Source organism: Pinus tabuliformis, chromosome 8, assembly GCF_031772625.1.
Source record: "Pinus tabuliformis cultivar Carrire ecotype Pingquan chromosome 8, CPIR1, whole genome shotgun sequence".
NCBI lineage: Eukaryota > Viridiplantae > Streptophyta > Pinopsida > Pinales > Pinaceae > Pinus > Pinus tabuliformis.
This window is the reverse complement of record NC_142294.1, coordinates 1,589,291,791-1,589,435,969: the sequence shown is the minus strand read 5'-3', so window position 1 is coordinate 1,589,435,969 and position 144,179 is coordinate 1,589,291,791.

The following is a 144,179-nucleotide window of genomic DNA, read 5'->3' as shown; positions in this document are numbered from 1 at the left end:
TATGTCTGAGAGTACCAGCTACCGCTCCAGCAGGAGAGGCTGTGGGGAGGGTTGTCCTTCTTGACCTTGATGTGGTTGAGACTCTTTCAACATTGCAGGATCAGATTGAAGGCCTCACTCTCGGTATTTCAGACGTGAGGACCGACGAGATGCCTCTGAGGTTGCAGCGACATACTACTGGTGTGCCGAGTCGATGGACTAGGCTTTTAGGCATGATTGCACAGGCGGTGACTTGTTATCACCAGCATCATTAGACTATGGTGCCCCCCAGCATTTTGAGTTTTGGGTCATTTGACCGATTTTGTCCTGCTTACAAAACATTATGTATGAACCATAAACAGTATATATATATATATTTTTGATTTTCAGAGCTTTATTTTGGTTGAGTTACATGATCTTGATGCAAATATCTGATGAAATGCTTCTTTTATAAATGTTGGAGATGTCTATCTAACACATAATTTTCCAATGAGTCTGTTAATGTGTTTAAGTTTCTGGAAATATGTTGATATTGAATATAATCAAGTTGCCTTTGCAAAATCTTGACCTTTATGAACATGTGATAGATAGCTGGATTCCGTATGGAGTAGATACCAGTGAGTTGTAAGATGACGAGTTGTGAGTCTAGCCTGATGAAGAGTCAGCATATGCCATGCGTAATGGCATCAGAGAGGAACTCTATTAATGCACTATATTCAGCAATATTGTTTGTTGATGGACCAATACATACCCCTCTAAAACTCACTAACTCACCGTTTGGATCGGAGATGGCCCAAGCCGCAGAAGATAGGTTCCGCGAACTACGACTTGCTCCGTCGGCATATGCAACGAATGATTCCAATAGGTCCGACATCTGCAACAACCATAAAATTAGATCACTTAGCCAAAACAATTACCCTTAGCGAAAGCAAAAATGTAACAAAAGCATAGGGGTCACTATCTTGAGTCAAGCATAGTAACGCTTAAGGTACAACCCGTTACGAGGTTGCTGTTGGAAATAATACCGAGAGGGGGGGTGAATCAGTATTATCAAGTTCTTTTAATAAATCTTCTTTATTTATACTTTGAATTATTTTTGTATGTCAGTATCATAAAATAATGAGCATGAACAAGAAAAATAGATAGTCACACCAAAGAACACCAGATATAAGGTGGAAACCCAATGTGGGTGAAAACCACCCACTGCAATATGTCTCTATCTTCTTTCAAATTAGAAACTCCTTTTACAATGATTTTGTACTGGTGCAGTCCTTTACCAGTACGCAGGCTGCAACCTGCAGAGAGCTACAACTCTCTCTCGTTTTCCAGTCTCTCCTGGAAGGGAGCTACAACCCCCTACTTTTCTTTCAAGGACCACTTTTCATAAATTTTCAAACTGGATCCATGAACATCAAATGATCATCAAGTACATGCAAATTACCCAAACTCCTTATACAATCAACCAAGAGTCACCCAACTTCTCAGAATGCTGTAAATAGAAAGACAGTACCAGAAATATAAACCCAGAACTCTGCAGCAATAGATAAAAGATAATCAACAAATGTTTTTAAGACAGATACGCAGTTTTTCTTTATCTGGCCTGCGTGGCTCCGCATTTCACCTTCTGCTCCCTTGCGTATACCCGCAAAGAGCCTTCTGCTGCACCGCGTACCCACGCAGTGTTTCTTCAATCACGCCGCGTACTGCTACTGTAGCCACGCACCCACAGATGCTATCGCGCCGCGTACTGCTACTGTAGCCACGCACCCACAGATGCTATCGCACTGCGTACCTATGCACCTGCGGCTTCTGAAGCGCCGCGTACTTTCATTGTGCCTACGCACCTAAACCTCTGTCGCGCTGCATACCCATGCATTGCGCCTTCTTCTGCTCTGCGTACCCACGCACTGAGCCTTCTTCTATTCTGCGTACCCACGCACTTGTACTGTTAATCACCTGCGTACCTCTGATTAGGGCCGAATTGGCAGTTCCCCAGTGTGCCACAGATAGTCAGATGCCCAGATCTGATCATGCGCTCGAGAGATCACACTTCATAGATTCACTTTCAACTTCACTTTGATATAGATCAAACTTTTAAACCGATAAACCAATATTTCAGATCTTAAGATATTCAATTTGCAAAAGATGCCTTAGCCAAGTGATCTCCTTCCCTATTTATAATCAAGCCCTTATTCACACCATGGGGCAAAACCATCAATAACCAATACAAGGGATCCAAACCAGGGCTAAAATAGATCCTATACCACGGGCCAAAACCATCGAATCAAGAACGACGGGCTAAATACCACGGGCCAAACATAGGAAACCCCACGTGAACTCGCTTCTCTGCCTTGAAGTAAGTGAACTGGGGGTACGCACCTCATGAACGGGTGACCTGCGTGTATGAACGCACTTCCTGGCCGGCGTACCTGCGGGTACGCACCTTTTGAACCATTCACCTGTGTACCTCTTAATTTCTAACATTTTGAGAGCCTGATCAGAGCATTGCCACTTGAGGGTGTTGCCATCAAGTACAACATCTGTAACATAGAGCCATACCAGAATCATAATGCCAACAATCTCCCCCTTTGGACTTGATGGCAACCTCAAGATCCTCAACATCATTCTCCCCCTTTGACATCAAGGGCAAAGGGTTATGCTCCCCCTAAGAACATGCTCCCCCTGACTATAAACCAGATCAGCAAAGAAGATCCACCAAACACCATAAAGACCATGAAAGAGATAGAGACATATTGCAGCAATATTCAGACCAGCATCCATGATCTCCTCCTGTACTTCCTCCATAATGCCAACAATGCATTATATGCTCCCCCTGAACCTGTGCCATTCGGTCTTCGATCAATCCGCAACCCAGCACATGTACACATATACCCCAGATGAGCCTTGCGTACAACCAACCATCAGAAGAGATTCAACAACAAGATGATGCATCAACAACCCCCAGCTTTTGCCTGAGGTATTCAAAAGTCTCCCTGGGCAATGGTTTGGTGAGTATATCAGCAACTTGTTCCTTAGAAGGAACATACTCCAACTTGACCTTTTGTTCAAGCACTTGTTCCCGAAGAAAATGATACTTGATTGGTATGTGCTTGGTTTTTGAATGCATGACTGGGTTCTTTGAGATGCTGATTGCACTTGTGTTATCACATAAGATGGAGATAGGTGGTGTACAAGTGATTTGAAAATCCTGCAAGGTCTGCATCATCCAAAGGAGTTGAGTGCAGCAAGATGTAGCAGCAACATATTCCGCTTCAGCTGTAGACAAGGCAATCGAACTCTGTTTCTTGCTGAACCAAGATACTAATCTGGAACCCATAAAGAACGCACCACCACTTGTGCTCTTCCTGTCATCCACGCTTCCGGCCCAATCTGCATCTGTATAAGCATGAAGTGTGAGATCTGTATCTCTAGGATACCATAAGCCATAATTTTGAGTCCCTTGAAGATATTTGAAAATTCTCTTCACTGCCTGAAGATGAGTCTCCTTTGGATTTGCCTGAAATCTTCCAACTATTCCCACTGCATGCATGATGTCTGGTCGAGTACCTGTCAAATAAAGTAGACTTCCAATCATAGATCTGTAGGTTGGTTGATGCACTGCTGCAGATTCATCATTTGCACTGAGGCTACATCCTGTGACCATGGGTGTACATACTGGTTTTGCATCTTCCATGCCATATTTCTTCAAAATCTGTTTGAGATACTTGGTTTGAGACAAGAAGATCCCTCCTTCTTTTTGTTGGATTTGCAAACCAAGGAAATATGTCAGTTCTCCCAGCAAGGACATTTCAAATTCTTTCTGCATGACCAAGGCAAAGTTTTGACTCATAGCTTCTTCATTGCTGCCAAAGATAATGTCATCTACATACACAACAAGTATTAGCAATTTGTCATTTTCAACTTTTATATAAAGATTGCTATCTGCTGATCCTTTTGAAAAGCCTTGTTGATGAAGATATTTGTCCAAACGATAGTACCAAGCCCTTGGAGCTTGTTTAAGACCATAGAGAGCCTTTTTCAATCTGCATACAAGATTTGGATCATTTCCAAGAATGAAACCATCTGGCTGCTCAATGTATACTTCTTCTTCTAAGTCTCCATTCAGAAAGGCTGATTTCACGTCCATTTGAAATACTTTGAAGTTTTGAAAGCTTGAGAGAGCAAGGAACATTCGGATGGCCTCAAGTCTTGCAACAGGAGCAAAAGTTTCTTCAAAATCTATTCCTTCTTGCTGCGCATACCCTTTACAAACAAGTCTGGCCTTGTTTCTAATTACTTCTCCATTTTCATTCAATTTATTTTTGAAGACCCATTTTGTCCCTATAACATTCTTATACTTTGGTCTAGGAACCAGCTCCCAAGTGTTGTTCTTTTCGATCTGCTCAAGTTCTTCATCCATTGCTTTGACCCAACATTCATCTTTGCATGCTTCTTTCACATTTTGTGGTTCAGTGGAAGAGAGTAATGCCAAGTAGCTTGAAGCTTCTGCAATTGTTCTTCTTGTTTGTACACTTGCTTCTTTCTGCCCCAAAATCTGAGATTCTGGATGATTCTTCTGAACATATCTGGATGGAGTCTTCTCTTCTATCCTTATCTGCTCCTCTGGCTCTTCTTGAGGTTCTTCTTCTTCATCATTCTGTCTTTGAGGGTAGTCTTCATCTTCTTCGATGTCTTCATGATTTATTTGCCTAGGAATGTATCCCTTCTCATCAACCACTACATCAATGTTGTCAACAATTCTTCCAAGTCTTTTATTGTAGCACTTGTATGCTTTGTTGTGTGGAGAATAACCAAGAAGAATGCCTTCATCTGCTCTAGGTTCAAGTTTGCCAAGTTGCTCGTCAGTATTCTTAATATAGCATTTGCTCCCAAAGATTTTGAAGTGCTTTACCGAAGGAGTCTCACCATACCAGAGCTCATGAGGGGTTTGAGTGCTGTTCACCTGGACATTTGTTTTGTTGAGAATAACAACCGCAGCATATGCAGCTTCACCCCAGAAAGTTGCGGGAGTTCCAGACTCATCAAGCATAGCACGAGCCATTTGTTGGACTGTTCTGTTCATTCTTTCCACTACTCCATTTTGCTGAGGAGTTCTAGCTGTAGAGAATTCTCTTCTTATCCTATGTTCTTCACAGAAATCGAAAAATTCATTTGAGGTAAACTCCCCACCTCTGTCGGATCTGAGGCACTTAATTTTGTATCCTGATTCATTTTCAACCAAGGCTTTAAAGGATTTGAATTTTTCGAATGCTTCATCTTTGTGCTTCATAAGTCCTAACCAGACAAACCTGGAGAAATCGTCAATGAATAATATCAAGTATTCTTCTCCTCGAGGTGTCCTTTTCCTGAATGGACCACATGTATCTGTATGTACTAGCTCAAGAGGCATGCTAGCTGATCCTTCCTTCTCCAGAAAGTTAGTTCTGGTTTGCTTTCCAAACTGACATGATTTGCATATGGTGTTGTCTGGAATTTTGATATCTGGAAGACCGCGAACTGCCTGATATTTGCATGCTTTCCTTATTTGTGAAAAGCTTAGATGCCCCAACCTCCAGTGCCATAACCAGTGTTCATCATCCTTGCTTAGATAGCATTGTTGTTGTCTTTCTTCAAATATGTATAGATTATTTGGAGTTCTCTCACCTTTGATCACTGTTTTACCTGTATCAAGATCACGAACAAGACATCCATTTGATCTAAGTATCACCTCGGTTCCTTGATCACACATCTGGCTGACACTCAGAAGATTATGCTTCAATCCATCAACATACAAAACATTTCCAGCTTTGACCTTTTCTTTTAACTGAGCAGTGCCTTTTCCTTTTATAGCTGTAGGAGTATCATTTCCAAAAGAAACTTTCTTTCCCTTTTCTAAAGCAGAATATGATTCAAGTTTTTCTTTATCACCTGTCATATGCTTCGAACATCCACTGTCAATGTACCATAGATTTTCCTGTCCCTCTGCATAAAATGCTATCCCACATCTTTCTGTTTGTGGTTCCTTTATTCTCCATGTTTTGGTGCTTGAGGCTTGTTCCTTTGTCTGCTGAAACCTGCTCTTGCATTCAGAATCTTCATGACCAAAGTTATTGCAAATAGAACATTCAACTTCATTTTCAAGAGCCGAAAAGTTGTTATAGGTCCTTTTTGTAATCCCGGTCATACTTCTTTATTTTTGAGCTTCTCTAGTCATGATTGTTTTATATGCAACACATTGAGCTGCTTTGTGACCAAAGTTATGGCAAGAGAAACATTGTCCATTGAAGAAACTTCTGCGGTTATCAAATCTACCGGCCAATTGATTGTAATTTCTATTGTTATCCATTCTTGAACCAAATTGAGAAGATTTTACCTGTGGCTGGTTGTAGCTTTTGTTCACCCTTAAGACGGATTGCCCCTGATAGTCTTTGTTTGTAATTTGTCCCTGCTTTACCTGGTAATCTCCATTGTGCTTTTGCTCATTCCTTCTTGCTGCATCAAGATAAATTCTTGAGGTGGATGCTTGAGAAGTTTCTCCATTATAGCCTAGACCTGTCTTGTTTAGAGGAGAACGTTGTACATTGATGATCTCATCCAGAGTTTCAGATCCTTTGACAAACTTAAGATTAATAGCCTTTGTTTTCTCAATCTCTTTTCTAAGACCAACAATTTCACCTTCTAACTTTTCAAGATATTTTTCTTTTTCATCAATTTGAAGTTGTAGGGCATCAATGATCCTATTCTTTTCTTCTATACATGTCTTGAGTCTAGAAATTTCTTCACAAAAGCTATCCACATCTATAGCATCCATGTAATCATCATCTTCAAATTCCATTAAGAGTTTATAGTCATTACCTCGTTCATCTTCATCACTATTTGATAGACCATCACTATCTTCATGAGTGTAGTAGCTTTTCTTATTTGCATTCTGTTTCTTGTTCCATCTAGCAGGTTCCTTTCCTTTGTCAATCTTATCCTTATGAGGACATTTCGCAGCATAATGGCCTACTCTTCCACAAGAAAAACATTTAAAAGGTAACTTACCTCTGAACCTTCCAGTACCTCGTTGAAGATTTCTGACAAAATGTGATTCTTCTTCTTCTTCTGGCACGTGACTTGCTTCATAGTAGTCTCCTTTGCCTGAAGCCTTGAAGGCAGCTTCTCTCCTGTCTGATGGACCTCCCTTTCTCATTTCATAAGCAGTTAGAATTATGTGTAGCTGAGACATAGTAAGAGTTCGTAGATTTTCCTTTTCTTCTATTGCAGACACTTTAGATTCAAACTTGGGGGACAATGATCTTAGAACTTTTTCAACCACAATAGCCTCTTTTATTTCTTCACCTAAGTTTTTCATGCAATTAACAATCTCGTCTACCCGAAGGAAATAGTTAGCCACACTTTCATCATTATACATTCTGAGATTCTCATACTGAATCCTGAGGGTTTGAAGTTTAGCACGCTTTACCTGTTCATATCCTTCGTAGCTCAAGACAATCTTGTCCCATATTTCTTTTGCGGATTTATATTGCATAACCTTCATGAATTCTGTTTGAGATAAGCATCCCAGCAGAGTATTGACTGCTTTAGCATTTGTTTCATATTTCTTCTTTTCGGCCGTATCTGTAGGAGTAGCTGAAGGAAAAGTGTAGCCTGTATCTATGATATCCCAAACTTCTGTACCAAGAGATTGAAGATAGGCAGTAACTCTTACCTTCCAATAATTGAAGTTTGTCCCATCAAAAATTGGTGGCCTGATTGATGCTTCCCTCTCATAGTTGCTCATGATGAATGATCTTCCTTCAAGCGATCAAGCTTCTCTGAAGGACCTTCTCTGATACAAATTGTTGGAAATAATACTGAGAGGGGGGGTGAATCAGTATTATCAAGTTCTTTTAATAAATCTTCCTTATTTATACTTTGAATTATTTTTGTATGTCAGTATCATTAAATAATGAGCATGAACAAGAAAAACAGATAGTCACACCAAAGAACACCAGATATAAGGTGGAAACCCAATGTGGGTGAAAACCACCTGCTGTAATGTGTCTCTATCTTCTTTCAAATTAGAAACTCCTTTTACAATGATTTTGTATTGGTGCAGTCCTTTACCAGTACGTAGGCTACAACCTGCAGAGAGCTACAACTCTCTCTCATTTTCCAGTCTCTCCTGGAAGGGAGCTACAACCCCCTACTTCTTTTCTTTCAAGGACCACTTTTCATAAATTTTCAAACTGGATCCATGAACATCAAATGATCATCAAGTACATGCAAATTACCCAAACTCCTTATACAATCAACCAAGAGTCACCCAACTTCTCATAATGTTGTAAACAGAAAGACAATACCAGAAATATAAACCTAGAACTCTGCAGCAATAGATAAAAGATAATCAACAAATGTTTTTAAGACAGATACGCAGTTTTTCTTTATCTGGCCTGCGTGGCTCCACACTTCACCTTCTGCTCCCCTGCATATACCCGCAGAGAGCCTTCTGCTGCACCGCATACCCATGTAGTGTTTATTCAATCACGCCGCGTATTGCTACTGTAGCCACGCACCCACAGATGCTATCGCGCTGCGTACCTACGCACCTACGGCTTCTGAAGCGCCGCGTACTTCCACTGTGCCTACGCACCTGAACCTCTGTCGCGCTGCGTACCCACGCACTGTGCCTTCTTCTGCTCTGCGTACCCACGCACTGAGCCTTCTTCTGTTCTGCGTACCCACGCACTTGCACTGTTAATCACCTGCGTACCTCTGATTAGGGCCGAATTGGCAGTCCCCCAGTGTGCCACAGATAGTCAGATGCCCAGATCTGATCATGCGCCCGAGAGATCACACTTCATAGATTCACTTTCAACTTCACTTTTATATAGATCAAGCTTTTAAACTGATAACCCAATATTTCAGATCTTAAGATACTCAACTTGCAAAAGATGCCTTAGCCAAGTGATCTCCTTCCCTATTTATAGTCAAGCCCTTATTCACACCATGGGGCAAAACCATCAATAACCAATACAAGGGATCCAAACCGGGGCTAAAATAGATCCTATACCACGGGCCAAAACCATAGAATCAAGAATGACGGGCTAAATACCACGGGCCAAACATAGGAAACCCCACGTGAATGCGCTTCTCTGCCTTGAAGTAAGTGAACTGGGGGTACGCACCTCATGAACGGGTGACCTGCGTGTATGAACGCACTTCCTGGCCGGCGTACCTATGGGTACGCACCTTTTGAACCATTCACCTGCGTACCTCTTAATTTCTAACATTTTGAGAGCCTGATCAGAGCATTGCAACTTGAGGGTGTTGCCATCAAGTACAACATCTGTAACATAGAGCCATACCAGAATCATAATGCCAACAGTTGCGCCAGTGGAATGCCATCATAATCTACTAACTCGTAGGCTCCTTTTGCTAATACACGTTTAACAATATAGGGGTCCATCCATAAAGACTTGAATTTACCTGCTCCCAATTTATTGGATTCCTTGTCGTAAAGTAAGACCAGGTCACCTTTTGAGAAGACACGGGGTTTGACATTCTTTTCGAACTGTGCCTTGACTCATTTCTTATGGGCTTCATTAGCCAAAGTGGCATCATGACAGGTTTCATCCAATTGGATTAGTTCCAAGAAATGAGCCTCCTCTTCTGAATTTCTGGGGCGAAGGTCGACCGCGAGTTTGAGGGAGGAGATTTCACACTAAACTGGTAAGATTGCTTCCAGGCCATACACTAGTTGAAAGGGCGTAAACCCGGTTGCATTCCTCACCGATGTCCGGTATGCCCACAAGGCTGAGTACAGGATCAGGTGCAAACTCCTTTTGTGGACTCCAATCATCCTTTGCAGCATCCGCTTCAGGATCTTGTTGATTGTCTCAACTTGTCCGTTAGCCTGCGGATAATACGAAGTAGAGCTGTCGTGGGACAGCCCTAACTTGGCAGCCAACTCAACCATCATGTGATTGTGAAAATGCGATCCATGATATATGACTATGGCCTGTGGAACGCCGAATATGGAGACTACATGATTGAAAAAGAATAGGGCAGCCGTTTCGCCGCCGTTGTTTAATGTGGGCATCGCCTCAGCCCATTTGGTAAAATAGTCTACTATGATTATGACCCGTGGAGTTTCTGAATCTGAAGCAAATTTGAAGGTGGAGGCAAATTAATGATTGCCTGAACCTTACATGGGTCGAGACGAATCCCGTCCTTTGAGACCACGAAGCCAAGTAAATGACCAGAACTGACACAGAACACACATTTGTGTGGATTGAGTCGTATCTTGTAGTGTCGGAAACATAGAAATATTGCTGTTAAATGCTACAGATGATCGGTCTGCTTTAGCGAATGAGCCGGAAGATCGTCGAGATATGCTTGAACGATGTTTTTGATGTCATGGAAGGCATAATTCATTGCCCTCTGAAATGTTTCCACTGCATTCTTTAAACCAAAGGGTAGCTTGCGGTATGTGAATGTGCCCCACAGACAAATAAATGCAGTCTTTGACTGGTCTTGTGGGTGGATATTTATTTGATTATACCTGGAAAATCCATCCATAAATGAAAAGATTTCACATCCAGCGCATTCATTAATATCTGGTCAATGAAGGGTGTAGGGTAGTTGTCTTTCGGACAAGCTTGATTTACATCTCTATAATTGATGCACACTCTAATCGTTCCTTGTTTTTTCATTACAGGAACAATATTCGATACCCAACCAGTTAGAGGAACTGGGTAAATAAAACCAGCATGGAGAAGTTTTTCAACTTCTACCTTAATGGCAATGACTTTCTTGGGGTGCACCTGCTGTAGTCGCTGTCGTACTGGTTTGACATCTGTATACATCTTAATTTCGCGTTCAACTATGCTTGAGTCAATCACTGGCATTTCATCATACAACCAAGCAAAGACATCTCTGAACTTGCAAAAAAGAGCATGATATATTTCCAGTTCTGAAGGAGAAAAAGATTTGCCGACATGAATATTCTCTACAACATATGTTTTGGTCGAGATATTTATGGCAATAGTCTCTTCAATATTGGACAAGTTTCACTCGGAATCCACCGTGTTTACAGTATTTGATAGAAAATAAAAAACTGATTGATGATGAAGGTCACTAGGAGTATCTTCTTAGTAATCCGGAAGATGGGAACGATGGTGGTAATCTTCCCATGGTGCCCCGTCAATCATCATTGACTGAACAATTCCTTCATCTGTATAATGTACCTGCGACCAAGGATCTGAAGGGGTACCATATTCCTTAGACCTATCTATCCAAACGCTTGATAAGCGTTGATTTGGGTTTGCCTCCCATGCCGAAAACATTGGTTGCTACAATATTTCTATTGGGCTCGGAGGCAATACCTGCAGATGATCCATGTTAATATCGTTTTCAGAGATCTTTTGAATAGAAGATATCATATTGTAGGTTCCCACCATTTCCACTTCTGCCAGATTGATTGGAGGTGGTAGGGAAAAAGTCCCCATTAATATAGGGTCTTTTAGTAGGCCTACTCCGATATTTTGAAGCAAATGAGGGCTTCCATGGATCATCAGAATGTTTCCCGTAACTTGTGAACTGTTGGGGAGAAATGTTTGTTGGTCGACGATTGTAACTCCTCCTTGAAAGGGAAATGCAATCTTCCTAAAATAGATCGACACAATTGCTTCCATGGCATATATCCAGGGCCTTCCCAGTAGGATGTTATAATCAAGGTTTCCGTCAATTACTTCAACATCTATTTCTACTGTTTTGCCCCCTAGTTCGACTTGCAAGTTACTTAAAATCACGTATGGGGTGTATGTTCGTCCATCAAATGCTTTTAATGTCATCGAAGATCCTGACAAGGTTGGAGATCCTAAATTTTTCCAGCAACTCATCAACATAATACATGTAGATGCCCCCTCATCAACAATTGTTTGATGAACAGTTTTGTTGAGGGCTTTCACTTGAATGAGGAAAGCTAGTTGAGCTGGTAACTAAGGGTCATATCCTTTGTGATTAAAGCTCCTCAAACTCCAAGTGGAATCAAGAAATATCAGAGAGAGGACACTAATCAAAATCCAAGAAGCTGACTCACCCCCTTCCAATCATCTATATATGGATCTCTCATCCCAGAGATCTAGAGGCTAGAATTTTGTATCTTGTAAGGAAGTGTTGTTGGTTTCTTGGTGGAACATCATAGTGTTGGGTGATCTAAGCTTTTCATGAGGTGAAGAGGGGCTTTCATGCTAGGAGGATGACGTTGGGTCAGAACAATTGGTTGTAATCCAACTTCTCCTATGACACTTGCCTCTCTGAATTCGCCCAGGGACAGCAAAACTCCTGAATAAAGGTGAAGAGAGTGAACACAAAACCAAAATCTGAGAGCAGAAGAGGTCTTGTCTGATCAGCGCACCTACAACACAGGGAAAGTGCGATGCAGCGCACCTACTACACACGAGAGGTACGATGCATCTAGATTCCCAATAGGAGAAGGTGCGATGGTCCAGGGACAAGACTTCAACTGGGTTCCGGGTCACAGTTTGCAGCTTAGTTCAAGGATTTAGGCCCAGAAAATGATGTTTAGTAAATATGAATCACAGGGGTTGATCTAATGAGGTTACTAGAGCCACCACTAGGGCAATTAGAAAGTTTGTAAATCGCTTGTTCAATTTATAAACAAAACCCGGAGATAGACTGAAGCAGCATTGATCTACTTTGCACTTGCATAGCAAATGCAATTCTAAGGCTAGTTGGCTTGACTTCAGGCTCCGTCTATAAGTTTATAAAACAAACAAATATAGACAAACAAACAATCTATTCGCTCGCCAGTGGAGTTGGCATTTTGTTATCAGGAAATCTAGTGTCCACTCGGAGCTGCTAGTCCCACTAAGACTGGTAGCTATCTTAGAAACAAACAAACTAAAACTACTTTCACTTTCTTTTATGAGAAGTAGATAAGAGGGGAAAAAAGGACACCAACCTCAGTCTTGCGCTTAGTTCCTTGCTTGGTTCGTCTCCCTTCTGACAGATCCTTGTCGCTTTGCCTTCGTCTACCCAGCTTCAAAGAGCACTTGTGGAATCAAAGAAGCACAATACTATCGAAGAAGAGAGATCTACAATCATAAACAATATCGGACCATAGATATATTGACCACACAAATGCATATATCATCAAACATACAAGAATGTGGAGGAAAACTTGAATAGCTTTATTAATATCAAGAACAGCAAAGAGGATTAAAACCAATTGTTCTGACCCAACGTCATCCTCCTAGCATGAAAGCCCCTCTTCACCTCATGAAAATCTTAGATCACCCAACACTATGATGTTCCACGAAGAAACCAACAGCACTTCCTTACAAGATACAAAATTCCAGCATCTGGATCTTTGGGATGAGGGATCCATATATAGATGATTGTAGGGGGGTGAGTCAGCTTTTGGAATTTTGATTAGTATCCTCTCTCTGATGATTCTTGATTCCACATGGATATTGATGATCTCCTACTCATCCCTGGGCGAATTCAAAGAGGCAAGTGTCATAGGAGAAGTTTCTGGAAGATTCTATGATCCTCCACCTCGCAAACTATCCCTGCCATTTGTCTATTCTCGCCCATCGCACCCTACAGAAGGGCTTTCTAGTATGCATCACACCCTTTACACTGAGTAGGTGGGATGCATTTCACCCTCTGCACTGGGCATTCAGTATGGTCCATTTTTTTACCAGTTCTAAGCAGTTTTCTGTGGAGAACTTCTGGGAGATGATGTAATCAGCTGACCTTGTTCCTTTAGGGAGTGAAGTAACAATTTTAGGGACTTCGGAGCCCTTGGTTTATGGACACTTATGATTGGGGTTGCAATGCCCAAAAATGTCTATAACAGTTGCCCCCTAAAGCATGAGGTCGTTAATCTTTTGATGTCGGGTGAAATACTTTATCATGAGGATCCGAAGTTTTTTCGAGCTAGAAGTTGACCTGTAATAAGATACAATACAATACATTATCTTCATAATATTTTTCATGATCTAGTTGAGGCAGGCATTCCCATGCTCAGCTTTATAAATTAATTTTCATGTACATAAGACAGACAACTGTCTGTGCAGGAGACTGATGATTCTGATAGAGTCATCATCCTTTGATTCGGATGATCATCTGTGCAGCAACAATGTACATTTGATGTCTTTATTTTCCTGAATATATCACAGCTCAGATGGATGAAACTAGATCTGGGGTCTTCAAACTCATCCAATCTTCACTCGGAGTACAAGTCGATCGATGTGAAAGATGTTTTGGAGTCGAACATGGAAAGACATCCCCTGATTACCAGCGAATGTTGTAAGCTGTTAATAGGCACAAGAGGAATCCCGTAATATTTATTCCTTGTTGATATCAAATCATCGTTTTGTTGTTTTGAAACCGACAACATTAGCACTTGGGACGGGGAAGCATTATCACTAGCAACCAGATTTGTTCATGGATTTGGAAATGGATCAGTCAATACCGTCGAGGTTTTTGAATTATCGAAGAATTTTTTAAGCTTAGCTTTATATGGACATTCTCTTGTCCAATGATCCTCATCACATATAAGGCATGGACAATTTGGTTTCCTATCTCCAGAAGGGTTTGCAGAAGATTTTCCAGGGGACGACTCCTCCTGTTTCTTCTTATTCCCTTTCTTTATCTTCTTGCCTCCTGGTTGCTTGGTTTCTTTGCCTTTGTCAGTCAATACGATATTTACTTCCAAGGAAAGAAGTTCCTCATTTGCATTTTGACCTGAAACTGTACGGGCCTTCTTTGACTTATCCTTTACGTTTTTTGTGCTGGTTGTTCCTATCACGTCGTCCCTGGCATGAGAGTCTTTGCTTGATTTAGGAGAGGGAGGAACGAAAAATTCTGGTCTAGGAGCATCATGGATTTTATCGTAGAGTGTACCAGACTGGGTATAGATCAAGTCTAGATATTGCGCACGAGCAATTGCTTGCTCTTCAGTGATGACTCCTCCTTTGCCACATCTTCCGTAATAGAAGGTAACAACGATTTAATAAACCATTCAACTAACAGCTGATCAGGAACATATGTTTTTACCATTCTACGATGACGTCGCCACTCATGAATATGATCGGATATGTGAGTGGCCGTTGTTTGCTTGAAATTGGTAAGAAGCTCTGTTCCCATTTCGTACCTTATGGGTAACTGAAAATGGGTTAAAAAGGTTGTGGCTAGGGTATTGAAGTTATCAAACGAAGCTCTAGGCAATTCGATATACCATTTTGCTGCCAAACCCGTTAACGTTCGCTGAAAAAGGTGAAGCCTGATTGAATCATCATTTAGAGTGTTAGATGAACACCACAGGTGAAAGGTCATGACATGATTCGACGGATCTTCACCCGGATTTCCGTTAAATTTAGGAATATCTGATAAAAGTTTATGAGGAATCGCTGGCCACCAAGGGGCGTAAGCGATTGGATCGTTTGTCGACTGATTTAGATCTGGTAACTCTAAAGTTGCCATGAAGGGAAATTGTTGATTCAGGTTCGGCGAAGCATACCCAGGATAAGATGGGATTGCTTAAGCAGTGGGTCTTTGCATACCAGCATAATGCATTTGATTCTGATAACTTTGGTAAGGTTGATGGGCATAACCATTATGAAATGGTTGACTTTGACCATTTTGAATATACGGCTGCCCATTACTTGCAAAGACTTGGTGCTTAGATCCTTGGTATACTTGTTGGAATTGTGGTTGTTGATATTGTACCAGCCATGGTTGTGAGACCATGTGCTGTTGTCAAATACTGGCTGTTTGACCAAGATGAGGGGTTACTTCGGTTAAGGAACCACTAATCGATGATTGTGGTGGCGTCGCAGGGACAAGGGGTTGTTGGATTATGACCTGAGAGACTTGAGGTTGGCATACAATAGGTAACGCTTGTACTTGCGACACCGTTGCAATAGCCGGTGTAGTGGGGATATTTGACATAGGAAAACTTTGTTGCATTGAGTATACAACTCTTGGTTGTTGAGGCAGTATTGGCATCCAACCACTGGATGTAATTCCAGCATAACCTGAATTTTGTTGCAAACTCTCGTATGTTTGACCTCCCAGAGGAGACAATGAAAGGGCATATTGCCCCCCATACGGCGGTAATCTGGTGCTTAAGGGAATTATTTGCCTCTGAGGACCGGAGTGCCCAAATTGACATTACGAAGGATCAATTTGCTGAGACTCAACATAAGAGATTCCAAATATTATTCCAGACAAACAAACGGGAACAGACCATATCGTCGAAATAGCCCCTAGATGGATTCCATCCAGTGATTGAGATCTAGTTGCGACAGATGGTACGCTGGCGAACATTGTTGGAGTGGTAGCAGGAAGTTCTATCACTTCTGTGTCAGATGACACAGTCCTACATGTCGACGGTTGTTCAGACATATCTAGTCTATCCAAAAGATTTCCTAGCGATTCTACAGGAACTTCTAATAATGGTAGACTAATTTTTGATGAAGAAGGATATAGGGTGATCCCAACTCCAAAATGCGACGGAGTACTAGATGGGGGATCGTCCACAATCTCTTCTATAGCAATCAGACCAGGTGGAAGAGGTAGACTGTCAGGTCCGTAAAATACTTCCAGTGCCAAAGAAGGTATAGACTCTGCAACGATAGATGTTTAGGGAATAACACCTTCCGAATCAGCTGTAGATGGAGCTAGTTTAGGTATATAAGTGTTTACCCTCACACTAGGATCAGTTCTACTATCCTCTAGTGGCTGTGGAACTTCTTCTATAAAGGCAGGGGTACTAGAAATGTTTGGAGTAACCAGAGTCTCCAAGGGTGTCAGAACACTTGTTCCAACCCGACTAGGGGACTTTGAGCTGGTTAAATGAGTTCGCTTTGTCCGGAATAGTTTTGATTCTGGAGACAAAGACAGTTGACTCGTAAGTCTCCGCGAAAGATGGGGTTTTAATTGGCTTTCCTCCACGATTGCGGATTACTTGATCAAATAAAAATAAAGGGGATAAATGTTTCCGAATTAAATGAATTTTAGACGCTTTGACACAACTTGTTTTTTCAATTTTTAAGAGTCGGGAAAAAACAAAAGATGACTCTAGTCGCCTTCAATTTTTAATGAGACTGAAGTGACAAGTGCTCAGATGGACCTTTTCCTTTAAGGAGTCTGAAAAGGAATGAAAGGGACTACTCTGGAAATCTAGACAGAGGGATTACCAAACCAATCGTAAAATTGCAGAATACTTTTTATGGTACGACAGTCAATCTTCCCGAATGCCGTGTTCAGTGCATTGCGATCGATAGGGTGGCAGACATGGCTTCCTATGGATAAAGGATATAGGCTATTATGGTCTCCCAATATATACTCGATGGTACGTGGGAGCACAAGTCCGTACTGACACTTGTTGTCTAAGAGAGGAGGAATCACCCAACGAACAATGAAAGCGACAGTTACTAGGCTTTACGACACCGGAATATGTCTCTAGCCTAGACTTCTAGATGTTGTGTGTTAGGTTCCAAAGCATTTTTATGTTCATTGAATTTATTTTACAGTTGATCTTTCTTAAGAAATTTTCCTTTCAGGTTCACCGCGTGATGTAGATATATAATTCCTAAAATGCAATCTAAGATGATAAACAATCGTTTAATCTTATTTTTGCAATGAAAATCCTAGCTACTAAAGAAAGAGAGATGATATTCTTTCAACATAGAGCAGAGAGCACACACTAGATGCACTGTCCTAAATCAAACCAACAAGCAGTCTAAATGCAAATGCACATGCATGTATTTGTTTTCAGCTTTCTTAATGTGTGAATGACAAGAAGAATGCTAAGTACAAATCTGAATTATCTTTTCAAAGCGACAGTACTAACAAATTTCTCTTCAAAAACGAAAGGAAGATAATGATGACACTTTACTATTTTGAATTGAAAACTGCTTTCGACACCTGAAAAGCTACTAATTCAAATCAAATACAAGAGTAACCGTATAATCGATCATCCAGAACAATAGAATTATTTTCTTTGACAGAAAACGACACTTGCGACACTTTCAAATCAGAAGACGACAGTTTGATTATGCTACTTCTTTGTAAAAGAGAACTGAAAATGGCACACAATACATAAAAACATTCACAGTTCTTTGCACAATGGAGGTGGAATGATGGAAAGGAAGGGAGTTTCCACAGTGGTATACTGATCACAGATAGCAAAACTCCTAAATAAAGCTGAAGAGAGTGAACACAAAACCAAAATCTGAGAGCAGAAGAGGTCTTGTCTGATCAGCACACTTGCAACACAGGGAAAGTGCGATGCAGTGCACCTACTACACACGGGAGGTGCGATGCATCCAGATTCCCAAGAGGAGAAGGTGCGATGGTCCAGGGACGAGACTTCAACTGGGTTCCGGGTCACAGTTTGTAGCTTAGTTCAGGGATTTAGGCCGAGCAAGTGATTTTCAGTAAATATAAATCACAGGGGTTAATCTAATGAGGTTACTAGAGCCAACACTAGGGCAATTAGAGAGTTTGCAAATCGATTGTTCAGTTTATAAACAAAACCCAGAGATAGACTGAAGCAACATTGATTGACTTTTCACTTGCATAGTAAATGCAGTTCGAAGGCTAGCTGGCTTGACTTTAGGCTCCGTCTGTAAGTTTATAAAACAAACAAATATAGTCAAACAAACAATCTATTCGCTCCCTAGTGGAGTCACCATTTTGTTGTCGGGAAATCTAGTGTCCACTCGGAGCTCGTAGTCCCACTAAGACTGGTAGCTATCTTAGAAACAAACAAAATAAAACTAGTTTCGCTTTCCTTTATGAGAAGTAGATAAGAGGGGAACAAACGACACCAACCTCAGTCTTGTGCTTAGTTCCTTGCTTGGTTCCTCTCCCTTCTGATAGATCCTTGTCGCTTTTGCATTCATCTACCCAGCTTCAAAGAGCACCTGTGGAATCAAAGTAGCAGAATACTATCGAAGAATAGAGTGTTGGAAATAATACTCAGAAGGGGGGGTGAATCAGTATTATCAAATTAATAAAACTTTTTCATTTCCATACTAAGGTACATATACGCTACTTCAGTTAATAGAACCCGCGTGTATACGCGACTGTGTCTAATGCAACTAGCATATATCCAGAATACTTATGAATCCATTACTCCATTAAATGTTGATCTTTAGTTAGTGCCTCAGAACTTAATTTACCATATGAACAGTAAGCAGGTGCAGTAAAAGAGAATAGATCATCACACACAAGAAGCACACATCAACACCATGATGTAAGGTGGAAACCCAATGTGGATGAAAACCACCTACTGCAATATGTCTCTATCTTCTTTCAATTAGAAACTTCTTTTTACAATGATTCTGTACTAGTGCAGTCCTTTACCAGTACGTAGGCTACAACCTGCAGAGGCCTACAACCCTCTCTCATTTTCCAGACTCTCTTGGATCGGAGCTACAATCCCCTTAGCTCCTGTACTAGCCAATCCATTTACTAGTACGTAGGTGCCTGCCTACTGAATGCTCAATCTTCACTCATTCTCCAACTTCTACTGGAAGGGAGCTACCTCCCCTTTAGCTCTTGTACTAGCTGATGTACTAGTACGTAGGCGCTGACCTACAATCTCCTTTCATCCTCCAGTGACCACATTTCATACATTTTCTGACTGGATACTCCTGAAGCACAACACTATAATCTGAAGGCCACGTTTCATCCAATTTTCATACTGGACCCATCAATATCATTGAAGCAAAAAATAATCAATACTAGCATCATCAACCTCCGAATCACCCAATACTGGATCACTAAGACCCTGTCAACAAAATGCAGTCACCAGAACACACAGCAGAATACTGAACTCTGCAATAACAATCGGACCCAACTGCAACTTCAAATATCATACTTCATAATGTATACGCTACTATGACGAACCAAACCCGCATACATACGCGCTTTCACCAAAGCCAACCCGCGTACAGATCTATAAATATTCAATCATGACTTGCAGCTATTTCAAACTTAAGTTATACCCAGTTTAGAACATTACATGCATCAGTATACAGATCTAGAATAAGCATAATCAACCAGATAGAGATAGTTCATTTCAAACCATTTGATCCCGATCTATCCTTAGATCTTGTTCTCCATTAACCGGTGAGATTCCTCCTTAGCTCAGATCAAGCAATGGATCATAAACCCATAACCTGCATACTGGATCTCCTACTTCATCAGATATTCAAGACTTTTTCCATCCGCTTGCCTAATGATCTTCTTCTCCTTTTATAGTCTTAGGCCTTACTCAATACCATGGTCCAAAACCATAACAAATCCATACCATGGACCCAATACTTGGGATCAACACTTCGGACACACTACCAAGGACCAAAACCATAGGTCTAAATACCATGGACCCAAAATAAGCTTTCTCACATGTACGTGCTTTTCCATGCATGAAAGTGCGTGCATACGCATACACTACTTTTGATCAGCAATCCCGCGTATATACGCTCCTTTGTATATAGTGAATCTGTGTGTATAACCTGCGTGTATACCCTACTTGGTATATAGCAAACCTGCATATATACGAGACTTGGTACATAGTGAACCTGCGTATAACCTGTGTGTATACCCTACTTGGTATATAGTGAACCTGCATATATACTCTGAGCCAGCATATATACTCTTCTTTCTTCATTCTTTGTAGTCTGATCATCAATTCTTTGCTACTGACCTACTGCACTATGATCTGTCATCTGTGTGATTTTCCATCAAGGACAACACTTGTCTTATAATGCCAACAATCTCCCCCTTTGGACTTGATGGCAAAGCTAACTTTTCATACTGAGAACTATCATCTGATTTCTTAGACCTGTCCTACATCTGATATCTCTTCTGTAGATTCATCTAGTTATATATAAGTGAGTTATTCTTCTACGAGAGGGTTTCCATCAAGTACAAAACATGCATCATAATGCCAACAATATCCCCCTTTGGACTTGATGGCAACAACACCAAATCACTCTCCCCCTTTGACATCAAGGGCAAAGGGCGGACCAAGATATTCTCTTTCCTTGATAAACATTTTGCTGTCCATACTCCCCTTGAGTACCTACTGAAATCTCTGAACGTGCTGCCCCTTTGTATATGCCAAGGTGTACCAATCTGTCCATGTTCCCTCAGAGTACATGCTGAAGTCTCTGCTTTGTTGAAGAGTGTTGTTCATGCTCCCCCTGACTGTAAGCAAGGTCTGCAAAAATATGTTCTATAAGAAGAACATGACTCTATCATAAATGACCTTCCTATCATCAAAGACTCATACATACATCCATCTCCCATCCTAGTGGGGATATACCAATATTGACTCATCCACCCAACCAAGTGGGGATACATCAAAAGTTTACAAATGATAACCAAGTACATTACATCATTCATCCCAGGCATAGTGGGGAAACCAAAATAGGTCGTTACATGACCTTGATAATTGTCAAAGATATACATGACACAGAAATGAGATATCTAGAGCAAGACTATGAAAATAACTGATATCAGCAACACTATTCAGATCAGCAACCATGTTCTCCTTCTATTCTATTTCTGCAGCTGATCTACTTGAAACCTAAAACAGCTTGTGTACATGAACTAAGAGCTTCTAAGGTAATGCCAACAATGCATTATTAGAATTTTATCTTCTCCCCCTAAAGTTGTGCCAGATGGTCTCTATCAGACCCATATCAGACTCTTCTAACCCTAAGTCTGGCCCACTGATTTCCTTCAAACCAACATATATGCGACTGTAGCCACAGAAACAGGTGTATATACGCGGCTCCTCCTCATGAAACTCGCGTACAACCACTTCCAGATCAACAACCTGTAAATGTCCTATGACAAGGTATGTTTGCATATAGATATCAACTCATCATCATAAAATCATTCACATTATATCATATGTGTAAAACACCATAGCCATCTTATCAACAAGATCATCCATGTATCATCACTTGGGAATATCTGCATCAATCAACATATGTAAGTATCAACCAATCAACATATAGGTAAGAACTCAACATCATCATGTCTCCAACAAAGCAACTTGAGTAATCATCCATGTATCTAACATAGCACTATGTATCTTGATATCATCAACAACATCAATCCTCATCCACATGAGCACCAAGAACTATAGGAATCCTGCAACCTAACTGTATTATATGATCTTTATGATGGCAGCAGAATATGAGTGACTCATCATCAAGTAATGAAGTTGTGTATCACCATGTAAGCACCATATATGCATCATCAGAGAATCAAACACAAATTTGATCTGAACATCAACTATGTAATCCCAAGAATCATATGAGATTTTATCATGGACAACTCATAACCACATCATAGCAAGATATATCATTTAGCCATATAAGCATCATCACCAAGGACTATTAACCATAATGCCAACAATGCATTATTAAAGGCATATGCTCCCCCTCAACCTGTGCCATATGTTTACTGTTAGATCTGATCATGCATATATCAGCAATAAGGATCAAGACATCATCATCATCAAGTTAGGATCAAAACACTTCTAAACATCTTCCAAGTATCAAGACATTTCCACACATCCTCAACAGACTGTAACTATTAACCAATAGAGCAAATAATGGACTGAATCATATCAGACCCTTTCTCTAAGCCTGTCCCCACTGCTTTTCCTTAGACTAACATATATGCGACTTTGCAGTGTCTAACTCGCGTATATACATGACTTCCCTTTATGAAACTTGCGTATGAGATTTAGGACACTGAGGTTTTACACTTTCAGCTCCCCTTGAGTGTGTGATGTTTGTGTTGTGTGTGTCTGTGCGGTGCCACATTTTTCTGACTGAACTTCCTTCTTTTTCCATGTCTTCAAGCGTGATGATGTTTTCTCCTTTTGGTATGGTGCCCGTACTTTGTTCCTACATTCATTTTCTATATGTCCAAGCTTGTTACAAGCATAACATCTTACCTGTTTCATATTCCTTCTGTAGCAATCAACAGCTTTGTGACCAAACATATTGCAAGAGAAACAATATCCCTTAAAGTACCTGGACCGTGATGATCTTTCTATGTGATGGTCTTGAACCATTCTTCTTCTGCATTTGGCTTTCATCTCCTTGTTGAGCATTTTAGACATTGCATTAGAGTTCCTTGTCTTATTTTCTGGACTAGATTCACCTTCAATAGATTCATGAAAACCAAGACCAGTTTTGATAGCAGGAGACCTTTGACTACTAAGAATATCATCCAAGATCTTAGTACTATCTTGAAATCGTAAGAGCTTATCTTTTTCTTCTAATTTATCTTTTAGAATATTTACCTCAACTTGATGTTGCTCTTCCTTTTGAAGATATTGCTTCTTCATGTTTTCTTCAACATTTCTTTCTTCTTCCAACTGACGTCTTAGTTCAATAACTTCATTTTCATGAGCTTGGAGTAGTTCTTTATTCTACTTCTTTGATTCTTCAAGATCTTCTTTTAGTGAGCGGATCGTGGCTTCAAGACTTTCATAGTAACTGGATCTATCTCTGAGTTTTTTGATGGTTGTGCTCCTTTCATTCACTTCATTTCTTAATGATGTCACTTCATCCTGCAACTTTTGACATTGATTTTCCTTGTCCTTGAGTAACTTCCTTACCTTGTGTCCTTCCTCTAGTTGAGCTTTTAGTTTGGTAAATTCTTCTTTGCAAGAAAATTCCCTTTTGTTCAATAGATCTTGTTGTTCTCTAATTTTGTCTGTAAGCCTTCTAAATACTGCCTCTATTTGATATCTTTCTTGCTCACCCATAAGAGAAAATTCAATTGTTTTGCTATCAGTTTCATCATCTTCACATGGATGGATACCAGAGGATAACAAATTCATACCTGATAGATATTGTTCATATTCATTCTGAATCTAAAGTGATTCTGAACCTGAAGTGCTTCTTCCACATAATCCCCAATTGATGCTCCCACTGTCATAGTTCTTTTGAGATGTCTTTTTCTTCTTAGGCCCTTTCTTAAGCTTCTTTCCCATTGTTCCACGGATCTCCTTCAAGCGATCAAACTTCTACCAAAGGACCTACTCTGATTCCAATTGTTGGAAATAATACTGAGAGGGGGGTGTGAATCAGTATTATCAAATCAATAAAACTTTTTCATTTCCATACTAAGGTACATATACGCTACTTCGGTTAATAGAACCCACGTGTATACGCGACTGTGTCTAATGCAACTAGCGTATATCCAGAATACTTATGATTCAGTTACTCCATTAAATGTTGATCTTTAGTTAGTGCATCAGAACTTAATTAACCATATGAACAGTAAGTAGGTGCAGTAAAATAGAATAGATTATCACACACAAGAAGCACACATGAACACCATGATGTAAGGTGGAAACCCAATGTGGGTGAAAACCACCTGCTGCAATATGTCTCTATCTTCTTTCAATTAGAAACTTCTTTTTAAAATGATTCTGTATTAGTGCAGTCCTTTACCAGTACGCAGGCTACAACCTGCAGAGGGCTACAACCCTCTCTCGTTTTCCAGACTCTCTTGGCTGGGAGCTACAACCCCCTTAGCTCTTGTACTAGCCGATCCATTTACTAGTACGTAGGTGCCCGCCTACTGAATGCTCAATCTTCACTCGTTCTCCAGCTTCTACTTGAAGGGAGCTACCTCCCCTTTAGCTCTTGTACTAGCTGATGTACTAGTATGTAGGCGCCGGCCTACAATCTCCTTTCATCCTCCAGTGACCACATTTCACACATTTTCAGACTGGATACTCCTGAAGCACAACACTATAATCTGAATGCCACGTTTCATCCAATTTTCATACTGGACCCATCAATATCATTGAAGCACAAAATAATCAATACTAGCATCATCAATCTCCGAATCACCCAATACTGGATCACTGAGACCCTGTCAACAAAATGCAGTCACTAGAACACACAGAGCAAAATACTGAACTCTGCAATAACAATCAGACCCAACTGCAACTTCAAATATCATACTTCATAATGTATACGCTACTATGACGAACCAAACCCGCATACATACGTGCTTTCACCAAAGCCAACCTGCGTACAGATCTATAAATATTCAATCATGACTTGCAGCTATTTCAAACTTAAGCTATACCCAGTTCAGAACATTACATGCGTCAGTATACAGATCTAGAATAAGCATAATCAACCATATAGAGATAGTTCATTTCAAACCATTTGATCTCGATCTATCCTTAGATCTTGTTCTCCATTAAGTGGTGAGATTCCTCCTTAGCTTAGATCAAGCAATGCATCATAAACCCATAACTTGCATACTGGATCTCCTACTTCATCAGATATTCAAGACTTTTTCCATCCGCTTGGCTAATGATCTTCTTCTCCTTTTATAGTCTTAGGCCTTACTCAATACCATGGTCCAAAACCATAACAAATCCATACCATGGACCCAATACTTGGGATCAACACTTTGGACGCAATACCAAGGACCAAAACCATAGGTCTAAATACCACGGACCCAAAATAAGCTTTCCCACATGTACGCGCTTTTCCATGCATGAAAGTGCGTGCATACGCGTACGCGACTTTTGATCAGCAATCCCGCGTATATATGCTCCTTTCTATATAGTGAATCTGCGTGTATAACCTGCGTGTATACCCTACTTGGTATATAGGAAACCTAAGTATATACGTGACTTGGCACATAGTGAACCTGCGTATAACATGTGTGTATACCCTACTTGGTATATAGTGAACCTGCGTATATACTCTGAGCTAACATATATACTCTTCCTTCTTCATTCTTTGTAGTCTGATCATCAATTCTTTGCTACTGACCTGCTGCACTATGATCTGTCATCTGTGTGATTTGCCATCAAGGACAACACTTGTCTCATAATGCCAACACAGAGATCTACAATCATAAACAATATAGGACCAGAGATATATTGACCACACAAATGCATATATCATCAAACATACAAGAATGTGGAGGAAAAATTGAATAGCTTTATTCATATCAAGAATAGCAAAGAGGATTACAACCAATTGTTCTGACCCAGTGTCATCCTCCTAGCATGAAAGCCCCTCTTCACCTCATGAAAAGCTTAGATCACCCAACACTATGATGTTCCACCAAGAAACCAACAAAACTTCCTTACAAGATACAAAATTCCAGCCTTTGGATCTCTGGGATGAGGGATCCATATATAGATGATCGCAGGGGGGTGAGTCAGCTTCTGGGATTTTGACTAGTGTCCTCTCTCTGATAGTTCTTGATTCCACTTGGAGATTGATGATCTCCTACTCATCCCTCGGCGAATTCAGAGAGGCAAGTGTCATAGGAGAAGTTTCTGGAAGATTCTATGATCCTCCACCTCGCAAACTGTCCCTGCCATTTGTTCATTCTCGCCCATCACACACTACAGAAGGGCTTTCCAGTATGCATTGCACCATTTACACTGAGTAGGTGGGATGCATCGCACCCTCTGCACTGGGCATTCAGTATGGTCTAGTTTTGACCAGTTCTAAGTAGTTTTCTATGGAGAACTTCTGGGAGATGATGTAATCAGCTGACCTTGTTCCTTTAGGGAGTGAAGCAACACTTTTAGGGACTTAGGAGCCCTTGGTTTATGGACATTTATGATTGGAGTTGCAGTGCCCAAAAATGTCTATAACAGAGATGGTTGGATTCACTCAACATGCTAGGAGGAATTTCTATGTAAAATGATGAGATTGGTGAAGATCTTGGTGAAAGCAAGGGATGCTTATGAATGGATGAAGTTGGGAGTTGGTTGCCTAATATGAGATCCCTTTATATTTTTGAAGAACCTATTCTACATCAAACATTTATAATTTCCACAAACTCATGTAAACAAGAAGAATTCTAACAAGCTAGAAAAGTGGAATTTAATGAACTAGTGGTCTACTTCATGCATTAAGAAAAATGTTGAACAAAATGGAATCATTGATGAGATCTACTGAAAGACTAAAGATGGAAGAGATGGAAACTAAATCCTACACTTGCAAAAATGGTCAAATTCTAGTTTAAGTACAGTAAACTCTAAACCTTATGAAGAAATGCAAATCTGTCTTTTTGGGGCTACTTAAGGGTCTTTTCCTCAAATCATGATCCCTGAGTGAAGAGGTGAGGCAAAGACACCCAATGAAAGCTTTATGGTTCTCCTTTATCCTTTCTACCCTGCTACTGAAGTAAAGCACAAATGGAAGCAAACTAATAAACAACTAATCAAATCCATAATACTTGCAATGAACTACCTCTAGAGACAATTTAACCATGAATCTATGAAACTAAGCTAAGCATACAGATACAAGAAGAGGAGCCTTTGTTGCTAGGGATGGTCCCTAACCCAGAGCTTCATCCCTCTGAGTCAACTCAGTGATGGATCAAGAAAAAGCTCATTTTCATTATCAAAATAGAAAATTACATCAATCTCTTCCACAAGTCTGGAGCTCGAAAATAACTAGTGTTTTTGCAACAAAAATTCAAATCCTGATGAGGCTCTAGGCCTCTCTACTTATACCACAGAAGTCTCCAACAAATTCCTTAAATCTAGGGAGGCTCAGCTCCTAAATTTGAGATGAACTAGCTCTTTGTCTGTCACTTGCTTGACTTCCTTTTGATCTTCATGACTTGGCTGCTTGCACTCCGAGCTGGTGTGATTAATGGAGGAATATTTGAGTGGGGGAGGAGTAAATGAGGAGGATTTACCTCCTACAATCTCTCTCCCTTGTCCTATTCTAGTTTCAAAGCTTAGTCTTTCCAAAACTCCTTGATTTTCTCTTCCAAACTTGCATTTAATGCATATTAGTCCACTAGGCATAATATCTCACTTTAACTCATCTCATTAAACAAAATATAATCAAAACATGTAATAAGTTGTGAGAAGAGTTGATTTGACTAACCTAGTAGGTGAGTTAAGGCCCATATAATAACCCAATGATGAGGCTCATCATCACCCCCTACTGAAAGTGTTTCTCATCCTCTAAGCAACAAAATCAATATCCATCTCTTTCATAGCTCTAGTGGCTTCCCTGACATCCCATGCCTCTATTGTGGTTTCTTCTTCTTGTGCATAGAATCCTGCCTTCTTTTCTACCTCCTCCCACTGCCTTTTTTCTTCCTCATCCTTCCTCCCTTCTAACATCCCCAAGAGAAGTGGGTGACTAAATTTCAGGCCAATCCAATTGACTTTGAGCCTTTGGATGGATTGCTTGTACATGGGTGTCATGTTCAACGCTTCTCTCATCCTTTGAGGAGAGTGGTACTCTCTGATCTTCAAACTATATGGAAATGTATTCCATCGCCTTAGGAAAGCTTGCATGTTGTCATCCCCTAATAATCTGAACATATCCTCAAAATGTGTAATTTATTGCTCTTGGGAAACAGGATACCTGGGTCCAAGTTGAGGTTCATTTGCAATTAAATTATGTGTACTGATGAGTGCCATTGGATTGGACTACTGAGCTCTGATCATAGGAGGCTCAGTTTGTTCCCTTGCCAATACCTTCTTCATTTCTACAGCCTTTGCTTCCTCATGGTTCATCCATGATGCCAAAGCCATCAACTGTAAATCCCTTAACTTTGCATTATGGTCCCATACATTCATGTCTATCAAGGCCATGTTATGCAAATAAAACTAAAAAATGTTGGCCCTATCTTCCAATGTGATTTGATCACAAAGATCAATGAACTGTCTATAATCCTAGAATGACATAGTGCCTCATTGTGCTAGGGTCTTGATTTGGAACTGCAACCATTGTTCCTTAAGGTAAAGTGCATAGGACTTAGTTGGCATCCTGCACTGTATTGCTTCCAAAGAGAGACTGGCCATGCATGCAATTTGATTCTCTCTTTCTTGTAGTTGTCCTTTCAACCATGTATTTTTTACCTCTAAAGGATTTTTCATGATGGCCTTTCTGTCCCTTAAGCTACTTAGCTCTTTTCCCATCTCTTTGAGCTTCTATTCGATGTGACCAATGTCCTCCACTCCCTTTGGCTTGGTAATCTGCATCCATCTATGAGTTCTGGCTCTCTCTTTCTCAAGCTCAAAGAATAATGGAATGGCAAATTTTTGTGGAATGACCCTACCCCCCACAACAAATCTATAGTAGGAGTCAAGGTTAGGTTGAGGACTAGGCTCCTCTAGCTCTGGGTCCTCTCTCTTTGTTTATGGCTTCTTACCTCTTTTCTCATCCAATTTTTGAGTTTCCTGTAGGTTTAACAGAGTTTCTTGTAGGACTACCTCTGCTTCCTATAGGTCCTGTTGTGTATCCTATAGGATGTCTCTTCCTTTGGATGAGATAGACCTGGTTACAGGCATTCTCATATAGGTGATAGGAGACGTAGGGGAGGTTTGGGCTGATGATCCTTCTTCTTTAGTTTTTATAGGAGGAGCCATCTCCTCCAACTATTTAGGTGAGTCCTCAATAACAATGGGAACCTTTGTTGGATTTTGGGGTTTTGCCTTCTTTATCCTTGTGCTTTTCCTTGTTCTGAAGTATAAGGGGGTTTGCCTCTGTCTTTTTCCTTTTTGTTTGATAGGGGTGCTAAGGGCAGTGGGGGCAATTGTTGCCTCTCTCTCAGTTGGTTCTAGAGACACCATAGGTAACTCCTTCTTGTATTTTGCCTCCTCTTTTCCATTTCCCTTTTCCTCTATGTTTCTCCCCTCTTCTTCTCCTTATAGATCCTCATCTTGTTTACCAGTCTCCTCCTTGACATCTTCCTCTGTTTCCTCATCAAATTCATTCTCTTTCTCCTCTTCTTCCTCCTTGTCTATTTCATCTTCATCCCTCTCTAGTTATTCTCCATCTGTTTCAGTTTCTTCCTCATATTTTTCACTAATAATAGGACTAATGTCATATGTGAGGGCTTTGATATCCTCGTCTCTCTGCATGTCTCTGAAAATTGCCCATTGGATAGGAATTCAGAGGTTGTGGAGAGAATCTTATATGATGATTGTAATTAACCCATGGTGGGCTAACTATTGGTGGTTTCCCTCCTGTACCTTTATGCTTGTATCTATCAGTGATTGCTAAGGGAAGTATGATATGATGTGCCTGTGGTGAGGAGGTGTTTCTGCTCCAACCCTCAAATCTTCAAGAAGCCAAAAGTGATATCCATAAACAACACGATACCTACCTTCACATGATATGTATTTAATAACGTGGTAGCTTACATCATTCCAGGGGTATGGTAGGCTTGTTCTCCTTACTCCATTCTTGTCCTCAATGGGCTCTTATCCCTCTAGAAAGAACTTCTTCTTGGAAATCTAGCTATCTCCCTTGTCTTCCTTTCTCCAAGGCACTCCTAGGGGAAGTGTGGTAATCCTACTTATGATTTCAGGGGTGATCTCTATTGAGAGGCCTCTCACCACAACTGTGGCATGGGCTTTGGTTAGTGGAATGAGGGAGAGAGCAAACTCTCGGGCCACTCCATCATCATACCCCTTTAATTTCTCAAAATATCCCATCCAATTATGCCTCGTTAATATCTCTAAGACAGGAGGGTGTTGGTGGATTCTCATAGTGTTAATGGGCTCCCTTCTATTAAACCCCCCTATCATTTTAGCTAGTGAATTATGAGGAGCAGAGATGGTTGACAGAGATTTTAATGCAAAAGTAAATGGGACTGAAATAATTGTGGAGTCAATTCCCTACACAACTGCTAAATTCACTCAAACTAGGAGATTTTTCTGAGAAATTCACTTGGAAAAAGGGAAGTAAATACAGAGCCTACCTCCTCGTGGTGTTTGTTGTGGCCAACCCCTATGTATCCCCTTCTGAAACTGCTCTCGGCCAATCCTATAGACTATCTTTGTATCCTGTAGGATTCTTGTGTGATCCTGTAGGATTTCTTGTGTAATCCTGTAGGAAGTCCTGTGTAGGAGAAAGGTGGAATTTTCTCTTCTGTAGGTTTCCTAGGTACGAGAGTGACTTTTCTAGAGTGAGCCTCGAGGAGATGAATGCATGAGTGCATGGGGATCAATGATTATTTCCTCTTATGGTCGAGTTGAGTGAGGTGGTGTGCTGGCATCGGAGGTACGTTTTCTATTTTTGGACCGTTCGTCCCCACTACTACCTCATCATTCCCCTCTCCTCATAATCAACTCCTAGTTCATGCCTCGTAGACTTAAAAGCTTTTGTCCTTATCCTCTCTTTTTTTTTGACTTCATTGTTGCCACGCGTGGGAGGACCAATTGTTTTTTCTTTGTCGACTGAACGAAGGTGGACAAGTTAACTGGCCACCTTTCACTTATAAACCAACTCGCTCACAACCTTTACATTTTTTGACTACATAATGCAAATGAGAGAGTAAAGCAAGATACTTACCTATGGTGCTAATACCTTGCTGCAGTTTATTGAAGACATGATGTTCTTGCTGTGTGTTGGTTGCATGTTATTTTTCCTTCATTTTTTATTGTTGTTTGATGATTCCTACCTACCTGGTGTTGAAGATGATCGTGATGTTGCTGCTCTGGAGCTCTTTATGTCCTTGGATCTTCATGATGGAAGCTTGCTGCTACTCATGATTTTTATTCTGTGGGATACGTTACTATAGGATTTCCTAGAGGATGTCCTGTAGCAGCTTCTCCCTTAGAACTTTTAATCATACACTCTACTGGGATTTTGAAGATCATGACATGGATAGATAGGAGGTCTAGGAGTGTGAATAATGAGGAATACACTAAGGTGTTATTCCCTTCTGCCCTCTTGTTTAATTTTTTTTGTGTTTTCTCTTGAGGACTGTGATTTTTTCTCTTTTGAAAACTGATCTTTTTTATGATGAATGTAGGGGGATCAAGGTGGAGAGAGGTATAGTAGTGAAGTGGTGATGTAGGGATGTTATTTTTTCAACATGGCAGGTCATTTTCTCAACCTAGGGTCACTTCCTATAGGATTCCCGATCCACTATAATTCCTACAGGATCATCTTGTAGGTTTTCAAGGGATCTTGTAGGTTTACAGGGGATCCTATAGAAAACATAGTCCCCTTGTAAACTAAAGCAAAGGAGTGAAAAAAATGAAAGAAATGGTGGAGTGATGAATGATGATGGGTGGAAAAATAAAAGTGTGAGTGAAATAGGTCCCTTTTTTACTCTCTTTTTTTCTCTGATCGTCCTCCTGTTGACCTCCAAACATATTTTTTTCATGATTTTTCTCTTTTTTCCTTTATTAATTTTTTTTTTTTTTTTTTTTTTAATTTTTTTTTTTTTCTTGAAGACAACTTGTCTGCCTCTAAGAGGTTTTCATTCTAGTTGTTTTCCCTAGGTGCGTCAAGAGAGGTTTTCACCCAGGGATCTTTCTTTTTCATTTTTTTTTTTTTTTCTTTTTGACACCATTGGGCCACCCCAAGAGGTTTTTAGCCCACTAGTGGGACTTAGGTGCCTCTTGAAGGTTTTCACCTGAGTCCTTATTTTTTATTTTTTATTTTCTCTCAATGATTTAATGAGGTAGGAGCTGAAACTTGCTCCACCACCATCATTGTTTTATTCATACCATCAATGAACTCTTGCTTTGACAATGGCCTCTTGTAAACTTCCAGTCTGTGCCCATTAACAAGTAAAGAAATGGCCTTTGCATCTATGGTTCTTATCTGCACTGAACCATTATCGTGACATCTCGCTATAAAATAAGGTCCCAACCATCTTGTCCTTAACTTGCCCTTAAAGTCTTTATATTTGGAATCATATAACAAGGCCCAATCACCTTCTTGAAATTGCTTATCCTTGATGTTCTTATCGTACTAGATCTTCCTTTGAATTTAAGTTACCTCTGTTTGTAGGAGGGCCTACATTCTGGAATTCATCTAAACCATTCAACTGAAGCAATCTCTCTTGTTGTGCACTGATGAGATCTAGATCTAGTTAGGATGCCAACTTCAATGTGTTATACTCAAAATCAATGGAGAGCAGGGCCTTTTCCCCATAGACCAGCTCATAGGGTGTGAATCCAGTGGTGGTCTTCAGCACTCCATTGGTCACCTCCACTTCCCCATTAGCTTGTGGGTGATAGGGAGTGGAGGTCCTATGCTTGATCTTGTGCTGGCTGAGAAAGTCTTCAATCATGTTGGAGGTAAACTAGATGCCTTCATTAGTGACCAGTTCTTTAGGGTATCCAAATTTGTAGAATACATTCTCCCTTAAGAACTCAACCACCTTCTCCTCTGTTGTTGCCTTAATTGCCTTGGTTTTAGCCCAGTTAGTGAGAGAGTCAATGCAGACAATGATATACTACTTTTTCTTGGAAGGAGGGTCAATAGGTCCAATGAAGTCCATGCTTCACTTGTCAAATGGCTCAAAAGTCACTTGACATTGCAGAGGCATTTCATCTCTTGAAGTGGGCTTTCCTAGCCTTTGGCAATGATGACACTGACTAGTATATCTTTTCACATCCTGATGAAGAGTGGGCCAATAATACCCAACTTGTAAAACTTTAAATGGTTTCTTCTTTGCTACAAAGTGACCTCCACAAGTCCCATCATAAAAGGTCATAAGGATGTCAAAGACTTTCTCCTCCCAGACACATCTTCTTCGAATTTGATCTGGGCCAGGTTTGAAGAGGTTGGCCCTAATCCAAGTGAAGGGGGCACTCTTCCTCACAATCATGCTTTTCTTTTTGGAGGACAGATTCGGTGGGAACTGTGCAGGTACCAAATAGTTGGCTATGTCAGCACACCATGGAGAGAGAACTGAAATGGAAAATATGTTCTCATCCAATAATTGGTCATCAACCATTCCCTCTTCACCCATAGGCAAAGTTAATCTGGAAAAAAAGTGTGCAACAACATTTTCTTTGCCAGGCTTATCAACAATATTTATATCAAACTGTTGTAATAAAAGTAACCATCTAATAATCCGAGGATTCACATCAAGTTTATTAATTAAATATTTGATTGCAACATGGTCAGTATGTACAAATGTTTGATAGTCTGTAATATAATGCCTAATTTTTTTCAATTAATGCACAACATCCAGGAGCTCCTTTTCAGTCGCTATGTGGTTGAGTTCGGCCTTTGATACATTCTTACTGATAAAGCAAATTGCATCAGGAAATTTCTCATCTATTTGGCCTAGGTTTGCCCTATGGCTTTATGTGAGGCATCATCATGAATGTGAAAAGGAAGGGCCCGATTTGGGCCTCGGAGAATTGGTGTAGTGGTTAACTTTTTCTTCAGGGCATCTACGGCCACTTCACAGCTTTTTGCCCATACAAATTCAAAGTCTTTGGAAAATAACCCAAATAAATGAGAAGCTAACTTGCTAAAGTCTTTTATAAACCTTTAGTAGTATCCATATAACCCTACGAAACTTCTGACATCTCTCTTCTTTTGTGGAGGTGGGACCCTTTGGATGATGGTTATTTTGTTTAGGTCCACCTACACTCCTTGTTGAGATATTGAATGACCTAGCACGGTCCCTACAATCATCAAGAATTACAATTTCTCAGGGTTGAGAGACAGGTTCATCTGAATGCGTTTGTGCAGAACCTTACCTAAGTTGGACAAAGCCTCCTCGAGATCACCCCCATAAGGTGTGGAATCATCCATATAGATTTCTATCGCATATTGGACTAACTCAGCAAAGATACTTGGGACTGCTCTCTGAAAAGTGACAGGAGCATTGCATAGGCCAAAAGGAAGGACCCTATAGGTGAAAGTAACCCAAGGACAGGTGAAGGTGGTTTTATCCTAGTCTTTCGGGCTGACATAGATTTGATTGTACCTATTGAATCCATCTAGGAAATAGAAAAACTTTTTCCCTGCCATGCCATCTAGCACTTGGTCGATGAAAGGTAGATGGAAATGGTCCTCCTTTGTGGCTTTGTTTAACTCCCTGTAATCGACACAAATCATCCACTTACCACTTTTTTTTGGAACCAACACCAAAGGGGAGACCCACTTACTATCTAAGACATGGTAAATGAATCTTGCATCTAGTGGTTTTTGTAGTTCTTCTTTGACTATATTTTTAAGAGCTGGATTCATCCTCCTTTAGGGTTTTTCGATTGGCTTGCTACCTTACTTGATATAAATATGGTGAGTACACATCGAGGTGTGCACTCGCTTCATCTCTCAGTGATGCCAAGTGAAGGCATCCAAGTGTTCCTTTAGCATGTTACACAACTTTTCGTCTTAGAGAATAGAAAGAGATGGATTGATTTTCAAAGTTCTTTTGGGACCTAATTCTATGGTTTTGACATAGACAGGGTTGGAATCGGCTAAGCATAGATCCACTTGATGGTTCTTTTTGGTTTCTTTTACTACTTCCTCTAAGGATAATGTATTGGGGGTTGGACTTTGGAGTATGTGTTCGATCAAATCATCTTCATCCTACTGTCCCCCTCCCAAGGTTGTTTCTAAGGTATAGAGTTGGGCATAATAAACTTCATCTTCCTCCTCCTCTTCTAGCCACAAAGGTAAGTCATGTTCTAGAGATGGCTGAGCAGGAGGGTATAGGACTAACCGCTTGGACATATGCCCATTCTTGATGGTCATATTTGTAGCTTTGCAGCTAATGTAAGCATTGACACTGGCTAACCAGGGCCTCCTAAGGATGAGAGGGTAACTAGTAAGCTTAGAATTAGGCTTGAGGACTGGGAAATTTGCAGGGTATTCCCAACAATCAATGGAGACCATCACATCCTCCACAATCCCCTCAGGGGTCACTGTGGAGTGGTTTGCAAGTTGCAGAACTGTTGTGGTCTTCCTCAATGAACCTTGGAGGTTGAGTTTGAGCATGGTTTCCTTAGCCATCACACTAATAGCAACCCCAATATCGATCAAAGTGTGTGGGACAATGAGGCCATTGATTTGCACATCTACTACAGGGCTTCGAGTGTCGAAATATTTTGGACAAATTACCTACCCCAACATTAAGTCAGACAATTTCCTAATAACATTAATGGTAGGGGCATATCTTTTTCGCCTCCCTGGATGCTTGAAGCACTTCTCCTTAATCAACCTGTTGTAAATAGGTACATCCTTGATAGCTTGGAGAAGTGGAATTTTAACACATAGGTTTTTCAATTCTCCCAGAAGTTCAGTCTCTTCTGGGGTAGGCTGGGGTGGTTGGGTTAATCTCTCAGGAAAGGGTGGTGGATTTACTTTAAGCACACTTTCCTCTCTTTCTTCCTCAACCTCCTTGGGTGGAGGTAGAGGTTGGTTGTCTGGGAGTACTCTCCCAGATCTTAGGTTGATTTCCTGAATCTCCATAGCATAAGATGGATATGATGTCTCTCCACTATATACTTGTTGTGCCTGTCTATTGTTCGGGTTTGGATTTGGATGGGCAGGCATTTGGGGTTGTTTAGGGAGAGCAAAGTGTAAAATTTGTGTTTGGGTAGGTGGTGAAGGTAATAAAGCTGGGACATTATTGTACTAGAGCCTACACCCCTGGGGCAGTGAATTCCATTAAGGTTTACTAAGGTGCAAAGGACCAAGGAGGAGGTGTAGTCAAAGAAGGATGAGTAGGGGGTCCCCAAGAAGGTATGGATGTGGTCTAGTTGGGGTTGTAATATGCATGGGATGACCCTTGCATGCCCTGCTGGTATGGCCTAGGCCCATGAGGTCTCCTTTGGTCTATGTAGCAGAGCTGCTTAGTGACCCCTTCAGCCCCTTGATATACAACTTTGAGTCTAGGTAAAGAGGGGCACTTGTCTATGGACAAGTTTTCTTCACAAAATGAGTAAATTTCAATAGAATTCAATGGACATCTATTCCTAGGATGCCTCCTGGTTCATCTAGGACAAAAAATGGCCAAGGCTCTCTGTGGTTCCTCTTGCTTTCAATTAATGTGCACAGCGTCCATATGCAAAGCAAGGGTTTGCAACATATCACTTTTGAAATCCTCCAGTATATTTCCAATTTCGCGCTTGATGGATGAATTGGAAGAGGATGGATTGACCATAGGTTGACTACCCCTCCCCTTTTTCCTAGCTTCCCTAGAATGGTTTATAAAGACAATCTTGATATCCTCATAGGGTAATTGGTAGATATCCACTCTTTCTAACAAGTGTAGGGTATCCAAAAGGTCTTCCCTTAATTCTCTAAGCAGGACAAGCTTCAATGACTTAGGGTCAAGTGTGCAGCTGGCCCTTTTATAACTAAGCTGGAATATTTCTTCATAATCCTCTAGCGATTCATCATTTGCCTAAGGTCATCCTAAAAATTTCCTCTTTAGTGTCTTTAGACCTATAGTAGTCCCGATACTCGTTGTTGAAGGCTTGCTGCATCTGAGCCCAAGTTGTAATGCTATCTCCAGGTAAACCCATGAACCAGCGCAACGCTGCATCCTTGAGAGTGGATGGAAATAGTTTCAACTTATGCTCATCATTTGTATAGTCATAGGTTCAACATATGACATCAAACTCAAATAAGAAAGTGTCTGGGTCTTCTGTGGTCAGGCCATGGAAATGAGGAAGGGTAGAGGGGCTTATATTTTTCATATTAGTATCCCCATTGGTGTCCCTGATGGGGAAGGAACCGTCGACTCTTTCTCCATTTCCCCTATCATTTTTGTTTTCAGCCATAGGTTTAGTAGGAATTGGTTCTCCTTCTTCTTAATCCCCTGTAGGTTATTCAAATATGTCTGGTTTCTCACCTAAGGGTTCCTCCAGTTCACAACCACCAAATAAGAGGGAAGGTTGGCTATTGCAGTGGGGGTATTTCGCAAAAATTTCCCTAAGTTATCCCTATTCCTATGAGGCATGAAATTAAATGTTCTTGTTTCGTTTCGTGATTTTCTTTGAAACTTTGAAAGTGATTGCAGAATCGAAATTGAATACTCAATGAAAACTACCAACTAAATGAAAAGATTAACTACTTGATTGAAATCTAACTTGCGAAATGGAAAGGAAAGAAAAGAATACAGAATGAAAAGGAAGCAAACTATATTACTTTTGCAGAAATGAAACTAAGAGCAGAATATTAGAAGTAAGAAATAGAAGAAAAATGCAGTAATCACATAGTATTTAGAAATGCCACTGAAAATGACACCAAAAAGCGATGAACGCCAGTATTACAGCAAGAATGCTGCAACTCCTGGAGCTACCAGCTTTACTTTATCAACTTGGGGTTTGTACAAACTTGGAGGTGACAGTGCTGTATACACAAGTACAAGTGACGGCTCTGCCTTTTGTCACTATTAAGCTGGCGAGAGACCACTAGGGTTTTTAAGCTAGACTTCTATGGATTCAGAAGAAGATTGATTGTTGATGAAAGAAAGAGAGATCTACTCTAGGAGAAAGCTTATCTAATGTAAATAAGGAAAATGGCTAAAATCCTATGCTAAAAACACAACCTTCTCTAACTAACTGATCAGAAACCATGCTATACAAAAATTCCAAGCCAACATGTATGAAATGCTACTATCTAAAGCATGGAAGTTCAAGGCATCAAGAACCACTATTGTGCATGTAAATGACTGAAATAAATATGTTTTGTTCTTTTTATTCTTTTTCTAGAAGGTCAAGTGTAAGCCCTAATCACTTTTGGTGATTTTGCAGGTCGTTTAGCGATGATGGTGGATGGTTGGGATGTTTAGGAGATGATTGGAAGGTTTCAGAGACCCTTGGGTGACCTGGTGTGGCATTGATCCTGGTCCGAGTGTAACGAAGGACCCTTCCAAGACCTTTTAATTTCGTGATGTGTTAAATTGCATTTTTAAAAGAAACATAAATGAATACATGTGCATGCTATAAAGAAGAGGAACATGACAATCATCAGCAACATAAAACTCAAGACATTGATAACAGAGTTTGTCCAAGAGGGACTACATCTGTGGGCCCCGGTGTTAAGATGGTGTAGGCTGCTGCATTAAGTGTTGTCAGTAGTGATGATGTACATAAAAGATGATGTCGCTATCATACAAGGAAAATGCCCTCATGCAAGAGTAGCTCTAAGAGATGTTCCGCTACAGGAACTCTCAGTCAAAAAGACTCCTATCAGTATGTGTTATCAGGAAATCTAGTGTCTATGTAGAGCTGCTAGTCCCACTAAGACGGGTAGCTATCTTAGAAACAAACAGATTAAAGTTACTTTCATTTTCCTTTATGAGAAGTAGATAGGAGAGGATCAAAGAATACCAACCTCAATCTTTCGCTCGGTTATTTTCTTGTTCCTTCTCCTCACCGACAGGTCTTTGCCGCTTCTCCCTTCATCGCTCCGCTACAAAGAGTACCTGTAAAGTCAAAGTAGCATAATACCTTCAAAGTGCAGAGATCTACAATCATAATCAATATAGGACCAGATATATATTGACCACACAAATTCATATACTATCAAACATACAAGAATGTGGAGGAAAACTTGAGTAGCTTTATTGATATAAAGATTAGAAGAGAGGATTACAACCCATTGATCTGACCCAGCATCATCCTCCCAGCATGAAAGCCCTTATTCACCTCATGAAAAGCTTGGATCACACAACGCTATGATATTCCACCAAGAAACCAACAACACTTCCTTACAAGATACAAAATTCCAGCATCTGGATCTCTCGGATGAGGGATCCATATATAGATGATTGCAGGGAGGTGACTCAGCTTCTGGGATTTTGATTAGTGTCTTCTCTCTGATAGTTCTTGATTCAACTTGGAGATTGATGATCTCCTACTCATCCCTAGGGGAATTCAGAGAGGCAAGTGTCACAGGAGAAGTTTCTAGAAGATTCCATGATCATCCACCTTGCAAGCTGTGTCTGCCATTTGTCCATTCTCACCCATCGCACCCTACAGAAGGGCTTTCTAGTATGCATCGCACCTTTTACACTGGGCAGGTGAGATGCATCGCACCCTTAGCACTGAGAAACCTGTATGGTCCAGTTTTGACCAGTTTTGAGCAGTTTTCTGTGGAGAACTTTTGGGAGATGATGTAATCAGCTGACCTTGTTCCTTTAGGGCATGAAACAACACTTTTAGGGACTCAGAAGCGCTTGGTTTATGGACATATATGATTGGGGTTGTAGTGCCCAAAAATGTCTATAACAGTTGCCCCCTAAAGCGTGAGGTCGTTAATCTTTTGATGTGAGGTGAAATGCTTTATCATGAGGATCCGAGGTTTTTCGAACTGGAAGGCAACCTGTAATAAGATACAATACAATACATTATCTTCATAATATTTTCATGATCTAGCTGAGGCGGGCATTCCCATGCTCAACTTTATAAATTCATTTTTATGTACATAGGACAGACAACCGTCTGTGTGGCAGACTGATGATTCTGATAGAGCCATCATCCTTTGATTCAGATGATCATCTATGCAGCAATGATGTACATTTGATGTCTTTATTTTCCTGAATATATCACAGCTCGGATGGATGAAACTAGATTTGGGGTCTTCAAACTCGTCCAATCTTCGCTCGAAGTACAATTCAATCCATGTGAAAAATGTTATGGAGTCGAACATGGAAAGACATCACCTGATTACTATTCAATGATGTAAGCTGTTAACAGGCACGAGAGGAATCACCGATAATGATGATGACCCTCAAGGTACAACAGTACAATTCACTTGGTGTGAAAATTGGACTTGGCGTCGAACACTGCACAAAATCTCTCAGTCGAAGGCCATTGATGTAAACCTGTCGCCGGAAGTGAGAAACTTTCCATTGAGGCATGCAAGCTTCAAAGTACTAAAAGGGTTGTTCCTAGGTTGACTTCTTGGATAATGAGCTGATGCCAACAAGAAGTGACCTGTCATAGGAGGGCCTTAATGAATCCAACATCTATGACATGGAACGAAGAAAATGACTTTTGGAGGTGAAAATGATCTGATGATACAGGGTTTAAGGTGGTGGTCATGAAGGAATGAAGCGTAAAGGTATTGCAGTGGATGAGACACAAAACGGGTTGGTGAATTCTCTAATCGACTTCTCTTGAACATATCGGTGACACTAAAATGGACTGGCAGCATTAACCCCAAAGATGGATGGTATGGTGGACCAATGGTAATATGACCGGTGAACGGAATAACCCAACCCGACTCAGACATGGAGTGGAAGTGTCATGTTCAAGAGCGACTTTGCTACCAATAAAGTTTCTTGAAGTTTTCTTCCCAATTTTTCTCCAGTCATTGCTGACCAGTACCTCTTTATTTTTATCAAGCTTCAGGAGGATAACATATGCTTTTTCTATAATTTTCCCTTCAGGCAAACCCGTCGCTATGTGTTAACGAAACTAGCGACAGTGAAACTCGTTCTTGTCCATATGGACAAGTTTGTCGCTATTGGTTTTAATGAGTTTAACGACAAAGATAACTTGGTCCTTTTCAATTTTAGAGAGTCTGAAAGGGACATAAAGGAAACTCCAATAATCCTTTTTCATCATATAATCCCTTAAGTCCGAAAGAGTATAAAATAATACGAAAGGGATGAATTTTCGATAATTTTAATGAGCCGAACAAAACAACCGCTCGATCTTTTTGTGTAATAATCCCTCAGGTCCAAAAAGATTAAAATATAGAGGAGGGATAGCACTCTTGGTATCTTTAACGAGCTGGAGAGGCCAACTGCTCAGCAATCTTTTCATATTTTACGAGTCAGAAGAAAAGAGCTTAAAGGAGACTCGTTTTTCGAGGAACGAGTGATAATTTCATGTAGCAGCTGATTCCAGGAAAGGTTTGGAATTTTCCAATCATGGCAGTGTCACAAGGATGGCTAACAAGATCACTCATCACAGATGTTCCTCAAAAAGGGTAAACAATCAAATGGAAGAGTATGATCGGCTAAAACAGAGTGGAGGTGATGATGAGAACATGACCAAGGCTCAAAAGCTGATGATAATGCATTCACAGTGGTTATTTACCGGAGATTGGTTCATTTTTTAATGAGCTTAAACTCTGGGGGAAATATTTTCTCATCGGTTAGGTTTAATTTTTAACGAGCTTGAACTTCGCATAAAAACTGCTCGTGGCGGGTTTATTTTTTAACAAGCTTTAACCTTGCGGTAACACTGCTCGTGATAAGTTTGCATGCCCCCAACATAATAATGCAAATCTAGGTGCATGCCCCCCAAGCTTCATTGCATTCAACACGGTGGTTGGAATGAAGGTTTACCTTCGAGATCTTTGAAAGACTCGACTTGGATTTTACGAGATCGTAATCAAAGATTCGATTTGGAAAGGGATTTGTTTCATTTTTTAATGAGGTTGACACAGTAAAAGAACTATCCTCATGACTCCTTGTTTCATTTTTTAACGAGGTCGACACAAGATAAGAACCATCCTCGAAATCCACCGTATTTACAGTATTTGATAGAAAATAAAAAACTGAAGGATGATTAAGGTTGCTGGAATAATCTTTGTGGTAATCCGAAAGATGGGAACGATGGTGGTAATCTTCCCATGGTGCCTCTCCTATCATCATTGATTGAATGATTCCTTCGTCTGTAGAATGTACATGCGACCAAGGATCTGAAGAGGTGCCAAATTCCTTAGACCTATCTATCCAAACACTCGATGAGTGTTGATTTGGGTCTGCCCCCCAGGCCAAGAAAATTGATTGCTACAATATTTCTAAAATGGCGATGATCCATGCTGTCAAAATGTTCAGGAATCTTCTGAATCTAGAAGACATCATATTGCAGGTTCCCACCATGGCCACTTCTGCCAGATTGTTTGGAGGCGGTAGGGAAAAAGTCCCCATTAATGTAGGGTCTTTTAGTAGGCCTACTCTGACATTTTGAAGCGATTGAGAGCTTCCATGGATCATTGGAATGCTTCCCGTAACTTGTGAACTATTGGGGAGGAAGTTTTCTTGGTCGACGATCGTAATCCCTCCTTGGAAGGGAAATGCAATCTTTCTAAAGTATGTCAACACAACTGCAGCCATAGCATAAATCCAAGGCCTTCCCAGTAGGATGTTGTAATCGAGGTTTCCATCGATAACCTCAACATCAATTTCTACAGTTTTTCCCTCTAGTTCAACTTGAAAGTTACTTAGAATCCTGTATGGAGTGTACAATCATCCATCAAATGCTTTTAACGTCGTTGAGGATCGCGACAAGGGTGGTGAGCCTAAATTTTTCCAGCAACTCATTGACATAATACATGTAGATTCCCCCTCATCAATAATTGTTCGATGAATAGTTTTGTTGAGGGCTTTCACTTGAATAAGGAAAGCTAGTTGAGCTGGTAATTGAGGGTCATATCCTTTGTGATTAAAGGCCACAAGATTGGAATCTGTTGGGTCAATCCCACCTATTGCTGATAATAAATCCTGCTTTTGGGAGGGGAAATTTTGCAGTACCTCAACATAGCGGACGGCGATTAAGCCAAGTCCTCTACTATATTATAATGTTGTGCTGCTCTGGCACGAGGATTAAATGTCAATTTGTGTACTACTCCCTTTGGTGGCTTTATCCTTAGCTCAGGAATGATGGGTGGCACAACTTCGGCTGAAGTTGTTGTCGAACTACTAGGTTGTTCATTAGCCTTGTTATTTGACAGCTGTGGATTCCCGTAATCTTTATTCCTTGTCGATATCAAAGCATCATTTTGCTGCTTTGAGATAGACAACATAAGCACTTGGGATCGGGAAGCATTGTCACTAGCAACCAGATTGGTTCCCGGGTTTGGAAACAGATCAGTCAATACCGCTGAGGTTTTTGAATTCTTAAGGAATTTTCTAAGCTCAGTTTTATGTGGAAAATCTTTCGTCCAGTGATCCTCATCATATATGAAGCATGGATGACTTGGTTTCCTATCTCCAGAAGGGTTTACAGAAGATTTTTCAAGAGACGACTCCTCCTGTTTTTTCTTCTTCCCTTTCTTTTTCTTCTTGCCCCCTGGTTACTTTGGTTCTTTGCCTTTGTCAGTTGACACAACATTTACCTCTGAGACAAGAAGTTCCTCATTTGCATTTTGATTTGAAACCGTACGAGCCTTCTTTGATGTAGCTTTTATGGTTTTCGTGCTAGTCGCACCTATCATGCCATCGCCGGCATGAGAGTCCTTGCTTGATTTAGGAGGGGGAGGAACGGAAAATTCCAGTCTAGGAGAATCAGGGATTTTATCGTAGAGTGTGCCAGACTGAGTATATATCAAGTCTAGATATTGTGCACGAGAAATTACTTGCTCTTCAGTGATGACTCCTCCCTTTGCCACATCTTCTGTAATAGAAGGTAATAATGATTTATTAAACCATTCAGCTAGCAACTAATTAGGAACATATGTTTTTACCATTCTACGATGACGTCGCCACTCATGAATATGATCAGATATGTGAGTGGCCGTCTTTTGTTTGAAATTGGTAAGAAGCTCTGTTCCTGCTTCATACCTTATGGGTAACTGAAAATGGGTTAAAAAGGTTGTCGCTAGGGTGCTGAAGTTATCAAATGAAGCTCTAGGAAATTCGATATACCATTTTCCTACTGGACCAGTTAACATTCACTGAAAAAGGTGAAGCCTAATCAAATCATCATTTAGAGTGTTAGATGAACACCACAGATGAAAGGTCATCACATGATTTGACGGGTCTTCACTCGAATTTCCATTAAATTTAGAAATATCTGACGGAAGTTTATGTGGAATCGCTGGCCACCAAGGGGCGTAAGCAATTGGATTGTTTGTCAGCCGATTTAGATCTGGTAACTCTAAAGTTTCCATGAAGGGCAACTGTTGATTCAGGTTTAGTGAAGCATACCCAGGATAAGATGGGATTGCCTGAGCAGTGGGTCTTTGCATACCAGCATAGTGCATTTGATGCTGATAACTTTAGTAAGGTTGATGGGCATAACCATTATGAAATGGTTGATGTTGACAATTCTGATTACACGGCTGCCCATTACTTGCAAAGATTTGGTGCTCAGATCCTTGGTAAACTTGTTGGCATTGTTGTTGTTGATATTGCACCAGCCATGGTTGTAAAACCATTTTCTGTTGTCCAATACTAGCTGTTTGACAAAGATGAGGGGTGATGGTACCCATTTGAGCCTGGGTGACTCCAATTAAGGAGCCACTAATCGACGATTGTGGTGGAATCGTATAGACAAGAGGTTGTTGAATTATGACCTGAGAGATTTGAGGTGGCATACAACAGGCAACGTTTGTACTTGTGACACCGTCACAATAGCTAGTGTAGTGGGGATATTTGACATAGGCAGACTTTGTTGCATTGAGTACGCAACTCTTGGTTGCTGAGGTAGTATTGGTACCCAACCACTGGATGTAATTCTAGCATAACTTGAATTCTGTTGTGAACTCTCTTATATCTGTTCTCCCGGAGGAGACAATGAAAGGGTATATTGGCCCCCATACAGTGGTAATCTAGTACTCAAAGGAATGATTTACCTTTAAGGACCAGACTGCCCAAATTAACACTGCGAAGGATCAATTTGTTGAGACTCAACATAAGAGATTCCAAATATTATTCCGAACGAACAAACGGGAATAGACCATACTGTCGAAACATCCCTTAGATGGGCTCCATCCAGCGATTGAGAGCTAGTTGGGACAGAAGGTATGCCGACGAACATTGTTGGAATGACAGTAAGAAGTTCTATCATTGCTGTGTCAGATGACACAGTCCTAGATGTTGATGGTTGTTCAGACATATCTAGTATATCCAAAAGATTTCTTAGCGATTCTATAGGAACTTTCGATGACGGGAGACTAATTTCTGACGAAGAAGGATATAGGGTGATCCCAACTCCAAAATGCGATGGAGTACTAGGTGGAGGATCCTCCACAATCTCTTCTATAGCAATCAATCTCGGTGGAAGGGGGAGACCGTCAGGTCCGTAAAATATTTCCAGTGCCGAAGAAGGTATAGATTCTGCAGCGACAGATGTTTGGGGAATAACATCTTTCGAATCAGCTGTAGATGTTTAGGAATAGAAGTGTTTACCTTCACACTAGGATCAGTTCTACTGTCCTCTTGTGGCTGCGGAACTTCTTTTGTAGAGGCAGGGATACCAGAAATGTTTGGAGTAACTGGAGTCTTTGAGGGTGTCAGAACACTTGTTCCAACCAAACCAGGGGACATTGTTCCAACTAAACGAATTCTCTTTGTTCGGAATAGTTTTGTTTCTGGAGACAAAGACAGTTGACTCGTAAGTCTCCGCGAACGACGGGGTTTGGATTGACTTTCCTCCATGATTGCGGATTACTTGATCAACTAAAAATAAACGGGAAAATGATTCTGAATTAAATGAATTTTAGATGCTTTGACACAACTTGCTTTTTCAATTTTTAATAGTAGAGAAAAAACAAAAGATGACTCTAGTCGCCTTCGATTTTTAATGAGCCTAAAGTGACAAGTGCTCAGATGGACCTTTTCCTTTAAGGAGTCTGAAAAGGAACGAAAGAGACTACTCTAGAAATCTAGACAGACAGATTACCAAACCAATCATAAAACTGTAGAATACCTTTTATGGTACGGTAGTCAATCTTCCCGAATGCTGTGTTCAGTCCATTGCGATCGATAGGGCGGCAGACACGGTTTCCTATGGATAAAGGATATAGCCTATTGTGGTCTCCCAACATATACTCGATGGTACGTGGGAACACAGGTCCGTACTGGCACTTGTCATCTCAAAGAGGAGGAATCACCCAACCAACAATGAAAGCGACAGTTACCAGGCTTTACGACATCAAAATACATCTCTAGCCTAGACTTCTAATTGTTGTCTGTTAGGTTCCAAAGTGTTTTTATGTTCATTGAATTTATTTACAGTTGATATTTCTTAATAAATTTTCCTTTCAGGTTCACCGCGTGATGTAGATATATAACTCCTAAAATGCAATCTAAGATGATAAAGAATCATTTAATCTTCTTTTTGCAATGAAAATCCTAGCTACTAAAGAAAGAGTGATGATATTCTTTCAACATAGAGTAGAGAGCACACACTAGATGCACTGTCCTAAAGCAAACCAACAAGCAGTCTAAATGCAAATGCACATGCATGTATTCGTTTTTCGCTTTCTTAATGTGTGAATGACAAAAAGAATGCTGAGCACAAATCTGAATTATCTTTTCAAAGCGACAATACTAACAAATTTCTCTTCAAAACGAAAGGAAGATAATGACGACACTTTGCAACTTTGAATTGAAAATTGCTTTCGACACTTGAAAAACCACTAATTCAAATAAAATACAAGAGTAACTGTATAATCGACCATCAAGAACAATAGGATTTTTTTCTTTGACCGAAAACGACAATTGTGACACTTCCAAATCAAGAAACGACAATTTGATTACGATACTTTTTTGTAAAAGAGAACTGTAAATGGCACACAATACATAAAAACATTCACAATTCTTTGTACTATGGAGGTGGAATCATGCAAAGGAAGGGATTTTCCACAGTGGTATACTGATCACATACAACAAAACTCCTGAATAAATCTAAAGAGAGTGAACAAAGAAACCAAAATCTAGAAGCAGAAGAGGTCTTATCTGATCAGCGCACCTACAACACAGGGAAAGTGCGATGCAATGCACCTACTACACATGGGTGGTGCGATGCATCTAGATTCCCAAGAGGAGAAAGTGTGATGGTCTAGGGACGAGACTTCAACTTGGTTCTTGGTCACAGTTTGCAGCTTAGTTCAGGGATTTAGGCCGAGCTAATGATAGTTAGTAAATAAAAATCGCAGGGGCTGATCTAATGAGGTTACTAGAGCCGCCACTAGGGCAATTAGGATGTTTGCAAATCGATTGTTTAGTTTATAATCAAAACCCGGAGATAGACTGAAGCAGCATTGATCTACTTTGCTCTTGCATAGCAAATGCAGTTCGAAGGCTAGTTGGCTTAACTTCAGGATCCGTCTATAAGTTTATAAAGCAAACAAGTATAGACAAGCAAACAAACTATTCGCTCCCTAGTGGAGTCGCCATTTTGTTATCGAGAAATATAGTGTCTATGCAGAGCTGCTAGTCCCACTAAGATGGGTAGCTATCTTAGAAACAAACAGATTAAAGTTACTTTAATTTTCCTTTATGAGAAGTAGATAGGAGAGGATCAAAGAATACCAACCTCAGTCTTTCGCTCGGTTCTTTGCTTGTTCCTTCTCCTCACCGATAGGTCTTTGCCGCTTCTCCCTTGATTGCTCCGCTTCAAAGAGTACCTGTAAAGTCAAAGCAGCATAATACCTTCAAAGTGCAGAGATCTACAATCATAAGGAATATAGGACCAGATATATATTGACCACACAAATGCATATACTATCAAACATACAAGAATGTGGAGGAAAACTTGAGTAGCTTTATTGATATAAAGATTAGAAGAGAGGATTACAACCCATTGATATGACCCAACGTCATTATCCTAGCATGAAAGCCCTTCTTCACCTCATGAAAAGCTTAGATCACCCAACACTATGATATTCCACCAAGAAACCAACAACACTTCCTTACAAGATACAAAATTCCAGCCTCTGGATCTCTGGGATGAGGGATCCATATATAGATGATTGCATGGAGGTGAGTTAGCTTCTGGGATTTTGATTAGTGTCTTCTGTCTGATAGTTCTTGATTCCACTTGGAGATTGATGATCTCCTACTCATCCCTCGGTGAATTCAGAGAGGCAAGTGTCAGAGGAGAAGTTTCTGGAAGATTCCATGATCATCCACCTTGTAAGCTGTCTTTTCCATTTGTCCATTCTCTCCCATCGCACCCTACAGAAGGGCTTTCTAGTATGCATCGCACCTTTTACACTGGGCAGGTGAGATGCATCGCACCCTTAGCACTGAGCAACCTGTATGGTCCATTTTTGACCAATTCTGAGCAGTTTTCTGTGGAGAACTTCTAGGAGATGATGTAATCAGCTGACCTTGTTCCTTTAGGGAATGAAACAACACTTTTAGGGGCTCAGAAGCCCTTGGTTTATGGACATATATGATTGGGGTTGTAGTGCCCAAAAATGTCTATAACAATATGTCACAAACACATGCATGATGAGCATCCCTCCAACATGTCATAAAATGGATCTCAATGCAAACATGCATGATGACAACATGACTATCCCATCAACATATAACAAAGGGATCTCAAAACACAACATGATGAATTGTGACAATAAGTACGTCACACATATGACTCCCCATCACATCAAGCAGGAATCATGAAACATGTATGAAAACAAGATCCCACATCAAACATCAAACACGGATCTGTGTAGCACAATGCATAGCAAAAGAAGTACATGAATACACTGCATATACCACACTACTGGGGGCCATCTGAAGAAGTGGATGTCAAACTGTTGAAGCTGCTCGGACCATCAATCTCATGGCATCGAATCACATGAAAATGGTTGCTCACACATGAATGCTAACACCTGCATTCCACTTAGAAAAGTGGCCAAAAAACAGAATGACCAAATGAAAAATCTGAACACACCATCAAATTTGTGGCATCAAATAGTGCAAAATCAACTGTCAAATTTATGAATTTTGAGAAAGTTTGAATCTGGGGCTCAAGGAATCTTTTAGATTCCCCTTAGATTCCTCAAATATTCCCTCCTCTGGGTCCTCCGCAAATCGCTGCTCAGATCAGGAAACTAACTATGCCATTGGGTTTGTGTCTTCGAGAGGTGTAAGATTGACATAAAGTTTGTCCAATTTGGACACTGCGAAAATTTCACCCTCCTGGAAATTTTCCTCAGTCTTGGTTCAACCTACATAAAAATTAATTAAAAATTATCTTGCCTTGATTGTTGTGCCTGCTCCTGGTTCCTCCATCTGCCTCCTGTGCACTGGTGAAAATGAATGTTTATTTAAAATCCAGCGATGATTTAACAAGGAGTCCATTTGGTGTGTTGGTAAAGTTTAGGCATTTGTTGAGGAGGGGTCGGGTGGTCAAACCCCGCCCCTCTCAATTTAATAACTTATTGTTTTTTCTTTTAATAACCACAATAATTGAAATTGGAGCATCAATACCATATTTAAATGGGCACATTAATTCTTTAGGGGTCACATTAAAATTTTGGAGCGCCATTGTTATATGGTGGTACGTTGTATTTATGGGGTACTATGGGGGCCGTTGATATGGCGGTTACGTGTCAGGGTGCTCGAGCGGCGAGTCGGCCGCACCAGATGGGCGGGTTCAAGCCGCGCCAACCTAGGCCAATCAGGTGTAAGTGAGGTGGGGCATGGGCCGAGTCCACCGGAGGTTGCCAGCCCACCGCCCTTGTAACAAAATGTTTTACATATGCGATGTTTGGAGGAGGGTGGACCGGTGGGGGTGACGACCTGTCGGTTCTGATTTTTTTTTTTTTTTAAGAATTAAGTAATGGTTTCAGTGGGTGGTGGGAGTGGTGGCCCACCACCATTAATATATATATATATATATATATATATATATATATCATCTTTTTTTTAAATAAACGTAGTCATTTTTAAAAATTTGAAAAAGGACTGAAGGAGGAAAATTAATTGAGCCACAAATTAACCCAAACTCGGCCCAGGTTGGCTGGAATATAGTGGTTGGGTTCTCTCCAAATTTTGATCTCCTTAAGCCTTCCCATTCAGCAAAAATTCAACTGAACTTTGACTGCTTCTAACTTTCACATACGAACTCGGTTTGACGAACCGTTCACATCACCGTGATCAGGACGACGAGATCTGCGCTTTGGTCATGGTTTGAAATCATGTTGATCACTTTTATTTTCGAGCTTTCATGAGCCCTCTTTGTCCTGTGTGTGTCTCTAGAGCCACCTAGATCAATCGTCCCCACTAAGGAGCTTTTGGTCGTCCAAAAGAATGAAAAACAATCTGCAACTTTTATGTACCTTGTCTACATCACAAGCATTCTAAAAGGCCTCACTTCCATCTCCTCCACCTTTTTTCTTCGATGTCTTAAGCGATGAGCCGACACCTGCAACCTCTGCAACCTGTAGTACATTGTTTTTCAAATTACATGCTTGACTTTCATGACCAACTAATGACCCAAGCATCCCATACTTGCCACGATTTTATAACACATACTCGATGGTCATGTTTAGATCAAAATGGATGCAATACCCAAGCTACGAAAACAAGGCCAACATATTATTGTTGCTTCAACAAGTGATGGAAAACACTTCATCATTGCAACACATGATTTACAAAGATAAGTCCAAACACTATTGTTTCTTTGACACGACATCACTTTCACAGTTTATCATGCAACACAAAATAAGACCAGACATCATTGTTGTTAAACAAGTGATGGAAAACACATCATCACTTTTACATTTTAAAATGCAACAAATGATTTACAAAAGCATGACCATGACAAGCTAACATATCTAGAAACCATCTTTCACTTATCAATGTGAATGGGTCACCTCATTGTGGTGGTTTTGCTTGTCGAACAACTGCTTCACCTGGTTCATGCACTAACACTTTGTCTTTAAGGCACTGCTCTAGATGGAGCCTCCAACAAGTGGATCTTTGATGGCCACCTCTATCGCAATGGCTGCAATAGGTTTCCTTCCTCCAAATTTTCTTAACATGTTTCTTTCCATGCTATCGAGAGGGTCTTTCATGCCTCATCCTTTTATGTGTTTCCATTCTTTTCCAACACTCAGAAAATGTATGGTTATGTAATCCACAAAAGGTACATGTTTTTCGATGCCATGTTTTACATTCATCATTAAAAACATGATTATAACCAAAATGAACATTCGAATTTCAAGAGTGGTTATACCTTCCCTTGCCATCTCTGGTGTAAGTATGGTGATGAGAGCTTGCCTCAGCTCTTTCCTTCAATGGAAAATACCATGGGATGATGGTGATGTGTTCCCATCATTCTCTTTCATTGAAAATTTCGACAATGTCTCATAAGCATATGACACTATCAAGCATTCTGCCTCGATGTATCTCAGGCTTGAAAATTGAGGTTTTTTCACAACCTTCAATGGTTGAGTGATGTCTTGGTTATTAACACCAAGTTCTTTTTCCTCCTCATGTCTCATCCTAGTAAGGAGCCTCATGTTTGTCCGTGTAATTGGGATCTCCACATCTCCAACAGAAATCATACTATGTGAGGAAGAAACAGAAAGGAAATCAACATCTTTTACCTCCTCTGTCTATTTGGAAAGAACTGATGAGGACTTCTCATGATCTATTGTTGGTGGTTCGCTAACTGTGTTGACGCATTCCCCAACTTCTTTTCTGACATACCCAAGTCCTATCTGATGGGGTAATTCCTCCACTTTGATGGGGTTGACAATCCCTTGGCCATTAATTCCCAAGCCTTTTCCTTCATAACCCATTTTTTTCAACAATTTGGAGCCAATTCCTGTGGTATGATTTTCAAAAACAGCAAAATCATCATCAAGGCACATACATGAATTCAGAGAATTACATTTTACCTCACATGGGTCATGTTGTAGCTTTTCCAAGGCCTTGTGCTTGGCTTGTAGCTTTCATAGCAAACTATGTTTCTCCTCTTTCTCTTCATGTAAAAGCATCTTCAATTCAGCGTTCTCCGTTTGAAGATTCTGGTTGTTGTGCTTCAGTTCCTCCACGGTCTCTTCCATGGCTTGCAACTGAAGCCGCAATAACTCCTTTTCCTCTATCTCTTTCTGTAGATTTTCATACATTATTTCCACCCTTTTGGAAATCTTGAGCATGGTCTCATACATTTATTTTTCATCCTCTGTCGCTACACGTTCCATTGTTCACACTTGCAATTCACATCCACGCAAAGACCACTCTGATACCACTTGATCCAGGTCCCAGTGTAACGAAGGACCCTTCCAGGACCTTTTAATTTCATGATGTGTTAAATTGCATTTTTAAAAGAAACATAAATGAATACATGTGCATGCTATAAAGAAGAGGAACATGACAATCATCAGCAACATAAAACTCAAGACGTTGATAACGGAGTTCGTCCAGGAGGGACTACGTCTTCGGGCCTTGGTGTCAAGATGGTATAGGGTGCTGCATTAAGTGTTGTCAATAGTGATGATGTACATAAGAGATGATGTCGCTATCATACAAGGAAAATTCCCTCGCACAAGAGTGGCTCTAAGAGATGTTGCGGTACAGGAACTCTGAGTAAAAAAGACTCCTATCAGTATGACACAAACTCATGCATGATGAACATCCCGCCAACATGTCATAAAAGTGATCTCAATGCAAACATGCATGACAACAACATGAGTATCCCATCAAAATACAATAAAGGGATCTCAAAACACAACATGATGAATCATGACAAAAAGTACATCACACATATGATTCCCCATCACATCAAGCAGGAATCATGAAAAAAATATGAAAACAAGATACCACATCAAACATCAAAGAGGGATATGTTGTAGCACAATGGATAGCAAAAGAATTACATGAATACACTACATATACCTCACTATGAGGGGCCATCTGAAGAAGCGGATGTCAAACTGCTAAAGTTGCTCGAACCGTTAATCTCATGGCATCGAATCACATGAAAATGCTTGTTTGCACATGAATGCTGACACCTGCATTCCACTTAGAAAAGCAGCCAAAAAATAGAATGAGCAAATGAAAGGTATGAACACACCATCAGATTTGCGGAGTCAAATAGTGCAAAATCGACTGTTAAATTTATGAATTATGAGAAGGTGCGAATCTGGGGCTCAAGGAATCTTCTAGATTCCCCCTAGATTCCTCAAAGATTCCCTCCTCCTAGTCCTCTACAAATTGGATGCTTAGATTAGGAAAATGATTGCACCATCATGTTTGTATCACCGAGAGGTGTAAGATTGACATAATGTTTATCCAATTTGGACACTACAAAAATTTCACCCTCCTCGAAATTTTGCTCAGTCATGGTTCCCCCTGCATAAAAACTAATTAAAAATTATCTCACCTCAATTTCCATTCCTGCTCTTGGTTCCTCCATCTGCCTCCTATGCATTGGTGAAAATGAATGTTTATATAAAATCCTAGGCGGATTTAACAAGGAGTCAGTTTGGTGTGTTGGTAAAGTTTAGGCATTTGTTGAGGACGAGTTGGGTGGTCAAACCCTGCCCCTCTCAATTTAATACGTTATTTTTTTTTCTTAATAACTGCAATAATTGAAATGGGTGCATTGATACCATATTTAAACAGGCACATTAATTCTTTTGGGGTCGCTTTAAAATTTTGTACCGTCGTTGTTATACGGTGGTAAGTTGTATTTATGCGGTACTGTGGGGGCCTTTGATATGGCGGTTACGTGTGAGGGTGCCCAGGAGATGGGCTGGCCGCACCGGCCAGGCGGGTCTGAGCCCCGCCACCCTCTTCCTATTAGGTGTAAGTGAGGTGGGGCATGGGCTAGGTCCACCGTAGGTGGCCCGCCCACCGCCCTCCTAACAAAATGTTTTACATATGCGGTGTTTGGAGGAGCGTGGACCGGTGGGGGTCACGGCCCGTTGATTTTGATTTTTTTTTTAATTATGTAATGGGTTTGGTGGGTGGCGGGGGTGGTGGCATGCCATCCCTAATATCTCTCTCTCTCTCTCTCTCTCTCTCTCTCTCTCTCTCTCTTTCTATATATATATATTTAATATCTTTTTTAATAAACATAGTCATTTTTAAAAATTTGAAAAAGGACCAAAGGAGGACAATTATCTGGGCCACAAATTCACCCGAAATCTGGCCCAGGTTGGCCATTATGTAGTGGCCAGATTCTGTCCAAATTGTGGACTCCCTAAGCTTCCCTAGTCAGCAAAAACTCAACCGAACTTTGACTGCTTCTAACTTTCGCATACGGACTCGGTTTGACAAACCGTTCACATCACTGTGATCAGGATGACGAAATCTACACTTTGGTCCCAGTTCAAAATCATTTTGATCACTTTGCTTTTCGAGCTTTCATGAGCCTCTTTGTCCTGTGTGTCTCTAGAGCCACCTGGATCAGGCTTCCTAGAGGTTTTCCCTCAATTCGGCCTCAAAATAGGCCACAGTAGGAAATCCTACAAGATGTACTAGAAACCTACAAGATTCCCTGTATTTCTACAGGATATAGCCAAGAGAAAAACGATGTGGTTGGAGGTGATGGAAGGCTTAGGGAAGGTGGTGGATGGGTGGAATGGAGTGAGAAAATGCCCAGGATCACTCAGAACTCAATACCAATTTTAGGAGATGGTTGGATTCACTCAACATGCTTAGAGGAATTTCTATGTAAAATGATGAGATTGTTGAAGATCTTGGTGAAAGCAAGGGATGATTATGAATGGATGAATTTGGGAGGTGGTTGCCTGATATGAGATCCCTTTAGATTTCTGAAGCACTTGTTCTGCATCAAACATTTATAATTTCCACAAAGTCATGTAAACAAGAAGAATTCTAACAAGATAGAAAAGCAGGATTTAATGAACTAGATGTCTACTTCATGCATGAAGAAAATTGCTGAAAAAATGGAATCATGTATGAGATCTACTGAAAAAATAAAGATGGAAGATATGGAAACTAAATCCTACACTTGCAAAAATGATCAAATTCTAGTTTAAGTACAGTAAACTCTAAATCTTATGAAGAAATGGAAATTTGTCTTTTTGGCACTGCTTAAGGGTCTTTTCCTCAAATAATGATCCCTGAGAGAAGAGGTGAGGCCAAGACACCCATTGACAGCATTGTTGTTCTCCTTTTATCTCTTCTATTGTCCTGCTGCACTAAATCATAGATGGAAGCAAATTAATAATCAACTAATCAAATCCACAATACTTGCAATGAAATACTTCTAGAGACAATTTAACCATGAATCTATGAAGCTAAGTTAAGCATACAGATATGAGAAGAGGAGTCATTGCTGCTAGAGTTGGGCCTTAACCCAGAGCTTCATCCCTCTGAGTCAACTCAGTGATGGATCAAGAAAAAGCTCATTTTCATTATCAAAATAGTAAATTACATCAATGTCTTCCACAAGTCTGGAGCTCAAAAATAACTAGTGTTTTTGCAACAAAAATTCGAATCCTAATGAGGCTCTAGGCCTCTCTACTTATACCACTGAACTCTCCAGCAACTTTCTTAAATCTAGGGAGGCTCAGCTCCCAAACTTGAAATGAACTAATGCTTTTTCTATCACTTGCTCCACTGCCTTTTGATCTTCATGACTTGGCTGCTTGCACTCCAAGCTGGTGTGATTAGTGGAGTAATATTCAAGCGGGGGAGGAGTAAATTAGTATTATTTACCTCCTACAGTCTCTCTCCCTTGTCCCATTCGAGTTTCAAACCTTAGTCTTGCCAAAGTTCCTTGATTTTCTCTTCCAAACCTGCATTCAATGCATATTAGTCCACTAGGCATAATATCTCACTTTAGCTCATGTCATTAAACAAAATATAATCAAAACATGTAATAAGTTGTGAGAAGAGTTGATTTGACTAAGTTAGGAGGTGAGTTAAGGCCCATAAAATTACCCAATGATGACGCTCATCAAAAACATTACCTAGATTATATCCCTTTGAGACACATTCAATGCAAAAAATGAAATCCTAAGACTTCAATGTTTAGGTTCAAAACATTTGTTTCAAACTCCAATATGACTCCAAACAATAATATATAGTTATTCTCCAAGATTGCAACAACCATTACAATAGGAGAAGCAAGTTGCAAACACAATTTCTAGAGATGCAAGCTACATACATAGAGGAGATGAAAAGGGTTAGATCCCTCTCAATTGCTTGCCTCTATAAAGCCATGATTCAATGAAATATTTTCCACAAAAACAACCTTTAATCTCTCACCAAAGATGAACTCACTAACTCTCTAGCTAAACAAATTAACAGAAAATTAAGAAGAATGAAGCAATACACCAATTAATCTCTCATCATCAAAATTGAATTTCAGTCCCCTCAGTCATCTTCTACAACCAACTCCAGCTGATGTTCCTTTACATCCTCTCTTATATTTCAACACCGAGACACTATTGTATTTTCACCTTATTCTATTTTGATATATTCTCTTAGCTAGACACTTGGTTCTTTATTTTTTCTACTCTCAGTTTTGATTTAGGAGTACCTAGATTGGATTTACTATGTACCGACATTGGATGTACTCTTCTAATCCCATTGATCTACTTTGAATCATTTTAGGCATCAATAAAATAATCTTATCTATATGAAAGAATGCAGCTTGGCCTTTGACCAAAATAGCCTATTTTGGTCAGTGCTGGGAATGATGTAATTTCTTTTTTTCTTCATTCTGGATACTCTTAAACCATTGTGACTTCTTAAAAGAGATGGACAAACTTCATTCTATAAGGCTCAACCTGATTTTTATCCACCCCTTTTTGTCTGGTTAATATGATCACTTACTCCACAGAGCTTGTCCTGTTATAGGTTTTTTCTTCTAAATAAAAATTGGATTCATGCAGATAAGCATTAATTTCAAAGTTCACAATGAACCTGGAGTCAAAGTAAACTAAGAATCTGAAATTGCTAAGAAAGTGCAAGAATTGAAAGAAAATTGTTGCATTTTTTGAAAGAAAAAAAAATAACTTGACCCGATTTAAGGCTAAGTAATGCGTCTCTCATGTCATAGACAAATTACTGCTTCCAATTAATTGAACTTATACAGGACAGGTTGCAAGGCCAAATTTGCATACATGATTTCATATTTAATTTCGAATGCAAAATTTACAAAATGAAGTTAAATGTCATTTTAGTAAATCTAAGGAAAATGAAACTGTCTCACCTTAAGCATATAAAATGAAAAATCCTCTTGAAATAATCAATGATACCACACATATATTCCAAATTTCTCAATTTAGCTCCATCCAAATACTCGAACTCATAACCTTTAACTCCAACTAAAACCAGAAAAGAGGTCTTAGGGTGAATTTTGTTAAAGGATTAACCTCAGTGTCAATTAGGTTATAGTCTCATTTCCATGACTATGGAATCAACAGTAGCAAACTCACAATTCCCTTACATTCATTAATTACAACTTTTCAAAATTTCCAAGCAAAGTTGTTATTCCTCGTGAATTAGCATAAAATTGTTGTCGAGTAATGCCAACTCGTCCATGGATGAATCAAACATCAAATATTGCAAAAATACAATATGAAAAGGGTAATTGAAGATAGAATCATTAAAATGAAATATGAAAACATGCATATATAGCATAAGATAAAGTTTACAGATAGCAATTTAAGAATTGTTACTCTTTCTAGATGTTGCAGTAGAGCATCTTCAACTGGTGTATGCTTGTCTTGCAAGAGTTTGGATCAAACCTATGTGTTTTCTAGAAATCATAAAATCTAGTTGACATAATGATTCTATATCATTAGAAACCCGAAAAATGGTAGCAAGAATGGGAGCAATTCTCGCAAGAGACGAAGGAATAATTTCTATGTCAAATACTTTTGTCAAAAATGTGTCTCCTATTACACTGGTTGGGTTTCCAGATAAACTCCTTGAACTTGTCATTTTCAAGAATTTAACTGGTCAATGCCACATTAAGTGTCAACAAAAGAATATTTTTTTCAAACACTCTTCACTGCATGCAATATCTTTGAAGGCTCTTTTTTCAACAAAAGTGTCTAAGCCAATGCTTGCAACTAGGAAAAACAAATTGTAAGAAGCCATAGGGAGACAAAGAAATATATAAATTAGAGTGGAAAGATTAGGAACATATGCAATTATTGTAGCAAATCATTGTAAATAAGTGCACTGTAAATATGCTGAAGATAATCTCATTTATGTGACCTCATTATTGTGAATGAGGGAGGTTGGAAGCTGATAGGTAAAACATAAGGAAACAACTTGAGAAACTTGTACCAAGACACTACTTTGACTGGACCAACATCCTCTCGAACAACACTAATGGTTTTGGTGTCTCAGCATAATAATCCTATGAAGATGTGGCTAAAATTTCCAGTCTATTGGATAATGGAACCATTGTAATTGACACTACATCTATAGAATGGTGCCACCCTTACGATAAGCTCCATAATAGGTAGAACTTGTACCAAGCCAATAGTTCGACTAGATCAACTACCTCTCCAACAACGTTAGTGATTTTGGTATCTCATATGAAAATGTGGCTGAAATTGCCACTCCAATGGATAATGGCACCACTAAAATTGCCACTCCATCTAGAGAGTGGTGCCACCCTTACGATAGGCTACATAACAGGTAGAAATTATTGGACCAATCAAATTTGGATAGGTGTCACCCAATAGGTAAATGAGTAGACAAATGTTGGCAGTGAATAGTTTCAAAAGGCAATGCCTATCGTCATAATTAGTGTGGGAAAAATAAAGATGATAAGAAAAAAATAACCACAACTAAATCTATTAATTTGAACATGTGTCCACATGTACTCAAAGATTAGAGGAAACAAAAGAACCAACATGATTGATTATGCACTTGATAAAATGGCATTTACTTCTTTAGTAAAAAGGAAGAAAATCCAAACCTCTTTTCTATTGTCCTCTTGAATAAATCCTCTATGTATGGCATTGGGGTTTTGTGTTACACTTTATGCTTACTCTCCAACATTAAAATAAGAGTTCCAAAATTTGTTTCTAAATATGTCTGATTTGTTTGAGTTTGGGCCAAACCTAGTCAAATATTATCAAGTTCAACCAAGATGCAATGAACTTAATTATGTTTACCTAAGCTAGTCAACAAGCTTGACCTAGGATTTTGAAAAGGAAATTCGATAGAGATGACTGCTTTGACATATCTTGATAAAATTTTCCCTTTTCAAGGAGAGAGAATCTGAACTAGACTACTCTTACCACAACGTGGCTAGATAAGCAAGACAAATTAGAATCAATAGTATCCACTAGAAGATTGCGAGTGAGGGGAATTTATTTTACCAAAAAATTCTCAAAACTTGCATCTGACTCTAGCCATTGTTTTTTGGATTGCTCCATCCATAAGCAAAAATGCAATTTTGTCATCAAAGAGTATTGAACATTGATATGGGAAATTTCAGCACCTCATTTTTACTAACTAGTAAAGTCACTATTTCAAAATGTATTTTAATTGTGGAGTTTTATGCCAATTTTCTATTGGGGAATCCAAATCACTATTCTTTTTTAGACTTTGGCCAATTTTTCCTTGCCCCATGTCTTCTGACTATGCCTTCCACTGGCACATAAAATTTCAAAAACTCATCTCTTTGAAACAAAATTTTATACCATAATATAAATAATCAACTCATGTCTTCCAATTCATTATAGGTTACCCTAATTGAAGATCCCTCTCCAATTTTGGCCTAGATATGGAGTTGTACATGTTATCTAGGTTTGGCCATAGAGTTTACAACAAATGAGAAACCATTTAGAGGGTAGTCCCAATTTGAATTCACAGGGAAGGTATTTCAGTTCATTCAACACTGAAAGATAACATTTCTGGCATGTAAATCAAGTAATGCTAAATCAATTTTTTTAATTTGGTATATGTTCGAGACAGTAGTAAGTTCTGTAAATACTAAATACTAAATATCAAGTAATGCATTCTATCAAGTTTCATGTATGTTACATTAAGCAATGTAAATTAGAGGAACTGCACTCAAGTAGTCTAATTTAGCATAAGAGTTATGAACTAGGTGCCATGGAAAATTGAGTGGTTTCTTCATAAATTCAAATGGGCATATTTAAGACTAGATATTTTAATCAAATATGATTCTCTTCTCTACCATGCATGTCAATACAAAGTTATTATATTTAAATCCCCTTCATAGATAAACCAACATCTTTAGAAGTAAAATGTTGGTCGATTCAAACTGTCAACTTACTCATTGGTACTTCTCTTTCTTTCCAACATTCATTTTCTACATGGTTGGCTTCTTTCCCATGTGAAATTTCAAAATCAGTCCAAAAGAAATCCAAGAGGGTATTGGCCATGTTTTGCTGATACAACTTCAATACCCCCACTTGCAAGATCCCCAATTGTAGCTATGTTATTCTATCCAGAGAAAATTTGGCCACCTGAAATGACTTGTTTGGTGGTCCATAAGGGCTCTGGAGACCTCTTGTATTAGGCCATTAACATGTCTTCTTACATATGAGGAAGATGAGTTGTTAATTACTCAGAAGTGGTTTAAGGGAAATTTTTAAGTAGGAAATTTTTTTAAGAATTAATTATTAATTAGAAGAATATAATTTTCAATTTGGTTTGTAGGTTTAGTTAAAGTGAAATAGTGTTAGTAATATTAAATTTCATAACAATTTTAATATAATTGGTAAGAGAATACAATATCATATCATCAGCAGTTATGTTGTTTTTTCACACTTTGAATGAACCAATTAGAGCAAAACCTCACAATTAGCATAAAGTGGCTAAGAAAACCTACCCATATAGTTCATAGTATAAGCGTTGGGAGCTTAGAGTAAGAATTTGCGTTTACAAGTGTCAACCCAAACATCCTATCAAATGCTGAAATATAAGAATTAATATTTTCAAAAAATTCATACTAACATAAAATTTAGCAAAACAATTAACATATCTAAGGTTAAATTGGGAAGATAATATAAATCACTTCAAAAATTGGTTACAATAGGATGTTTAAAACGTAGAAGCATATGGTTACATTAATAGAAAATCAAAAGAGTAGAATTATCACCAATATATTTAGCATTAGCACATTTACTTCTTTCAATAAGTAGCTACCATCACCCACTAATGGAATCCTTTCCTCTAGGGGCTAGCGAAAAGTGTTTGTCTTCACCTTGTGGGGAACCTTCCTTATCCGGAATGTATGCATATGTCAAGTAGGGTATTGAACAATGGAGCAAATAGCCAACCCAACCAACAAAACAAACAAAACAAATTGTTGGTAGAAAGAATCTAATGGAAAAGCAATTTACATGCATTAGTGTGCTTAGGACATATTTACATGACCTTGAAGATGCGCCAAACAATACCAAGTTGAATGTTTTGTCTACTTGAATATATATTATAATAATTAATCAATTATAACTTGCCCAAAATATGTCAAGATGTTTATTTTTATGTGACCAACAATAATTAGAAATTATGAGCAGTGAAAATGCTTAATCTACCACACACAATTTTATAAATCCACAAACCTTTTTTGTCAAGCATGACACAAGATAGTCTACATCATTTACAAGATTATCCACGGTTGTGCTTTCATGATCATTGTTAGCTTGAATTGGCTCATAGCAAACATGTTGAATGCCTTCAACATCCTACATGATGACAAAAACACCAAACTACAAGAAGTGTATTAAACTGAAATCCCATGTCCTTTCCATCATAAGGTCCATTAGAATGTGAATCATGAAGAGATGGCATATATTTAATGGAGAAAGAATACACCATCATATGAATATGATTAGTCATCAAAATAAGGCCCCATAAAGAAAGATAGTTGTATCTAAGCTTTAATATATATGCTCTATGAGTGAGAAAACAATATTGGGATATCATGCAATCTCACAAACAGCCTGATTTGGTGATCCATAGTCAATAACATCAATTGCTTCATTCCAATTGGATGGACCCACTGCTAATGCACTAAAGCCACTAACATGTTGATCTGCAAAAGCCTCAAAATATCCATGGTTGATGTGAACTCTATAAAGAATAAAAAAGGACAAGATGATATCTTCTTTACTATTTAATTGAGAGAAAAGGTAGAAACCAATAAAAATATCCAACTATAATTTATGAAACTCGGAAGAGATACACTATTTTGAAGATACAAATGCCAGAAATTCCAATGATGTGAAACAAAAAAATATTTAACTAAAGAAGAAAAAGAGAGATCTCGTTCTAAATTTCAATCACATTTCTTTCAAATTCAATAGAATATATACATCCAAAATCATTAAACTTCACAAAATTGGAGATGAGGTAGGCAACCAGTAAATTACAGTACATTTTTAGTAAAATACTATTTAAATCTCTAGACCAAAATATCTATGACTATGTCAAAATAAAAATATAATTACCTCTCTTATAAATCCATTGCAAATATGACCAAGGGTTGATAAATCTTTACATAATATCTCCCTAGTTTTGCTTAGTTCCATTACATAAGCCATGTAACATAATAAGACGTGGTTTTTAATCACTATAGATTTGGAATACCAGTGGACATTTTTATCTAAACTCGGAAATAATGTACTGAAGTAATTTTATGGATGATGTTAAAATATTTCATACTTGGCTCCTTGCTATTCACGAATCAAATACATTCAGTAAGTTGCATGTGATTCTCAAGGAATTATTTTGATCTCTGTGATCTCTACAATCTTCTTTTCTAATTCAAAAGTAATGTGCCTCTAGTTATCACTGTGAAAAAAAAGTAACAAAGTTTTGAAGTTTCTTTTCATGTATAATAAAAAGATCCCTAATATCATTATTAGGCATCCTAGTGTTCCATGAGATTTATATGTTCTAAGTTCTAACATAAACTAACTCATATTTTTACTTTTGGAAGAAAGCTCTGACAACCTACCATGCAAAATAATCAATTATCCGCACACTTAGAAAACTCAAAAAGGATGTCTATCTAGAATCTATGGTGACTTGTTTTATTTAGCTATTGTGGAAATATAGTTATATTTAAATATTATGATAAAGTATAGAGACAAAAGGAGACATATTTTAGTTGAGATGAGGTGTTCAACCACCGTTAAGAAAAAAAATACCACTTAAGTATCTGGTTGCAACTAGGTATAAGAATATCTCACTGGGCAGAAAGGTCCCAAATGATTAGAAATAATGTGGAACTGTGGGTTAAGGAATTCACAGACATTAAGTTACCTTGGAGTAATGTCAAAGAGGGCATCGAAGTTGACTAACCAGTGTGCTGCAAAGTACTACTATAAGAATCCTATCTTTCTCATTGGTTAGTACTACCATACTTCTACAGTAAAACTAGGAACTTGTGGCAAACATTAGGGGTATAATTTAGTGGTTCCTTATTTCTTATCATATATGGTGTCCCTTTCACTTTTATACTATGATTTTATTAGTTGCTTTGGGTTTGAGGTGATTCTTATTGCTCTTAACTCTTCAATCTTGAGGATAAGTGGATTCACAAGCTTGATAGTGTTTGGCTATGGGTTTTTTCATGGTTGGTCATCAACCATCCTAGGACATCCAAGAAAAATATATAAAAAAGCATGTTGACAGATGGACTTTGCTAAATTTTTGGTAAACCAATGACAAGTGAAACACATCCTATTGGATTGCCTATCCGCATGAGGCTACTAGTGGGGCATTGAGGATCAATCCTCAATTTTCTTCCAGGAAAAGGTTCATTGGATACTGCAAACTTTGGAAATTTCTAGTATCTTGTGTATCTTCGATACTGTGATTAATATAACTTTGGCCCTTATTTCCAATAAAAGTTTTAAAGAGATCTTGAAAAAAAATTGTATGCAACTAGTGGGAAAATTTGTTTCCAATACATTTATGGCTATACTAATACTACCAAAATGTAACTTTCATTATTACCACCATTTAGAAGTACTCAATTTTAAATTCCATATAATATAGCGATAATTTTAAGAACTCTTTCAAAATCCCTTTCTCATACTAATAGTCATGAAATATATTAGACTTCTATGTTTTGGCTGAATATATGGATTTATCCTAATGCACCAATAGCCAAGGCCCTTGGGGCTTCTCTGCTCAGTTGAAGGCTAGGCATGGCTTTGGAGAAACATGTACCATGATTTTTTTCAATTTAAAGGCTAGTTCAGAGGAAACTATTATTCTAAGTTTTTTTTTGGTAGTTTTACCCACAGTGTTCTATCATTTGGAGGTGAAATTGGCCAGTAGGAAAAACAAATAAATTTTTTTAGTGATTACTGTGGCATGTGGTAGCAGATATAAGGAAAACTAAAACTTGAAGCCATTTGTAGGATGACATAACATCTCTACCATACAAAGAGATTATCCAAACAAGTAATGTTATTCAAATGAATACAAATGACATTAAAAGCTTCATGATCAAGCACACATGCATCTTTGAAGATGCAATGACCACCACAATGAGTTTGAAAATTTCTAATCATAGTTAATGAATTATATATAAGAAATTCACTAAAATTAAATGCAAGTTCACAATTTAGACAAAATAAAAAATAACATTAGAACTGAGAAACAAGTGTTATATCTTTCTAGTTTGAAATATGGACATACAAATGTACAACATAGGGAAGGTTATTCTTTTCCCTACCCAACTTGATATGAAAAACTATCATTATCACAAACCCAAAAGAAACCACAAATAAGAGGTATCCATATTTGATAATCCAAACTTATGAGAAGACTTGTCAGTGTTGTTATTCTTGATAGCAGAAGAGGCAATGTATTTATTTGGAAATTGACAAGAAAACATTGATCATTTACATAACAAAACAATCTTTTAGTCATGTAATCAAGCAAATTGAAAACATTTACATCTTTGATTTAGCAAAAAATAAAGTTCCTAAATAAGGGTGTCTTTTACTACTATTATACAATTATGTATTATCCTAAAGATGTGTGCAAAGAGATTTGTCATCACTGCCCATAAAAGCACACAACATAAATTTTTCTAGCCTTATAAATTACTAATGCTCATCATTTTATCATACCATAGCCTACCTTTATTTCGAAGCAATGGATTTAGTATTTTATCCACATTGTAGTAGCATTCAATAAAAACATAGCACATATATTCATATCGCATGTTTTTTTCCCACAATTCTTTTTATGTGTCTTTATAGTCCACATACAAGTCTATGTGTTGTGGGGAAAAATGCCTATGCAGGACGATCCTATCCACCTAAGGTGTGATAGTGCCTTAGCAACAAACAGAAACAACTATTCTAGTATTCTTCCTTTATGAATTAAGAATGAAGAGAGATGGGATGGACTAACCGGTGTCTTCCGTTTGTCCCTCGATCCGGTTTCTCTTCTCTTTGAGAACTCCCAGCTACTTGCCTTCTCGCTCACCCAGCTTCACCAAGTTCCTGCAAGATCACAAGAGGGGGAAACTACACAAAGACATAGATTCATATTCATAACTAGCTCAGGATTAGAAATAAGCTAAACATATTAATGCAATCATACATCAAAGACACATCAACATGTAGGAGAAACTCAAATAGTTTTATTGATGAAATAACAAGGTTCAGGAGGAGATACAACCAAGAGAGTTCCAATCCAGCATCTACCTCCCAGCGAATGAAATCCCTTCTTCACCTCCCTTCAAAGCATAAAGCACCCAATGATCTCAATCTCAAACCAACAGCAATTCTTTGCAATATCAAAATTCCAGCCTCTAGATCTCATGGAGGAGAGATCTATATATAGATGTTTGGAGAGAGGATGAGTCAGCTTGAGATCTGACTAGTTTCCTCTCTCTCTGTCAGTTCTTGCTTCCACTTGGAGACTAAGAGCCTCTTACTCATCACTTAGTTGAACTCAGCAAGGCAAGTGTCATGGAGGAAGATTCTGGAAGCTTCCACAGTCTTTACACCTCGCACAAAGGACCCTGCCATTCGTCATTTCCCGCTCAACGCACCCTGGTAGTGCATTTGGGTGCGTTGCAATGCACCTAGCTAGTGTACTGGGGTGCTTTGCAACGCAGGTGGCCACTGTAGCCACTGAAATGATCCTGATTTGACTTGTTTTTGAGCAGTTTCTGGTGGAGAACTTCTGTGAATTGTTGTGGCTTGCTGGCCTTGTTCCTCTAGGGGTAGGAACAACATGTTTAGGGACTTTGGATCACTTGGATTATGGACATTTCATGCTTAGAGCTGTAAGGCACAAAAATGTCTATAACAGTTGCCCCCTAAAATATGAGGCCGTTTATCGGGTGAAATGCTTTATTAGGAGGATCCGAAGTTCTTTCAATGCTGGGAGGAGACCTGTAATAAATACAATACAATACATTATTTTCATACTGTCTTCATGATCTAGCTGAGGCGGGCATTCCCATGCTCAGCTTTATAAATTAATTTTCATGTACATAGGATAGACAATCGTCTGATGATAGACTGATGATTCTAATAGAGCCATCATCCTTTTGGTAGGATGATTATCTGTGCTGCAAAGCTGTGCATTTCCATGTCTTTATTTTCCTGAATATATATCGCAACCCGGATGGATGAAACTAGATCTGGGGTCTTCAATCTCGTCCGATCTTCACTCTAAGTACAAGTCGATCCATGTGAGAATTGCTTTGAAGTCGAACATGGAAAGACATCGCTTGATTACCAGTCAATGATGTGAACTGTTAACAAGCGCGAGAGGAATCACCGATAATGATGATGACCCTCAAGGTACTGCAGTACAATTCACGTGGTGTGAATAGAGGACTTGGCGTCGAACACCACGCAAAATCTTTCGGTCGAAGGTCATTGATGTATACCTGTCGCCGGAAGTGAGAAACTTGCCATTGAGGCATGCAAGCTTCAAAGTACTGAAGGGGGTGTTCCTAGATCCACTTCTTGGATAAGGAGCTGATGTCGACAAGAAGCGATCCATCAAAGGAGGGCCTTGATGAATCCCACATCAATGACACGGAACGGAGCTAATGATTTTGATGGAGGTGAAAACGATCTGATGACATATGATTCGGGGTGGCGGTCATGAAAGAGTATAATGTATGGTAGTGGATGGGACACTGGTGACTTCTCTGAACGACTTCTCTTGAACATATGGCGACACTTATGCGATGGATTGGTAGCATTTACCCCAAATACGGATGGTATGGCGAGACCATGGCGATGTGGCCGGTGAATGGAACAACCCAACCCGATTGTGGTACGGAGGAAAAGTGTCATGTTCAAGAGCGACTTGCTACCATCAAAATTCCTTTGAGTTTCTCCCAATTTTTCCCCAGTCATTGCTGACCAGTACCTCTTTATTTTTTTCAAGCTTGAGGAGGATAACATATGCTTGTTCTATAATTTGCCCTTCGGGCAAACCCATCGCTATGTTTTAACGAGCCTAGCGATAGTGAAACTCGTTCTCGTCTAAAGACAAGTTTGTCGCTATTTAATGCATTTAACGAGTCTAACGACAAGGATAACTTGGTCCTTTTCATTTTTAGAGAGTCTGAAAAGGTACGTAAAGTTAACTCTGAAAGTCCTTTTTCGTCATCTAATCCCTTAAGTCCGAAAAAGTATAAAACAATACAGAAGGGATGAATTTTCGATCTCTTTAACGAGCCAAATAAAACAAGCGCTCGATCTTTTTGTGCAATAATCCCTCAGGTCCAAAAAGATTAAAATCTAGAGGAGGGATAGCTCTTCCGGTCACTTTAACGAGCTGGAAGGCCAAAACTCGGCAATCTTTTCATATTTTACGAGCCAGATGAAAAGAGCTTAAAGAAGACTCGTCTTTTGAGGAATGAGTGATAAAATGGGTAGCAGCTAATTCCAAGGAAGGATTGGAATTTCCAAATCATGGCAGTGTCACAAGGATGGCTAGTGAAATCACTCTTCGCAGCTGTTCCTCAAAATGGGTAAACAATCAAATGGAGGTGAATGATCGGCCAATGGAAAAGTGGAGGTGGTGGGCAAACACGGCCAAGGCTTTAATGGCTGATAATACTACATTCACGGTGGTCATTTACCGGAATAGTTCATTTTTTAATGAGCTTAAATGCGGGTGGAAACATTTGCTCGATCTTATGTTTATTTTTTAACGAGCATGAACTATGTGCTAAAACTGCTCGGATCTTGCGTTTATTTTTTAACGAGCATGAACTGTGTGCTAAAACTGCTCGATTAATCCAGTCATATGATAAGAATGTCTCATTTAAAAACTAGGCAATCTTTCAAGTGTCGCCCCACATCCTTCCTTTATGCAAGTTAGGAAACGACTAATCCTACGAGTTTAAAGGGTTAGAGGTCCTAAAAATTTTAAAAATAAATAGTTGTCCCTTGCTTTCACTCCAAAAGGTTTGCATGCCCCCAGGTATAAAATATGATTTCAAGGTTACCCCTCAATTTGCAGACAAAACATTTGTTCTATCGGGAAAGGCCTACCTCTTTCAGGCTACCCAAAGATTGTTCTATTTACGACGTAAACAAAACACTTCTTCGGCGATGTTTCTCGAAACAAACAAAGGTGAGTGACGATGCCCGCCAACTCACATAACTTTGACAAAAGAATCTTATTCTAGAATAACCCCTCTTCCCCACGGACGGGGTACAGACTAGTCATATTCTCCCATGGAAACCTACCTTATACCCAAAGTTTTCCTGCCGAAGCAGACCAGGACGCATGCCCCCTAGGTTCCAGTCATATCCTTCCGGATTACTCGCGCTCATCGGGAGGACGGACCATGGGTTGAGACATTTCTTGAGTGAAGAGACCATTTAGGGATGGTATATGACTATTTGCGATGCATGATCCGGGAAATGAAAGCTGGTCCACGAGCTTGACCATTCTTCCTTCGTGCGGAAAACACATTACTCTAAAGAGTGAGGAGACGATAGCTCCCATGCAATAAATATAGTCTCGTCCAAGGAGTAGGTTATAATCCAAGGGTCCTTGAACGACCATCACGCTCATCTGAACGGTCTTCCTTTTCAATGTTATTGGCACATTGGGAAGAATCCCTAAAGGTCGACTGGTTCCTTTATCAAAGCCTGTCAGATTTCTCATCTCAGGCAAAAGTGATGGCGAACCAAGCGCTTTCCAAGAGGTAGAGGAAAGTGGTTGAAGGGAAAGTGCCCCTAGGGTCCTTTGGGCTAAGACTCTACGAGACTGAAAATTGCTTATTCAAAGAAACACACACACAGCCATCATTTTTACTTTTAAGCAAATTCTAATGTTTAGGGTACATACCTAAGGTCCTACGTTCGAGAAGACCGTTAGGGTGCAAACCCTTCTTGGAGTTCCCTTCTTCTTTCTTTGACCTGCAAGACAAACAAATCAAAGAACACAACAGTACATGTACAGAAACTTATGTATAAACCATCTTTATGCTATAAAGTTAGTTATAAAAATCTTTAAGTAACCACTTGCATAAGAATTCAAGATAAGAATCTCATAAGCATAAAGAAAGATTGTTTCGGGAACAAAGACGTGTTTCTTTATATATAAAGGCAAATAAAGTACAAATATCGGAAAGATATCACCTGAACACCTTCAGCAGGCTCCAAGCAAAGCTTCCTCCCGGATTCGTTCCAGCCTCAAGCCTCCAACAAGAGCTCCTTCCAAGTCTTACTCAATGATGATATCAAGGATGAATGATCACCAATACACATGGAAACAAGGGTTTCCTATGCAAAATGGGGGAAGTGCAGAAAGCACCAAGGACTTCAGACCTGGTCTAAGGGAAAAATCTCAGCATAATAATCTTGCTCTCTTCTCTCCCCCCTTGGCCTTCCCTTTGGTGTCTTTTTATACCCTCTCCAAAGTAGTTTTTTAGTTAGGAGTTGGTTGGGAACAGTTGGGCCACGGGCACTAACAGGTGATCCAACAGGTAAAACCCGCGATCTCCGCCCGAAAAAGAGGAATTTATTATTTTTTTTAAGTGTTTTAATAGATACACGCTGGTTGGGTATGACAGACCCGCGTGTACACGCGTTTAACTCAGGGCAATGTCGCGTATAGGGAATAAAACACTGTTTTTTAAATTTTTGGACCAGGTCTAGAAGGAGGGGTTGCCCTAGGCCATGAGTGCAGCATCACAAACCATAAGAGTGAGATTTGGAGCTATAACAGATGCCCCCTAATGTATGAGGTCAGAAGGGGAACATGATGGCCGAAATATATTAAGTAAGTACAACGAAAGGAACTCTGCCGAAAAACCGAGGAGGACTTCACCAGAATTCAGCCTGCCAAGCCACCTAAAGGAGATCAGAAAGAAACACTGTCTGAGGCGGGCATACCCATGCTCAGGAAAAGTAAAGCATGTCTGCATATCAAGTACAAGCGGATCCACTAAGTATACAAGTATAACTGACTGGAAAATACATAATGGATCATCTGATCATAATGAGTAAGTACATGTCTGAATATCACATATAAGACTGTCAATGATGCTGAAAGATGCAACGGATCACTGATATCAAAGACTGATCCCAAAAGGTACCAACTGAACACGATGGAATAGGATGGTACTACACTGCAAACTCAGGTGCCAGCATATAGAATGTCGCCGTGACTGACTGCAACATATGAGGTGGAGTGGTATCAACTAGCAGCAACAGGAGCAACTGTCAAGTGAACCAATGAATGCTGATACAACCTGAGGTCTTCACCGACTGCCGTGGTACATTTCTACACCATGGGAATAAATGATCTGAAGTCGACCATGTGAGAAATCGTTTGATTACCGGTCATTGATGTATACCGTTAACAAACGTGAGACTATTCACCGATAATGATAATGAGCGTCAAGGTACCCAGTACAATCTAACAGGTGTGAATAGATGAGCTGAAGTCGAACACCTGTAAGAATCTATCAATCAGGAGACAATGATGGTTTCCCACTGTCGATAGCGAGGAATCTGCCACTAATGACTGCAAACCCCAAGGTACTGCCAAATGGACTCTAGATCTTTGCTCCAGAGCAATGAGTCGGAGTCGATAGGGAAAGATCCACTAGAAGGAAGGCATTAAGGCATCCACCATCAATCTAGCGCGAGTGTAACCCGTAGGCCAATAATGTGGAAGGAATCAGACGAAAAAAGATGTAGTAAACCAACCGAAGTACATTTCCGGCGTACACAAGATGTGGCTAGCGCACGGCAGAAACCCTCTGAACCAACCAATAATGAAAGCTGACACAGAGGCGAGGTATCCACCAATAGGGTCAAATGGAAACCAAGGTACTGCACGAATCCCAATGTGTGATAATGTATGATGACGTCGAACACAAGGGAAACCACTCAGTCAAAGACCCATGATACTGATCGATGCTGAGCACAAGGTGACCTATCAATAATGAAAATAGGGCCAGGGTGCAGCTCTAGGCCTGTCCTCAGAGCAATGTGTCGTCGTCGATAAGGACAAGACCCGCCAACAAGAAGTCAATGGGGACCTTCTCAAACCGGCACGAGTAAAGGACCAATATAACTGATGTGATGATAGACATGACACTGAAAACCAGGGATGGCCGATTGAAAAATGAGTCAAGAGACACCGCAGAAAGGCCGACTCAGGCTAACTTCCCTTGAACAAAAGCACGACTCAATGTGACTATGTGGCAGCATATGATGACTCTGTGTAAGTTCGCCATGCAGGAGGCACGAATGAACCCTCCATATGATTGGAAGAGATAACCAATCGGGGGAGAACTGACTCAATAACAAGGTTATGGCAGACCTAAGTCAAACTAAATCCCACCCATGTGGAGGAGACTTTGTTTTGAGTGCTTTGTTCAAGGGCGACACAACTGACTCTAGCTGCCATCAATAAATGGAAATAACGTCCCTGATCCCGCTCTTTTTTGGAATATTTAATTTTTTTGTCTTTTTCTGATAAGCCAGAAAAAGAATAAAAGAATGCTATGGTACAGTGGAAAGAACGAGTGTCAGTGAAACAGATGATCTAGTTCCTGGGAAAGGAACGTTCCTATGCTCAATGCAGGGAGGTGAAAATTGGTCGGTGACACTCAAAGGTATGTTCCTTCCACGGATCAAGGTATGTCAAGCTGCAGAAGTCAAAGGTATGCAAGGTTGATTTTAAAGACGTCATGGTCAAAAGTTGGCTTAAACACGAGTCCAAGTGAAGCCGGCTCTAGGCCAAAAGGTGCAAATAGTCAACATGCAATGCAATGGTAGAACTAAACACAAGGGAGCCTCTAGGGTATAAGGCCAGAACGAAGCGAAGAAGCAAAGAGGAATGAGTCTTGATCGCATAAGTCATGGCGGGACTTGTTGTGGGGAAAAGTATCCGACTCGGAATGACCCTATCCCTACTCTAAGGGTGATAGTTCCTTAGCAACAACTGAAAGTAAAGCTTTGATATTTTTCCTTTATGAAAGTACAGAGAAGGAACAAAAGATTGACCAACTGATGTCTTTCGCTTTTGTCGATTCTGTCTTCTCTCTTTGCCTCTTGTTCCCAGCTCCTTGCTCCCTTTGCCAGCCCAGCTACACAAAGATCCTGCAAAAAAAAGATAGGGAAACTACAAGAAACATGTACTCATAACTGATGCATGGATTAGAATGAATCAAATATACAGATAAAAACAATACATCATTGCAATACAAGTATATAGGAGAACATCAAAGCTTTATTGATAGAAGAAAAAGGTTCTGAGAAGGTTACAACCATAAATGGCTCCAATCCAGCAGCACCTCCCCAGCAGCAAGAAATCTCCTCTTCTCCTCTATAAAAGCAATCACCCAATAGCTCTAACTGTAAACCAACAACACTTCCTTGCTTTGCACAAAATTCCAGCCTTCTGAGCTCATAGGAGAGAGCTCAATATATAGATGAATTGAGAAAGGATGAGTCAGCTTGCAACTGATGTGTAGCTGCCTTGTGTCCTCTCTCTCTTCAGTTAATCTTTAGTTGATCTTCAGTTCTTGAGTCCACTTGGTGAACCTTGCTTCCACTTGGAGAAACAAAGCCTCTAACTCATCACAAGGTGAAATACCTGATCCAAGTGTCATTTTTGGAAGATTCCAAAGCAATGACTCACTGTGCCACTTGGCCAATCTCGCCCAGCGCAGGTAGCCTTCATTGGTTTTGACTTTCAGCGCAGGTACAAGGAGGAGCAGTTGACATTCAGCGCAGATGCTCAGTGGAGCAGCTGACATGATCCAAAAATAGCCTATTTTTGAGTTTTTTCAGGTGGAGAACTGATAGGAAGTGTTGTGGTTTGCTGACCTTGTTCCTCTAGGGGTAAGAACAACATGTTTAGGGACTTTGGATCCCTGTAATTATCGACATTTCATGCTCCATGCTGCGAGGCACAAAAATGTCTATAACAGTTGCCCCCTAAAGTATGAGGCCGTTTATCGGGTGAAATGCTTTATCCAGAGGGTCCGAAGTTCATTCAAGTGCTGAGAGGTGCCCTGTAATACAATACAATACAATAAATTATTTTTCATTCTGTTTTCATGATCTAGCTGAGGCGGGCATTCCCATGCTCAGCTTTATAAATACATTTTGGTACATAGAACAGACGATCGTCTGATGGTAGACTGATAATTCTCTACTGAAATTATCATCCTTTGAGTAGGATGATCATCTGCTGCAATGATGTACATGACAAATGCTTTTATATTTCCTGAATATGTATCGCAGCCCGGATGGATGAAACTAGATCCGGGGTCTTCAAACTCGTTCGATCTTCACTCTAAGTACAAGTCGATCCATGTGAGAATTTCGCTGAAGTCGAACATGGAAAGACATCGCTTGATTACCAGTCAATGATGAAAACCGTTAACAAGCGCGAGAGGGATCACCGATAATGATAATGACCCTCAAGGTACTGCAGTACAATCCACGTGGCGTGAATAAAGGACTTGGTGTCGAACGCCACGCAAAATCTTCTGGTCGAAGGTCATTGATGTATACCTGTCGTCGGAAGTGAGAAACTTGCCATTGAGGCATGCAAGCTTCAAAGTACTGATGGGGTTGTTCCTAGACCAACTTCTTGGATAATGAGCTGAAGTCGACAAGAAGCGATCCGTCAAAGGAGGGCCTTAATGAATCCCACATCAATGACATGGAACGGAGCTAATGATTTTAGTGGAGGTGAAAACAAACTGTGACATATGATTCAGGGTGGCGATCATGAATGGATGAAGGATAATGTATGGCAGTGGATGGGACACGGTTGACACTTTCAGAATGACCTCTCTTGAACATATAACGACACTGATGCGATGGATCGGTAGCATTACCCCAAAATGTGGATGGTTTGGCGAAGACCATGGTGATGAGACCGGTGAATGAAACAACCCAACCCGATGTGGTACGGCAGAAAAGTGTCATGTTCAAGAGCGACTTGCTACCATTAAGCTTTGATGTTCTCCCAATTTTTCCCCAGTCATTTCTGACCAATACCTCTTTATTTTTGTCAAGCTTGAGGAGGATAACATATGCTTGTTCTATAACCTGCCCTTCGGGCAAGCCCATCGCTATGATTTAACGAGCTTAGCGATAGGGAAACTCGTTCTCGTCTAAAGACAAGTTTTTCGCTATTTAATCATTTTAATGAGTCTAACGACAAGGAAAACTCGGTCCTTTTCATTTTTAGAGAGTTTGAAAAGGCACGAAAAGTTAACTCCAAAATTCCTTTTTCGTCATCTAATCCCTTAAGTCCGAAAAAGTTTAAAACAATACAGAAGGGATGAATTTTCGGTTGCTTTAACGAGCCGAACAAAACAAGCGCTCGATCTTTTTGTGCAATAATCCCTCAGGTCAAAAAAGATTAAAATCTAGAGGAGGGATAGCTTTCCGGTCGCTTTAATGAGCTGGAAGGCCAAAACTCGGCAAACTTTTCATATTTTACGAGTCAGTGAAAAGAGCTCAAAGAAGACTCGTCTTTTGAGGAACGAGTGATGAACAGGGATAGCAGCAGATTCCAGGTACAGGTTGGAATTCTCCAATCACGGCAGTGTCACAAGGATGGCTAAGTGAAATCACTCTTCGCAGCTGTTCCTCAAAATGGGTAAACAAACATATGGAGGTGAACGATTGGCCAAATGAACGGATGGAGGTGATGGCATATAAGCACGACCAAGGGCTTTTAATATGGCTTTCAAAGGTTACATTTCTCGAGGTTGTTTACCGGTTCATTTTTTCTGGGTGAGCTTGAACTGCTAGGGAAAGATTGCTCACAATTTACGTTTATTTTTTAACGAGCATGAACTTCTGCACAAAAACTGCTCGATTCTTGTGTTTATTTTTTAACGAGCATGAACATTGCTAAAACTGCTCGATTATTTGCATGCCCCCAGCATCATAATGACGCATGTCAAAGGAGGGTGCCCCCCAAGCTTCATTGCATTCAACTTGGTGGTTGGAATGAAGGTTTACCTTTGAATTTTAAAAAGGGGATTTGTTTCATTTTTTAATGAGGTTGACATAGTAAAAGAACTATCCTCATGACTCCTTGTTTCATTTTTTAACGAGGTTGACACGAGATTATAACCATCCTCGAACTTTTAGATCCGCTAGAAACAAAAGGTCTCATATTCCATTGGGGTCATTTCCACCAGATTCCTTGAAGGTGGCGATGCGGAAGTATCCATTAAAGCAGGGTCTTTTAGGAAAATGACTCCGATATTTTGGAGAGAGTGATTTCTCCCCTGGATCATAGGAATGCTTCCCGTAGTAAATGGTGGCACAACTTTTGTCGAAGTTGTCGTCGAACTGCTTGGTTGATCATTTCCTTTACCGTTCGACGACTGCGGATTCCCGCAGTTTTTGCACTTTGTCGAAATCAAAGCATCATTTTGTTGTTCAGAGGTCGACACCATTAGCACCTGGCACCGGGAAGTATCTCCACTATCAACCAGATTTTGACTTGGATCGGGAAACGGATCAGTCAATACAGCCGGGGTTTGTGAATTCTTTAAGAATCTTTTAAACTCGGCTTTATATGGACAATCTCTTGTCCAATGATCCTCATCACATATCTAACACCCAGAAGGTGGTTTCCTTTTCCCAGGAGAGTTTGAAGAATTTTTCTTAGGGGATGACCCACCTTGTTTATTCTTCCTTCCTTTGTTTTGATTCTTCTTGCTTCCTGGTTGATTGGTTTCTTTGCCCCTATCTGTTGATACGGCATTTACTTCCGAAGCAAGAACTTCTTCATGCGCATTTTGATTCGAATCCTTACGGGCCTTCTTTTGATTGGTCCTTTTCGGATTCGTGTTTGCCGTGCCAATCACGCCATCGCCAGCATGAGAGTCACTGTTTGATTTAGGAGGAGGAGGGATTGAAAACTCTGGTCTAGGGGCGTCTAGTATTTTGTCATAGAGCGTGCCGGACTGAGTATATACTAAATCCAAGTATTGTGCACGAGCAATAACCTGCTCCTCTGTTACGACGCCTCCCTTGGCCACATCTTCTGTTATAGCAGGAAGAAGTGACTTTATAAACCACTCAGCTAATAGCTGATCTGGAACATAGGTCTTTACCATTCTGCGACGACGACGCCACTCATGTATATGATCTGATATATGTGTGGTCGTTGTCTGCTTGAAATTGGTCAAGATCTCTGTTCCAGTTTTGTACCTTATAGGTAACTGAAAGTGTGTTAAGAAAGTCGTGGCTAGGGAACTAAAATTGTCGAAAGAGGCTCTAGGTAATTCAATATACCATTTAGCCGCCGGACCAGTCAATGTCCTCTGGAAAAGGCGAAGCCTTATTGAATCATCATTCAAGGTATTCGACGAACACCACAGATGGAATGTCATCACATGATTCGACGGGTCTTCGCCAGGATTTCCATTGAATTTAGGAATGTCCGAAGGAAGTTTGTGAGGAATCGCTGGCCACCAATGGGCATAGGCGATTGGATCGTTCGTCAATCGATGTAAATCTGGTAATTCTAGAGTTGCCACGAATGACAACTGCTGATTCAGGTTTGGCGAGGCGTACCCAGGATACGATGGAATCGCCTGAGCAGTAGGCCTTTGCATACCAGCATAATGCAACTGATGTTGATATGACTGATATGGCTGGTGGGCTTGGCCACTGTAAAGTGGTTGATTTAACCCGTTCTGAATATAGGGTTGCCCACTATTCACAAAGATCTGTTGTTCAGGTCCCTGGTACACCTATTGAAACTGAGGTTGTTGGTATTGCACCATCCATGGTTGCGAAGCCATGTTTTGCTGTGCGATACTAACCGACGGACCAAGATGCGGGGTTATGGTTCCCGTTTGTGTCTGTGTCATCCCGGCAGTTGGCGATTGTGGTTGTGTTGCAGGTTCAATGGGCTGTTGCATTACAACTTGGGGTTGACATACAACAGGCATCGATTGAACTTGCGACACGGTTACAATTGCTGGCGTCGTCGGGATACTAGACATAGGTACACACTGTTGCATTGAATATACAACTCTTGGTTGTTGGGGTAACATAGGTACCCAACCACTCGTCGTTACTTTAGTCAAACCTGAATGTTGTTGAAAACTGCCGTATGGGTATCCCCCCGGAAGGGGAAGTGAAAGGGCATATTGCCCCCCATATGGTAACAATCCGGAACTCAAGGGTATAGATTGCCTTTGAGGACTGGATGGCCCAAACTGATTTCCAAAGGGATCAATTTGTCTAGTTTCAACATAAGAATTACCGGGTATTATACCGGAAGAACAAACTAGAACAGACCAAGTTGTCGTAATAGTCCCTGGGTGGACTCCTTCTAGCTGATGAGAGCTAGTCGGGACAGCTGGTATGCCCGCAAACATCGTTGGAGTGACAGCAGGAGTTTCTGCTGTCGCTGTGTCATTTGGCACAGTCCTAGATGTCGACGGTTGCTCAGACATTTTAAGTCTATCCAATAAACTGCCTAACGATTCTACAGGAACTTCCAGTGGCGATGGACAAACTTCTGATGCAGAAGGAAAAAGAGTGGCGCCTACTCCAAAATGAGTTGGAGTATTTGCTTGCTGGTCCTCTACGATTTCCTCTATTGCAATCAGACCAGGAGGAAGAGGAAGACCGTCAGGTCCATAAAAGATTTCTGGTGCCGAAGAAGGGGTTGGTTCGACAGCGACAGTTGTTTGAGCAACAAGACTCTGTGGACCGGTTTCAGTTATGCAAGTACTTGTCCTCAGACTAGGATCAGTACAACTATCCCTCTGTTGCTGTTGAACTTCTTCAATAGAGGCAGGGATTCTAGAAATATTAGGAGTGACCAGAATCTCAGATGTTGTCGGAACTGTTGTTCTAACTTTAATGGGAGATTTTGACCCGGTCAAGCGAGTTCGCTTCGTCCGTACTACTCTCGATTCCGGAGACAAAGACAGTTGACTCGCGAGTCTCCTCGAATGACGGAGTTTTAATTGACTTTCCTCCATGGTTGCGGATTACTTGATCAACTAAAATACAAAAAGGGGAATTATGTTTCCGTATTGAATGAATTTTATTAGACGCTTTTAGACACAACTTTGCTTTTTCATGTTTTAAGAGTCGAGAAAAAGCTAAAGATGACTCTAGTCGCCTTCGATGTATTAACGAGCCCGAAGTGACAAATGCTCATTTGGACTTTTTCAGTTATAGAGTTTGAAAAAGGCCAAAAGAAACTGCTCTGGAGATCTAGGCAGAGGGTGTGCCAAACCTTTCGCGAAACCACAGAATACGTTTTACGGTACGGGTGGTCGATCTTCGTGAATGCTGTGTTCACTGCATCGTGATCAGTAGGGCGGCTGACACGGCTTCCTAAGGATAAAGGATAAATGCCTATAGGGGTCTCCCAATATACGCGACGGTACGCGGGAGCACAAGTCCGTATTAGTGCTATCGTCCCTCAGGAGGAATCACCCACCTTCGTAGAGATCGACAGTCACTACGTTTAACGACGCCGGAACACGTCTCTACCTAGACCTCTATTGTGAGCGTTATGTTACAAAGCGTTTTTAGATTCATTGAATATATTTTAAGTTGATCTTGTTTAGCAGTTTGTCTTTCAGGATCACCACGAGATGTATTGGTACAAATTCCTAAATGCAGCTAAAATGATAAGCAAGCTTTACAATCTTTTTAGCTTTGAAAATCCTAACTACTGAGGGGAGAGAAAAAAATTATCTTTCCACACAGAGCACAAAGCACAAACTAATGCACTTTCCCCTAGATCAATCACGCAAACTTATCAAAAAATGCAAATGCAAGATGCATGTATTTCTTTTCTTTTCCCTTAATGTTGATGTAGACAAAAGGAAACTGTCGTATAATTTTTGAATTCAATTTGAAGCGTAAACAAACAAGTTTTGTCTAAAATCAAAAGACGCCTTACAGGTACTTGTTTCGACACTAAAAATGTATGAATTCAAACCATAAAATGAAAAACAAACAAACTCAAACAGCCATGAACAGTAATAAAACTAGCTCTTAAGATCACGACGACACTTTTACAGTTCAGGATCTAAGAGGCCACAGCTATACTGGTTTGCTTTTCACAATGGGAAACTGTAACTGAAACAAGAAATACTGAAAGAACAATCACAGTTTCATCACACAACTGAGGCGGAATAATTTCAAGGAAAGTTGGTTTACAGCAAGTACAAATGACAAGCAATCAGCAGCAAAATAACAGTGAAAACAGGGCCAAGACTCAATGGGAAACCTCAGGAAGACATAGCCTAACTGGTTCAGCGCAGGCTCTGGTCTATCAAACTGACTTTCAGCGTAGTTCCCGAAGGGAGTACCTGCGTTGAAATGCAGACTGCCTTTGGGCAGCCTGCACTGAGACACGAGAGTTGCGTTTACAAGGGTTTCCGGGTCATAAAAAGCTCAAAAATTCACTGTTTTTGCTGAAATAAAAAGCTATAGGTCAAGTGCAAGCTAAGGGACGATCAAGAGGATGAAAAGCTATCACAAAGAGCACAAGAGTCCTTGTGGATCAGCTCTTCAAATCATAAACTTGCTCAGAAACTGAGCCAGAGCAGCTGCCCTCTACTTTGCAATTGAAGGACTCAATTGCAGTTCGATTTGGTGCTCTCCTTGTTTATGAGATGAATAGCAGGAAACACAATAAACCAACAAGATACTAGGCTCCCCAGCGGAGTCGCCAATTTGTTGTGGGGAAAAGTATCCGACTCGGAATGACCCTATCCCTACTCTAAGGGTGATAGTTCCTTAACAACAACTGAAAGTAAAGCTTTGATATTTTTCCTTTATGAAAGTACAGAGAAGGAAGAAAAGATGGACCAACCGATGTCTTTCGCTTTTGTCGATTCTGTCTTCTCTCTTTGCCTCTTGTTCCCAGCTCCTTGCTCCCTTTGTCGGCCCAGCTACACAAAGATCCTGCAAAAACAAGAGAGGGAAACTACAAGAAACATGTACTCATAACTGATGCATGGATTAGAATGAATCAAATATACAGATAAAAACAATACATCATTGCAATACAAGTATATAGGAGAACATCAAAGCTTTATTGATAGAAGAAAAAGGTTCTGAGAAGGTTACAACCATAAATGGCTCCAATCCAGCAGCACCTCCCCAGCAGCAAGAAATCTCCTCTTCTCCTCTATAAAAGCAATCACCCAATAGCTCTAACTGTAAACCAACAGCACTTCCTTGCTTTGCACAAAATTCCAACCTTCTTGAGCTCATAGGAGAGAGCTCAATATATAGATGAATTGAGAAAGGATGAGTCAGCTTGCAACTGATGTGTAGCTGCCTTGTGTCCTCTCTCTCTTCAGTTAATCTTTAGTTGATCTTCAGTTCTTGAGTCCACTTGGTGAACCTTTCTTCCACTTGGAGAAACAAAGCCTCTGACTCATCACAAGGCGAAATACCTGATCCAAGTGTCATTTTTGGAAGATTCCAAAGCAATGACTCACTGTGCCACTTGGCCAATCTTGCCCAGCGCAGGTAGCCTTCATTGGTTTTGAGTTTCAGCACAGGTACAAGGAGGAGCAGTTGACATTCAGCGCAGATGCTCAGTGGAGCAGCTGACATGATCCAAAAATAACCTGTTTTTGAGTGTTTTCAGGTGGAGAACTGATAGGAAGTGCTGTGGTTTGTTGACCTTGTTCCTCTAGGGGTAAGAACAACATGTTTAGGGACTTTGGATCCCTGTAATTATCGACATTTCATGCTCCATGCTGCGAGGCACAAAAATGTCTATAACAGGACTACAGAGGACTCCCGAGCCTAGGGATGAAAAATCAGCATGAGTGCCAAGCGACAATAAGGTACTAACTAGGGCACCCATGATAAGGTAGGCTCTACCACACAAGTCATGATACTTCTAAGCAATGAGAAGGTTCCACACCATAACTTGGTGGGGTCGATCCTAAGGCAAAATGGGAAAGGAAACTGATAAATGCACAATGCAGGTGGAAAAAACCTAACCTATATGCCAGTTTCGAGAACCAATACCTGTCAGAACGGACCAAAGGAGAAATCTTCCAAGTTCTGTAAACATAAATAGGAACACTAGACACGAAGTTAATACATCCCACATATAAAATTCATATAAAATCTTTGTGTTATAAGATACAAAACTTGAAAATGCGTACCTCATATATACAATATGGTACAGGGAACCATGCAGCCTTGCGGCTTACGCATAATAGTTCTGCTGAACAAACCCCTTACAGGGTTCAGGCCAAGGGCTCCTTTGGTAGTCATAACTCATGGCTTCAAAGAGTTCCTCCTGTGAAGGCAAAACAAGTTCTAAGAAATCATGAGAACTACAAGGATCAAAAGAGGGAATTAAAGGGTCCCATGTCCCTATAAGAAGAATCTCTCGGTCAACTGTCGGGACCAAGTCCCAAGAAGGAGAATAATAAGTCAAAGGATCCTTCTTAGAAGCAATTGAACATTGAGGACTCAATGCCACATAATTGACCCGTGGCAGGGTAGAGTCTACTTGAACACTTGGAACAAACCAAGGGGCTTTCTGCAGTAAAGTCGAATTAGGGTGGTGATTATCAGATGCAAGCTGATCAATAGTGACAATATTCCCGTTATGAGGAAAGCACATTACTCAAAAGAGTGAAGACACCACAGCATTCATAGCATAGATATAATCACGCCCAAGTAGCATATTAAAATCTAAAGGGCTATCAACCACCATCATATCGATTAAGACAGTCTTCCCACCTAAAGTGATAGGCAATTGAGGAAGAACACCCATAGATTCACCAGGTCTTCTATCATAGGCTAACAACTGACTCTGAGCTGTCAACAACTTTGGGGAACCCAAAGCTTTCCAAGTCAAAGATGATATAATACTTGTAGAGGATCCTTCATCCACCATACATCGATAGACATTTGTGGAATTAACTCTGACCTTTATTTGGAAAGGTACAGCGGAAGGAAGACGAGGCTCAACAAGACTATCCCAATCAAAGGAAACACTCTTAGCACTTGGAGGGGGAACATTCGAAGTAACCGGAATGCCCCCTATACTAGAAGAATCTGTACTAGAGATCAAACAGACTCTTTTTTTTTTAGGCACTTCACCCCCCAAAAGAGGAGTGTAATCGGCCAGCGATTGCACTGGCTTTACCACATTATCAACTAATGGTTGATGGGATTGACGAGAAACCATATCAGAGCTAGGAGTAGAAGTACTTTCAGACTCGGACCATATCCTTTGAACCTCTGGAATACCAGGGCATAAATGAGTAAGATGATCTCCCTTGCATATCTTACAAGGGAACTTAGGTTTAAAACTTCTACGTCCAGGTTTCTTATCAACCTCCATTTCGCCAACATGACTAGCAGTGGTTTGCGGAGAGTCCTGAACATGACTTGCAGAGGTCGGTGACTCTTTGCTAGTATGACTCGCATTGACTAGACTCATGCCCCCAGCATGACTTGCAGCGGCTGAAGATTCATCTCCAACATGACTCGCAGAGGTTGAAGACTCATCTCCAACATGACTCGCAGAGGTTGAAGATGAAGTGCCAGTGTGACTCGCAGTGACTAGACTTGTGCCCCCAGCATGACTAGCAGTGGCTGAAGGCTCATCTCCAACATGACTCGCAGAGGTTGAAGATGAAAGGATAGACTCATTCTTCTTCTTTGACTTCCTTTTTCTCCTTTTTTTAGATTTCTTGTTACAAGAAGGGGGAGAAGAAGGAATCTCAGATTTCTCTTTGAGAGAAGATGAACAATGAGTACCCATGTGATGCCCTTGAAATAAAGCATTCAACTGAGAAGCTACAAGAGCATTCGGAATATTCGGAGTGGACCATAGCCAAACGGGTAGTCCTACATTCAACCCAGGAATATTCAAAGTGGCCATCAAGGGAATACCAACGTTTCCAAAGAAAGGAAAAGCACAAGGATCCCCTTTTGGGAGGGCACCTTGGTTGGTTTTCACAGGAATATTGGCCATATCTAACTGATCCAAAGACCCTTCCCTTGCGGGAATATAGAAATAACTCTTCAAAGAATATGGATAAGCAATCCAAACCTTTGCCCTTGAGGAGGCAACTCCACAACTTCCGAAAGAACGACCAAAAATCCTTTCAAGATCGGTAGAGCGGCAAGCCAGTCACTCAGACCACAAAGTCCAAAGGTGACTAGACAAAAATACCTAAAGCCAACTATATACAAGGAGCAAAGAGCACCCACTAAAATGTCCCTAAAGATACAGCCAGTCAAACAACTTCCAAGTATTTCCTCTCCGGGTGATAAGGACCGGACACCAAAATACAAGAAAGCGGAGTCAGGGGCCTTCTGAAGATAGTCTGGGATAATGACGGCCCAGTCCTATCAGCGAAGGTAACAGAGGAAGTTACGCTGACCTCCTAACAACAGCCTGCTCCGGTGCAAGCCCCCAAGCTTCGCAAGGGTGCCCTCCAGTAGTACTGTCGAGAGTGATACAACGTCGACATCAGGTGCCACGGGATTCCCCTCCGCAGCCACCTATGCAGATCCCTAGGAGAGGCAACTATGGGTACCAAATCGTCGCAGAAGCCAGGCGGAACAGTCGTGAGGTAAGTTCAGACAAGTAGGAGAGGGGGTATCTCTCTTCCCTGTCTTCACAGACCCTCGTGCTTAACTCCCAGATCCGGAGCTTTCCTGGTCTTCCTAACGCTATTGGATTTACTCTCGTTAATCAGACTCTTATGTTTGACATTTTATGTGGCCTTGGAGAGTTAACTCTCCACTCGCCTAATCCAAGGCCCTAAAATCCTAAACTTGTTGGTGTAATAACTAAAACAAAAAGTTCTAGTGGATTTTAATTAAGCGCTTGATTTTATTACGCTGTTCTTTAAGTCAGAAGGTAATGGAGGTGAAACTTGTGGTGTTTTATGGACGCAAAAGAAATTAATAAAACTTAGCTACATGCACATGCACTTTTTGTTTTCGATGAAGAGCAATTTCTATGAGGTTCAGAGGAACTTGTAATATAAACAAATTTTCTTTTTCTTTTCAGACTCCACACTCACAAAAACTAACAAAACTAAATATGCCTAAAAAGAGATGCAAATCTTACCCTAATGCAAGAACTATATGTGGATGCAAGATTTAAAAACTACTTCTAAAAACAAAGAAGGAAAGTTGTTGCTTTACCAAATTTTGTCTTGCCACTAAAATGCTTAGATAGAAGATGATGTGTTACCAATCATTTCGTCCAAACAATAAAAACAAGTTCCAAGATAAAAACAAAGTACTTTCACTTCGCAAAAAAGGAAATCAAATGAGAAGCAAGTTTAAGAAAGCGAAACTCAAAAACTTTCAAAAGATTTTCTTTCAATCAAACCAAAAAGTCTTTTTCAAAGGAAAACTCTCAAAAATACTGACACCAATGATTGATAAACAAGCAATCCAACACTTTTGTGAATTGACACCTTTCAAATGATGAAAACTCAACAAAAATAAAATGTGTTTGAAATCGCTTTTGACAATCAAAAGCAGCAATGAAAGTCCAAAAGATTAAAAGACAAGTTTCAAGAAAATGGTAACAAACAAATTTCCCGAAACGAAGGAGCAAATGGTCATAAAAATGATTTCGTTAAGCAAACAAAAGTGTCATGAAAGCAAAATGGACACAAAGATTGAACCCAATCTTCCCACTCTGCCGAAACAGAGCAATCAAGATTCTTAAACAGAAATCTTGTGTGTCAAAAATCAATGACGCTTGCAATCAACGAAAATAAGACTAATACTCCTTATAACTAGAAAGAGTTCAGAACAAGATGCCCCCTATCAAACAGAGAACTGTTACTGGAAAATAACTGCTTAAAACTGACCCAAACTACCAGACAAACATTCAGCCAAAAGAAAATTTACAAATCTTGAAAATTATGTGATATACGCGCCTGCAATTATTTGCAGAATGTGTGTACACGCGACTGTAACTAAGGAAACCTGCATATACGCGGGTTCACTTAGTGCAACTTGCGTATATACGCTTCTATAATCCAGGAAAAGGGCGTATCTGAAGTCTTTCAAGAAAAATAAAAAAAACACAGACTGAAAACTGGGAAAGCTTGGAGTTCAAGAAAAGATCAGACAGTCAGAGCCAACAAACAGAGGGGCTGAGCCTTGATTGGCTTGAAGATTACCCAAACTAGGAACAACAAGAGTGTTGTCCCCAGCAGAGTCGCCAATTCTAGTTGAAGGGAAAGTACCCCTAGGGTCCTTTGGGCTAAGACTCTACCAGACTGAAAATTGCTTATTCAAAGAAACACACACACAGCCATCATTTTTACTTTTAAGCAAATTCTAATGTTTAGGGTACGTACCTAAGGTCCTACGTTCGAGAAGACCGTTAGGGTGCAAACCCTTCTTGGAGTTCCCTTCTTCTTTATTTGACCTGCAAGACAAACAAATCAAAGAACACAACAGTACATGTACAGAAACTTATGTATAAACCATCTTTATGCTATAAAGTTAGTTATAAAAATCTTTAAGTAACCACTTGCATAAGAATTCAAGACAAGAATCTCATAAGCATAAAGAAAGATTGTTTCGGGAACAAAGACGTGTTTCTTTATATATAAAGGCAAATAAAGTACAAATATCGGAAAGATATCACCTGAACACCTTCAGCAGGCTCCAAGCAAAGCTTCCTCCCGGATTCGTTCCAGCCTCAAGCCTCCAACAAGAGCTCCTTCCAAGTCTTACTCAATGATGATATCAAGGATGAATGATCACCAATACACATGGAAACAAGGGTTTCCTATGCAAAATGGGCGAAGTGCAGAAAGCACCAAGGACTTCAGACCTAGTCTAAGGGAAAAATCTCAGCATAATAATCTTGCTCTCTTCTCTCCCCCCTTGGCCTTCCCTTTGGTGTCTTTTTATACCCTCTCCAAAGTAGTTTTTTAGTTAGGAGTTGGTTGGGAACAGTTGGGCCACGGGCACTAACAGGTGATCCAGCAGGTAAAACCCGCGATCTCCGCCCGAAAAAGAGGAATTTATTATTTTTTTTAAGTGTTTTAATAGATACACGCGGGTTGGGTATGACAGACCCACGTGTACACGCGTTTAACTCAGGGCAATGTCGCGTATAGGGAATAAAACACTGTTTTTAAAATTTTTGGACCAGGTCTGGAAGGAGGGGTTGCCCTAGGCCATGAGTGCAGCATCACAAACCATAAGAGTGAGATTTGGAGCTATAACAGAAAGGATACTCACAGAAGCCACCTCATCAATGATGGTACCAGCCATAACCATTCTATATATTTGGATGATAATTCTGAATGGTATGCTCGCTGGTAAGCGGGGTCTGCCTAGTTGATTCAAGTCGAAGGATACAACTAGGTTGCTTGGAGGTGGGACCGAGTATACGGCCGGGTATGACTCTGACGAAGTTCCTTCCTGCGATAAAGGAATGGGCAAATTGCCCCCTTGTTCGTCGGAGTCTGTGTTGATGAAGAGAATTTGGATGGTGTCGTCTTTATTCTCTTCTGTGATGGTATCATTCGAAGATAGAACCTCTGAAGGAAAGACCGGGTCAACTGCCGCCTCGACCTTTTGACTTTCTTCAGGTATGGATTCAGATGGTTTATCCTCAATGATAGGTGCTTCGGCCGACTACCTGAGCGGGCCAGCCGGGTTCTCAACTGGTGAAGGACTTGGCAGGAGTTTTTGATATCCAGGAGGAAGTCGCGCTGGTAAAACCGGGCGATCTTCCAAAACTCTTTTAGCCTCATCTAAGAAGGGACAACGGTGGATGGCGTGGTCACCTTCACACAGTTTGCAGGGAAATCTAGCTTTCCCTCTTTGTCCTGTGGCTTCAGTTTCACTAGTTGACGGTGTGCTGTCAACATGGCTATCAGAGGTTGACGCCACCGAATTGTGCAAGCAGGGAGACCAGTCCCTTAGTATCCGAGGGATGCAAGGACAATCTCTGTGAAAGTGGTCTCCCTTGCATATGACACATGGCGATTTAGGCCTGGTCAGTGCAGTGTGTGGATTTTCTTTAGACGCCATTCGTTTGCCCCCAGTCGCGTTTGGCTCCTTCTTCTTCTTCTCTTTCTTCTTCTTTTCCTTCTTCTCCTTAGGAGCTTGGCTTTTGGCTTTGCCAGTTCCATCAAGCGAAGAGGAAGGAGGAGAGGAAGAATTAGAAGTAGAAGGTTGGTGGGCAACTCTGGATTGGTCTAACTGCTGATTCGATTGTTCAGGAATAGTGGTGTTTTGAACAACATTGGTTGAGAAGAGCCAGACAGGAAAGCCTATTGTCAGTCCTGGAAGCGACAATGTGGCCATATGGGGTGCTCCAACATCTCCCCAAGAGGAGAAGGGACTAGGATTTCCACCAAGGGGAATTCCTTGGTTGGAGGGCTCCATTTTCTCAACTGAAAGATCAACGCGGGAATAAGGGTGATTAGTATTCCGTTTAAAATAAATTTTAACGACGCTTTAGACACAACTTGTTTTTTTAGTTTTAAAGAGTCGAGAAAAAACAAAAGATGACTCTAGTCGCGTTCGATGTTTTAACGAGCCCGAAGTGACAAATGCTCGGATGGACTTTTTCCGTTATAGAGTCTGAAAAAGGCCAAAAGGAACTGCTCTGGAGATCTAGGTAGAGGGTGTGCCAAACCAATCACAAAACTGCAGAATACGTTTTACGGTACGACAGTCAATCTTCTCGAATGTTGTGTTCGGTGAATTGCGATCAGTAGGGCGGTCGACACGGCTTCCTAAGGATAAAGGTTTTAAGCCTATAGGGGTCTCCCAATATATACTCAACGGTACGTGGGAGCACAATCCGTACTGGCACTTTTGGTCTCTCAGGAGGAATCACCCAACCATCAGTGAGGCCAACAGATACCAGGTTTTACGACACCAGAACACGTCTCTAGCCTAGACCTCTATGTTGTGCGTTAAGTTACAAAGCGTTATTAAGTTCATTCAGTTTATTTTATGTTGATCTTTTTAGAAGTTTGCCTTTTGAGGTTCACCATGAGATGTAGATACAACTCCTAAATGCAATCTAAAAGATGATAAGCAAATCTTTATCCCTTTTTTCAACAATGAAAATCCTAGCTACAAAGGGAAAAGAAAGACACCATCTTTTCTCAAAGAGCAATCAGCACACTCTAAATGCACTTTTCCTAAATCAAGCATACAAACTATCAATATGCAAATGCACAATGCATGTGTTTGTTTTCGCTTTCTTAATATTGATGCCTAAAAAGAAAGTTTTTGCACAACTTTGAATTCGCTTTTTAAATGACAAATACAAACAAGCTTACTTTTTTGAAATCAAAAAGGGTAGAAGAGATTACAACACTTTACGATTTTCGAAATGAGCACTTGTTTCGACACTTAAAAGAGACAAACTCAAACCAAAAGCAAAAGTAAATGTATAACCAACTGTAAACAGCCAATGAACTCTCTTCTAAGACCAAAATCAACAGATCTGAATCAAGGGCTACAGGATGACTATTTCACTCTTGCAATGGAAAACTGTAAATGACGCCACAAACACATAAAAACACTCACAGTCTTTTTGTACAAAGCAGGCAGAATTAAGGCAGAGAAAAGGGGTTATCAGACAGGTACCTATGTTGGTTACAGGCTACAAAAATTAGAGATCAAAACAATGCAAAACATAGCAAAGAACCCCAGCTGCACAAGGCATAAGCTGATCAGCGGACCTGTATAACAGAGAAACTGAATTGCAGCACAGGTAGCCCTCTCGGGACCTGCGTTGAAATGCAGAGTCTCTTCACAGAGCCTGCGCTGGAGCAGAAACGAGAGTTCTCTCTGGGTTCTGGGTCACGGTTTGCTGTTTAATCTACAGTTTTAGGCCAAATAAAAGCAACAAGCAAGGTACAATCAAAGGGATGATTTGAAGGAGGGCTAAGATGTATCACAAAGGGTCATCAAATCATTTGTGAGTTCATTGTTCAGATCATAGACAAATCCAGTGATTGGATCAAAGCAGTAGCTGTCTACTTTGCATCTGAAAATAGCAGATGCAGTTCGATTGCTGCTCTTGAGTCTATGAAACAAACAATGATAGAAACACAAATAAAATGACTAAACAGATCTCCCCAGTGGAGTAGCCAATTTGTTGTGGGGAAAAATGCCTATGCAGGACGATCCTATCCACCTAAGGTGTGATAGTGCCTTAGCAACAAACAGAAACAACTATTCTAGTATTCTTCCTTTATGAATTAAGAATGAAGAGAGATGGGATGGACTAACCGGTGTCTTCCGTTTGTCCCTCGATCCAGTTTCTCTTCTCTTTGAGAACTCTCAGCTACTTGCCTTCTCGCTCGCCCAGCTTCACCAAGTTCCTGCAAGATCACAAGAGGGGAAAACTACACAAAGACATAGATTCATATTCATAACTAGCTCAGGATTAGAAATAAGCTAAACATATTAATGCAATCATACATCAAAGACACATCAACATGTAGGAGAAACTCAAATAGTTTTATTGATGAAATAACAAGGTTCAGGAGGAGATACAACCAAGAGAGTTCCAATCCAGCATCTACCTCCCAGCGAATGAAATCCCTTCTTCACCTCCCTTCAAAGCATAAAGCACCCAATGATCTCAATCTCAAACCAACAACAATTCTTTGCAATATCAAAATTCTAGCCTCTAGATCTCATCGAGGAGAGATCTATATATAGATGTTTGGAGAGAGGATGAGTCAGCTTGAGATCTGACTAGTGTCCTCTCTCTCTGTCAGTTCTTGCTTCCACTTGGAGACTAAGAGCCTCTTACTCATCACTTAGTCGAACTCAGCAAGGCAAGTGTCATGGAGGAAGTTTCTGGAAGCTTCCACAGTCTTTACACCTCGCACAAAGGACCCTGCCATTTGTCATTTCCCACTCAACGCACCCTGGTAGTGCATTTGGGTGCGTTGCAACGCACCTAGCTAGTGTACTGGGGTGCTTTGCAACGCAGGTGGCCAGTGTAGCCACTGAAATGATCCTGATTTGACTTGTTTTTGAGCAGTTTCTGGTGGAGAACTTCTGTGAATTGTTGTGGTTTGCTGGCCTTGTTCCTCTAGGGGTAGGAACAACATGTTTAGGGACTTTGGATCCCTTGGATTATGGACATTTCATGCTTAGAGCTGTAAGGCACAAAAATGTCTATAACACTATGGCTAAAACAATTTGTCATGGTAATGGTATAAAACTAGCAACTAACTTGATTTTAGGTAATAATTAATGACCCACAAACAATATACTCTTGTTCACAAATTTTATCATGAAAAAAATGTTTCTTAAGAAAACTAAAGAAGGATACTTTCCAGCCTTACATTCAATAATAGCGATAAAATATGACCTTGAAAAGAAATGTATAGTTCAACAAATATACCTTACTGGAGAGAAGAAACACTAGCCATTGTACTGAATTTAAGCTCCCACTATTACTTGGGATAAGAAGCAATTCCATTTCCCTGAACCATTGGAATTAGTTGTAAGAAATTGTATGTATTTCCAAATGCTATTTGTCTCTAGGTATTATGCAAGTGTGCTAAATTTTTTAATGCTCAGATTAAACAATTACCAATTATTAATGCAATCTTCTTCACGGATACTTTTAATAATTTCATTCCAAAAGGATGACAACTTTGCAGCAGAGAATTTGTTTGTTTATGTAGATTCCAGGAGCAAATATCAATTATCATGGAGCAACTCACATTGTTATTGTTTGAAAAATTTACCATAAATGTCAACTTTAGATCAAAACAAAACTCCATGATTTATAATAATACAAGTAAAGAACATATGCCTGAATAACATAAAAGTGGAAATTGGAAAAATGACAATATTTAGATGACCAAAGAAATCATAAGTATCGTTCCAAGAAACACTACCTAGGTTATATATATTTGTAAATTCATCTACAACAATGAACCCTACAAAAATCATGGAGATATACATAAAGGCTTCCCCTGGTTATTTGAGTAGCCCCAGAAGATATTCAACTTATATGGTAGATATAAAAATCATGACATAAAACAAAACCCATAAGTCTAGAAAGACATTGTATTATAATCTTCGCTATTACACTTTACCCAAGGAATTATATAACAACAACCTTCTAACCATAATAATGGGATTTTTTTGTAAGTACACTATGCATTCTTTCTTTTATTTTTCATTTTTGAATGAAAATGTCTTATATTTAGAGAAAAACATTTACAAACACCAAACCAAAAAGGGTATATGTAAATGCAATGGAACTTATATCCATTGTAGAGGATACAGAGTCTAGAACTTTAGAAGCGTTTCCCAAAAAAACTCTTCTGGCCAATACTTATGGCGTAACTCATCACAATGCTTAGTACAAAACAATGATAGGGAGCTAGTCTCAATCTCATAAAAAAACATACACCGGATTGTCCAAAGGGTGAACAAGGCAGAAACTTCCATATCCAAATGAAGGACGAGAAAAAAAAATAACATCAATCACTAAATGATGTAGCACACTCATGAAAATGACCCTAAAGGAGAATAGATAAATGGTCATGAATAATTTCCCAATAGCTTCTAGTCAATGAACACTCCTAAAATATGTGTTTCACCATATCAAAGTGGTGATGCGCTGGGAAAAGACAAATAGAAAGATGACTTTTTCACAATATGGCTTTAAAGGAGCTCCCATAGCAAATAAAAAACCAACAAAATACCATAGTTTTATAAGACAATCAAATGGACCAAACACTCTGAAGTCTTCACACCCACCTAAGCTTATAATATAGTCGAATGGACCAAACACAGTGAAGTCTGCCCTCCCATCCTATAAATCAACAAACACACATCTTGCATTGAGAACCAGGGCTAGAAATTCCATTGATGCTACAAGAGGTAGAGCATTCATTGGTGCTACCATGGGAGGAGCTTCTTGATCATATTTCATTCTTAGTAGGGACAATATTTGGAGCAAAATGTTTAAGGGACTTGTCCTAACCATCAAATTTGTTATGTTCTCCTTAATACTAGTACAAAAGGAATTTTGTTGTTTTTATTGGGAAGCCAAATAAATTTTGAGTGCTTAGCAATCTGAAATCACCTTGCTTTGGTTCTTTTTAACACCTTTATTATCAAGTGGTGCCTAATTTCCCTAGTTTTGCTACATGTTCAAATTTGGTGACATGAAATTTGGATAAAATATTCCAATTCGAGTTCAAAACAAGTAGTTGTAAAATCAATGTTCTACCTTGAATTTGGATTAAAAAAATTCTTATGATTAGTGATAAACCTGGTAGAGGTATATAAATGCCTCTAGCAGATTTTGAGGTCGATCCAGACCCCAGAATATAAATACGGAATGACCACAAACCTGAATAGGTATGGGGTAATGGAAGAACGATTTCTTTAATAGATGTTAATTCATTGAGAAGGAATGTGAAGGCACCATCCTTGTAATCATAATGAAGTCATATGATAACTATCAGAAACCAAGAGTGATAATGTTTTGGGCAGATCCTTATTCTAAAGAGGGATAGAAGCTCATGCAACACTATTACAGTTGCAAATACAGACCAAGATCCAATTACAAAATAATTACAATATTGAGAGTTACTTCTATAAATGTTGGTGCCACATGTCATTCTATATTACTTTTGAAAAAGTTGGAACCACATGTCATTCCATGAATACAATATAGTCTATGTACATGTTGTTATGGCTCAAAAATCTATTTATAGGTTTTCAATACCAAAGATAAGAATTTAGACATGGAGGCCGCAAAAGAAGGTTACAGGTTCATAGGAGCTTTGGCGTTGTTACAAACCCGCAAGAACATTTTTCCAATTGTGTGGTAGGGGATAAGGAATGTAGTGATACACATGATCCACATGGGGTTCTTGCAGATGAAAATGGTTCTCACACATGAAAGGAAAAAAGGCTTATAAAAAAATTCCTTACGTGCAACAACAATGCACACAAGATTCTCTTGGCCCAAAGCAATAACCTTCTAGTTGTAGTCACATAACACTTTGTTTCATAGTGCCAAGGCTTTCAGTAGTAGGAAGTTATAAAATCTTCCATAATTTGTGGTATTTTACCAGAACTAGATCTTGGGCCTATGCTAAGACATGAGGGTTTTATACTGCAAGACATCAAGCAAAATGTTTAGTATTTCGAGCCGACAAACTTGAGAAACATCTTGACCGGGGAGAAATAGTTGGAAAGAAACAAAAAAACAAAAAAAAAAAATAATAAATCTAGGAGATTATAAATATGAAACCCTGAGACCTACATAATACTATCATTGCAATGGAGGTGAAGGCCTTCACTTTTTTATTTTTCATTGTAATTTACACAAAATCCCTCAAATTATAGTTTGTCACATTTTTGCATTTAGAAGTAACAGTTAAAAGTAGATAACAACAATGAAAAGAGTGGGCTTTGTACTTGCAAGACACAAAGACTCTTTTGGAAAAGTGGAAGACACATGAAAAAATACTATATTCCACCAAACCTCCACAACAAAGGGCACCGGTGTTGGGAGATGCATAGAGAAGATGTGTGGGACTACCCTCAAATTTCAGGGAAATTTAGGGGCAGTGTCAAGGGGTGTGTTTGTACACACATAAATGAATTAAATAATGAATACATTGATCTATACTTCATCATTCATATTGATACATACATCAATCATACTCATCATTGGCCCATACACTACGAGATTCAATAATGAAATACATTGATCCATATCCATCATTCATCATTCATAACTCTAGAGTCTACATTATTTAAAATTTAAATTTGTTATTCACCATTCTAGATTCTAAGTTGATTTAAAATTTAAATTCATCATTCATCATTTTAAAATCCAATTAATACTAAGAAAAATGGAATATAGTAGATACTAAAGTATGAAGACTAGAATAGTGAATTGATATAACTCTAACCCAAAAATATTAAAGAGTGACAAGCCAAAGAATCAGTATAAGGTCATGCATATCTAGTGTCAAGAATCAAAAGCTAAAAATTGAAAATTAAAAATGGAAACTAATCAGTAAAGGAGAAACACAGGGGAGGATAGTAACACCAAAACTTCAGAGAATTTCCCTTCCTCGTCACAAATCTTTTTCATTTCCCATTTCATTTTTTCTTAGAAAGTTTACTAACATAGTTTTTGGTCCACAGTTTCTAAATGGACCTTGGGAGGATATATACGTAGACTTCGTATAGTGTTTTTATCACACACAACAAGAGAGTGATTCAATATTTGTTGTGGTTGAAAGGTTTTTGAGATCGCAAGCCTTACGAACTTATCGCATATTGCAGATTCCATTGACCGCAGTGCTACTTAATACAAAACACCCTGATATTGCGAAATGAAATAAAGCTATTGCAAATCGCATCTCGTAGCCACAATGAAATGAATGATTGTTAAAAATAAAGGGTTTTGCGATATCGTAATCTGCGATATTGCGAAGCAAATTGCAAAATCACTTTATCACAAATCTAAGGACTCAGAGTTCAATCATATTACTTTCCGTCATTTGATGCAAGAGTTATGAGCATTAATGTTTGCTAAACGGCCCGTTGATGATATTTATTAAAATCAAATTAGATCTGGTTTAAAGGGTTATTTCACGTAAGGTGATATCTTTGATATGATTTTAAAAATTAAAAGCTTTCTTGTCACCTTATTGTATCTCTATTCTATGCTTACTATTTTCATGAGCAGTACGCAGAGCAGAACACAAAACAACACACAGAACGTAAAGGGAAAGAAAGTCAAAGCTCCTGCATCTGAAAAATCAGAGATGACTCCGTTATTCATAGACACCACTTGTACCAGGGAAGTAGGGACATCTACTTGGGAAGGCATGTACTAACTGTTAGAAGAGGAAAACCTGAGAGTTATGGAAGTTACAGTTATAGTAGATGGACGTGGGTCATCAAAAGCATCACTAACAGAGCTTGCATGCTCGTTTCTGCACCGTATTGTAGCAAGGCCAAAAATACTCCCTTACATGGATATGGTAAAATGGATTATAGACCACGCTGATATATTCGATAGGGAATTCAAGACATGGAACTAGGAGGTCATGGGGTCATTTACCCCAATTAATTTTAGGTGTATGTATCACCTACCAGAACCCTAGGCCAGTTATAACAAACAATTTGTGGAAAATTCACCAAAGAGAACGAAGATTTGGCAGACTGTATGAAGAACTGGTCCACAAAGGAAGAACCATTAAAGAAGGACAAAAATGGTATGTACGCCACTGGCTCCCTCACTTCTCTATATTGTTTTGCTGCTGCAATGTTATGTAGGCTATTTGGGAAGCCGGATATAAATAAGTTTTCATCATAATGGTTGCCTTTACTGGATGCGGCCACCAATGCCACCATTATGGATTGGGCCCAAATTTTATCGGATAATTTAGCTTCTGCTATTTTGAATTATCGAACTAAAAGAAGTTTTTCTCAGAGGTTTTACCCTCCATTATTTTTAGCTGCCTATGTTGTGGATGCTATTTGTTTCCTCTCTGATTTTCCCATCATGGGGTGGAAATGGACAGTACAGAACCCTTTACCTATTTAAGTCTACCATAAATAACTATGGGAATCTAATTTCGTCTCGAAATTCTATAAAATTTGTCATGGAGTAATTCTTCCCATTCATAAAATTTTATATAACACAAATGCCCCAAGATTCTCCCCAGAAGTTGAAATTGACATTCCCCTACTGGGAAGGTGGTTTGGGGAGGAGTTATTCACCTACATTAGGGTATTTGTGAGCATCGCCTCGCCTCATGTGCTTCCTTTGTATGTTCATGACAAACTTATGGCCCGAGAGATAGCTTACCAGACCTGTGGTGTTGGGGGAATGAGTAGAGAACTCGAGGATAAGAAGAAGGCCATCTAGCCTCAATTCCCTGTGGTTCGTGGGGCCTTCGCATTATTTTATTTGGGACACACTTTTAGAGAGGTTGATAATATGCTAAGTCTGAAGATACCAAAGTTCCGAGGAAGGTAGTATGATCCCATGGATACTATCAAGAATTTTACAACGATGGTCAAAATAAATGTGTTTACTAAAGAAGACGATATCTTCGACGATATCTTTCGGCAGAAGAGCTCTCTCAAAGAGATTATACATATGGCACAAATTTAGTTTGACCAAGAAAAGCTTCAAGAGTTTAACCATTACAAAGAATAGAGATTGGCAAATGTCCTGTTGGACAAATTGCGCATTGAACCAATAAGGGAGCCCACTCCCAGTATTAACATAAGTGAAAGTTTAGGAGAAGAGAAGTCTAAATCAAAGTCCGAGAGGGAATCAACAGAAAAATCCGATGTGCAGTCAAAAAGTGATCACAGCAGATGTGAAGCAGCAATTAATGATACAACTCAATCTATAGAAAAGCCTGACCAGTAGGTTTTGTCCCCAAAACAGGTTAAGACTCCCGCTCCCCTCGCAAAGCCAACAAGTCCAATTGTAGTAGACCTAGAAAAGGAGTGGGAGAATTTCAATCAAGTAATCAACACCGGGGAACAGAATGCAAAGCCATTAATAAACCCATGGGAGATACCACAGAGATGATAATAGAAGAGGTTATTAATAGTCAAGAGACAAAGCATATTCCTATTGCTCCGTCATCCGAAATTATGTTGAAAATAGAGGAGATTCCTCCTCTGGATGTATTTTATAGCCTGCAGCATAAGGCTGTTGTCAGGAGACAAAGAAATAAATGAAAAATAGATATTGTACTTTCTCCAGAGGCTGAACCTTTCGATGTTCTTTGGGAAGACCCAACCACTGATCCAATACAAAACCTCACTAGGATCTCTCTGATTTTAGGGGCATATGCTTATGCAACCATTGATAAAGCGTCAGAAGTGTTATCACTTAGAACTAAAATTGATATATGTAACTTTTCATCCTAGCTTGATGACAAAGGTCAGTGCTAGTCTATTTTTGTTTTAATTTTCTTCCCTAGAATCTGAAGTTTTGAAGAGTTTTTGAGTCAAGTTATTCTCAGCTCCCATTGGTTCCCCTCCATCTACCATTGTTTTATAGCCACCTGTTATCTTATGTCAGTCACCGTGCCTTTTTGTAATTTCGCAGCTCAATCCCAATTAGGCAGTTTCGCAGCGCATCATTCAAATTTAAAACTGACAGCGCTGCGAAATCATGGATTCGTACATTTCGCAGTGCATCTTTCCCGAAATGTCAAGTCCGTTAGGTGATTCATAGGCCGTGTCTTCTCATGTCAGCTCATGTACCCCTCTTATCACATTTCACCACTCATTGCCACTATCACCACCACTAGATCTATTGATACGCACGAATCATCATTTCCAAGAAAGACCACCGTGCATAAATCTTAATGATGGTCGTAAGTCTTGCATGAATGACAAATCTGCAAGATTAGAACTTGAAAGATTTTAAGCGGAAAAATTTAAAATTCAACTACAAAGATAATCAAGCGAGGCTGAATTCAAATAGAAGCTGAATCACAATTCCAACCGGAGCTGGTAGTCATTGTTTGCGAAGATTTGGAAGAATCAATGGAGAAAAAGGAGCACAGATCTGGAAAATGTCTAAGGACTGAGCCTGAAGGCTTAGATATAACGCTGAGAAATAAAGAGGTGGAGAAAGCATTTAAAAAGGCCAGGTGCTGGAATTTTTGTAAAAAGTTACAAGGAGGACACGCACAGGTAACTAAAGAATTTGCACTTAACTTCACAGGCTTGAATCCAAAAGTAGCCATGATAGAGTTGCAGGTTTTGCCAGAAGTGATATCTACTGTGACAGAGATCCCACGAGGACAAGAGCAATGGTTTAAAAACTTCAAGTTTGACATGAATCCTTGCAAGGAGTTTTTGAAGGATGAATTTGTAAATGAAGATTTAAGTAAGGCAGTGCCCAGGAGTTATGTCAAAGAATATTATGCTCATTTACTCACCTGCATACAGAAATATCTGACTTGTGAAGGAAGGTATAACAAGGTTTACTCTAACCATTTTAAACTCCTTTTGCATTTCACCGAGAAGGTCTCCATAGACTTACCTTTTTATCTTTTCCGTAGTTTGAGTAAGATGTGTGATAAGGTACAGCTGAGGAAAGAGGATTGTGAAACCTCTTTGTTTCATCATGGTTTGATCAAACTACTGGTTTTAGATGGGCTCCAAAAGGTAGACAGAGATTGGAATTCATTCATTTTTATGGCTGGCTTCAAAAGCCAGACTGTCCTCACTCCTCTACCTGCTAGAGATTTTACAATAGCTGAGCTCCAAACAGAAGCAAGAGCTAAAAGAGTTCCAAATTCACAAATAAGAAAACAAGTGAAGCCACTCATCATCCAAGATCAAACTCAACAATCAACTAAGGAAAAAGCTCATGGTAAAAAGACTGTACCTGAAACAAGCACATCTAAAGTAGTCTCAAGGATAAGAACAAGAAGCCAGATGAATAAGGAAAAAGGTAAAGCTATAGCAGTCGAAGAAAGTCCAGTGTCCAAGGGAAGTTTAGATCACTTATCACAGGCTATTGACTTTGAGCAGTCTCTACCAGTTCAAATTGAGTTGATACAGTCAGAACAAGAAAGCACCAAGAAAGCCAAGGCCTCAAAAAGGCTCAAATTTGATGAGCCAGCTGAAGAGTTTCTCTTTAAACCTAGAAGACCTATGACAAGGAGATTCTAGCAAGTACAGGAAGCACTGCCAAGAACAGAGGAAACAGTGGAAGGGACACAACGTTGGAAAAAGAAAAACACAGGCAAAACAGTCATTACATCTAAAGAAGATAATATAGCAGACCTGAAGAGCCAATTAGAATCAGGTAAGCATGAGATTGCCAAATTGAAGAAAGCTGCTAGAAGACATGTAGTCATACAAGCAAACTATTATAGAATTAAAACTCTATGGGAAGAGAATGCAACTGTAGAAGTGGTTGATTGCAATACACAATCTCACACCTGGACAGTACCAGCAATCAAAGAAGCCAAGTACATCAGAATGATCAATATGCAATTGAGAGCTGGGAATAAGGTTATGAAGAAACAAATTGAAGATCTGAAGGCACAGCTAAGCCAACTTAAAGGACTTGCTAAATGAGTTTTCATTATCAGTAAGATTTTGTTTCAAAATTTTGATAAGTTTGCTTTATCTTATCTTTCTGAAGAAATCTAAATCCCTATTCGGCCTGTGGAAAATCTAAAGAAGTTTTTGGCAATCAAGCACTCGGTTAATAAAGGTCTCAGGTTAAAAACAAGTTGTTTTAAATAACTCAGTAGTTTCGTAGCGCGCTACGAAACTGCTGAAAGTGATGATTTCAACATAAATCAAGCAGTTTTGAAGTTGAAGCAGGAAAATTTTGAAGGACAGTTGTGTACAATGAGAACACCTGAAGTTACAACAGCTAATCAGACTAGCACAAGTGGAAATAAATAGTTTGAATCAAAAAGTGGCATTTTGTCATATCATAAGGAAATTGAAGCATGTATCAAACAGCTTGAATACGTTTTCCTTTTTGTTTTTGAAACATTGGGTGACACATCATCAAATCAGGTTTCATAACAACGGACAGCACATCAAAACGTGGCCACCATCATATTTTGAGGGACAATAATTAAAAAACCGACTTATGAAGATTTGAAGATCGTAAAGCCGAGAAGCAAGGATAGTCTCCTAATTTTTCTGGACAGTAAAGAAAATACAGCATCCAAGGTCAACATGGAGCATTAAACACCCATCTTAGCCAAACTGAAAGAGAACCAGATGTCATAGAAAGGAATCATCTTAATTATAGCCATCATGCATGTAATATGGAGTTAGAGTCATAGTTGATTGAGATCTCTAAAAACTCCAGTCAACACTTTGTTGTATTTATTAAGTAGTTAAAGTTTAAGAGTTGTCAGTAATAGAAGTAGTTTTCGAATTCCCCTCATGCTGGAGGAGGAATCTCGATCAGTTAGAATAAGAGCTCTATATATAGCTGAAACAACAATGTAATCAGGGTTGGAAATTTTAGGGAAAAGCTTGTATTTGGCCAATGTAAGACTCATTTTCAGTAATACATGCTTGAATTTACTTCTCAGGATTCATGAAGGATTTTTTATGTTCAGAATATGTGATGTTGTCCTTTTCTTAATTCTTACAGTGGTATGGATGTATAATCACTCAGAATTCACTGAATGTGCTCTGACTTCCTGTATACATTTATAAACTGTGTGGTCCCATATGAGTTTATGTTCTGAATGTTTAAATGCTGAATGCCCTGACTTCCATGTAAGGTTGAGTTCATTGTTATATTGAGGTGTTGTTGACTCCATAAGCCCAATGGATAGTTGTTTAATGTGTTTACACCATTCATATTTTTCACAGTTGTTCTATAAGAGTTAGCCATCTTATCTTTAATCAAAATCATTAATCCATCAAGAGAGAGCCCTCTCAGGTTGAGGAGGCTAAGCCTCAGCCTAAAGTCAGTTTGAAATAGTTACTTAGAGTCAACCTGAACAGCAGCCTATCAGGATCTGATTTTGAGATAACATTTTGGTGCGTCTGCCGGGAGCCTGAAGATTATTCATTCCCGAAATCATGAAGCTGAACTTCTGAAGGTAGCAGGAGCTCAGAAGGTTTTCGAGGCTGCATTCTACCTTGGTGACTCCATACAATCTTAAAGTTAAAAAGGTGGCTTCGAGAGGAAGATATACAAGGAGTAATCCTGACCCAGATCCACCTACTCCTGTGGATAATCCAAACACCATCTCAAGGAGCAGGAAAAGATTTCCTGATATACCAGGTACTTCATCTTTTTCGAAATCTTTGTTCCCTGAATTTTCTAGAAGTCCTGAAGATAAAATTGTAGATGATAAAATTCATGAGGTATTGTTGAGGTCTGAGAACGAAGAAGAACTTATTGGAATTATTTTAGATTTACAAAAAAGAGGCATTGATACTTCATCCTTAGTGTCACAAAAAGATAAGGAAGATTTTTGGGAGGTTGTTACTTCAGAATTACTATTAGAAGAAGAAGATTTGAATCAACTCAAAGAGCTTGATCCTTTTGAAGTTTTGCTCAAATCCAAAACTGGTTTACCCCTCCCAAATTGGAGTTCCTTTGTCAGTGGTTTGCAAAGTCCAAATAGTCCTTTTCGTACTAATACTTTATCTTCTGCCTCTGCTAGTCCAAATAGTCCTCAGACACTATCTCACACTAGTTCTGGTCCCACCGGTCATACAATACCTGTTATCACTGCTCCTCCATTCATTATGGCTATACCTGCTAGGTATGCTCCACTAGCTCTCCCTGCTGTTTTACATGATCTTCCTAGCAAATATGCTGCCAGAATTCCAACATGGGGAGGAGATGAAGATATTACAGCAGAGGAACATGTGGATAGGTTCAATGATTTTGTTGACAGGGAAGAAGTGGATGATGAAGATGTAAAACTAAGATTGTTTGCTCAAACTTTCATTGGGGAAGTCAGAAAATGGTTTAAAGCCCTTAGAGCCGGAAGCATTCATAGTTGGGTAGAATTTGAAGATAGCTTTCTAAGGAAATGGGGAAACAGAACCAACCCTGTCCAAGCCCTTACTGAATACAACAATCTTAGAAGAGCTCTAGAGGAAACTATCCAAAACTTCTCTAAGAGGTTTAATAAAATATACAATTCTATTCCAGCTCATTTGAAACCTCCTGGAGCTTTGGCACAGTTGAGATATGCTGAATCATTTGATTCAGATTTCTCTCTTTTACTCAGAGAAAGGGAGTCTGCCTCTCTTGCTGACATGCAAAATGATGCAATTAAGGTGGAGGTGAATATGATTGCTGCTAAGAAATCAAAGATGGCAAAGACTAAGCTGAAGGAAGAAGAGAAACCTTCTACCTCTGCTCCAGAAGACAAGTTTGAAACAATGATGAAAACCATGGAAAAATTGATGGACCGACTAGCTCTTGGGAATGCTTCTGCTCCTCCAGCACAGCAGGAACCTCAGTTCAGGAACCCTCAGTTCAGAAGACCTCAGAATCAGCAAAGGCCAAGAGACAACAGAAATCAGCAGTCAGATCCTCCAGTGAGACCTCCCTTCCAACAAAATTTGGTAGATGAAGAAGATGAGCCTGAAGTCCCTGAGGAATCAATCCATTGTTTTGATGAAGAAGTGTCAGGGATTTTCTTGACTAAGGAGGAACATGATGAGTCCAGTATGATAAAATCAGGAGAAGAGCCTTCAGATTTTTTAAAGGGCTATCAGCACACTATCTTTGAGATGCAAAAGCAGTACAATCTTAGGAATAGAGATGTTCCTATTACAACAAACAAAGCACAGCCCAAGAAGAATACCTCAAGGACAGTTGAAGATAAAAAGGAAAACTCAAAGGTGGTTGAAGGTAAGGATGATTCTCCTCTTGTCAAAAAGGATATTCAGATTCTTTCTCCTCCTAAAGAAATTGACAAGACTACTTCTGTTTTTAATCTTGAGAACAAGATTGCAAAAATTAAGATATCAGTCCCTTTTAATGAAATTCTCAAGGTAGACAAATACAGAAGCAAAATTGTTGAAATGCTTAATTCACAACTAGGAGTGGCTGATATCCTAAATGTACAAGAAGATAATCCTGTTATCTGTTTGGGTCCAAGACTTGAGGATGAACAAAATGAAGAGTTTCCCCCTTTCTACATAAGCATTAGCATTCATGATATGACTCTACATAATGCTATGTTAGACTCGGGGGCATCACATAATCTCATGCCTAAGGTAATCATGGAAAGACTGGGGTTAGAGGTAACTAGGCCATATAAGGATTTATTTTCCTTTGATTCAAAAAGAGTCCAATGCATTGGTTTGATAAAAGATGTTGTTGTGGGGCTCACACAAATTCCAGCAAAAACAATTGTTATGGACATTGTTGTTGCAGACATTCCACCAAAGTTTGGGATGCTTCTTTCAAGGTCATGGGCAGCAAAAATCAAGGGCACAATGCAGATGGATCTTACATATGCTACCATCCCAATGTTTGGTGAACAAAGGAGGTTGTATCGCGAGACAAGGATGGCCTATATGGTAAGAAGCAAAGACAAGCCTCAGAATTTTCCTATTTATTCATGTGATACTGGTCTTGGATCAGCTATCCTTTTCAATGAATCAGTTGGAAGAGAATCACAAGATGAACCTGTGGAAAATCAGTGTCAAGAAGGGCAGCTGGTTGAAGGGAAAGTACCCCTAGGGTCCTTTGGGCTAAGACTCTACCAGACTGAAAATTGCTTATACAAAGAAACACACACACACAGCCATCTTTTTTACTTTCAAGCAAATTCTAATGTTTAGGGTACATACCTAAGGTCCTACGTTCGAGAAGACCGTTAGGGTGCAAACCCTTCTTGGAGTTCCCTTCTTCTTTCTTTGACCTGCAAGACAAACAAATCAAAGAATACAACAGTACATGTATAGAAGTTTATATATAAATCATCTTTATGCTATAAAGTTAGTTATAAAAAATCTTTAAGTAACCACTTTCATAAGAATTCAACACAAGAATCTCATAAGCATAAAGAAAGATTATTCGGGAACAAAGACGTGTTTCTTTATATATAAAGGCAAATAAAGTACATATATCGGAAAGATATCACCTGAACACCTTCAGCAGGCTCCAAGCAAGCTTCCTCCCGGATTCGTTCCAGCCTCTAGCCTCCAACAAGAGCTCCTTCCAAGTGTTACTCAATGATGATGTCAAGGATGAATGATCACCAATACACATGGAAACAAGGGTTTCCTATGCAAAATGGGGGAAGTGCAGAATGCACCAAGGACTTCAGACCTGGTCTAAGGGAAAAATCTCAGCATAATAATCTTGCTCTCCTTTCTCTCTCTCCTTGGCCTTCCCTTTGATGTCTTTTTATACCCTCTCCAAAGTAGTTTTTTAGTTAGGAGTTGGTTGGGAACAGTTGGGCCACGGGCACTAACAGGTGATCCAGCAGGTAAACCCGCGATCACCGCCCGAAAAAGAGGAAATTATATTTTTTTAAGTGTTTTAATAGATACACGCGGGTTGGGTATGACATACCCGCGTGTACACGCGTTTAACACAGGGCAAAGTCGCGTATAGGGAATAAAACACTGTTTTTTAAATTTTTGGACCAGGTCTGGAAGGAGGGGTTTCCCTAGGCCATAAGTGCAGCATCACAAACCATAAGAGTGAGATTTGGAGCTATAACAGCAGCAAGGAGATGAAAGAGACATCATGGGCTGCTGGTCATTATACTTTGATGGATCAGCAGGAAAAGAAGGGGCAGGAGTTGGGATTTGGATCACTAGTCCAATTGAAGAAAGTAAGTTTCTCTCATACAAATTAAACTTTGATTGTACCAACAATATGGCTGAGTACGAATCTCTGATTTTAGGTTTGGAAGCCTTGATAAAATTGAAAGCTAAAAACATTGTTGTTTGTGGAGATTCTGAATCGGTAATTAAACAAGTAGAAGGTGCATATCAAACTAAGGATACAAGGATGAGAGCGTACAGAAACTTAGTGTTGGAGATGTTGGAAAAATTTCAATCCTATTGTTTTAGCATCAAAACTAGAGATCAAAACTCTATTGCAGATTCTCTTGCTGTTTCTGCCAGTCTCTTTATCATTCCTAAGCACTCTTCTGAAAATTATGAAGTAGAGGTTCGCCATAGACCAGTCATACCAGATAATATCACAAATTGGCAAGTTTTTGAGGATGATCAGCATGTAAGGAACTTCATTGAATTAAAAGAAGAGTTTGAACACAATCAGATAGATCAGCATAATATGTTAATAGAGTCAAAGGAAAGTTCTGAAGTCTTACAATTACAAAACAACTTAATTCCTAAAGGCCTCATTCCCCTTGAGAAATTATTTGATCAAAATGATGTGTTCAAAGCACCAAGACTACAAGCTAATGAAGAAGAAGTAGAAAGCTGCAATTTAGGAGACTCGGTTGTGCCTAAGATAGTCAAGATTTCAAAATTCCTTTCAGCTGATATGAAGACTAAATATGTTGAGATGATGAAAAGATTCATTGATGTTTTTGCATGGAGTTATGCTGACTTGAAACAATATGACTCTTCAATCATACAGCATACCATTCCTATTAAGCAGAATGAAAAGCCTTTTAAGCAGAAGTTAAGAAGAATTAATCCTCTTCTAATGCCACTGATTTAAAAAGAAGTGAAAAATCTCTTTGATGCTAAAAATATTGTTCCAATCAGATTCTCAAATTGGCTTGCTAATTTGGTACCAGTCAGAAAAAAGAATGGAGAGATCAGAATTTGTATAGACTTCAGAAACTTAAACAAAGCTTCATTGAAAGATAATTACCCCCTCCCCAAAATGGATTTCATTTTGCAAAACATTGTTGGTTCACAAAGGATGTCTATGCTTGATGGTTTCTCAGGGTACAATCAGATTCTTGTTCACCCAGATGATCAGGAGAAAATGGCCTTCACTACACCATGGGGAACATTCATGTATGCAAAAATGCCATTTGGCCTCATGAACGCGGGAGCCACTTTCCAGAGAGCAATGGATATTGCTTTTGCTGAAGAAAAGGACAAATCAGTGGTGGTTTATCTTGATGACATCACAGTTTTTTCAAAAAGGGAAGAAGACCACTTAAAGCACCTTGAAAGGATCCTACTGAAGTGTAGGAGGTTTGGTATTTCTCTAAACCCAACCAAAAGTATTTTCGCTTTAACTTCTGGCAAACTGCTTGGTCATATTATTTCCAAAGAAGGAATTAGGATTGATCCTAATAGAGTTAGTGCAATTCAAAAATTAGATCTACCAAGGAGTAAGAAGGAGATTCAATCCTTTCTTGGGAAAGTTAACTTTGTTAGAAGATTCATTCCTAATTTTGCTGAAGTTGTCAAGAACATAACAAAGATGTTAAAGAAAGGAGCAGATTTTAAATGGACAGTTGAAGCAAAGAAATCATTTGAAGAGATCAAGAAGGCACTTACCCAAGCACCAGTACTTATCAGCCCATATTTTACCAAGGAGTTCTTTATCTTCACATTCGCTTCTGAAGACACAATTGTTGGAGTTTTACTGCAAAAAGGAAGTCAAGGTACTGAACAACCCATTTCTTTCTTTAGCAAGACATTAGCCAATGCTGAATTGAAATATAATATCTTAGAGAAACAAGCCTATGCATTGGTGAAAGAAATTAAGGATTTCAGAATCTATGTTTTGCACTCTCACATTGTTGCCTACATCCCAAATGCTGTTATAAAAGATATTCTTACACAAGCTGATCCAGATGGAAAAAGGGGAAAGTGGATAGCAAAACTTTTGGAGTATGACATTGAGATCAAACCCACAAAGTTGGTAAAGGGTCAAGGCCTAGCCAAATTGTTGACTCAGTCAAATTTGGACTGTATTGATATTAATTTAAGCACAGAAATCTCAGAAATTTCTGAAAATGAAGAGGAATTGGTCCAAATAAATGAGAAATTCTTGATCTCAGAATGGTACAAGGATATAGCATTTTTTTTGCAGCATAATAGAGCTCCTGATAATCTTTCAAAATCCAAAGCTCGGTTTACCAAATTGAAATCTCTCAGATATTTTGTGTATGACCAAAATTTGTTTGGAAAGATGCAGGAGGAATATTATTAAACTGCCCCATTGAAGAAGAAGCTGATAAAGTAATTGATGAGTTTCATAAAGGGGATTGTGGAGGACATCACTATTGGAAAGCCACTGCAAACAAGGTCTTGAGAGCTAGCTATTTTTGGCCAACTATGTTTAGAGATATCTATAAAAAGATAGCCACATGTCATGAATGTCAAGTGTTTGAAGGAAAGAGAAAGCTTATGCCACTGCCCTTGGTTCCTATTTATGTTGAAGCACCTTTCCAACAGTGGGGATTAGACTTTATAGGGGAAATCCATCCTCCTTCATCAGGACAACATCGCTGGATTCTCACAGCCACCGATTACTTTACAAAATGGATAGAAGCAATACGCACAAGGCAAGCAAATGATTTAGTGATTATTTCTTTCTTAGAAAATAATATATTATCAAGATTTGGTTGCCCAATTAAGATCATTACAGACAATGCTCAAGCTTTCAAGTCCAAAAGGATGATTAATTTTTGTCATCAGTATCACATCTCCCTTGGACATTCCACTGCTTATTATCCACAGGGAAATGGTTTGGCTGAGTCATCAAACAAGAGCCTTGTGAGAATCATTAAGAAGCTGCTGCAAGAAAATAAAAAAGCTTGGCATTTGAAACTGAGATATGCTTTGTGGGCTGACCGGATTTGCACAAAGAGGTCCATTAGAACATCACCATATGAGCTAGTATATGGGGCAGAGGCTATATTTCCAACATTCCTTGGAGTACCAGTAATGAAGTTGATTCAAGGACTAGAAGAGGAACCAAATGCTATACAACGAAGGATCAATTAGCTAATAGCTTTGCAAGAGAAAAGAAATGAGGTGTTTGACAGTCATCAACAAAACCAGAACAGAATCAAGAGAGCATTTGACAAAAAGATCAAAGAAGTTACATTCCAGATCCATGATAAAGTCTTGAAATGGGAAGCTAGAATTGAAGAGAAAGGTAAACATGGTAAATTTGAAAATTTGTGGAAAGGGCCATATCAAATTTCCGCTTTCCATGGGAATAACACCTACATTCTACAAGAGATTGATGGAACACCATATGCTGGAGGACCTGTTAATGGCAGGTTCCTAAAGCATTACAATTGATTAAATCTCTGCCAAGTTTCTCACAACATTGTATATAACCATTTTATTAGTCTTTCTTTGTTGCAAATAAATGACAAGCTGAACAGGAAGCTCAAGCCCGAGGTGAAGGCTCACAAAGCTAGAAAAGGATGCTTGTCAACTCCATCTATGTTTTCATAAATTGGACAAAGCACTGGACATACGAGTTCTTAGTGTACTACAGGAGCACACTATCCCAAGTGGAGCCACTGTTATTACTTAGAACTAAAATTGGTATATGTAACTTTTCATCCTAGCCTGATGACAAAGGTCAGTGCTAGTCTATTTTTGTTTTAATTTTCTTCCCTTAGAATCTGATGTTTTGAAGAATTTTTGAGTCAAGTTATTCTCAGCTCCCATTGGTTCCCCTCCATCTACCATTGCTTTATAGCCACCTGTTATCTTATGTCAGTCACCGTGCCTTTTTGTAATTTCGCAGCGCAATCCCAATTAGGCAGTTTCGCAGCGCATCATTCAAATTTAAAACTGACAGCGCTGCGAAATCATGGATTCGTACATTTCGCAACGAATCTTTCCCGAAATGTCAAGTCCGTTAGGTGATTCATAGGCCGTGTATTCTCATGTCAACTCATGTACCCCTCTTATCACATTTCACCACTCATTGCCACTATCACCACCACTAGATATGTTGATACGCACGAATCATCATTTCCAAGAAAGACCACCGTGCATAAATCTTAATGATGGTCGTAAGTCTTGCATGAATGTCAAATCTGCAAGATTACAACTTGAAAGATTTTAAGCGGCAAAATTTAAAATTCAACTACAAAGATAATCAAGCGAGGCTGATAATCAAGCGAGGCTGAATTCAAATAGAAGCTGAATCACAATTCCAACCGGAGCTGGTAGTCATTGTTTGCGAAGATTTGGAAGAATCAATGGAGAAAAAGGAGCACAGATCCAGCAAATGTCTAAGGACTGAGCCTGAAGGCTTAGATATAACGCTGAGAAATAAAGAGGTGGAGAAAGCATTTAAAAAGGCCGGGTGCTGGAATTTTTGTAAAAAGTTACAAGGAGGACACGCACAGGTAACTAAAGAATTTGCACTTAACTTCACAGGCTTGAATTCAAAAGTAGCCATGATAGAATTGCAGGTTTCGCCAGAAGTGATATCTACTGTGACAGAGATCCCACGAGGACAAGAGCAATGGTTTAAAAACTTCAAGTTTGACATGAATCCTTGCAAGGAGTTTTTGAAGGATGAATTTGTAAATGAAGATTTAAGTAAGGCAGTTCCCAGGAGTTATGTCAAAGAATATTATGCTCATTTACTCACCTGCATACAGAAATATCTGACTTGTGAAGGAAGGTATAACAAGGTTTACTCTTACCATTTTAAACTCCTTTTGCATTTCACCGGGAAGGTCTCCATAGACTTACCTTTTTATCTTTTCCGTAGTTTGAGTAAGATGTGGGATAAGGTACAACTGAGGAAAGAGGATTGTGAAACCTCTTTGTTTCATCATGGTTTGATCAAACTACTGGTTTTAGATGGGCTCCAAAAGGTAGACAGAGATTGGAATTCATTCATTTTTATGGCTGGCTTCAAAAGCCAGACTGGCCTCACTCCTCTACCTGCTAGAGATTTTACAATAGCTGAGCTCCAAAAAGAAGCAAGAGCTAAACGAGTTCCAAATTCACAAATAAGAAAACAAGTGAAGCCACTCATCATCCAAGATCAACCTCAGCAATCAACTAAGGAAAAAGCTCATGGTAAAAAGACTGTACCTTAAACAAGCACATCTGAAGTAGTCTCAAGGATAAGAACAAGAAGCCAGATGAATAAGGAAAAAGGTAAAGCTATAGCAGTCGAAGAAAGTCCAGTGTCCAAGGGAAGTTTAGATGACTTATCACAGGCTATTGACTTTGAGCAGTCTCTACCAGTTCAAATTGAGTTGATACAGTCAGAACAAGAAAGCACCAAGAAAGCCAAGGCCTCAAAAAGGCTTAAATTTGATGAGCCAGCTGAAGAGTTTATCTTTAAACCTAGAAGACCTATGACAAGGAGATTCCAGCAAGTACAGGAAGCACTGCCAAGAACAGAGGAAACAGGGGAAGGGACACAACGTTGGCAAAAGAAAAACACAGGCAAAACAATCATTACATCTAAAGAAGATAATATAGCAGACCTGAAGAGCCAATTAGAATCAGCTAAGCATGAGATTGCCAAATTGAAGAAAGCTGCTAGAAGACATGCAGTCATACAAGCAAACTATTATAGAATTAAAACTCTATGGGAAGAGAATGCAACTGTAGAAGTGGTTGATTGCAATACACAATCTCACACCTGGACAGTACCAGCAATCAAAGAAGCCAAGTACATCAGAATGATCAATATGCATCTGAGAGCTGGGAATAAGGTTATGAAGAAACAAATTGAAGATCTGAAGGCACAGCTAAGCCAGCTTAAAGGACTTGCTAAATGAGTTTTCATTTCAAGTAAGATTTTGTTTCAAAATTTTGATAAGTTTGCTTGATCTTATCTTTCTGAAGAAATCTAAATCCATATTTGGCCTTTGGAAAATCTAAAGAAGTTTTTGGCAATCAAGCACTAGGTTAATAAAGGTCTCAGGTTAAAAACAAGTTGTTTTAAATAACTCAGCAATTTCGTAGCGCGCTACGAAACTGCTGAAATTGATGATTTCAACATAAATCAAGCAGTTTTGAAGTTGAAGCGGGAAAATTTTGAAGGACAGTTGTGTACAACGAGAACACCTGAAGTTACAACAGCCAATCAGACTAGCACAAGTGGAAATAAATAGTTTGAATCAAAAAGTGGCATTTTGTCATATCATAAGGAAATTGAAGCATGTATCAGACAGCTTGAATACATTTTCCTTTTTGTTTTCGAAACAGTGGGTGATACATCATCAAATCAGGTTTCATAACAGCGGACAACACATCAAAACGTGGCCACCGTCATATTTTGAGGGACAACAATTAAAAAACCGACTTATGAAGATTTGAAGATCATAAAGCCGAGAAGCAAGGATAGTCTCCTAATTTTTCTGGACAGTAAAGAAAATACAGCATCCAAGGTCAACATGGAGCATTAAACACCCATCTCAGCCAAACTGAAAGAGAACCAGATGTCATAGAAAGGAATCATCTTAATTATAGCCATCATGCATGTAATATGGAGTTAGAGTCATAGTTGATTTAGATCTCTAAAAACTCCAGTCAACACTTTGTTGTATTTATTAAGTAGTTAAAGTTTAAGAGTTGTCAGTAATAGAAGTAGTTTTCGAATTCCCCTCATGCTGGAGGAGGAATCTCGATCAGTTAGAATAAGAGCTCTATATATAGCTGAAACAACAATGTAATCAGGGTTGGAAATTTTAGGGAAAAGCTTGTATTCAGCCAATGTAAGACTCATTTTCAGTAATACATGCTTGACTTTACTTCTCAGGATTCATGAAGGATTTTTTATGTTCAGAATATGTGATGTTGTCCTTTTCTTAATTCTTACAGTGGTATGGATGTATAATCACTCAGAATTCACTGAATGTGCTCTGACTTCCTATATACATTTATAAACTGTGTTGTCCCATATGAGTTTATGTTCTGAATGTTTAAATGCTGAATGCCCTGACTTCCATGTAAGGTTGAGTTCATTGTTATATTGAGGTGTTGTTGACTCCATAAGCCCAATGGATTGTCGTTTAATGTGTTTACACCATTCATATTTTTCACAGTTGTTCTATAAAAGTTAGCCATCTTATATTTAATCAAAATCATTAATCCATCAAGAGAGAGCCCTCTCAGGTTGAGGAGGCTAAGCCTCAGCCTAAAGTTGGTTTGAAATAGTTACTTAGAGTCAACCTGACCAGCAGCCTATCAGGATCTGATTTTGAGATAACAAGAAGTTCAAACACTATTAAAATAAAAGGAGGATAAGATCCTATTTTTGTAATAGCAACTATAGCAAGCCAACATCAGCCAAGAAGCAGAAATACAATTGGAAAAGCTACAACAGGATTTCTAGCAAATGCAGTTAGGTTACCAAAACAATCTGGCCGATAAAGAACAATAGTTAAAGGCCACAATAGAACTTCATAAGGATGACCCTAAAATTAAAGAATTCATGACAGCCCTTGCCCTCAATGACCAGCTCTTACAATAGGAAGAAATGCTTTGCCAAAGGATCTTGCAATGGAATTCCCATTGTGAAAAAATCAACTACATTATGAATCAAGTCGTAGACTTACGACTTGATTATCATTTAGTTTTTAAGAAAGTTTCTGACTTTCTGAATTGGCAGAAATCAAAAGAGGGAAAAAGAGAAGAATTGCCTAGGATTGATGAATCCCACGAAGAAATGCTATTTGCAAAATGGGATGCACAGCTCAAGGAAGCAGAGCAAGTGATGGAGGAGGCAGCAATAGCAGTAAGTAACATCATCAACTGCATCAACGAAAACTTTCATAAGGCAAATTTAATATCAGAAACCACTCCAGGATTTCTCCCAAAGGCACAGCAGCTACAAACAAGGTAGAAGTAAACAACAGAAAAGAAGGCAAAGTCAATTAAGTAGATAAGCATGTTAAACTGGGACACTTACTGGCAATATCCGGTAAAACCACATAGCCAGTGTATGACTTTGAAGTGCCTCATAACCTCTGTCGAGAAGATAGCACCAGCGCTCATCGATTCTGTATTCATAGGTCAATTGAAGGCTAAAGTCGGCCAACCGACGCTCCTGAAGCCCGTGCTGGACATTTGCAACTTAAAAGAACAGATACATGATTTAGCATAGATTCAGTTTTAGTTTGATTATTAGTTCATTTTTTCTTAAAGTGAGGATGGTTGTTTTGAACCTCCTCATCTATTTTTGTAATAACTATTTTTAGTTTTCATTAGAGTAGTATTTAAACCCCTCTCATGCATTTAGAGAGGGGTCTAGAAATGTGTCAAAAACAATTCTTCAGAACATGCACCTCTTCCCCCTCTGAGGAGGTTAATGAGTCGAACGAGATTTATTTATATCTGAGTTTAATATCTACTACTGAAATGCACTTTTGTACTCTTAGTAGATGCTAAATTATTTGAACATAAATCTATATCACTGAAACTCATGAACAGAACCTATTATCAATGGTACTTTTATCTCTTAATACTTTTTGCTTATAGGCCAAGTGATATATTATTTTCAGTTGTTTATATATGGAAACATAAATGTTTAGTTATCATTTTTCACTTTTGTACAGTGATAACTATTCCTTTATGTCAAATGTATGAATGACTTATTATGCGATGTGTTTATCATAATTGTTTTGGATAATTTCTTATACAAAACAATCATCTTTAATGTATTCTTTTCTCGTAGTAATTGAATGATTTTTATTACCAATTGCTGTTGGAAATTATTCTAGATCGCATAAAAAAAGCGTTACTCTTGGGATAGATTAAATTAGATGTTTTCCTTCATTAGAATAAAATTTCACATGTTAGATTAGATTTACAATAAAGAATTCTTCCCATAAACCTTTCAAAAGAGAAAAACATCATCCCCTTAGTGTACCATCATAAAAAAATTGGGAAACTGGTCCCATTATCCCCAGTCAGAGCCACTATTCCAAATGAAAAAGGCACTACTTTGAAGGTCTGGACCGAGTGGTTATCCCCCTTGTTGTAGACCCAATTTTTGGGGCTTCAACATATTTTGCACTAGAAGGAGGGCCTAAACTATGAATGGCGAGAAAATTTAGATCCATAGCCCATTATGAGATTAAATCACCGTCAACATCTCCCCCAACTTCTCCATCGCATTCTGAAACTCTAAATTCTAAGCGAGAAGTTGAGAAAACAACAACTGCTGCGGAAGACCTGAACATCTCAGATAAATCCACTCTTGCACCTCTTGAAGTTCAATATTTAATTCATAAACTTCAAGGATATTCCATATCACCGCAGAAGTCTGAGTTATCTCAAGGCAGTGTGACTTCGCAATACATTCCTTCCCACCCTCTTACTAGATTACAGAGTGAAAAGCTTGGTATTGAACCAACATAATTTCTTCTGCTGAAAAGAAAAAGAGCAAGGAAGACACCAGAAGGGTCTGATAATGAGACTCTTTCATCATCATCATCCATTTCATCTAATCCATTGCAAAGTCAACCATCCACCCCCCAACTCCATATCGTTGTTCAACAGGGTACTGGGACTACAGTATCGTCTTCCCAACCACTTACTTCATCTGCACTTTCCTTTGTTAGTATCTCAACGATGGCAGGAAATCCTCCACCAAGGCCATGGGCCAATCCAGGGGCAGTCGCAATGCCTGCACCCTTGAGTCAATTGCCAGCTCATCTTGAAAAGTGGCTACCAAAGTTTAATGCAGATGCAGGCCTACTAGTAGAAGAACAAATAAACATGTTGTCCATAAACATAAATGGAGTTATTAAAGAAGACGCTATAGTTAGGCTTTTCCCATATACCTTACAAGGAGCTACTGGGTCCTAGTATTTTTCATTACCTTCAGGATCCATTAATAGTTGGAATATTTTCCAAGAGCAGTTCTTGACGAAGTTCGGTGATGATAGATCTATAGCGACATTAATCAATGACCTCTCAAATCTTAAAACTAAATCAAGAGAACCCATCAAACATTTCAACTCGCGATTTAATAAACTCTTAAATAAGATCCCTACCGCATCTAAGCCTATCGAAGAAGTTCGAAGTGAATGGTACATATATTCCTTACCTTCGAACATTGTAATCTTTGTAGATAGGTCCGCCAAGTCAACATTGGTTGAAAACATGAAATAAGCGATAGCGGTGGAAAAGCGTATCTTAGCTTTAGAAAAGAAAAAGGTTGTTGATGAAAGAAAATCCAAAAAGGTTGCTTTTAACAATGACCCTAAGAAAAAACAATCAATGGACCCATTTGACTTGGAGGGGTTATAGAAAGTTTTAAAAACATGTCTAACAAAATCGTTGAAATTAGGAAACAAGTGGAAGAGACTTATTCTAAGAAACCTTATAAGCCTTTCATAAGGAATCCTTCAACTGATCCGAAGCCTCCCAACGCTATAACAAACGCAGAATCAAAAGGAGAAGAAGAGGAAGTTTTGAATGAGGAACATACTGATGATGATGAGGTTGTAGAACTACAAGGAATGTGGGACTTCATTCTTCTAGATGAAGAAGATCAAGATGCATTACCAGTCACTAATAGAAGCAGAAATCAACTCGATCCTCCAAAATCTAGTTCTAAGCAGAAAAATCCAAGCCCAGCTTCCAAAGATAAAGCCGTTGGTAAGAAATCATCAACAAAAGCGACTCAGACAAACCCAATCCAATCTGATTCATCAACTCCATCTAAAAGACTTATCATTTCTAATGAAATGGAGTATAATATTGTTGAAGACGTGAAGAAGACTAGGGCCAACATTACTTTTCATGAGCTAAGTAAATTGAAGCATCAAGAAAAAATACTTTTGAAAGAACTGCATGCAGTGCCTGTTGCACCTCTACCTGCTGCTGTAATCTCACAAGCTACTCATGAAATGGGGAGACCTCCAACTGGTATGTCAAATAAATTTGACCCAAATGACATTGCTTTAATTGGAGGAAGGTAAAAATCCCATACTCCTCCATTCCTCCTCACTTTTGAAATCTTCAATAAAAATTTTCATAATTGTTTGGTAGAATCTGGTGCATCATCTAATATTTTGCCTAGGACAGTTTGTGCAAAGTTAAACATCCAACCTCAAAAGTCTGCAGTACGCATAGTGCAACTGGACCGGTCTCAAGTTGAAGTCATTGGCGAACTAAATCAAGTGACCATAAGGCTTTCATCGAATCCAAAGGTATGTCAAGTCATTGATATTCTTGTTGCAGATATTCCTAAATTTTATGGTTTAATTCTTAGCAGGGATTGGTCTGAAAAGCTTCATGGTTACTTTGCGACTGACTGGTCACACATGTGGCTCCCTTACAATGGTAAACCAAATCAAATAAAGGTTGAGCGAGAAAGACACCAAAAGTACATAGTAACGGAGTTAGAAGGAGAAAATGAACCTATAGCGTACAACAATAATATAATTGGAAATTATTCTGTTGACTCTTTCTTAGGGAATTTCAATGCTCATACTTCACCTTTCTTAGAAAATTCAGTTTTATCTCAGGTAGAAATTTTTTCTCAAACGGATACTTCTAAATGCATTAGTTTTGTAGATAGGCCTGTAAATAAATCTTTGTTTTGGAAATTATTTTTCGATGGTTCTAAGTCTAATGATGGAGCAGGAGCAGGTTGTATATTAATTAGTCCAGAAGGAGAGAAGACTATGCTAACCTATAGACTCGAGTTCGATTGCACAAATAATACTGTAGAATATGAAGCTCTAGTTCAAGGGTTATACAAGGCAATCAGACTTGTCATCAAATATCTACAAGTCTTTGGGGATTCTGAGATTGTTATTAAGCAGGTCCCAAATACTTTAGATTGTCTATTAGGTCATTTAAAGCATTATCAATCATTAGTACAAGACCTGACTGCGCACTTTATAGCATTTAATATTTCATCCATTCCCAAACTCCAAAATGCTATTGTTGACCTCCTGGCTAATGTAGTTTTCAAGCTCATTCCCTCAGAAGACTATAGTCCAGACAGATTCTCAATCGAATTGACCTTTAGACCCTCCATCCCGGATAATGTTACCAACTGGAGAGTTTTTAACGATGACCCTGATATTGTAAGTGTTCTGATTTCAAAAGGCTCTTACAATAATCAGATAATTAATGAATACCAACATGACAAGAAGTTACAACAAGGAAGCACCAATAATGCTATACCCAAATCTGTAGTCAAATTGGAAGACCTATATGATCTAAAATATAGATTCAAAAGGTCCACCAATTCAAAACTTCAGAGTCCAACTATGAGATATGAATTAGTGAATCTAGGAACTGATATAAAGCCGTAGAATACCAACTTAGGTTTTGGTCTAACTCCAGAGGAAAAATCAGGCTTCATTCGACTTTCAAAATAGTATAAAAATGTCTTTGCCTGGAATTATGATGACCTCAAAACTTGCGATACTTTAATAATACATCATACAATTCCGATGATCTCTGACGAGAAACCAGTCCAGTAGAAGTTGAGGAAAATCCATCCTAATCTGGAAAACCAGATTTAGTCTGAGTTGAATAAATTATTGAAAGCCAAAATTATTTTTCCTGTTTGACATTTTAGATGGGTTTCTAACTTGGTACCAGTCAGAAAGAAAAACGGAGACATTCGGATTTGTATTGACTTCAGAAATCTCAATAAAGCCTGCCAAAAGGACAATTTTCCATTACCCCCTATGGAATAGATATTACAATCAGTTGCAGGGTTTGAATTAATGTCCTTTTTAGATGGATTCTCAGGATATAACCAAATTTTAGTCCATTCAGATGATCAATTGAAGACGATGTTTGGAACCAAATGGGGCACATATGCATATCAAAAGATTCCATTTGGATTGATTAATGCTGGCGCCACATTTTAAAGGGTGATGGATATTGCATTTAAAGACTTAGAGAATAAGTCAATGGTGATTTACTTAGATGACATAGCAATGTATTCCAAAAAACGTAGTAATCACCTCAGATATTTAAAGCAAATCTTTCAACGTCGTCAAAAGTATGGGATCTCAGTTAATCCAAAAAAGTCCTTTTTTGCATTAAGTGAAGGAAAGCTTCTTGGATTCATAGTGTCTAAATCTAGAATTCATATTGATCCAGATAGGATTAAGGAGATTTCTTAGATATCCTTACCCCATAACAAAAAAGTAATGCAATCCTTCCTCAGTCAAATCAATTTCATTAAAATATTTGTCCCCGACTTTTGAAGAATTGTGTCACCTCTCCAAGCAATGATCAAGAAAAACTCTCTCCTCAAATGGGGTCAGGCAAAACATGAAGCATTCAACCTGATTAAACAAGAAATTATAAATGCCCCATCTCTAGCAACTCCAAAATTTCTGGTCCCTTCATTTTATATACATTTGCCTCTGAGAAATCGTATGCTACAATACTCACACAAGCCAATCAAGATAAAGCAGAAGCCCCAATTGCCTTTTTTAGTTCAAACTTGCAAGGAGCCAAATTAAATTACTCCGACATTGAGAAACAGGCTTATGCTATTTTCAAAGTAATCAAACACTTTAGACCCTTTCTTCTCAAGACCCATACAAAAATAATAGTGCCATTTCCAGCGGTAAGAAATCTTTTGGTACAAAAAGACATGGGTGAAAAGAGAGCAAATTGGGTCACAGCCCTGCAAGAATATGACGCTGAAATCAAGCTAGCAAATATTGTAAAAGGGCAAGGTTTTTGTAGGATGTTGGCTGGAGCATCGCATATATCAGAAATACAGTCCCCTAATCATGAGGTACAAATGTATGAGGTAAGCCTAAATGATATTGAATCAAGATATGCTAATATCATGTTTTACCTAAAGAATGGATATGCTCCTTCACATTTGAATCATACAAAGAAAAGAGCCCTAAGATTAAAAGCTAAGCAATATCAAATTGTAAATGATGTACTCTTTAGGATGAATTATGATTCTATTCTTCTTAGATGTCTTGAGAAATCTGAAGCTGAAAAAGTATTGCAGGAACTTCATGATGGACCAATAGGTCGACATTACGCAGGAGATGTGACAGCACACAAAATCTTGCGCGCGGGCTACTACTAGCCAACATTATTTAAGGATACACATAGCTATGTAAGAATATGTCAGATTTGTCAAACTGCCGCTGGAAGACAGAGGAAACCATCATTGCCATTGCAACCGGTCAACATTGATCAACCATTTGAGCAATGGGGATTAGATATAATAGGTGAGATTGTTCCTCACTCTTCTAAACAGCATAAGTACATCCTTATAGCTACCGATTACTTTACTAAATGGGTAGAAGTAGTTCCTCTCAAGACAACCAACTCTGAAAATATCATCGATTTCATAGATCAATTCATAATTACCAGGTTTGGCTTACCTTCCGCTTTAATGTTTGATAATGCATCATATTTTTCTGGTAATGTTATGACTGAATTTCCACTCAAAAGAGGTTTTAAACTTAAGTATTCTACTAATTATTACCTGCAAGGGGATGGTTTGGCTAAATAAACAAATAAAAACTTGATCAGAATCATTAAGCAGACTATTGATCAAAGTCATAGAAATTGGCACAAATCTTTGATGAATGCTCTTTGGGTAGATCAGAGAACTAAAAAAGCTTCCATTAGCACTTTTCCTTTTAATTTAGTTTACGGGAAAGAAGTGGTTCTCCCAACTCACCTAGCTATTCCTTCTTTAGCCTTAGTTCAATTCATCGAAGAAACTCCTTCCTCATCCTTGCAACTAAGACAATTGCAGATCCTTAAGTTAGAAGAGGAACGAGAACAAGCCAAAATTACCCATGTGCATCATCAAGCATTAGTAAAGGCTTCTTTTGATTCAAACTTGGTGTCCAGAAAGATTTTCAAATTGGAGGTTTGGTATTGAAATGGGATAAAGCTCATGAAGAGAAAAGAAAACACACTAAATTGCAACGGATGTGGCTTGGACGATTCCAAATTGTTGAAATCATAGGTCCATCAAGTTTTATGTTACAAGTCTTAGTGGGGAAAAGAGAGTCTTTACCTATTAATGGACAGATCCTTAAAAAATAATTTCCATAGAAGATGACCTCTTCTATTTTTGTAAATTATTATTTTTCTTAGTTTAATTTTCTTTTTGATGATAAAGCATGGTTGAAATTGTTTACCTTTGGTTTCCACGAAAAAGATTGGTGTTTCTTGTCAATTTTGTTTTTTCGCTTGTATAAATGGAAGTGATTAGGAAAATTAATCTTTATTTTTGAAAAATACGGTCAAGTGCTATAATTCTGAAGGTTTTACTTGTTCTTTTGTTTCAACTTTACAAGTTCTGATTAAAAACAACCTCTAGTAGGAGTTTGCTTTATATCAATCATGAAAAGCATCAATAACAAGACAAAGATTCTCTATAGAAAATCTACTTCTAAACTCTACAATTGTCATCCAGAAGAACTCTTAAGGAGCCAATGACTTCCTCCCCACTTTAGGAAATTGCAAGTTTCAAAGAATAATCCAATTATGCACTATAAACTTAAAGAATAAGAGGTCTCATCAAGAGCCGACTTATCATGATCATAAAGATTATAACTAGTTGACATTGCCAAACTGCATACCAAAACATGGTAATGACTTGAGATTATTTCAATCAAAAGACAAGGGGTCTCATCATGAGCCAGCTTGTATAGTTAGTTATAAATCAAGTGAATGGCACTGTCAAAATTTGCCACCAAACCAAGACATTGTTCTTTAAGAATTAAAAGAAAAGAAAAAGAAATAAGTGTAAATGAGGATTTATCTTGGAGAATTGCATACTTCTTAAGTAGGATACTGGATCATTGTTGGGTAACAGGTAACCCTGTTGAGGCTATGAACGCCTGCTGGAAGTAGAGGCTCTACCTATGAAAAATGAGTACTCCTAAAATTGATCTACAGAGCTGTCTTTGTTTTTATCTTTATAAACCAAGTAATGGATGATGTAAGTGCAATGACTAGCTTTGGGAAGAAGATGATCAGAATTAGGATAGATGGAACAAGATGTTGTTGTTAGCAAATAGCACTTTGTACCTTATATTTGTACAATAAAGTTTGATATTCCAAAACAATTTCTATATTAGAAGTTTTAGAAAATTCAATAAAAAAAAAAAAAACAACTATCAGAGATAACTGGTACTTTCAATTGAATCGCCAATTGTTGTGACCATCAACAAGCCCCCTTTTTATTAGTGTTATCAATAACATTAATAAATGGGGACCCTTCTAAAACATCAAAACTTAGCAATTAAGATTGTCTTTTTGTTTTTAATAAAACATGATATCAAAGCAAAACTCCCAACAATATGAATTCCTACCTTTTCACGCTTCATGCGCATGAAAAACGTTATAATTGTTTATGCCTCCTTATAAAAAGAGTTATACAAACCATGAAAGCTAGGGAAACCCTTGTAAGCGGAAAGTCTTGAGTACTAATAAAAACTTTAATAAATCTGATCTTTAATGATAAGCATCGCATCGCAAAAAGGGTAGCAGTGGGCATCCTTTACTAAGAATATCGAAATGCAAAAAAGTGAGAATGCGAGAATGCGAGATCGCAAGCCTTATGAACTTATCGGATATCACAGATTCCATTGACTGTAGCACTACTTAATACAAAATGCCCAGATATTGTGAAATGCGATAAAGCTCTCGCAAATCGCATCTCGCAGCCACACGATGAAATGAATGATTGTTAAAAATAAAAGGTTTTGTGATATCGCGATCTGCGATATTGCGAAGCAAATCGCAAAATTGCTTTATCGCAAATCTAAGGGCTCAGAGTTCAATAATATTACTTTCTGTCATTTGATGCAAGAGTTATGAGCATTAATGTTTACTTAACAACCCATTGATGATATTTATTAAAATCAAATCAGATCTGGTTTAAAGGGTTATTTCACGTAAGGTGATATCTTTGATATGATTTTAAAAATTAAAAGCTTTCCCATCACCTTATTGTTGTTCATTATTCATCACCATCCTTATTGTATCTCTGTTCTCTGCTTACTATTTTCAGGAGCAGTACGCAGAGCAGAATGTAGAACAACACGCAAAATGTAATGGGAAAGAAAGGCAAAGCTCCTGCATCTGAAAAATCAGAGATGACTCCGTTATTCACAGACACCACTTGTACCAGGGAAGCAGGAACATCTACTTGGGAAGGCATGTACAAACTGTTAGAAGAGGAAAACCCAAGAGTTATGGAAGTTACAGTTATAGTAGATGGACGTGGGTCATCAAAAGCATCACTAACAGAGCTTCCATGCTCGTTTCTACACCATATTGCAGCAAGGCCAAAAATGCTTCCTTACACGGATATGGTAAAATGGATTATAGACCGCGCTGATATATCCGACAGTGAATTCAAGACATGGAACCAAGAGGTCATGGGGACATTTACCCCAAGTAATTTGAGGCGTATGTATCACCTGCCAGAACCCCAAGCTAGTTATAACAAACAATTTGTGGAAAAATTCGCCAAAAAAAATGAGGATTTGGCAGACTGTACGAAGAATTGGTCTACGAAGGAAGAACCATTAAAGAAGGACAAAAATGGTATGTACGCCACTGGCTCCCTCACTTCTCCCTATTGTTTTGCTACTGCAACGTTATGTAGGATATTTGGGAAGTCGGATATAAATCAGTTTTCATTAGAATGGTTGCCTTTACTGCATGCGACCACCAATGCCACCATTATGGATTGGGCCCAGATTTTATCGGATAATTTAGCTTCTGCTATTTTCAATTATCGAACTAAAAGAAGTTTTTCTCAGAGGTTTTACCCTCCATTCTTTTTAGCTGCCTATGTCATGGATGTTATTTGTTTCATCTCTGATTTTCCCATCATGGGGTGGAAATGGATAGTACAGAACCCTTTACCTATTCTAGTCTACCATAAAGAACTATGGGAATCTAATTTCATCTTGAATTTCTATAAAATTTGTCATGGAGTAATGTTTCCCATTCATAAAATGTTATATAACATAGACGCCCCAAGATTCTCCCCAAAAGATGAAATTTACATTCTCTCGGTGGGAAGGTGGTTTGGGGAGGAGTTATTCACCTACATTAGGGTATTTGGGAGCATTGCCTCACCTCATGTGCTTCCTTTGTATGTTCCTGACAAACTTATGGCCCGAGAGATAGCTTACCAGACCTGTGGTGTTGGGGGAATGAGCAGAGAACTCAAGGATAAGAAGAAGGCCATCTGGCCTCAATTCCCTGTGGTCTGTTGGGCCTTTACATTATTTGATTTGGGACATGATTTTAGAGAGGTTGATAATATGCTAAGTCTAAAGCTACCAAAGTTCTGAGGGAGGCAGTATGATCCCTTGGATACTATCAAGAATTTTACAATGATGGTCAAAATAAAAGTGTTTACTAAAGAAGATGATATCTTCGACGATGTCTTTCGGCAAAAGAGCTCTCTCAAAGAGATTATACATATGGCACAAATTCAGTTTGACCAAGAAAAGTTTCAAGAGTTTAACCATTACAGAGAACAAATATTGGCAAATGTCCCGTTGGACAAATTGCACATTGAACCAATAAGGGAGCCCATTCCCAGTATTAACATAAGTGAAAGTTCGGGAGAAGAGAAGTCTAAATCAAAGTCCGAGAGGGAATCAATGGAAAAATCTAATGAGCAGTCAAAAAGTGATCACAACAGAAGTGAAGCAGCAATTAAAGATATAGCTTAGTTTATAGAAAAGCCTAACCAACAGGTTTTGCCACCAAAATAGGTTGAGACTCCCGCTCCCCTCGCAAAGCCAACAAGTCCAATTGTAGTAGACCTAGAAAAGGAGTGGGAGAATTTTAGTGAACTAATGAACAACGAGGAACAGAATGCAGAGCCATTAATAAACCTAGGGCAGATAGCCACAGAGATGATAATAGAAGTGGTTATTAATACTCAAGAGATAGAGCATATTCCTGTTGCTCCATCGTCTGAAATTGTGCTGAAAATATAGGAGATTCCTCCTCTGGATGTATTTTATAGCCCGCAACATAAGGCTGTTGTCAGCAGACAAAGAAAGAAACGAAAAATAGATATTGTACTTTCTCTAGATGTTAAACCTTTGGATGTTCTTTGGCAAGACCCGATCACCAATCCAATAGAAAACCTCACTGGGCTCTCTCAGATTGCAGGGGCATATGTTTCTGCAACCATTGATAAAGTGTTAGAAGTTCAAACACTATTAAAAGAAAAGGAGGATAAGATCCTATTTTTGGAACAGCAGCTACAGCAGGCCAGTGTCAGCCGATAAGAAGAAATACAATTGGCAAAGCTACAACAGGATTTCCAACAAATGCAGTTGGGTTACCAAAACAATCTAGTTGATAAAGAACAACAGTTACAGGCCACAATATAACTGCATAAGGACAACCCTCAAATTAAATAATTTGTCACAGAAGCCCTTACCCTCAATGACCAGATCTTACAATAGGAAGAAATGCTTTGCCAAAGGATCTCGCAATGGAATTCCCATTGCGAAAAAAGAGACTACATTACGAATCAAGTCGTAGACTTACAACATGATTATGATTTAGTTTTGAACAAAGTTTCTGACATTGTGAATTGGCAGAAATCAGAAGACGGAAAAATAGCAGAATTTCCAAGGATTGATGAATCCCACAAAGAAATGCTATTTGTAAAATGGGATGCACAGCTCAAGGAAGCAGAGCAAGCGATGGAGGAGGCAACAACAACAGCAAGTAACATCATCGACTGCATCAACGAAAACTTGCATAAGGAAAATTTAATATCAAAATCCACTCTGTTAGTGCTTAGATTTACCTCAGGCTGAAAAGACAGGATCCAAGACCAACATCAAACCATGCTCAGCCTCGTAGCTAGCCCTACGAGGATAGGAGAGGGCTCTCTCCAGGTCAATCTCAACCAAAAATAATCGATGGGGCTTGAGATGACTGAAATAAAAGCTAATTTTTATGCTAGGTATGAAGTGCAAGGATTTTATTTGATTTTTTTGGAGTTTTGTTGGAATCAAGGGAAAGGCAGTTTTGGGTCCGGGGATGAAGGCTAGTTTTTGCAGAGTTCTGGTTGGGGCAAGGTAGCCAGTAGTTTTGATGCTTTAGATTAAATGAATGGATAGAAAAGACCGTTGAGGAGCTGAAGAGGGAAAGTGGGCATCAAGAATTCTCTCCAAACAGATGAAAACATGTAAAACTAAACAAAGTTTAAGGCAGAGCACAACAAACTCATGGATTCTACCTTTGTCACTCAATTTGTCTAATTCAGAAGCAGAGAGAAGGGAAATGGCATACATAAAACATCAGTGAACTTACAATTACATGAAGAAAAACACCATCAAAACATAGAGCCACAAGGATCCCAACAAGTGCTGCAAAACCCTGGTCTTTCCTTTGCCAAAAAATGCAGAAATCAAATGTACAATGGAGTGCCAAGCAATTCCAAGTGTCCAACCCTGAAAATGACTGAGAAATTACATGATATAGACAAGCCTAACTCCTTCCCATCCCTCTAGGGGCCAAGCTCATCATTCTAGGAGTTGTTTCAACCATATCTAAACAAGGAACTGAAAAATAGGCAATGAAACAACTTGCCTCTATATGTTAGGAAACTAATTCAATCAGTTGTTTTTCACTTTTTAGTGAATGAATCTACTAAAACAAGTAAATATGTGCCAAAATTACATCATATTCATAAAATTAGATCAAGGAAGATCAAGAGTAACATCAAAAAGTAAAACTAGTCAAAACTGACCGAAATTCTGAGCTGAAGAGTGAAAAATAGGCCAAAATTCTCTATGTGCCGCGCCCAAAACCTGTATGCGTAGCACAATTTCAGAGCTGATTTTGAGGCACTTCCTGAAGTCCAAATTGAGCTCAAGATATCTCACTAGAAAGCCCAACCTGTCTACTTTCCAACACAAGTGGAATTTCTAGATTTGGTGACGATTTGCCCCTCCAAAACTTCGATCTCCCAAGACTGCTTCCTGTGGGTACAAAAGGTGGCAAAGAGGTCATTTTTTTGTGTGTTTTTGACCCTTTAGGCAACCCAGAACTTGATGAAATCCTTAGGTAATTCATGAGCATGCATAACCTTTCATAAAAAATACAAAAATGTAAAGTTTTGCTCTAGAGGATCTCCCAATTATAAGCGCGTGCCAAGTGGCGCTATGCGTTGGGCAGGAAAATCTGTTTTGTGACCAAAATTTTCAAAATGACAAAATTTTCTCCAAATTTGCTGAAATTTGGACTGAAGGTCCATCATCAAGTATCATGCTCAGCCAAAGAAGCTTCGGCCAAGATTTCGATCCTATCATGCCTTTTTCAACGTTTAGTGTCCTCCTGGTGCATGCAGTTTCAGTGGTGGAAATCATTGTCTTGTTCATATGATATGTCGGTGTCCATCTCCATGGTGCTGCAAGGTGTATGTCAAGCGTATGTTTGGTTTGTTGAAAATGAGAAATGAGAACTTGGTGTCTTTATCTCCAATTTCAAACTATGTGCCAAATGTGTGCCAAAGGGAAAACACTGTGGGAGAAATAGGACAGCGGGAACAAGGACTGTAACCAAGTGAAATTTGCATCAAATGTGGAGAGAATGGGACAGTCACTTGATTGTTTGGGGTTTAGGGATTTTACAAATGAGATGGGGAAATAGGAATGATAGGGAATGATGTGACTTAGGGATAGGAAAAAGGGGCTTAGGAGTGAATGACCTTGAGGATGTAAGGGAAATGAAAAAAAAAGGGTTATAAAGATAATATAACACTGATATATCACTAATGGGAAAGGAACAATAGGTGGGGAATGGAATACTTGGCACCAAAGTTACTTTGAAACACCATTTCAAAACCCAAAGGAGCAGTTTTGACAAGAAGGTAAGGTTTATATTTTCAACCTCCAAACTTCCAAATTCCTCCCTCCAAACAACACACAACACCAGCTAAAATCAATGACAAGAGCTCACAAACTATTTGGAGCAAAAATAATTGACTCGTTTTGCAAATTTGGTGAAGAAATGGTGAGAATCTGCTTTGGAGTCTTTGTGCACTGTGCATAAACCCAGTGCGCCACGCCTCCTAGATGCGCCACGATAGTGTAATTCTACACAGTGAAAATTGGCCCAATGCGCCATGCCACTCAACGAACGCACCACACAGCTGATTTCAACACACAATTCAACCTTAAACAATGCCTTCGCTTCTCCATGACTTGTCTTTGGTTCTCTGATGTATTTGGCATGTAAATGGACTTTTTAAGCACCAAAAATGCCTTATATATCATGGACCTTAATTTTTTGAAGTGAAAAATCCACTGTTTGAAGACTTTGGCACTTTTAATATAAACTCTGATTTTCTTGTTTCCTCTGATTTTCGGTTGAATGATGAAACTTTTCCATTTTTTTTTTTTGTAGGGATGTTTGGCATTGGATCTCAGCAAAGGATGACTAGGGCTGCGCCTGTAACATTTCATGTTTGAAAACTTTAAACAATTACATATTCATTACAAAAACAAATTTGACGATTTCTTCTTCAAAACATAGTTTTGAAGAAGAATAATTCTTGAGCATTATTGATCATGAAAATTCTGAAATGAAAACTTATTGGAGACATCCTCATGGCCTGCTAGAATTATTTCACATTCTGAAGACCGAGCTCTAGACCTAATGACTAAAATGACTCTTGTTTGACCAAAAGACCATCCATAATGACTGTAAAATTGGCTTTGATGAACTTTGGTGATCAGACATGAACCAGCAGGTACATGACATGAGGGAAGTATGGAGACAAGACCCTTCCGTCAGAAGATTGATGCTCCTAATGGAATGCAGATGATCGAGCTGAATGAGACACCTAAAATGAAATGCAATAAGAGTATTTGATATCTGATGGAGGGATGAACAGACCGACTCTAACATTGGCTCCAATGGGGATGGTAGCTCCTTGGAGGTGCCAAGAACTACAGATCTTTGTGTGAGCAGACAGTGCCTTTGTCCTTTAGGCAATGGAGTCAAAACACTAAAACTGACATTATGCAGACTGGCTCTGACTTAAGGCTAAAACTAAAAACCATAATAAAACCAAACATGACTAAATCATAACTAACAAACTGGAAAGATGCTCATATTTGAGCTTATTCATCAAACTTACTCTAATTGTTCTTTTCACCACCCAATCAAGTGAAATAGAACAGCTAATGCAACCACGTAAGCATCCTGGCTGGTATTTGATTTCTTCCCAAATGCTTTTTGATGCGCAAGAAAAGGGAAGAATCAAAAGGCAACTCCCATGGAAACTTGGAATCAAGTTGACTGCTGATAAACTTGCAAAGCATGAATTCACTGGATGACTTCAAGAATACTGTGAAAGGATCTTGATAAACATCGCTATTGATTTCTATTAACACATTACTACTCTGGTCCAAGTAGTATTCATAGCTGGATATTAAGATTTTCCTCACATCTGTGCTATCTTTCTTTTGTGATAGCAGCAGGTTGTCAAAAGGATCCTGAATTTCGTGAATAACCAAACTCTGTTGCTGATTCCAAACAGAACAAAAGTCTCCTTTATCAATCTCCTCATATGACTGTAAACCTTGGTATGGGGTATGCAATGAAAAATCTGTTAAACAAGACAATGAAGGCGACTTTTGAATAAGATTATTATCAACATTCTTATCTGGCACATGGTTAGCCAATGGGGAAGAACTTTTACAGCAAACATCATGCAACACACGAGCAATAAGATCATAAAAAATTTGAGAAGACTGCTGCAATGTATCCATTAAAACTATATGACATCCTACTGGCTGTTCATCTTTTCCTTTAGAGATATTACGAAGATTCTGCCTTATAAACTGAAATGCTTCAAAACAAAAGGGTATAGAATCCTCTTGCATCATTAGATCATGTATTTCAGATTCCACGCCTTCATCTATAATCTGACCTTCAATTGCGTTTGGTGGCTGCAAATCTGGTGCTAGGGAGGGTTTTGTATCCAAAATGATTTCATCAATCATTTCAGGGGAAGATTTCTCATTAACAACTTGCTCAAGAATTTCGCCATCTGTCTCATCCTCAACATTAAAACTGAGAAATTGTTGACTTCCTACAAGCTGTTCATTTGAAGATTTACTATGCAATTTACCCTTCAAAAACTGAAATGATTCAAAACAAAATGGTATGGAATCATCTTGTATCATTTGATCACATGTGCCAGCTTCCATGTCTTCATGTGCAACTTGACAATCAATGGCATTTAGGGGCTGGAAATCGGAATATGAGAGGTCTTGAACAAGGTTTTCATTGCTCTCAAGGTGGTCCAGATCAAGACTTGTCAACAGTTGATTTCTGAGTGCATGGAAGTTGTCTCTGATGAACTGAAATGAATCAAAACAAAAAGGTAAAGATCCTTCACTTACTTCAAAATTTGCTGCACTTTCCTTGCCATTTCCATAGCTGATATGTATCAGTTGATCACTGTACTTGAGCTGCTGAAAGTGAACTTCTTCCTCCCACAAACTAGCTGCTGATTTGTTTGCAAGATTAGCTTCTGTTTGGAGAACATAATCATCATCATGCCAATTAAACTGAGGCAAATCATCAGTATAAAAGACATCACCCAGCATACATGTCATATCAACAGATCTCGCTCCTCCAAGATGATCTATAAAACAATCATTATCAGATCTACGACAGCTGGGATAAGAAAGAAAATGTTTTGGATCAACAACTTGTTCTTCTTCAATCAGCAAGCCATGGGCTTGAACATTATACTCATTCCTTGTGGTGTTTTTTTGCATCATCTCTTCTACTTCACCTACCAACATGTCAGGCTTTACCTCTAGAGATTTCAATTTCTCCAGATCTATGTTTTTCATTTCTTCTTCCTTCAACCTTGCCCTTCGGATCAGTGAGTGAGCCTCTACATTTACTGCATTGTTCTGCATCTCCTCAAGTGTTGCAATATTCCTTTCTCTCAGCTGAAACTCCATTTCTGGATCAAAGGCACCCAGGTAGTGCAAGAGAGCAGATCTAGGATGAGGTCTTATATCAATTGGGATCGAATAATAAAATTGGTTAAATCTGGCAGAAAATTGTTGTACTATCTCCCTTGACTGTCTTTTTAGCTAGTTATACTCTTCTAAAATAAGGAAAAGGTTCTGTTCGATCACCCACCTGTCGAGAAAAATTTTGACGAACTGCTGGAAATCTGAGATGCTCACATCAGGCAAGGTTTTGAACTAACTCTTGACTTTGCCTTGCAAAGAAAGAGCAAAAAGCCTAATACTAACATCTTCTTCATCAACTTCAAAAAGGTCAAGAAAGGACTCAAAATTCTGCACATGTTGCTTAGCATTGACATTGTTACATTTACCATCAATCCTCGGTAAGTATAGATCATACTTTTTTGGGAAAGCATGAAGAACAGAAGGTAAAACAAGAGGTTTATACCTATCTGGGATTATAAAAGGTGTAGGAGTATATACAAGAGCTATGGGATCAGGTTTGTTTTCTTTAGGCTCATCACGCTGAAGAGAGTCATCATGAGAGGTGGGAAAAGTAAGGAGGCTAGGATCAAAGGGAAACTCAGTATTTACACTTTTTGAATAGCTCGAGTGAAGATTTTGATCACCATCATCATACAACAAATTCTGAAAAACTTTCAGGACAGCTTCAAGAAGAGCAAAGAAGTAATTTACAGGAAATCAGACTAGATCTTGAATACCATTCCACTTTGGATACCCGAACTTTGTGTAAGATTCTTCCATTTTCTCAAAGAAAGAGTTAGTTCTCCAGTGGAGTCTCTACATTGAGTTGGAGTCACCAGGTGAATGATTTCAGCCTTCTTATGTCTGATCGTTGTCCACCATCAACAATCAGATCTAACTTGATACATGTACTGGGGTAATCATTTAGATCAGATGTTCAGCTTATAAGACTAGACCGGAGATTGACTAAAGCTGCTTTTATCTACTTATGCACTCATAAAGCAAGGTGCAGTTCAAAGGCTTCCTGGCATAACTTTAGGCTCCGTCTGTAGTTTATAAAGCCAAACAATGAAAATAAACTTTATTCCCCAGTATGGTCGCCACTATGTTATTGCCTAGATTTACCTCAGGCTGAAAAGGCAGGATCTAGGACCAACATCAAACCATGCTCAGCCTCGTAGCTAGCCCTACGAGGACAGGAGAGGGCTCTCTCCGGGTCAATCTTAGCAAAAGATAATCGATGGGGCTTGAGATGACTGAAATTAAAGCTAATTTTAGGCCAGGTATGAAGTGCAAGCATTTGATTTGATTTTTTGGGAGTTTTGTTGGAATCAAGGGAAATGCAGTTTTGGGTCCAGGGATGAAGGCCAGTTTTTGCAGAGTTCCGGTTGGGGCAAGGTAACCAGTAGTTTTGATGCTTTAGATTAAATGAATGGATAGAAAATACCACTCAGGAGCTGAAGAGGGCATGTGGGCATCAAGAATCCTCTCCAAACAGATGAAAACATGTAAAACTAAACAAAGTTTAAGGCAGAGCACAACAAACTCATGGATTATACCTTTGTCACTCAATTTGTTTAATTCAGAAGCAAAGAGAAGGGAAATGGCATAAATAAAACATCAGTGAACTTACAATTACATGAAGAAAAACACCATCAAAACACAGAGCCACAAGGATCCCAACAAGTGCTGCAAAACCCTGGTCTTTCCTTTGCCAAAAAATGCAAAAATCAAATGTACAATGGAGTGCCAAGCAATCCCAAGTGTCCAACCCTGAAAATGACTGAGAAATTACATGATATAGACAAGACTAACTCCTTCCCATGCCTCTAGAGGTCGAGCTCATCATTCTAGGAGTTGTTTCAACGATATCTAAACAAGGAACTGAAAAATAGGCAATGAAAGAACTTGCCTCTATATGGTAGGAAACTGATTCATTCAGTTGTTTTTCACTTTTTAGTGAATGAATCTACTAAAACAAGTAAATATGTGCCAAAATTACATCATGTTCATGAAATTACATCAAGGAAGATCAAGAGTAACATCAAAAAGTAAAACTAGTCAAAACTAGCCGAAATTTTGAGCTAAAGAGTGAAAAATAGGTCAAAATTCTCTATGCGCCGCGCCCAAAACCTATATGTGTGGCACAACTTTGGTGCTGATTTTGAGGCACTTTCTGAAGTCCAAATTGAGCTCAAGATAGCTCACTGGAAAGACCAGCCCGTCTACTTTCCAACCGAAGTGGAATTTCTAGATTTGATGTCAACTTGCCCCTCCAAAACTTCAATCTCCCAAGATTGCTTCCTGTGGGTGAAAAAGGTGGCAAAGAGGTCATTTTTTGTGTGTTTTTTACCCTTTAGGCAACCCAGAACTTGATGAAATCCTTAGGTAATTCATTAACATGCATAAATTTTCATAACAAATCCAAAAATAAAAAGTTTTCTTCTAGAGGATCTCCCAATTATAAGCGCGTGCCATGTGGCGCTACGCGTTGGGTAGGAAAATCTGTTTTGTGACCAAAATTTTCAAAATGACAAACTTTTCTCCAAATCTCGTGAAATTTGGACTGAAGGTACATCATCAAGTATCATGCGCAGCCAAATAAGCTTTGGCCATGATTTGTAGCTTATCATGCCTTTTTCGACGTTTAGTGTCCTCATGGTGCATGCAGTTTTAATGGTGGAAATCACTGTCTTGTTCATATGATATGTCAGTGTCCATTTCCATGGTGCTGCAAGGTGTATGTCAAGTTTATGTTTGGTTTGTTGAAAATGAGAAATTAGAACTTGCTATCTTTATCTCCAATTTCAAACTATGTGCCAAATGTGTGCCAAAGGGAAAAGACTGTGGGAACAAGGACTGTAACCAAGTGAAATTTGCATCAAATGTGGAGACAATGGGGTAGTCACTTGATTGTTTGGGGTTTAGGGATTTTACAAATGAGATAGGGAAATAGGAATGATAGAGAATGATGTGACTTAGGGATAGGAAAAAGGGGCTTAGGAGTGAATGACCTTGAGGATGTAAGGGAAATGAAAAAAAAAGGATTATAAAGATAATATAACACTGATATATCACTAATGGGAAAGGGACAACAGGTGGGGAATGGAATACTTGGCACCAAAGTTACTTTGAAACACCATTTCAAAACCCAAAGGAGTGGTTTTGACAAGAAGGTAAGGTTTATATTTTCAACCTCCAAACTTCCAAATTCCTCCCTCCAAACAACACGCAACACCAGCTAAAATCAATGACAAGAGCTCACAAACTACTTGGAGCAAAAATAATTGAGTCGTTTTGCAAATTTGATGAAGAAATGGTGAGAATCTGCTTTGGAGGCTCTATGCGCCACGCACAAACCCAGTGCGCCGCACCTCCTGGATGTGCCGCGACAGTGCAATTCTACACAGTGAAAATTGGCCCAATGCGTCGCGCAAGGTATGTGCATTGCGCCACTCAGCCAACGCACCACGCAGCTGATTTCAACACACAATTCAGCCTTAAACAATGCCTTCGCTCCTCCACGACTTGTCTTTGGTTCTCTGATGTCTTTGGCATGTGAATGGATTTTTTTAAACACCAGAAATGCCTTATATATCATGGACCTTGATTTTTGATGTGAAAAACCCATTGTTTGAAGACTTTGGCACTTTTAATATAAACTCTGATTTTCTTGTTTCCTCTGATTTTCGGCTGAATGATGAAACTTTTCCAATGTTTTTGCAGGGATGTTTGGCATTGGAACTCAGCAAAGGATGACCAGGGCTGCGCCTGAAACATTTCATGTTTGAAAACTTTAAACAATTACATATTCATTACAAAAACAAATTTGACGATTTCTTCTTCAAAACAGAGTTTTGAAGAAGAATCATTCTCGAGCATTATTGATGATGAAAATTCTGAAATGAAAACTTATTGGAGACATCCTCATGGCCTGCTGGCATTATTTGACATTCTGAAGACCAAACCCTAGACCTAATGACTGAAATGACTCTTGTTTGAGCAAGAGACTATCCATAATGACTGTAAAATTGGCCTTGATGAACTTTGATGATCAGACACGAACCAGCAGGTACATGACATGAGGGAAGTATGGAGACAAGACCCTTCCATCAAAAGATTGATGCTCCTAATGGAATGTAGATGATCGAGCTGAATGAGACACCTAAAATAAAATGCAACAAGAGAAATTTGATCTCTGATGGAGGGATGAACAGACCGACTCTAACGCACTCCAGGATTTCTCCCAAAGGCACAACAACTATAAACAAGGTGGAAGCAAACAACAGAAAAGAAGGCAGAGTAAATTAAGCAGATAAGCAAGTTAAACTGGGACACTTACTGGCAATATGTCGTAAAACCACATAGCTAGTGTATGACTTTGAAGTGCCTCGTAACCTCCATCGAGAAGATAGTGCCAACGCTCATCGATTCCATATACACAGGTCAATTGAAGGCTGAAGTCAGCCAACCGATGCACCTGAAGCCCATGCTGGACATTTGCAACTTAAAAGAACAGATACATGATTTAGCATAGATTCAGTTTTAGTTTGATTATTCGTTCATTTTTTCTTATAGTGAGGATGGTCATTTTGAACCTCCTCATCTATTTTTGTAATAACTATTTTTAGTTTTCATTAAAGTAGTATTTAAACCCCTCTCATGCATTTAGAGAGGGGTCCAGAAATTTGTCAAAAACAATTCTTCAGAACATGCACTTTTGCCCCCTCTGAGGAGGTTTTGATAAATGAATGGAACGAGATTTATTTATATCTGAGTTTAATGTCTACTACTGAAATGCACTTCTGTACTCTTAGTAGATGTTGAATTATTTGAAGATAAATCTATATCGCTGAAACTCATGAGTAGAACCTATTATCAATGGTACTTTTATCTCTTAATACTTTTTGCTTATAGGCCAAGTGATATATTATTTTCAGTTGTTTATATATGGAAACCTAAATGTTCAGTTATCATTTTTGCACTTTTGTATGATGATAACTATTCCTTTATGTCAAGTGTATGAATGACTTATTATGTGATGTGTTTATCATAATTGTTTTGGCTAATTTCTTATACGAAATAATCATCTTTAACGTATTCTTTTCTTGTAGTAATTGAATGATTTTTATTACCAATTGTTGTTGGAAATTATTCTAGATCGCATAAACAAAGCATTATTCCTAGGATAGTTTAAATTAGATGTTTTCCTTCATTAGAATAAAATTGCACATGTTAGATTAGATTTAGAATAAAGCATTCTCCCCATAAACCTTTCAAAAGAGAAAAACATCATCCCCTTAGTCTACCATCATAAACAAATTGGGAAACTGGTCCCATTACCCGCAGTCGAAGCCACTATTCCAAACGAAAAAGGAGCTGCTTTCAAGGTCTGGACCGGGTGGTTATCACCCTTGTTGTAGACTTGATTTTTAGGGCTTCAAGACTTATTTAATACAATGTAAAAATAATTTTTATGCAATTTATGTGGCAGAGTTGTTTCTAGAGGAGGTCATTAGATTGCAACATTTTCTAAAGACCATGACATTAGGTAAAGACGCTAGGTTATTGGGTCATTTTTTTAGGGCAATATCGAACAAGACATGTACCAAATTACAACTAATTTGATGGTAAATTGTCCTTAGAAATTGGTTGATATACTTGACAAGATAGAAGCACAAGCAATGTGATTCAACATTGGTGAGAGCAAAGTTTATTAGGATAGTTTGGTGAACAAGGACATAAAATACAAAAAATATAAATAGTTTATAGAGAAAAACCCTGAGAGTCAATGACCTTATCAATTAAGGAGAGGAGTAATGATGCAGAAGAATTTTTAGAGATAATGAAGAAGTTGCGACAACAAACCAAAGACCAACTTGTCAAGAGTAATGAGAAGTATTGTTGGTCGCCATAATTGTCCTTCTTTTAACCCTATATTTTTCCTAACTACACTACCTAAGGCTCTTATTTACAAATAAAATTAAACCTTTACACAAGATTTTGGTCTCTCTCTGTGGTTTTATTGAATATGGATCATAGGGGCTTATTTGTTATTAAAAAGGTTAAATCTATTTAAATTCCTTTGTAACTTACCATTTCATATTTCCTTAAGGCATGGTGAGTAAATTTCATTAATCTAAAGTGAAGTTCGGTTGGTGCAGGATTCATAATTCTTGTATAGCCCACTATTCCTGTACTAGGTGGACAGCCATACAATTCATTCTGGATTGACTCCAAACATATCATACTTGCTAAGGAATGGCGCGCACTTGCCACTAAGAGTTTGTTCCATTTTTTGCATTAGGACTGAAGCATTATGGATGTGCTAAAGATGCAGGATCTGAAGTTCTCATACTATTTGTCATTCCTATACTGTCCATCATTCCTGTACCAGCCCCTGTTCATGTACTGGTCGTCATTCTTGTATTGTCCGTCGTTCTTGCACCAGGTAGACAGCCGTGCGATTAACTCCTAAAATATCATATTTGTTAAAGATTAGTGTGCATCTCTCATTGAGGGTTTTTTCCATTCTCTGTATTAGGCTTGGAGCATTATGAATGAACTAAATATGGAGGCTGATTGATGTAACAATGTAAACTTTGAAATGGGAACTCATACAATTACTCATTTCGTACAGGTAGCAAAAACGTGACCCGATTTTGAAATGTGGTCATGCAGGATACACTTCTTTTTTTTAGAGCATATTGACACTTTAAATAACTAATACAACTAACCGTTTCATAGAGGTAGCAAAAAAGTGACCGGATTTTGAAAAGTGGTGATATAAAATACACTTCTTTTTTTTCGGAGCAAATTTTTGAAACTTTAAATTCTCTTATGTATCAAATATAAATATTTGTTTGCTGATTTTGAAACGTGTTGTTTCAACATCAACTTCTTTTTTTAGAGGGTTTATTTTTCACACTATAAAATTTATTATGTCCATGTTTTTTGAAATCATGATTACTTAACGAATTTTCAAGTTGTTTTATTTTTCTTTTTTTTTAATGTTGATTACTTTAAAAAACAAATATAAAAATATATATAAAAAAAAAACAAAAAAGAATAAAAAATGTAAAAAGAAAAAAAAAAAAAATTGTAAACCATAAAAGAATTTGGAAAAAAGAAAACAAATTTTTAAAAAACTATAAAATTATGTAAGTCACAATAGAAAAAATTAAAAAAAACATTAATAAAAACTAGAAAAAAATAAATTGAAAACAAACTAGATTAAACAAAATATAGAAAATTAACAAAAACAAATTAAAAAAACTATTAAAATTAAGATTAAAAACATTTAAAAAAAAAACAAAAAAAAACAAAAATGTACTCAAAAAAAAAAAAAAAAAGAAACAAAACAAAACCAAAATCAAGTGAAATATATATATATATATATATCATATTAAAAAAAAAAAAAAACAAAAAACATTTAAAATTTAAAAGCAAATATCAATTTTTTATTTAAAAAGCATTTAAATTTTTTATTAAACCATATATTTTTTATTTAGAAACAAAAAAAAAATTAGAAATTATATATATATGTTTGATTTTAAAAATAGAAATAATTAATTTTTTTTCTAATAAATATTTTTTATCTAAAAAAATACAAAAACAAATATGCACATATTTTTGATTTTTTTTTTAATAAAAATTTCAGTTTTTTTTTTTTAAATATATATATATATATTTAACCATTTAAAAAAAAATATTTAAAAGAAAAAAAACAAATTATATGCATTTTTTAAAAATAAACTCTTAATTTTATTTTTTTTAAATATAGATTTTTTATTTAAAAGAAAATAGAGTCCGCCCACCATCATTCAAATGATTGTTTCTCTTTTCAGAATATATGGTAATATCATCTAGATGTACCACAACAATTTTATTAATTAAACCCTTCAAAGTGATGTCAATTTCTCTCTGGAATGTAGCTCTTGCATTCAATCCAAAAGGAAAATTTTCATCTGCATGTGTTCCCCATTTTGTTCTAAACATAGTCTTTAATATATCCTCTCGATGAACTAGTATTTGATTGTAACCTGAGAATCCATCGAGAAAAGACATTAGCTCAGAACCAGCAACTGATTGTAAAACTTGTTCCATTGGTGGGAGGGGAAAATCATCTTTTTGACATGACTTATTTAAATTCCTAAAATCAATATAGATGTAGATATCACCATTCTTTTTCCTAACTAGTACAAGATTAGAAACCCATCTGGAATGTCTAACTAGAAAGATAATTTTGGCTTTTAAAATCTTATTCAATTCATTTTTAATTTGACTTTCCAAATTTGGATGAACCTTCCTAAGTTTTTCTTGAATGGGTTTGACATCAGGTATCGCTGGCATAACATTTTGAAAGAAAAAAATATCATATGTTTTGAGATCTTGATAATTCCAAGTAAAGATGGTTTTATATCTTTTTAATAGATGAATAAATACATTTCTTTCTTCTAATGAAACCCCAAGGCCTAAGTTAATATTTTGAGGTTTGATATTAGATCCAATGTTAACTAGTTCAAATCTCAAAGTTGAACTTTGAAGTTTGCAGTAGCTAACCTTCTTAAATTTGTCTTTTAAATCATAAAGATCCTCCAATCTAACTACAGGTTTTGGCAAATCATTTTCTTCATTCAATTTATTCAATTGTCTATCATGTTCATCTTCGTTAATCACTTGATCAAAATAATATTCTTCAGATGTCAAAAAATCAAGGATATATTCATCATCATTGAATACTTGCCAATTGGTGACATTATCAGCAATGGAAGGGTGAAAAATCAATTCTATAGAAAATCTATCTGGACTAAAATCTTCAGATGGAATTCATTTAGATGCAACATTGACACAAAAAATTTGCGCTAGCATTCTGTAGTCTAGGTATCAGAGAAATATTAAATGTGATGAAATGTGAAGTAATATTTTGAATCAAGGACTGAAACTGTCTAAGATGATTAAAAACAAAATGAATATTGTTTCTAACTTGTTTTATAACAATTTCATAATCATTGAAGATTTGCAGATATTCAACATCAAGACTTATAGATTCATGCAATCCTTCTAATAATGCTTCATATTCAACTATGTTATTAGTACATTCGAACTCTACTCTACATGCAAGCATAGTATTTTCACCATTAGGGCTTATCAATATGCATCCAACCCCTGCACCATCATTAGATTTAAAACCCTCAAAATAAAGTGTCCAGAATAAATAATCATGCTTAATTACAGGTGTATTTACAACATTAATAGATTTAGTAAAATTTGTTTGTGAATAATTTTCAACTTGAGACAAAACAAAATTTGCTAAGAAAGGGGATTTTTGAGCTATGAAACTTCCAAAGGAATATTCTGAAGAATAATTGCAAAGAATTTTGTTGGTAAAAATTACATGTTCATTTTCTTCATCGAAATTTATAACTTAGTATTTCATATGCTTTTCTCTATCAAACTAAATCTGATTGTGTTTCCCATTGCAAGCTAGCCATATGTGTGACCAATTTGTGGCAAAATACCCATGTAATTTCTCAGACCAATATCTACTTAAAATAAGATGATAAAATTCAGGAATATAAGCAATCAGAATATCAATAAATTGACATACCTTTGGATTTGAGGATAATCTTATTAAAATAGAATTTAATTCCCCTGATACCCTAACCTTTGCTATATCTAATTTCACAATTTGAACTACAGATTTCTCAAGGGTTAGATTCAGCTTGAGACAAGTTGAATATGGAAAAATATTTGATGAAGCACCTGAGTCTATCAAACATTTTTATTAAAAATATCAAAGGTTAAAAGAAAAGGCAGGGTATGGGAGTTTGACCTATCTCAAATTAAAATTGGATCGGAAGTATTAATTTTATCTAGGGAATCACTTGGAGGCCCTCTTTTCCAAGTGAGTCTTTAGTAGTTGGAAAAGGAGGTGTATGAACAACATTTAATTCTTTTAGCAACAATTTTTTTTGTTACTTAAGCTTGCTCACCTCATACATGGTAATATTAGCTTTAACTTTCTTCATATCTTCCATAATGTTATATTCTATATATTTATCAGAAATAACGAGAGTTTTAGATGCAAAAGGGAAATTTGAAGAAGATGGAACGGATTAAGAAGATTTAGGAGGATATTTCTTGGTTACACTTTTATCTTTACTAATAGGAGTGTTTGACCTATGCTTCTGATTTGAAGATGATGAATCAACATATTTTTTATTGCTAGTTTCAAGTGGTAGAGGTTTTCCTTCTTCCTTATTTTCTGATGTAGTAAGAACTAAATCCCATAATCCATGTGCTTCCATTAGTTCTTATTCTTTTCATTCTTCCACAAATAGGGTTGACTCCTTGTCCTCCTCTTGATATGATTCAACATTAGATGTAATATTAGTTGAGATGATGAAGACTAAGCCTTCTTAAACGGTCTAAATGGTATTTTTGAAGTATCTATGACTTGTTTCTTAATCTCGACCATTTCGTTTGACATTTCCTTGAGGATGTTTTGTAATCCCTCTAAATCGAAAGGGTCTTTAGATGGTTTATTTTTTATTTCTTCCTTGAAAGCCACTTTCTTTGATTTTCTCTCTTCTAGAATGGTTTTCTTCTCTAAAGCTAAAATTCTTTTTTCGACAAATAAATCTTATTTCATGTTGTCACTTAAAGTGATTATAACATCTCTATCTACGAATATCGCAATATTAGAGGTAAGTGTAGAGATATACCATTCTATTTGTACATCTTCACCAGGTTGTAAAGTTTCTGGAATCTTGTTAAGCAATTTATTGAACCTAGAATTAAAATCCTTGATTCTTTCACCTTGATTTATTTTAAGATTGGAAATATCGTTAATTAAAGTAGTTTTTGTATGATAATCACCAAAATTAGTCAGAAATTTCTCTTGAAATGTATTCGAATTATTAATTGAACCTGTTGGTAAAGAAAAGTACCAAGATCCTGATGATCCTACAAAAGTATAGGGAAAAATTCTACATACACAATATTCTTCTGAAACCCCATTAAGATTAATGGCCAACATGTAATTATGTAAATTCTCTTCGGCTGGCATCCCTTCATCTGGATTGAACTTAGGCATCCATATTTTAGGGTTTTTAGGTAAAGGATGGATATGTGCTTCCAATTGAACAACTCCAGGATTGGGCTAAGGTCTGTGTGGCTGTTGTTGGCTAGGCATTATTGAAACTTGGGTATAAGGAGTTTTGATAGTAGAAGAGGCTGATTGTGTGGAAGAAGAAGTAGCCCCTATGTTAGTGCTAATAGACCTAGCAACATTTGATTGAGAACGAGGGGCATGAATGGAAGGATTGATCAGCTGAGTGGATGCTGGTGATGAGGGATGAAATGAAGGTGTTTGTGGTGGTGTGGATGATAAAATCTCATTAGTAGATGATTGAGATTCAGATTTTTTCATCTTTCTTCGGTGGGAAGGTAAGGGAAAATAAAATGGAGTAACCCCAAGCTTCTCACTTTGGGGTCAAGTCAAAATATGAGAAGTCTTGAAAGATGATAATACACTACCTTCAGATAATTTAAATTGTTGTGACCTTTCTTCTTAAATAGAAATTCCTTCTAATTTCTAAATTAGGTTATGAACTTTAGGTAACTTCTAAGAAGGAGGTTGATCAGATGTCTTAGGGTGTGTGCTATGAGATATTGTAGTTTTTTTCACAACCTTTGGTCTAGAAGTAGGAGATTTACAATGAGATCTGGAATTTGGGGGAGAATTTGAGTGAGAATGACTCTTTGGATGACCTTTTGATTTAGGATTAAAAATTTTTGCCATTCATAGTTGGTGCCCTCCTTCTAGCGCTAAAAAGGTCGAGGGCTAGAAAATCTTTGCCTCAACATCAGGGAATATCACCAGGTCTAGAACTTAAGGCAACTCCTTTTCCGTTGAAAATGGTGGGTCTGACTGGGAATAAAGGAACCAGTTTCTCGTTTAAAGAGGTATAATAGAATAATAAAAACACAATGAGACTAATGGAATGACTTAAAATCTAGAGATGATATTACTAAGTAAAACATATCCTACTTACATCCTACGAGTAATATCTCTTTATATGTGATTCATAGAAAGATTTTACAAATCATGCAACAATATAGATCATTAAACACTTTATGAAAGGAAAACTAATAAGATAAACTAAATTAATTAAATATTTAATTAATTTAGTTTAATAAAAATTAATCACACATAAGAATTCCTTATCTCATATACAATCACAAATGATACAATCCTACACATCAATAGTGACAATGTATGATTGGTTTCAAAGAATTTATATAGTGAAACAACTTATAAGAAATTCACTCTCTATTTAAATGAAACACGATAGTAATATAAATATAATAGTACCCAATACATAATTACTCTGCTCATAAAAAGATAGCTTCAGGTTTGCCTCTCAATAAGATAACTTTGGATTTAAACAATAGTGCAAGTTCAAAGTTGTCTTTCAAAAATTCAGAACCCCTTTCTAAATTCATGAAAGGGGTTTAAATAACCTATTAATATTACCAAAAAAGTAAACTATACAAGTGTTTTCAGAAAAACTTTAACAAAATAAGCTAAAAATAAATAAAATCTAAAGATAGCTAGTTGTTGCAGCAAGAAGTTCATGACTGTGCTCCAGGCTGATTCTTCATTCATTATCTAAGTCCACATAAACTCGTTATTGGCTTCAGTTGAGGGGGATGAATCAGATGCATGTACATCTTTCCCATTAATACTGCATGACCGAGTGCTCGAAGGAATTGAGTCATTTCATTAGAGAGACACCTTAGCACTAGTCACTCACTATGTGGTTTCACAAAGAAATGTCAATAACCCTCACGGTTCACTTTTGATAAACTTTGGATATTGTTGACATTTTTGTTGGACGCTTCTTGCCACGACCACTTTAGGGTTTGGACATCTGGAAAGGTGTCCTTTGGGCATTCCTATATTAGATTGGCTTGGAATAAGGTATCAGTGATATATTCGGTGAAGTTTGAAGCAAGATTTATGGCTCTAGTAATAGCCATTTCTGCTTGTTTCATTTTGATGTCCGAGTCACCGAAAATGATATCCTTTTGAGATTCTTCGATTTGAGGAAATTCAGTTGATCTTCCTTCAGTACTGTCTTGCCAATCTATATGCTCAAAGATTTTCTCTTCAATTTCTTCATAAAATGTTCACAGATTGGACAACTGGTTAACTAAAGAATCACTAGTTTTACACAAATCATGAATTAAAGTTAATTTGTGACAAAATACAACATGTTTCTTGGCGAGGAGAGTATCTAGTTATCCTTCTTCCCTTAAAACTTCATTTATTTCTAAACTATCCTTCAACTGATTAATCTTTTATTCGATTTGTTTTACATGTGCATCTTTGTCCTAGATTTCAAATTCAAACTGTAATTTTAAGTTATCAAAACTTTTGTATAACTCAGAAAGTTTTGTTTGCCCTTGTTGCTTAATTGCTTGTCTTTCATTTTGGAAATCTTTCTCTAATTGAATAATCCTTTGGTACTTTTCCTTCAAAAGTAGTTGTATTTCAACTAATTTTCCAATAGTAGCACTAGCATAAGCTCATGCAAACTATGAAAGCTTGTTTAATTCCTCATGAGTTGTTTTTTGGGCTCCTTTCCAAAGAACTTGAAAAGGAGTCTTGTCTAAAATTGATGCTTTTGATTGTTCTATATTTATCTTATTTCTTGTCCTGCTCATTAGTGCTTTATGTTTTGGACTACAAAATACATCTAGAAGGGGAATTTCTTCAATCTTTAGGACTATTTCCGATGTGGGAAATACTGGGATGATTTCCATATCCTCAGCAATAGTATTTTTATTGGTAGCCTCATCAACATTAGTTTTTTTAGGAGTCTCAAGAACAATAGCCTTTTCATGAACCTCAATAATGAACGAGATTGTCCCTTCA